This window comes from Anser cygnoides, chromosome 2 (assembly GCF_040182565.1).
Source record: "Anser cygnoides isolate HZ-2024a breed goose chromosome 2, Taihu_goose_T2T_genome, whole genome shotgun sequence".
NCBI lineage: Eukaryota > Metazoa > Chordata > Aves > Anseriformes > Anatidae > Anser > Anser cygnoides.
Window position 1 is genome coordinate 59405108 of NC_089874.1, and position 144179 is coordinate 59549286.

General features: G+C 44.1%; 1 protein-coding gene and 4 long non-coding RNA genes across 5 annotated transcripts; 1 reads left to right on the forward strand and 4 right to left on the reverse strand.

The window, feature by feature from the left end:
- Positions 1-1644: 1644 nt before the first annotated feature.
- On the reverse strand, positions 1645-76762 carry VOPP1 (VOPP1 WW domain binding protein). The gene is made up of 5 exons (XM_048054066.2): positions 76442-76762; positions 33338-33396; positions 7931-8008; positions 5658-5794; positions 1645-1994 (listed from the first exon to the last, which is right to left on the reverse strand). The coding sequence occupies exons 1-5, from the start codon at positions 76745-76747 to the stop codon at positions 1813-1815; spliced, it is 762 nt and encodes a 253-aa protein (XP_047910023.1). The 5' UTR covers positions 76748-76762; the 3' UTR covers positions 1645-1812.
- A 7038-nt stretch (positions 76763-83800) lies between these two features.
- Positions 83801-85215, reverse strand: LOC136790079 (uncharacterized). Its single transcript, XR_010829322.1, has 2 exons — positions 84794-85215; positions 83801-84575 (listed from the first exon to the last, which is right to left on the reverse strand). It is a non-coding gene; the product is annotated as an uncharacterized lncRNA (long non-coding RNA).
- An 8042-nt stretch (positions 85216-93257) lies between these two features.
- Positions 93258-94682, reverse strand: LOC136790080 (uncharacterized). The gene is made up of 2 exons (XR_010829323.1): positions 94251-94682; positions 93258-94032 (listed from the first exon to the last, which is right to left on the reverse strand). It is a non-coding gene; the product is annotated as an uncharacterized lncRNA (long non-coding RNA).
- Positions 94683-94753: 71 nt separating this feature from the next.
- Positions 94754-95897, forward strand: LOC136790081 (uncharacterized). Its single transcript, XR_010829324.1, has 2 exons — positions 94754-94904; positions 95123-95897. It is a non-coding gene; the product is annotated as an uncharacterized lncRNA (long non-coding RNA).
- Positions 95898-121630: 25733 nt separating this feature from the next.
- Positions 121631-132263, reverse strand: LOC106042873 (uncharacterized). The gene is made up of 3 exons (XR_010829325.1): positions 132023-132263; positions 124449-124697; positions 121631-123972 (listed from the first exon to the last, which is right to left on the reverse strand). It is a non-coding gene; the product is annotated as an uncharacterized lncRNA (long non-coding RNA).
- Positions 132264-144179: the final 11916 nt, after the last annotated feature.

Sequence of the window (144179 nt, forward strand, 5' to 3'; positions counted from 1 at the left end):
CCTTATGCACCAGAACCTCAGCTCTCACCACGTCCTACAAGTGACGGTGTCACATAAACGGTTTTCCCCAACTCTGAGCAGCCACTGGTCATTGCAGAAGGCAGGTTACAGGGGAGGGTGTTGGGGAACATAACACCAACATCACAACATGAACCAGAGTTTCAATGCTTCTAAGCCAAGCAGGTCTCCCCAGCACACATCAGTACAGCAGGTTGCAAAATACTTGTTTCCCCTTCCCTGTCAAACAATGACTTCAGTTACAATTTCACCCAAGTTCTGCTGGAACGAGCTCCTCAGAAGTTCGCTCTGCTCCAGAGTACCACTACCAGCACCACCAGCATTCAGAAGCACAGTGTCCCAGAGTGTTTTCTGTTAGATACTCACGTTTATGATGAAAGGGATGCTCTTTCCTGTCATTTCCACAAATCTAACTTGCTGCCTAGGAACAAATTCTCACAAGCCACTGGCAAGCCTTAGCAGCACAATAAAACTCTTGCTCCCTGAGCAACATAGATCTTCGAATTACTTCAAATTACCTCGGTGACCTCTGTGCCCTGGCTGGAGATGGGTCTGAAAGCCCTCACAGGAAAAGGGACTCTGTTTCTTTGAAGGTGTCGACTTGTGGTCACTCAGATAGTCAGCCACAAGCATGAGATGACAAACTGGGAAACAAAGCAAAGCACGCAAAGAGCTAACGCAAAACCAAACCATTTGTGCATCAGGTTAAGGAACTGCTCTCAAGCACAAGTCCCAAAAAGTTATTTATTTATCCTAGAGAGGAGAGCATTTTACAAATCCGTCACCCGGACGTGACAGCTCTTCTTTGTACTCTTTGTGGCAGCAGCAAGACCATAATAAAAAGTATTACTTCTCAGTGACAAAACTCCCATCAATTTCAAAGGGAAATGTGCTCCCGTTCCCTCTTATTGTAATTGTTCTCCAAATTACAGAAGAAAATTTTCTTGAGTATTTCATTATTTCTAACCGTTTAGTCTAGAGGCACAAGCACAAGTAGTTCAGAGGTTCTAACACTTCCCTCTCACTACCCACGTTTAGGTCATCAGCTGTTTCACACAAGCTCACCTTCGGCAAAACAAGGGGAGCCAGGACGCAGCTCACACAGGCAGAGTCCAGGTGGTGGCCAAGAAACACGCGGCTCCTGGTCCTTCGTTTTTAGATGCACCATTTCAAGTAGCGAAGGTCTCTTCTCTAGGGCACTTGGCAAAGCTGCTCCCGTGACTCAGCCAACAGTGGTGCCCCAGTCACTCAGCACCTTCTATCACAGCGCCTCTCTGTTGTGCATCAGAACCAAGTTTTACAAGAAAACCATAAATAAAAAAGATGGTGGTCACCATTTCTGGTAAAAGCATTGCCCTGATTTTTCTATGTCTGCCCTCTTTCTCTGTAGTTTCCCTTAGGTGAGGGCATTTCTTCCATTTTAGGAGAGTGCACATCACTCTGAGGTTGCATAAAGAGCTGCTATGGTAGCCTGCCACAATGCGATTATACACGTGGTTGAAACAAACAATAAATAAAGAGAAAGACATACAGGTTTTAAATATAGGTTTCCATTAAAAGCATTACAAAGACAACTTCTTTCATTCTGAAGACAAAGAAAAAATTCACTTCTACTGAAAAAAAAGATTAAAAATCACCCCTTTGCAAGTAACTTTAATGAGGAAAGGTGCAGGGAAGGGAGGGAGAGAGGACGCGGAGAACTAGCAAGTGTTCAAAAAGGGCAGATGCCCACCATCTTGGTCATTTTGCAATGGCACCTTCTTCTCACAGTCAGGTCAGAGCGCCACAGAGTCCTCACGTGGAGGATTTCACCACCTGCTCGTACGGGGGAGGCGGCGTGTTGCAGTAGGAAGGTGGGGGTGGGTAAACCGGGTTTCCCTGTGGGGAGTTGGGCTGGACGTGGAAAGCCATAGCCATGGGATTCATCACAGGTCCACCTGGATCTGTGTAATACGGCACTCCAGGCTGTTGTGACCCTGGAAGAAAGAAAGGGAGAGAAAAGGTATCAACAGCAGCAGCAACGTCAGGCAGCAGTCATGCTCTTCCAGGGGTTAGGAGAGACCGTGTACCTGTGCTCTGTGCACTCACCAAGTGTCCACCAGACCAAGGACACGGAACCAAGTTTCTCCCATTCCAGGGAAGACCCAGACTGACAGGACTACATTCACTTCTCAAGATTTCACCAAAAAGTTTCAATTTTGCATGCCATGGAAATAACTTAGTGGAATGAAGGGCGCCACTGCCCCAGCAAAACGCCACTTGAAAGGGAGCCCTCCTTGGTTCTCCAGACAGAAGAGCTGTCATGCCTACAGAAAGGAATCTCAGATGGACCAAAAGGGGGTTCCTGTTGCACCTCCCGACTCTGGTGGGAAGTCTTCTGAGACAAAGAGGTCTTCACAGATTATTTTCTAACATCCTGGGTTCTCTTGTATGTCAGAGCACATCTCAGACAGACCCATTTCCCTCTAAGACAGGATATGGCTAAGGAGTAAACACGTACAAAGCAACAGTCTGAGTTGAAGCCAATTATGGCTGGCTAACAAAATGGGACAATATTGTTCAGCACAGATTAAATTTAGGAAACGACAGCAGAGCCTGCAGGGACAAGGAGCGGAAACTTACAATCAAACACTAAATTCCTTAATTGTGACACATGAGGAGTAACAGAAAGCGCTGCCGTGAGGAGTAATGGAAATAGCATCTAACCCTCCTCAGACATCACAATGTCCAGTGGAAGACTACTGAATGCAATTTTGGCAATTAAAGTCACAGAGTGCCTCTATCTCAATATGTTAATTAGTTTCCTTTTCTTCCTCTCTGTCTCTTTAAATAAGGCTGGACTGGAAGTTTATATATATATATTATGACTGAGCAACACACTTTCTTCTTTTGGTAGTAGTCTATCCTTCCTATAATGAAACAGCCTCTAAGGGATTTTCAACTCAATCTTTCATTTTCATGACTTGCTGACTCTAGGACTCAGTATTACCACAGAAGGAATACAGGCATCTTGAAGCTTTAGGCATCCTTTAGTACTTTAAGCATTCGGGAAGGACTTACATACTGCATCCAAAAATGCACCCTTACAATATTAAGATCAGATTGGTCAAGCCATAATGCCCATGGATGCAACTAATCCCAGAGCCTGGAGTATCTGGCTCAGGAGGTTTTTTTGGATGCTTATCAGCAAAGAGGACAGAAAGCAGATTGTGAATGCAGTTACTTCCTTCATAACAAGAAGGATTTTTTCTTTTTGCCTATGTGAGTGAAAAAGGCTACTCCACAGCCTCTCTTCCTTTGCTGTGGAGATGAGGAACCCTTGATCTGCTTCCACCCAGCATTAGCACGCAGCTGCAGGAGAGCCAGGCTGGGAAAAGGACCCAAGTGCTCCTTCTCCAGAGTCTGTGCTAATATCCTCTTAGCACAGAGCACTTTTTCTTAAGCTTTTTTTGTTTCAAACTTAAATCCTGCTCAGCTCTATAGTTTCCAGGTGCACAGGGAGAAAAGAGGTAAGGTAGCTAGCTCGCTGCACTGTTTTTTTAGAAAAACTGGTGTTTTCAAACCCAGCATTTTCATTGCATTTCTGCACCACCAGCTGTCCCTCAGAGCACAGAAACTCAAAAATGAAGCCATGAACTGGGGCACACGCACCACCTCGCAAGCCCACGCAGCCGGGGGTCACAACAGAGACACCAAGAAGGTGCAGGAATTCAGAAAAGGCAGGACAGCAAGCAAGGAACAGGGAAAGCACTCGGGATTGCTGAGAGACTGACTCCAAGTTCAGCAAAACAAGTACAAAAAAGTTTTGGTGGGCTTAGCTCAGATCCCAAAGCTTTTAGAAACAGCAACAGCAATCTGGAAGTAGGTGGCACAAGCAAGCTACCAAAGGTCTTGTGCTTATTTTATATCTGCTCACAATTTGTATTCCATGAGGTGTCATGAAAAACTAAAAACATGTTCTAAAATTAAATCTGGCATTCACCAATCCAGCCAAAGACGCTCCTTGTTTACATAATCTTGGAGTTATTTTTCAGGCTTAAAAATATCCTTTAGTTAGTTTCATTCCCCGCCTCCAAACCTCCACTGCTGAAAAATAAATACTCTCTGGGGAAATGCGTGGAAAGCAGAAAAACAGATGCTGAATGGATGCTTTCCAAAAATAAAATAAAAAAGAAACAAAAAAAGAAAAAAAACAACTTCGGATTTAAAAAAAAGGTGAATAGAGTGATGGTTTGTGTCTGTAACATCTCTTTATCCATTTAGACCTGTGACAGAGAGGGAGAAGTGCATGTCTATGAGCACACGCTGAAGAATGCGAGAAAGAGCATTTCAAAAATCTGTACAATGCATGAGGGTGTCCAATAGCACGCATGATGGAGGGGAGAGCCTGAATGCTCCATCTCTGTACAATGGTCATAGTCAGAGCTCGCTGAAATGGTTTCTATGACACTTTTCTAAGGAGGTTGTCTAGTATGGCACAGAGATGTGATGGTTTAGCAAAAGAAGTTTTTTAACTAAGAAGTTCAAGGCAAAAGTTCAATGCAAAATACTCACTTGTACTTCCACTTCCAAGGCAGTGTGAAACAAAAACAAATTGCCAGTTCCTAAAAACTTGTCAGAAAAGGTTGTTATCCTCTGGCTTAAGCTCGCTCTAATATATCTTGTGACAAAATGACAGCCCAGGAAGAAAAGTGCCATTGTACCAAGCAAGCCTGCATATGTGTGCCTTCACAGGCAAGCGTGAGCACTGTCTTTTGCCATCAGTAGACTGGTTAAAAATGTCTTGGTTTGGCCTTGCTGTGACTGGGAAAACGCAAGCACCTGAACATGCATTCAGGTGTCATCTCAGCACTGTGCATCTTCCAACTAGAGGCAGCTGGATTTAAAACGCTCCCACCAGGTACAGACATCTTCTGCTTACAGGTGAGTCTTAACTCTGCAGGATTCTCCCAACTGGGACTCTAACAGCCAGGGGGTAAGACATAAGCTTAGAAACAGTACTGCCAGAGAAGCCATCACTAGGCAGGTCCTCCTGATGCTCACAGCCATGACTGACCAGAGAGCAATCACATTGACAAAGGCAGAACTTTGCCACAAAAAAAAACCCTAGCATAGAACATGGAAGGCAAATCAAAAAGAGAAGACTTGCAATACTGCCAGACCACAGAAGAATAATATTGGGCTTTCCTTCACCCCTGCCAAATGTTATTAACTATATTTAAAACTCTTTCTTCCTATTCCTCACATGAAGAAAATGTCATTGCTGATTTTGGCTACCTATCACCTTGTCTACGCTGCAAAGTGAGCTCTTGCCATCCCATTCATGGGTACACAGCTGTAAAGATGCTAGGAACCATAATGGAAGGGAACTGAAAGTTGTGTTATCCTGGGTTTCAAAATACTGTTGCACACTGCTGCTGCATGATGCCATTTGGAAGGCAGAACTTCATTCATCAGAGGAGGTGGCTGAATGGTTTAGTGCAGGGCAATTCCTTGTCCAAATCCCCCAGTTTTCAAAAAGCAAACCCACCCACCCACTCCCAAAGGAAAACAAACAAACAAAAAACCACCCACACAATTTCTCATGATTTGGTAAATATAAGATATCAATGGAATTTGTTAAGCGAGCAGTCTCTGACCTGATGCAGTGTTGACTGGTTGTCTGGTGTAAGACACATTAAAAGTAGGTTCTTCTACTAGTGGAGGAGGGTACATCCGCCTTCGGATAAAGAAACCAGCTCCACAACAGAACAAAACTCCCATCATCAAAAGAAACCTAGGCAAAGAGAGGAAGGAGGTCAAAATCCACCTGCATTCAGGCAGCTCTCAAACTGAGATTGTTCACTGAACGAAACCTACCAGCCATCAACCTATGGCTTGTATTGGGGTTTCTTGCATCACAGAATCATTTAGGTTGCACAGGTTGTCTCTAGAGAGCAGACCTATGGCATCTGAGATCGCCAGTTCTTGGGGCACTTGTGGACATTTCTTGCGCTTTATTACTGTTCAATGTTTACTGGCATATAAAACACAAATCTGAACCTGAAACACCCTTGAACTTTTGGAAAGTTCAGATTCATATCTGACCTTCGTTACTGGATTGTTAAACTGAAATTCCACATCCGTACAGATACAAACTGCGCATCTTGCACCCAAGTCTAGCTCTCACAGCACCTCGGCTGGCCAGTAGGTTTGGGGTGGGGAGGTCTGGCTGTAGGAACAGGAATGTTATTCTGCAGCTGCTCTTAAAAGAAGATTCTTAGATGTTCTTAAATGAGTAACACTGCAATTTTGTCTCTCATGGGAAATAGGGTAACTGACATTTAAGTTCAAGCAAGAAGACTAAAGCATTGAGCAGTGAAAATGACAGGTTTTGTTTTGTGCTTCCTAGACAACATATACATTGTTAAAGAAAAGGACATTATTTTGCTTCAGTTCTCCTCAGCTCCTCTTCCAACCTGACCAAGGCTTCCTCATCATTCTCCTGCCCTGATGCTGTGAAAACAGGCATATGCAGCCACAGCACATCAGGAGATTTTGTTCTTAAGAGTACTTTAATTCAAACAGTGACTTTCCCTGTGTTTCTTTAATTAGTTATCAGATGCAGTAGTGACTGATGCAAGTTCCAGTAAACCTAAGTGGTTCTTCGACTTTAATTGCCACCTCATTTCCTTTATTCTCAGGGCCCTTTTCGGGAAGACAATAAAGCTGTGCTCTTTTGGAAAGGTTGGAGGCAAGAAGAGCATTTTTGTATTTATTTTTTCTGCCTAAGTTGGCCAGAGGCAAGCCTACACACCACACTTATCTTCTCTGGAGCACTCCCAGAGGCCTGAGAGGAACTGTGACACTGCATGACAGTGGGAGATATTTTATGCAAAGGGTCAAATTCTGTTCTTGTTTCTACAGTGGACATGAGAAGAATGAGGTCCTGTTTCCCTAAGCCAAAATTAATGTATTCCTTTTTGGCTGCGTTCCTGCAAAGGATTTGCTCTGAACAGAAAAACAGAGATTTACGACGTCACTCTAGGGATTCAGATGTAGAACTCTTCAGTTATATCAGTAAGGATTGTACACTGAAATCCCACAGTCTGCTTTGGGAAATCTCTGTATTATATCAGGCTTCTGTTTTTCAGTGGTTATTCATTTCAATTTTGAAGGCTTTTTTTTAAGCAGTCTTCAAATTCTAAAAAATTCCTAAAGCCAGGTTTTCTTGGAGAGCTTTTGCTTTCTCTCTACTGTAATGAGAAGGTTTTATTCAGGTGTTTTCTTAAATTCCTCTCTAAAAAGAATTTACCTTATTTTTTCGTTATGCATATAAAAGTGATTAGTTTAAGCTTTATCCAGAGTACTGAGCTGCTGATTTCGCAAGCTCAAATCTTTCTGCCTTCTTCTCCCTTGCTGTCATCTCCAGTAAAATCCTTAGAGTCATAAATGCACTACTCTTTCCTTTTTATTGAAGCCTCAATTCATCAGGCAAGACTTCCTTAAACCCTGCATAAGCACGCAACTCTCCTTATGCAACTCCCTTTTAAAACTCAGTGTCCAACAAAACTGGACAAATGCTGCCATTTGGAAGTAGCTGGGATGGGTGTAAGGACAAATGTGAGACGCCTGCCTGTACAGCCCAACAGGATGCAGAAACAGGAAAGGCCAACCTGAAACAAGTAGCCTCCTTTTCTAGTATTTTCTCACTGTTTATCATAGAAACACTTCTTTGTTATTGTTGGGAGCATCAAGAGGAATGTATAAGCAAAAAAATAAAGTCCTTTCATTTATGCGCACACGTATATATTACCACACACTTGTAACTATTTTAAAATACTAGGGCTGGCAATACCCTGATTCATGTCCTACAAACACGACAAGAAAAGACCACTGGAAACATTAAAATCAAAATTTAGCTGTGACCTACCAAAAATACCATAGTCGCTGGATAGAGAGAGCTCTTACACAGCATCTTGAACCACAGCAATCCTCATAGGAGCGACATCTGCACAGGAAAAAAGACAAAAGGATGTTAGGGGAGTGGTTATCACTCAGAGCAAAACAGCATCAGATCAGACTGGGGAAGGGAATACAAACTCAACATAAAACTTCCAGCAAATTCAGTTGTTTTAAATTAACACTACAGAGCTTAAACACAGAGAGGAGTCCCTGACTCAGATGCTGCTAGCCCCCCTGCCAGAAGCTTTATTTACAACATCACTGTGAGCCTGGGAGGCAAAACCTGCAACTGCTGCCCTGCTGGCACAAAGCGCAGCTGGGGCTCTTGATAAGGACAGACACCACTGCTTATTTAGGGCTGTGAAGGAGCTAACATCTCAGACAGTAACCCCGGCCTGATCTACTCTTGCACCCTGTCCATTTTCCTGGAGTTGCTCCTGGTCCAGGAAGTTGTAGGAATAAGAAAATACCACGGTCCTCACTCCTCGACTGCCATATATACATGCTCGCTGGGACTACCACCCAGTGTAGGATCCCAGAGCTACCACCAGGAAAGAAGTCCAGCTGAACTGCTAACAGCAAACTACACGTGGCTAGGTAAGGTTGTCACTCACGTGTACATGTCCATGGCACGGCACTACCACAACCCAGAAGCTTTGTACATGTTATTGAAACTGTCTTCCTATATACTTCTTTGAAAGCTGCCTCAAAAAGATTGATTTTAGCATTTAATTCTATATAACAGGACATGCTACAAAGAAAAGTGGTATTACTGTATTTTGTTTCACAGTAAATGAATGCTGCATGCATCAAACATGAACCATTTGGGGTTTTATTCACTGCAACAGTCGAGAATTACAAAGTCAAAAAGTGCCAGATCACTCATTCTTCACACATTGGCAGCATTCAAACACAGAAAACACCAAGTGCAGAAAAAACTTCAAGTGTACCATTATTAGCAATTTTAAAGGCATTTTTTGCTTTCCAGAAGTTGCAGCAGACTGCAGCTGCCAACAACTCCCATTATTTCAGTAGGCTTTCCTCCAACAATGCATTGCAAATTAATATTTCATATCGAATGGAACAGCTTTAAAAATATTACAGCACCAGCCACTGCAAGCACAAGGTACAGCTTCACTCAAACCAGAGCCAGCACATACGTTAACAGCAACAACCTCTGAACAATTTCTATGGTAACTGCCATTCCCAAACCAAGGAAACACGCTACATGTTTAGCAGGATAAAGGACAGAGGTAACACAGAAACCATGGGATGTTACAGACTTGGGTGAAAATATTCAGATTATCCGCATACCAAAGGAAACGAGGTGGGTATCACAACTGGATAAATCTTTTTAAGGGTGGTTATATCTGTATGTTCAATGAACACATTTAATTAAGCATCCGGGTTTGGGAAAATTTGCCCAACTAAATAATTGTGCTCCCATACTGGCATGCCAAGCTAAAAAAAACAGTTGGGTAATTGTACAGCCATTTACACAGTTACATGCTCAATTAACACACCTCCACTCAGAAAATTCATCAAGTCTCACAGGCTTCAGCCTGTAAATGGGGGCAGAGGAGGATGATCTACGGATACATAATCTGCCAGTGAAAACTGCATCCACCCTTCTGATGACAGGCAGGCAAGATTTCTTCTAGTAAGCCTGAGGATCTGATACTTCGGTCAGCACGGCAAGGTCCCCTCTTGTGCTCAGACACCCAGCTTGGCATTTGAGCGTCGTAAGCTGCTAACACCAGAGGAGAAAATACCCACTTTACTGTCCCTGAACCAGAAAGCATCCCCATCGCCAACATCTCTTTTTTAAAGCTCACCATGACCCTAACAATTGCTCATACTGAAAACTACCAGATATCAGAAAACTACCAACAGGACTTTGCAAGCCAACATTAACTTTGAGCCTGATTGGGGCCAAGAAATAAAGCATTCCTCCATGCTCCCCGTGCAGATCGACCCAATGGGAGCTTTAAAGACAAGCCTTAAACGCACTGACAGGATTAGGCCACTTACAAAATGGCGGGGCAGCCTCTGCCTTCTGCTAAAACAACAGTGACAGTAACCCTGACGCTCTTAAACACATTAACAGCTGTTAATCCACACCAATGAGCGCTTGCCCTTTTGCTGATGCTGCACAGCAAGGACTTTTAAGGCTCTTTGGGCCAGAAAAGCAGAGGAAACGGCTTGTTAATCCATCCAGAAGGATGGAGCTGGAGGTCTACTGTGTGGGACAACTGTGCTAGCATATAAAAACACTTCTCACCGATTCTTGCCGCTCCGCATTTCGAAAGAGTGAGCTATGCTCCGATCTGTGAAAGACAGGGAATGAGCACCCAGAATCACCAGGGGACTGCCCTCTTGTAGCCCTTCTTCAGGCAACTGAGGCCCCAAAAATTGAAGGGTTTGGGGGCTGTGGGCGCTCTGCACCTTGGCCTCCACACGCACACCTCACCACAGCATCTCACGGGACAGGGAGCGGATGCTCTTCTTTCTAACTTGAAAGCCCCCAAATAATTTTCCTGATCAAGCCAAGCCCCAGGAGCTTTGCTTTTATTAGACTCCAACTAAAATCCAGAGTCTGGGAGATGAGACATACTCCTCCTCCCCCAGCTTATTTTTTATCTGTTTTCTCTAGAGCAAGAAGGGATGGGAAAAGGCTATTTTAAAAATCTGTAATTATGGTCGTTCCAACAATGAATATTAAAAATAGCATCTGTGTGATGAGTGCAGTACCTGAATTGACTTTTTACTTTTAATCTCTAAACTATCTAGGCTACAAGTCAGCACCATTTTTAAAGTGTCAGTACCTTCAATTTTCTTCCTGCAAAAGAAGACGAAGGTACCAGCTGGAAGGCAGAAAGGCTCAACTGCTGAATGTTTATGAAGCTCTTGAGACCACTGAATGGCAAACAAACAGGCCATCAAAAAGGAGTTTTGTCTCCTACACAGATGACTGCATTTTCAAATGGTTGAAAATGAGATGCAAAAGACTGAGGAGTCTCTCCCTATGGCTGTGTTTAGAGTAAGCCCATTTTATAATAGCCAATACGCTTTCCAAGGCAACTCATCCAAGGCTAAGCATTGTGTTTACTGGGTTGATCTGTGAAGCTAAACCAGTGTCATGACTCAAGGGAAATCTCTTTGAGATCTGACACAAGTAACACTCACTTTTTACCTATAACAGCAAGCAAGTGATTTTGTGTCTGTGAGTATGAACACAGGTACGTAGGAGTCCAGAATCACGGATGGTACCACGATCGCAATGTGCTGGCTGTTCGTATTTTCCTCCAGTTGGTAGCAGCTGCTCAAACAGACTGGCAGAACAAGCGGCCATTTGCTGCTAGCACTGCTCGGGCACTGTTCGAAAGCTCTGCTCATCTTTTGTTCTTCGTTCAATGTACTACGAAAAAACAACACAACTTCTGCCAACATTGATCCTAATTACAACAAAATTAACTTACTTATAAAAGCCATTATTATTTGCAGGCAAAAGATGACAATAAAATCAGCTTATTAATGGAGCAACAAACAAGCTTAAGCATAATCAATCTTTGATGTACTATCTCTTACTGCCTGATAGCAAATCCCAGCAGAATTAAGACTTTGGTTCGGAAAAAAAACAATGAAGCACACACACATATATTTATTGAATTGATATGCATGTCCTTTAAATTACCCTTGTGCGTTGGCTGTGCTTAACAGGGAAGGACTGGTTGTGCCTAGTGCTGGTATACCTTCCACACAGCAATCCCAACAGTTATAGTCCCCTGGAACGTCTGTCTGCCTCTCATGCTGGATTAAAATTTTGCTTTGGGGCAATTTTACTTGAAAACAAACAAACAGAGTTGCTTGGAATTAAAAAAAAACATTTGTCACGTTTGGTTCTGTCTTCCTTAAATTGGACACATCAGTTATTACAGAATTGCATTCTTGAGGAATGAGCTATACAACCAATCTAAACTGGACTGAGCTCATCCCCTGCAGAAGACTATTCTAAAGCCAATTTCCCTCTTTCACACATAAACAATGATCCAAGATCTGCATTTCCCCAGGGCAATGCCTGCATCATAGATCAAAATTTAATCCATTATGTAGGATAAGACATGATCCACTAGTTGCTTTGCTAATCTGCAACTTCACCAAGCATATGTTCTCTCTTTTAGAAACTGCCCGCGACATAATTTATGATTTAGAAGGTACATCTTTTCATTCATAATTCAGTGAAGTGAAATGAATGCATCTCCACGTCTAACTACGTGCATTACTAGCACACCAAGGAACTGCTGTGTCAGGGATCAAAGTTACACTCTGTAAGATCACAGCAACAACCTTTTTACATGTGTTTTCACTTAAATCATGAAGCCGAATTTCATTCCTTAATAGACAAGCAAAGCAACAAGTTTCACACGAAGGGTACAGGGTATGACCCAAGCCCCAAAAACAAACCCTGTACTTGCATGTGTTCTGCAGATAACAACTGCTTGATTTAACAGTCCAGAAGCTATTTTTTCCATGTATACGTGCATCTACATAACCAAACAAGTCCCTTCTTAGCTGAGCTGCTGCAGGAAAGAACTGCATCTAAAAGTAATTCCCTGATCAGCACTTGATGAAAAATGGAGAAATTAAAGAGGTAAACAAGGATTACAGTCTTTAGAAGACCGTATGGTCATAGCGGTCTAACTTATTCCCCATCAACACCATCCCTTTGAAACGCAAGCTGTAATGTTCCTAGTTTTCCTCTCTAAACTGTTTGTATCATATGTGCCAAAATCTGATTTAACATTGAAGATGTTTGACTAGCCATGTCTTTTAGAAGCATAAAACAAAACACAAATTGTTAATCCACATGTGGTGGCAGAAAGCCTGCTCTAGACACAGGGACAGAGGAAGGAAGGGTGAAACAAAACCACGAAAAATCCACAACCAAAAGTCCTTTACATACAGTAAATTGTGTGATTTCTAACTTGCGTCCTGTAGACAAGCCTGACTGTGATTCCAAAAAAGGCTGCATGCCAGTGATAAGTTAAATGATTGCTGCATCATTTATGACCCCTTGGCAGAACCAAGAGTTAAATATAAGTAACAGAGGGCGTAGCAGAAGACTGAAATTAAGAACAGAAGAGAAAGATTTGTGGGAAATGTCTAGTAGCATTAGATGAAGCTAAGGAAGTTCCAGCTGTGGTCTTAATACTGGCACAGGCAAATCACCAGAAGGAGATCCACAAGTGTTCGTAAGAACTGAAAGGGATAAGCCACTGAGACTGGGTCACCTCCATGCAGAGCTGACGCTGGGCCTTCAAGTCAGGTCTGCTACGGTTAAACAGATGAAGGCAGACAGCTGAAGTATGCATACGTACTTATTTGTTCAAGGACAAAAAAAAAAAGTTGCGTGCTTTTTCAAATTTTTTTTTTAGGATATTTAATCTGCTTGAAACTCAGATGCCAGGATGCTGTGATGCTGAACAGAGAAAAAAAAACAAACAAAAAACAAACACCAAGCCACGAAACAAAAAAGAAAAAACAAAGCAGGCAAACATCACACAATGATCAGCAAAGACAATCCTGATGAAGCTTAGAGGGCTTGCTTGTGCCATGAATGAGGAGCAATGCCACTAAGCTCAAGAGCAATACCCTGCCACAAAAAAATCAGAATTAGACCTTAAGGAGGAGGAACAAGGAAGAGAATCAACACGAAGCATACTGGAATCCAGTATACTTCACCAAGCATATGGTATACTGGAAGTTATACTGGTATACTGGAATACCAGTATAACTGGAAGAAGGGGAATTATTTTTGTACCAAGTTCATTTCACCACTGATCAATTAATTTACAGCCATTTTGCATGCGCGTTTCCGTTTTTCAAGAAAAAGCAGTTTTCAAAACAAAGCCACTGCCTGTAAAACTATGGAAATAAAGACCCAGGTTACTGACTAAAGACATGGGGGAAACCACCAGACAAGAGAAGGAGCTTAACATTATACGTATGGTGGAGAGGTTGTCTCAAGGAATCCATTTTTGCTATAGCAGCCCACTGAGCATGGAAATTGTTGAGTACGCCCCTGAAAACACAGAGTCCAATTCAGGTGTCTCACCTAAGTAATTTTTCAGCAGCAAGTCCCAAAGTGGTTTAATCTCTCTCCAGAAAAATGCTACAACATGAATGCCATATCCCTCCACTGTCATCCACTTAAATGCTTGAGGAACAGCAACAAGTGCAAAGTCTTTGGCTGTTAAAGTGAAGTGATGGGCAACATCTGCTTTCCAGCCTCAGTCTTAGAGCTGGTTGTGTCTCCCTGGCATAATTTTAATTTGGCTAATTTTAAGGAAGGAGACAACCTCATCATGGTTACCTGTAGTCACAGGTTCTCAGCACCCAAAACCATCCATGCTGAGCATGCTTACATGCACACACGCTACAAATAAGATACCTTTGACTAGGAGTGATCTATTAAAAAGGTCTTTATCTTACCACCTGTGGCTAATGTTGAGGAGAACCAAAACTCTCAAAGGGATCACAGTAAAACACAGAAGCAAGCCTACTGCAGCCACACCTACATTTGCTATGCAAAAGCATGCATCTCTCCAGATAAAATTCAGGGCCCAAGAAATTGAAACAGATTGAAAATCACTGGTTCAGTAGTTATGTGCAACAATCTGGTTACCTTTCTGTCAGCCATTGGCTTTGCTTGGGTAAGTCACTCTTGTGTTTCTCTTCTTATACATAGCAAAGGTGATCTCTCAGTGCATGTAAGAACAGCATATTTTAATATGTAGGTCTGATTTTGGCTAATATAATTATAAGGAATATAACTGCTTCACAGATGAAATGCAGCTGGGACCTCAGTGGAACGTCTGTACTTGGACGTAAAAGACTGCTGCTGGTAACCAGGGGAGCACTCGAGACAGAGTTACCAGGTACCTGAAATCACCCAGCTCTTAACTAGTTAAAATGTAAGGCAAAAAGAAGGTCAAAAGGAGGAAAGGGGCTTTCAGGTAATTTTTTTCTACTGAGTAGAAATAACAGAGACAGAACTGATATTTGCTCAGATTAGATTTCTGTCTGCTTTGGGACAATTAAAATCTCCCACAATGAGACAAGATACTTGACCCCTGTCTTTCACATAAACATGAAAAATAAGAGCAGGCAGCAGATGAAAAATGAATTATTTCTCACTTCTTTAGGTGAAGAGCTTATAAAACGCTATCTCCTTGCAAGAACTCAGCAGAATACAGTAAAACCTTCCCTACTTCTTATGAGCTAAGAAGTATTTGCTCAGCTGCTACTATCAAACCAGCCACACCACAAACCTTCTGCTACCCAATGGCTTGCCATATCCTCAGCTCTCTCCTCTTAGACCCCAAGAGGAAAGCCACTCTGCAGAGGGATTTTTTGTTGTCTGTAAAGGTTGCAAATCTCCTGGCTTTCTGGCCCACACACACACATTTAGACATTTTCTCTGCTCCTACTGTGGCTTTGGGCTTTATCCATCAGTGGCAGTATACAGCACCTCAAATACCCATGTTTTAACAAGGCTGCAGGCTTTTCTTCAGCTGAACAAAAGCAGCGAAACAGCCTAATTTAAGGTTCTAGCAAAATGAAGACATAGATAAACTGTACCATGACAGTTCTTAATTTTCTGAAGTTGGACGTGTAAATTTCTCATACCAGCAGGAACTAGAAGGTCTCATAGTTAATCATCCAGCCCCATATTAAACACACTATTAGTACTTCATCTCTCTCCCAGTGGGCAAGTAGTCCTACTACATCTAATCCCTTATCTGCTTCAGGAGATTACGAGCAATCTGCTGGCAGGGGGCAATGGGTGTCCAGGAACCCAGTAGGTACTAATGGTCAACAGTTAGGTGCTAGCAAGTCTTTCAAAATTTTCATTCAAGGTCTCCCTGTCCAGAAAGGGTTAGAAACTTCAAGATGACTTTAGGGTCCAGTGCTCCCTGATGCAGTTCACTGGAGCTCAAACCACCTACCAGCCTTCCTATCCCTCTGACAGGAAGCCAGAAGAAATTGCCTCTCCACCTTGCATTAGGGTTCTTCCTGGGACGTGGAAGAGTTAGTGCTCTGATGAACATTTCAAGCCAAACAGCTCCAACTGGAAACACTGAGGCTCACTCACAGTAAGTCACAACTGTGAAAGTAAAAGGGAGTAGGACTGCATTTCCTGCTCCACCTAAGGCAGAGTCTGATTTCAGACCCCACATCTCCCAGAGGAGTACTTCACAAAGAGACAGACTGCCTCCTTTCCCTCCTTCCTCTCTTTTTTTTTTCCCCCCTCAGACTAAGCTGCCTACACCTTGTAAGCCTCCAACTCTGAGTGAGATGAGACCAGAGCTTCAAATCTCAAATTTGGTCAGTCACCTGCTTGACTGCCTGTGAAGGCAGTGATATTAAATTCTTCATCCCTCACCAGGAATCACTCTTACAAGCTATCCTTTTTGTAAATTTGATAGCCTGACTCACCCCAGGTTGTGCACAGGACAACTGATCCATCAACGAAAATTCAAGGCTTCTAGTAGGTGGGTGATTACGGTGCTCAGGATTGCAACATCCACAGATTTGTCAACATCAAGGGAATCCAGCACCTTATTTGAAGTAAGGACATGGACAACTGAAGCTAGTTGTGATGTTTTGTATCATTATTGTTTAAGACCACATAGGGCTTAGCAATGGTGGTGGGGTTTTGTTGCCTTTATATACAGATGGTATGATAGTTCCTGCTGCCCTCCTTCAACAGACAACCCGTGCGCTTTCGTTCCTGAGTTGAATTAAGTATACAAACAGGCCCTTCCTGTAGCTGCTAAATTGGTAGCCCTGGCCCAAATCCAGGTCTGTTTCTTTACTGTGCCAGCCATTTGAGATGTCTGGAATCGTGCAAAAACTGCTACGCTGCGTCCCCTCTCCCTCCCATGCTGCTTTCAAATCAAATGGAAGAATAAATCAACAGCTAGATTACTGCCCTAAGCACACACCTGCTGACATTTCGTGCAGCTGTAATTGCAATTGGAAAGCTAAGTGTATCATCAGGAAAGCCAACTTAATTAAAAGCAGTAAACATAACAGGATGCAGAGCACAGAAAGTAACGCCCATAATGCAACACAGCCCCTGTCTAGATGGTGGGTTTTTCCTCAGCCTCCTGTACACACTTTGACAGAAGAACTGCTTCCTGAGCTCTCAGGGTAAGGGTGAGAGAGAACTTGTCTATTGTTTGCACCTGGAACATTTTTCAGGTTCTTGGTAATGCAGAACTGTTGTTATAGACTGGCTACCAAGCGAATAAGGGCTTACATTCAAAACCCAAATGAATATGACTGTGTGATAATGTGATAAATACAATAAAATTTAATCAGCAAACCAAGAGAATTATGTGGAAATACACAAGAAATTTCAAAAGCCACCGAGAAAAAAAATACAATCAGCATTCTTCTCTAAAATATGAGAAAGAATGGACTGTTCCTGTACGCTGCAGAACATATGTTTGCTAGGATTATTTATGTTCAAAGCATTCATTTTTTAGATTTATAAGGTTCTTAAACTAATTCCAACTGAAAAATCAAATAGTTAACATAACTGTGTACATGTGCAGCTGTAAGCTATACGCAGTAAACTACCTTCCATGGCAGGAACATATTAGCCTAAAAATACTGTACTTCCATCTGCACAGGCTTTTAACATGAATTCAGGTCCTGCATCACGTAACAAGAATTAGAAGCGGTTACAAGATGACACTCCCCTTCTGTTCTTCACTTTTTTTGTTAGCAGCAATGGTAGCATTTTCTTCTGAAGAAAGTTTCCATGTTCTTTTCTGGAGGTCTTCCTTGTAATAGCACACCAGTGACCAGCCAAAACATACATACACAGGAAACACATGACAGAGCTCATCCAATGCAAAAAGTCTGTATTCAAGAGGTGGAACCAGGTACAGGCTCCGAAGGAGGAGTTTAGAAAACATCAGATGCGCAAGTAGAGATGATATTTGGAAAGCCAAGCCTCACCTAAAACTGATACTTGCAAGGGACACCAAGAGCATCAAGAAGAGCTTCTATTCCTACACTAACAGTGTAAGAAAAAAAAAAGGAAATGCAGACCTTCCACTGAGTGGGCTGAGCAATTTCATGACAGCATACACAGACAGGCTGAGGTATTCAACACTTTCTTCGCCTCACTGCTCACTGGCAGTATCTCCCAGGCCTCTGTGCTTACAGGTAATCTTGGAGAAGGTGATGGAATTACCAGAGGTAGATGAGGATCAAGTTACAGATTGCTTACAAAGGTATACAAGTCCATAGCACCAGATGAGCTTCACCCAAGGGCAGAGGGAGAGTTGGCTAATGTCATATAGCAACACCACTTTTCAGCATCTGTGAGAAGTCATGGATACTGGGGGAGATCCCCTGCCACTGGAAAAACATAAATTTGCACCCATCTTCAAAACAGGTCAAAAGTATGATCTGGAGGACCATAAGCCAGTCAGACTCGTTTCAGCTGCTGGCAAAGAAATAAATTAAAAAAAAAAAAAAGGACAGAGTCCTCCTGATACATGTTTTTGGGCATAGGAAGGAGAATAAAGTGACTGAAAACAGTTGGCACAGGTAGATTTACCAAGGGTAAATCACACCTGACTTGCCTAAAGGCCTTTCTAGGGTAAAACAATGGTATCTGTAGACAAGCCAGAGAGCAGATGTCACTTACTTTGACCTTAGCAAGGCCTTCTGCACTTCAGAGAACAGTGGTCTATGGGTCCCACTCCCCCTGGAGAAGATGAAGTAACCCCCTGATGGTAGCTCAGAGGCCTGGACTTGTTCTGTTGACAAGCGTGTAACTAATTGGTGATATTGTTAGTAATAGAAGAAGAAATAATACAATATTGTTTAGTATGTTACATTTGCGATGTACTGTTCCGAGGCTGCGCTTGGAAGATACAAAATATATGTGCAAGGGTAACATGAGAATGCACCAATTCATGATGAGGAGTAAGGAGGATTAAAAGAATGCTCAATTTGCAAGACATCTAGATAACTGGGGCTTCTTGGACTCTGGGAACTGGGTCAAACCAACCTTGCGGTTTGGACTGAGACCAAGGGCTCAGAGAGCATGCGTGAAAAGGAAAGGTTAAAAAGTTCAACTCTGATGAAGACATCTTACTTCATCCCGACGACCACCCGGACGACCACCAGAGAGTGATACGCAAGCGCAGAAGGACTGATAAGATAATTAGCATACGAAGCGAGGCTAGGTGGAGCTAGGAAATGAATATGCATAGATGAGTTGTGAAACCTAATGCATATGTAGTATCTTAGGAGATAAAAGAGAACCAAGAAAACAAATCAGACGAAGTTAGATTTGGGCAGGCATGCCCCTAACTTCCGGCGCCTAATAAAGCACCTTCATATAATCACTTTGTGGATTATGTGTCTTCATGAACGCTAACATTTTGGCGACCCAGATGGGACCTCGTGGGCACTGCTGAGGCGGCTCGCGAACTGATCACGCTCCAGCCGGCACCGAGGAGTTTCTCGGGGAGCCATCGGCCGCGACCGACCCCCGCTGCTCACAACGTACCTCTGAAAGGGTAAGAAAAAGGTGCTTTCTGGTAATTGGTACCGATCTGGTCTGGGAGCCTGCCGGTCAGACGCGGCGAAAGCCACGCACGGTTGGGCTAGGGAATTCCCGTGGTAAGCCTAGGCGCCGTCCGTCAGACAGTCGCGAAAGCGCTGCAGGTTCGGCATCAGTGGTCTGGTTTTGCTGCAGGCTCAGCATCTGGTTCGGTTCGGTAAAAGCTATAGCTGATAATGGAAAAACTTAAAAGTATTCTGGGCGGTAATGCTTCGGTACCGCGATCCTCCCCTTTGGGCTGTTTACTAGCACACTGGAAGGAGGGGTGTTTCGGGCAGGAGTTACGAAAGGGTAAACTGGTTGATTACTGTAATGTTTGGTGGCCACAGTATGAACTAGAAGATCAAGAAAGTTGGCCAGAAAACGGAACCTTACAGTACAATACTATCTTACAATTAATGTTATTTTGTGAGCGAGAGTGCAAGGGGCCTCTCTGTGTGATTGCGTGATTGTGTTGTGAGTGAGACGCAGCATCGCTGCGAAGCGAGTGCGGAGTTCCGATCCGCGGTTCCGTATTCTCCGCGAGGGGAGCGGCCGGAGACGAACGAAGCGCATGACAGACCGAAAAGAAGTGCTGCTTTATCCAAATGCTGATTGGTGGTGCCCAATACACGGGCCCGGCGGTGCATCTTGCAATCCTATTTCGTTCTTAAATGTTTTGAGTGTGACAAGGAGGAAGGTGGGAGCATTATCTAAATAACAGTTTAAAAGTTTCAGTATATTTGCGGTGGTGTTTGGTCGGTTTCCCAAGTATCGGGGGAGGGGGGCTGACTGATTATCAAAGCGGTAGAACAGAGAGCCACTTCTTTGGTGGTTCGGGCCTGAGCCCTGGGAATTTGGTAAGAAGGGGGAGAGCGAATTTATTTAGGCCTCAGTACCTTTTAAACCCCCGTCTTGATGGATAGACAGGAGTGATTCCTTGTTTTGTGTAGGCTTACTAACAAAGTGCATGAGAAAAATTAGCATTCGGCTTGAAATTCGGCCTTGTTGAAATGTAAATTTTGTGGAAAAGGTGGTATTGTTTGTCTAGAAGATGGAAGGCTGAGTGCTTCAGGTGTTTTTCCGAAGTCCTGTGGATTTACGATTGGAACGGGGCTCATTAATAATCTGAAATAGTGAAGTTTGTATGTGGAGTTTAATCCCAGAGAATTGGGACATTTGAGAAGACTAGGAAAACATAGTAAAAACCTGCAATAAAAAGGTTTGCGTGGAAATTGAAACAAGGGACAGTAATTAATATAAATAAATAAAAGGGAATGGGAAATCAAGGAAATGGGTAATATCCAAAACAAAGACGTTTTAAAGAAAGCCTCCTTGGGTGTATATTGGCACATTGCAAGGATATTGTCGGAAGGGGGAGTGGGGGGGGCGCGGAAAGCGAGAGGATTTCCACTAAGTATTGCAATCAATTGTGGCCACTATATAAACTAAATGGCCGCTTTATGGATCAATCGACTATAACAGTGTCTTGCAATTAATGTTGTTTGTGAGGAGAAGGAAAATAGGATGAAATGTTGTATACTGATATGTTGTTTCAGCATCTTGGAGGGAAAAGGTATGGAATTAAGCTGGTCCCTGACTGAGCCTTTGGTGTTGGCATTAGAAAAGTACAGGCTGGAAGAAGACAAAGGAAGTGTTAAAAGGGTTGTTGAAGGTGTTAAAGGCTGTGTGGCATGTAGTATTTAACAGAGCTGTTTGAAGTTGAATGAGCAGGGGAAGAGGATGTAGGAATGTTAATAGTTCCGTCTCAACCCGAGGCTGAGATCTCTAAATCGCGGGTGTGAGCCCTCTGGGGCAGGGGGACCGTGATGGGTCCGGGAGAGAGTTGTCATGGAAACAGAAAAGCAGCTAACTCTTGAAACAACCTGAGTTCCTGTGTGAGCTCAGATTGCCAATGGGACCGCTCAGGGAACTTTCAACCATTGCATTCCCCTGACCGACCCCCCCCCCCGAGACCCTTACCACCCCGGAAATTATGTAAATACCAAAATCTGGTTAAATTGGGAATTGAGAATCTGTTCCAACAAGGTCCAAAAGAAAACCCTATGGAATTTTTGAATTTTTGGACCAACTTTGAAATGCAATGGAAAAAAAAAAAAAAAAAAAAAACAGAAAATTTGGACCTGGCTTCAGAAAACAAACAGAGGCAATTGGCTAGCCTCTTTCTAGGGCAATCGGCCCCTGATATCAGAAAGAATTTGTCTTAGGCTGCAGGATAAACTTACAACAGTCAGAAATGACGGGGACCTGGGGCATCTACCCTAGCAGGTCCACTAGTTGAAATAAAGCTAGGAAACGAAGAGAGAGGCTTGAATTTTTTTGTTGTTGTTGGTTACAGGAGCTTCTTTCTCTGTGTTAATTAGTCTGTAAATGTAATAGGAGCAACATATTCAGTGTTAAATAGTTTAAAAGGACGACTGGGAACTAAGACAACTACAATAATTGGAGCCACAGGGAAGGAGGAGGAACGGCCATTCTTACAACCCCTTGATTTGCGTTTTGGGGGTAAGGAACTAACCCATGAATTCTTGTATGTACCAGAATGCCCGATTCCACTCTTGGGACGGGATCTATTAGCTAAATTAGATGCAACAATAACCTTTGAGGATGGAGAATTAATAATGAAGGTACCTGAGTCCAAAGTAGGACAAATCCTAATGATCAAAGATAAACCCTTTGTTAATATTCCAAGAGAAGTAGAAAATGCAGTTATACCAACAGTATGGGAAACAGATATACCAGGGAAGTTGAAACTGGCACAACCGGTAAAGGTGGAATTAAAGGAAGGAGCCAAACCTGTTCGAATCAAACAATATCCACTTAAGATAGAAGCTAGGCAGGGGACAGTGAAAATTATTGACAAATTTCTCAAACATCAGATTCTGGAAGAATGTAAATCGGAATACAATACTCCAATTTTTCCAGTAAGGAAGCCGAATGGTGAGTATAGATTGGTACAAGATCTTAGAGCAATAAATGAAATAACAAAGGACATTCACCCGGTAGTGGCTAATCCTTACACATTGTTAACATCTGTGAGAGAGAAATATAAATGGTTTACTGTGATAGATTTAAAGGATGCCTTCTTTTGCATACCTCTTGATAAAGATAGTAGAAAATTATTTGCCTTCAAATGGGAAAACATATTGAAGTTTTTGTACCACATATGGTAACAACTGTTTTAGAACAAAAGGGGGGCCACTGGCTATCACCCAGCCGAATGATGAAATATCAGGCAATACTAACTGAACAAGATGACGTAACCTTGAAAACAACTAACCTGTTAAATCCAGCAGTATTTTTAGGAACTGTTCCAGAAGAAGGACCGTTGGAACACAATTGTGTGGAAATAATCGAACATACCCATGCCAGCCGCGAGGATTTGAAGGATGTACCCCTTGAAAGGTATGACTGGGAACTTTTTACTGATGGTAGTAGTTTTGTGGAGAATGGAACACGATATGCAGGGTATGCAGTAACAACCCTGAAGACAGTGATCGAAGCAAAACCTTTACCACCTGGAACATCAGCACAGCGAGCGGAACTGATAGCCCTGACTCGAGCACTGGAACTGAGTAAAGGGAAGATGGTAAATATTTGGACAGATTCAAAGTATGCTTTTGGAGTAGTCCATGTTCATGGAGCATTATGGAAAGAAAGAGGGCTGTTGTCCTCACAAGGAGCCAATATAAGATATCAAGAGGAGGTGTTAAATTTGATAAATGCGGTACAAAAACCAAAGCAAGTGGCTATTATGCACTGTAAAGCTCATCAAGGAGGAACCTCAAAAATATCAGAAGGGAATCGGCTGGCAGATCGAGCAGCTCGACAAATTGCTCGGGAGGTGTGGAATGTAATGGCTTTGGTACCACTTAAGGTAGGCCCCACTTGTCTTAATCTTCCCAAGGAACCAAGATATTCACCAGAGGATGAGAAATTAGCACATCTCCTAAAGGCCCGAAAGAACTCTGATGGACGGTATGTAACCGCTACGGGCCAGGTAGTAATACCCCCCTTGGTGATGCGAGAAATACTTCAGACAAGACATAATGAGTGTCACTGGGGTGCAGAGGCAATGGTAACATTTTAAAACGTAGCATCATCTCTACACATATGTTAACAATGGCAAAATCAGTAATGTCAAAGTGTGAGATTTGTCTGAAAAATAATCCAGTAGCAAGAAAACATGCTGAAATGGGAAGAGTTAGAGTAGGAATAGAACCAGGAGATTACTGGCAAGTTGATTTTGTAGAGTTACCTAGGACTAGGGGATATAGGTATTTGTTAGTAGGGGTTGACACCTTTTTCAGATGGCCAGAAGCCCTTCCCTGTCGCACCAATCAAGCTAAAGAGACAGTAAAATGGTTACATAATGGAAAACTATTCCGAGGTTTGGGGTACCATTAGGAATATCCTCGGATAGGGGGCCGCACTTTGTTTCATCTGTGGTTAAAGACGTAAGTCGGCTATTAGGAATTTCTTGGAATTTACATACTGCATGGAGACCCCAATCTAGTGGACAGGTAGAAAGGATGAACCAAACTCTAAAGGGACAGATCAGTAAAATCTGCCAGGAAGCCAAAATACAATGGCCACAAGCTTTGCCTATAGCTTTACTGAGAATAAGGATAAAGCCAAGGAGTGGAATGTCAGTAAGCCCATACGAGATTACGTATGGAAAGCCTTATGAATCCCCAGAACCAAATCCTAATATGCATATAACAGGGAACCAGGATGTTTATAATTATGTATTGTCTCTTGGTAAAAGTTTAGCTCAACTTCGAAGTGTTCTGGTGTGGAACCGACCGTTGGCACTGGAAAATCCTGTCCACAACATTCAGCCAGGTGACCAACTGTACATTAAAAACTGGAATGAAGAACCCCTGAGAGAACGGTGGGCTGGACCTTATCAAGTATTATTGACTACTTTTAAAGGTAGAAGGGGTGGATGCTTGGATTCATTATACTCGGGTGAAAAAGGTTCCCGAATTTTGGTCAGTGCGAGCAATCGGAGATATAAAACTACAGATGAAGCGCGTATAACCATACAATGTTGGGGTTCTTGACAACAGTAACGATAACAGTAATTGTTTTGTGTAAATACCTTGTAATTGGGTTCCTAGAAATACCAGAAAAATATAAGAAAGAGGAAATATTCAGAGGAGAAAATGTTACTTTGGAATGTGGAATGCACAACGATAAACCAATAACAATTAGCTCTCTACAGGTGGTCTGGGAGAAAAATAAATGACTCTGGACAGAGCCAGGAAATATACATAGACACAACCAGGGACAATACAGGATTGAAGGCTGGATGGAAGGGGAAGGCGTACGTAAGTATAACCATAGAATTGGGCCAACAACTGAGAGGAGCTACCACCTCAACCCTGTTTAGTGTTACTAAAGTCAACAAAGGAAAATACCGGTGCGTGGTAACACATGAAAATAGCACAGATTACGGGATAAGAGAAATATTGGTATATCCGAAATTGGATAAAGGAATATTGGTAGCCCACTGAAAAGGATCTAGAAGAAGAAGAGAGGGCCAGGCACCATGGACACAAGTGGTACAGATCCCACCTAGGCAACCATCAGAGAATTTACTGGTAGGATTGATTAAAGATTTTGCCATAATGAAAGGAACTGATAGAATTACTGCTTGTTTGCCCATCCCAAAAGCAACGGGGGACCCGCTTGAGTGGGGTATAATAACCTCCCCACTGCCCCAAGTAAAAGGAAATGAAACAATTCAATGTAAAGAAGTGAAAGCTCTAGAGAGGATAAATGTTACACAATACTATAGGAAACTGAGCCCCCCAACATCAAGGTCTGAATGTGAAAAGAAGAAGAACTACCATTTCATAACGATAGGCAGATTTAAGAATGTGGGACAGTGTTATTACGACGAACTACGTGTAGTAGAAGGAGTTAGAGAAAAGATTGTTTGGGAATGTCAAGAGAAAAATAAGCCAAAAGGAATGAAAGGGTGGGATAGTGATTGGACAGTAAGTTTATTGCAGAAATTCCAGTATGGAGGGAATACATCATGGTGTATTAAATGGCAGGGAAAGCAGAATGGAACTGATCAGTTTTATACAGTAAGCCGGGTTGACAGTAGTGGTAGACAAGAGTCAACAAAGGTAGCTTGGTGGACTTGTGAGAAGAAATATACTTGCGACAGTAATAATGAAGATGTTGAGCACTTACTTCCGGTATTGATAGCTCTTAGGGCAGGATGTGCTTGCCGAGGAATTAAGTACAATTCGGAAAGAAATAGCCAGGCTAGTCAAGTCGCAGTGGATTGTAGCTATAGTACCATACAAAGTCCAGGACAATTTGTATGGGCAGCCAGTGATGGAACTTGGACTACACACCTGCCGATAGATGGGGAAGTAAAAGAAATAACTCTAGGACTCCCCACATTGTGTCCAATATGGAAAAAGTCTCCTTTTAAGGGAAAGTTGGAAACCCTACAAATTAATAGGGCAAAAAGAAGTTTAGAAGAAGGGGCAGATGAAGATACATGGCATGAACCCTCAGATGGAGTAAAATTCAGTTGGGCGTTAGAATCTCTATTTGCACAGGTAGCTACTTATCGAAATAGGGAAATGATTTATAAACTTACAGGACAAGTGAGTAGGCTTGCGAGAGCCACAAAAGAAGGCTTTAGAGACCTTAATATCCAACTACAAGCTACAACTAAAATGGTGCTACAGAATCGATTAGCATTAGATACACTGTTATTAAAGGAACATGGAGTATGTGGATTTCTAAAAGATCGTATTGATCATTGCTGCATCCACATTCCAAATGTGACTATTGACGTAGAACATGACATAGAACAACTGGCTCGAGTGGAACAAGATGCAGAACAGGAAGAGAAAGATATGACAACGAGTTGGTTGGATAAAATTTTTAGTGGATGGAATATTAGTAATTGGGTTAAGTCCTTACTGGAGACAATAATTATATTGGTGATTGTAGGGGTACTAATTTGGTTAACATTTATAATGCTGAAAAGTCTGATTCTAAGGAAGACAACCTGGAACCGGACAGTGATGCAAACTATTGCTCAGCAAATGGAACCACATCCTCAATATCCTCCACCGGCATCTAACAACTTTGGATTTCAGAGAAAGAATCTGAGGAACCCAGGAGGTGAAATAGAATGAAAACCGAATAGACAAGATCAGTTTCAGATCAAGTGAACCCAACCAGAAGAGTGAACGTAACATAAAGCAGAAGTGGTGGACTTATGAAATGTTGTGACAATCCTAATCTTTGTAATTTCCTTGATTCTTAATGATGTAATTTTCCGTGATTATATTATTGGTGAGCACTGAGTGTAAAATATTTTAGTTAGTTAGTGAAAGCATTTGCCCTCCTCGAAAGGAGTGAAATGCTTTCAAAGGGGGAAATGTTAGTAATAGAAGAAGAAATAATACAATATTGTTTAGTATGTTACATTTGCGATGTACTGTTCCGAGGCTGCGCTTGGAAGATACAAAATATATGTGCAAGGGTAACATGAGAATGCACCAATTCATGATGAGGAGTAAGGAGGATTAAAAGAATGCTCAATTTGCAAGACATCTAGATAACTGGGGCTTCTTGGACTCTGGGAACTGGGTCAAACCAACCTTGCGGTTTGGACTGAGACCAAGGGCTCAGAGAGCATGCGTGAAAAGGAAAGGTTAAAAAGTTCAACTCTGATGAAGACATCTTACTTCATCCCGACGACCACCCGGACGACCACCAGAGAGTGATACGCAAGCGCAGAAGGACTGATAAGATAATTAGCATACGAAGCGAGGCTAGGTGGAGCTAGGAAATGAATATGCATAGATGAGTTGTGAAACCTAATGCATATGTAGTATCTTAGGAGATAAAAGAGAACCAAGAAAACAAATCAGACGAAGTTAGATTTGGGCAGGCATGCCCCTAACTTCCGGCGCCTAATAAAGCACCTTCATATAATCACTTTGTGGATTATGTGTCTTCATGAACGCTAACAATATGGTACTCTCACCAAGTCCACAAGATAACACCAAACTTGTGGAGGATCAGTCAGTGAGCTCAAGGGCAGGGCTGCCACTCAAAGACCTGGACTGATTGGAGGAATGACTTGACAGGAACCTCATAAAAATGAACAAAGACAAACACAAAAGCCTTGCCTGTGGAAAGGATGAACATCCTGCAGGTCGTGGAGCAGATCTACTGGAAAGGCCCTAGGGGATCACAGCACATAGCAAGCTAAACACAAGACAGCAGTGTGCCACAGCAGCAATAAAGGCTAACAGAAGCCTAGTGAGATCAAGCAAAGTAACTATCACCCTTCACTGAGCACTCTTTATACCACATCTAAAACACTAGTCTATTTTGCAACCCCCCAGTAAGAAGAACAACACTGATAAACTGCAGCAAGCTCATCAGAGGGGTACATAAAGATATTCAGAGGCTGGAGCACTTGCCCCATGCAGAGAGGTTGAGGGACTTGAGCTTGTTGAGCCTAGGGAAGAAACAACTTCAGAGGAACCCAAGGGCAGCCTGCCAGTACCCAGGAGGGGGTTACTGAGAAGATGGCGTCAGGCTCTTCCTGGTGGTGAAGGGTGGGACAACAACAGACGATGAACGTATACAAAGGAGGGTCTGACTTAATATGTGGGAAACACACAAAAGAAACACACTTATTCACCACGAAGACAGACAGGCAACAGACTGTACTGCCCAGAGAGGCTGTGCTCTCTTTTTCCTTGGAGGTTTTCCCAAGACCCAACCAGATAAAGCCCAGGGCAACCTAGTCTGGCCTCATGGCTGACCCTATTTCTGAGGTTGGACTGGAGATCTCCTGAGAGCCCTTCCCATCTGAATTACTCTCCAGCTCTCTAGTAAGAGTTACTCTCCTTTCCTCACTACTTCTCTTAGAATATCACATCATTAAAAACTTCAGCACATAATAATTCATCAGGATGATCTGAAATAATGCTAACTCAATATTGGATAACATCAAAATTCTTTTCTCCCTTTAAATCAGCCAATCCCCCTTACTGTGGGTGACTACTTCATTAACCTGCCGTATTTCCATTTCCCTGAACATGTGCTTACCAGTCACACTCAAAAACATTTGTGCTGCTTTATAAATATGCCACAGCGTCTAGAAAGGAAAGGATTAGAAACATGCAGGTTCTAGCATCTGGATTTTATCACTTCATTAGATGTGATGGTAGCTAACAACAGGAGGAAAAATAAACAGAAAAGCCCTGTGGGATTGGTCAGTCATACCTGGAGCATACTTCACCCTGCAATAAGATATACATTCATAATTATTCTAATCAAACTACTCCTCATCAGTGAATGTAAGGCAGCCTTCCCTCCGCTATTCATTCCCAACTGACAAGTGAAAAAAAAAACAACAATTAGAGTATCTTCAGTGCTGCTGGCATCTGTATCCAGAGTAGGAGGTTCCGCAATCTAATGCATTCACTGTGCTGTGTTGTGTGTCATTATTCGCTGCGTCAAGTCGGAGAAGTATCTCGACTGTCTCCTCTGCCAACTGTCAGCACTTCAACTACATCTAGAACAAGACTGAGCTAGTTTAAGTGAGGGTAGGATGATGATCCTTGTGGAGAATCAGAGACAAGCCTGTTCCGGCAGCTTCGATTTTGAACTGCTTTTTGTGCATCCAAACAAGAAGTAGGATCTAATTCTTTCAGCACAGTCATGGACAATTTGACTGTCTTCTTTTCCAAAGGACAAAAATTAGAATTCAATGACTAATTCCTTTCCCAGTTTAATTTGTGTTTACTTATTTTTCCTGACCACAGAAATAAATATTTTGCTGAAGCAAGAGAGAAGTAACCAACTGACAATATCTCATGACTCAACTAGTTGGTTAGGTTAAAGAAGTAAATTAAGAGTTCTCTTAGAAATTCTCTGTATCAACAGCCAAGCTGCAGTATGTCTCTAAAAATCCTGGCAAGCTTTCATGAAGGCTTCCAGCCTGAAATAAGCTATACCTTAAGTTAACACATTCACACAACAGCGTTAGAAAACTTTGGAAAGTTATCCTCATAATTCCCCATAATTGCCTGAAGAAATAGAAATCTATCTGGAAAAAAAAAAACACCAACAAAAAAACATTAAACTAAAGCTTATTGCTCATTTATGAAGGCTATAACAATTATGGCCACTGGAAAAATATTTTAAAAATATCAATACCATTAGCTACTTAGAGATATATGATCATTTCTGTAATAGAGACTTCCACCTCTGCCTGAGCTTTAAGTACAGAAAATACAACCAACACATTTTAAGAAGGTTTTGAGCAACACTTGTAACAGCGTTTTCTTTTCAAAATAATTACAGTAGAAGACAAGCTGAATCAAAAAAATATATATATATATATATAAACCAAACACTTCAGTTACAAAAAAGACAGTTGTATTGCTGCAAATTTTGTCCCCAATCTAGCTGTCTGTCCAGGACACTTATTTTAGCACTCTGATTTCTTATCACGCTCTTTTTGCTTAGCAGACACAACCTTATCTCTGGCTTTGGATAGCTGAAGTAGAGGCTTTACAGGGAAGATTATCTCAGCTATTCTGCCACTTAACTTTTATCAAAAGTTCACAACCATTTCATATGATAGGTCACCTCAGATTTCTGTTACTTTGCACAATTTTAAGAAAAGAGGCGCCTTCTATGAAGAAATGCCTCCCCAGAAGAGATATGGCACACTGACATGCCAGTCCTGGGAGGCCTTACTCCAAGGGTACCACAGGATCTCTCTGAACCAACACAGGACTTCCTATTTCTGAGCTGACAAGCTAATCTATTCATTCAAATACAAAGTGTCTCCAAGAGAGACATGACATACTATCAGCACGGGACTGAAATCACAGGGAAATCATTAAGGACTGTACTGTTGGGTGTCATAAGTCTCCCAAGATAGTCTCAAGACCGAAGGACAGACTACATATGTTAACTGGGTGGAAAAAGCTTCTGTTAGAAAACCAGAGATAAAATGGAATGGAATCTATTATGAACCTGGGTGACTAAATATATCTGCTTCTTATCATTTTCTGGAGCAGCAGTCCATAAGATAAAATAAAACCCACCTCACTACAGCACATTCCAGATCTAGATTTGCACAGAGGAAACACTCAAGATGCAGTTACATATTAGATGTATGAGCTTTAGATGATTTAACATCTAACCACCATATGCTAATGGAGGAGATCCTTTTCATGTATCCTCCCCCACAATATGCATAATGCTCCCTCCTTCCATCCCATTTCACCAGCATTCGCCAGAAACCGTACCAAGCTGATTCAACACTGACTTTAATCTGCTAAAACGATCTACTTTCTGTGGGACTAGCAAATTGAATTAACTCCATGAATGGTCAAAGAAACGCCAAAGCAACAGGATTTCACCCTAAAATACCAAGATTGCTGTTGTGCATCTCTTTTGCCATGCAGGTGTTGAAAGGCAGCACAACTAGGAAGCAGTGAGCGATCCTATCCAATAGGATACGAAATTGCAAAAGTAACAAAGCAGGAAACTCCGGGCATTGCAGAGACTAATGACTTTCCTACAGTTTTGGAGCATGCCTCTTCCCCCCTTTAAAACTTCACTCAAATAGACTCTCCCCTCCCTTCCACATTTCTTCACTTGTCAACCTCATCTACCCTCTGAGCTTTATCATCCCCAAACCCTTATTGCTTTTCTTTAGTGTTTCTTCTTCCCCACTTAAATTCATAATCACAATAGTAACAACGGCATCAATACAACGCTCATCACCATCACAATAATCACTGAGCACACACATCCCACCCCCTTCCTCTTCCTTCTTCGATTTATTTGCATTGTCCAGCAGACTGGCAATTACCACGCATTTATGCAACGTCTCGGATAATAGGGTGCTGTAGCAACTACCACAACAAACACAATTATGAGTAGCAGTGTTCTGATTGACCTGACATAGCCAACAGATTTCCCTCCACGTTATAAATCAAATCAAATAAAAATCTCTGAACAAAGCAATTTTTTTTTAACAACCACCCTCCAACACCACAGCCCCTCTCCCAGTTCTCAGTTTTATTCACAACTTTCTTCCTTCCGATGTGCAAAGACGTGTGTGATTCCAATTAACCTCTTTGATGAACTGGAAAATAAACACAACGCTTTTCTGCAAGAGAATCCATTTCAGCACACAAAGAAAACAGTAAACGAGTTACCAAATGAAAACCAATTAAAAAGCAACCTTGTGTGCATTAGATCTATTGCAGATAGCAAGCCTCCCCTTTGTACTCCCCGCTTTCACAGGACTCGGTCTGTGTGCACCTGTGGCATGAAGAGCCTGAGCTAACAGCCAGTATCCAAGCAGCTACCCCTCCCTTCGCATTAACAAGGAAGACAAACATTGACTGCAAAAACATGCGGGCAGAAACGTAAGCAGAACCCCAAGGTGATGATGAATAACATACTCCTGAATGTCAAGGTACTGGGGGGGGCGTGTTCATAACACCCCAGCTTCTTTCCCACATCGCATCAAAATAAAATGTAGGTGGAACCAACGTCCTGCTGTTACTAGTATGCAAAGAAAATTAACTCATTGAAATTCACCCATCTGTTCTGGCCAACCATTTATGAGTAACTCTCAACATTTCAGTCACCTGAAAAAAAAGAAGACAGTAAATTCTAGGCCCAAACACTTCCTAACCAGTTAATATTCAAGATCACAGATGATTAAACCACACAGCGTTTCATTCTTTCAGTGAGCTTTGTTTCTTGCCTGACTTCCTGGCTGCTTTTTGTCTCTAGCATTTCTCTCCTTCTTCTGGCAAACAAAGTGGAGAAGAAAAGTGAGGAAGGTTCCTGGGGAGCATCAGGATTGCAGTAATTTCCTACCCTGAAGCAAGGAAAAGTTTGCTCAGGGAGCAATGACCTGTTGCTGCTACCTAATCCTCCACCCCCTTTTTTTTCCAACTTAGGTTTAAAAGGTGTTTGCATTTGTAAAGTTATATAACCCAGAGGCAAAGCCTAGTGCATTTATCTCCTTCCTACCCTCAAATCCACAGGAACAATACCTCCCACCCACACATTTCCTCCACCTTTTTATTGTCGCTGTGGGCAATTTAAAACAGAAAACTGCAATTCAGAAAGATCTTCAGTCATGCACCTACAGTTCATTGACATTTGGTTCACATCCAAGCCTGATGTGAATGTAGATGCCACTCATCAAAAGGACAGTTATGCCATGGATAACAAATCTTCTCAAGTCCCTAAATTAAACAACAGTATTACCACAGGGACAAAGTTATTTTCAAAGCATTCTTGGTATTCTGCCTGCTTACCTGCCCTTGTTCAAAACAAAGGGAGAACTGTCCTCGCACAGCTCTACTTACATTTCCTTTCAGCATCCTGAAATAAGACCTGTTTAAGATCCAACATTTTGTTTTCAACTGGAAAGGTCGTCTGGGGAACTGAGTCTCTACTTTTTTTTTTTAATGGGGGGAAGGGAAAATATATGACAATACATAGGGAAGGTGGGGAAAGAAAGTTTTTTACATCATCGCTTTTTAAGTTAGACACAAAAAAGGTCTCAAAGAAATTATGGAAGAAATATCATTAACGAAAGAATAACATTTTAAGAGACGAAAGAATCTACTTATCTCTTGCTCACTAGAAAACACAAACAGCAAAGTAATGACTACTTACATATAATACGTAGGATATAATCCTTCAAAATACCAGCAATGCTTTTTGGCCTCCGTACACTGCAAAGAAAGAAATATATATTATTGATATTTACATAGGACAACATGAAATTCTAAACGCAACCACTGAGTGCTTATAAATACCGTAACTTTGAGCAATTAGAAAAGGTGTCTTTTCTCAAAGGCTTCACAATCCTAGCACACACAAAAACTGGGAACTCAGTTAATTGGAACTGCAACATGCCCTGTTAGGATTCAGATCCTTCACACCAGGCTTTGTCTACAGGGCCCCAAAGGTTACCACAGTTCATGACCGTGGTTAATAGATTCTGTGCAGATACGGGATCCAATTGCATAGCAAAACTCGGGTCTTAAAATCTGGAGAACTTAAGAGCCCATCACGTCTGTAGTCACTTAAGAGACCTCCAAGGCATGCCGGGTTTGACGACACGAGGCATATGACTGTAGAGCGAATTCATTAATCGCAGGGAATTACTCATCTTTGTGGAATTCTCTGCGTGTGGAGCCAGGCTTGGAAAGGAACAAAACAGAGAACCCATGCTAGGATCCCAGCTCGTCTTCCTACACCTTGGAAATGTTTCAAGTGTTCATTACAGAATCTGGGAAAGGAAACTGCTTTCTGCAGTCCAGGGGCATTGTTCTCTTTTGCAGACTGTCAGCGTATCCTTGTTAAAGGATGGTGACAGGCATTCTCTCGGCGTGTGTGTGTGCAGGCAGTGTGGGAAACGCACATCATTACAGGCACGGCTCGAGTACAGACAGCAGCGAAGAACAATAGCGACGCTTAAAAAACAAAACCAGATGTCAAGCCCAAACTACATATACAACACAAAATATTTCTGCATACCCTGCTGACATCGCTAGCATAAAATGCTGTCTCCCTTGCAGATGTGGTTCCAGAAGCTCCACCACAAGCCATATTATCTGGTTGCACACAGACTGGGTGTTCCGGGACACCCTCCACAGAGCAGCAATCATTATCTTGTGGGATTTTAACAAGAGCTCTCTGCTGCTCACACCTGACACCCAAGGTCAGGGAGCACTCGCACATCAGCAGTACTTGGATCATCCTTCATGCTCACTTGGCAGCTCACCTTTAAATAATAGCTCGTATAAGTTTATTAGCCTCCCTGAATCCCAGAATACTAAATGAATCCAGCTAAGACAAAGACAAAGTGTTTTTACATCTCTGACTCTCACTCCTCATGAATAAGAAAGGCTGCAAGCTCTTTAATGAGCATCTGATGAGCTAAATCACAGACAGATCAATTACAGCCCATGAAGACAAACTGCTATGGATTAAATTGCTAAGACCAGTATGGAGATGGGGGGAAGAAGGAGATTTTTGATGCATGTGATCAGGCCTGTCCACTAATCATAAGATGGGCTCACACCAGTCTTCAAGATACGCAAGCTTTAGGTTCTGTTGAACGGACTGGAGCTTCTTCCTTTGGGGAAAAACAAAATGAAACAAACAGATTCCTCATTCATTCCCTTCTCAAATCCATGCTGCTACTACAGCAATGTATGCAGGAGGGCTCCACAGCTGCTGCTGGAACAAGTGGTGTTCAGAGAGCTATCTCCACATTTGCCCTACTCCCCTTCCCCCCCCAAAGCTTCCAACTTCTGAAACCTTTCTTCTGAATCTTGTCATCAGCATGCTATTTCCTCTTACTCTAAAATTAGAAGCACGGCAAGTTTCTCTTGGTATCACTGCAAACATATATCCATTGTAAATTCAGCAGGTCCACTGCAGATACAGGGCAAAATACTTTGGCTCTTTTCCTTTGAAAGCTGTAAATCAGCAAGCCCTGGCTAAAACCCCAGTGCCTGCAGGTCATCCCCTTGGGAAGTCTCATTTCAGAGTCCAGCTTGGAGCGTACGCTCCTAAATGTTTTTCTTCCTGCTCCTGAACCAATATGATTCACTGTTTACCTCAACATCCTTAAAGCCTTCATCAGTCTCAAGCATTTTAATTGATGTTTTCCTAGCAATGTTTCTGAGCCTGTGGAGCCCGCATACCGTTTACAAGCGTAAAGGAGGCATTTATATTCAGTACTCGTTCTGCCACCCTCCTCCCCATACTTCAATCCACTTTGCAAGTTCTAAAATGAACTGGGAAGATTCCTCCCTTCCCACATCTTCCAAGCTGTAAAAATTCTGTTTCTGCCTCGATTTATTTTGACTTCTCTGCTTCAGACAGCCAATATGCTTACTGCTATGCAAAAAAAGGCTCTAGCCTAGGAAAGTTTTGCACATAACTATTCCCTTCAGCTTACAGGTCTTAGACACATACACTAAAAACTCTTCGGTGCACAGACTTTATTTTTGTTCTGGGTCCTAGAACAATCCTGATTCTGCCTTTAATATCCATGCGTTATTTATACTGCTGTGAAGTTGTTCAGCTCTCCTACATAGGAATTGGGCAAACAAACAAGTAGACCTCAAACGTAAGCACCATGTCAGACCCTGGTAGAATCGTGGTTTGGGTTGGAAGGGACTTTAAAGACCACTCAGTTCCAACCCCCTGCCATGGGCAGGGACACCTCCCACCAGACCAGGTTGCCCAAAGCCCCAGCCAGCCTGGCCTTGAACACCTCCAGGGATGGGGCATCCACAGCTTCTCTGGGCAGCCTGTTCCAGTGCCTCACCACCCTCTGAGTGAAGAATTTCAGAACAGAACAGAACATCCTGAGTTGGAAGGGACCCACAGGGATCATTGAGTCCAACTCCTGTCACCACACAAGTCTTCCCAAAAATTCAGACCATATGACCAAGAGCACAGTCCAAATGCTTCTTAAGCTCTGACAGGCTTGGTGCCGTGACTAAGTCTCTGGGGAGCCTGTTCCAGTGCACAACAACCCTCTCAGTGAAGAGCCTCTTCCTGATACCCAGCCTGAACCTCCCCTGTTGCAGCTTGACTCCATTCCCTCAGGTCCTATCGCTGGTCACCACAGAGAATAGATCGGCACCCGCCCCTTCACTGCCCCTCATGAGGAAGCGCTGAGGACCATGATGAGGACTCCCCTCAGCCTCCTCTTCTCCAGGCTGAAAAAAAAAAAGTGACCTCAGCTGCACCTCATACATCATCCCCTCTAGGCACTTCATCTTTGCAGCCCTTCTCTGGACACTCTTGAACAGTTTCATGTCCTTTTTGTACTGTGGTGCCAGAACTGCACACAGTACTCAAGGTGAGGCCAGACCAGTGCAGAGTGAAGTGGGACAATTGCTTCCCTTGACTGACTAGCAATGCCATGCTTGAAGCACCCCAGGATACAGTTGGCCCTCCTGGCTGCCAGGGCACACTGCTGGCTCATATTCAACTTGCTATCAACAAAAACACACAGATCCCTCTCTGCAGGGCTGCTGTCCGGCGTCTTGTCCCAAAATGTAAATAAGTATCTGAGGGGAAGGTGTCAAGAGGATGAAGCTGGTCTCTTTTCAGTTGAGCCCAGCTACAGGACGAGAGGCAATGGGCATAAACTGAAGCACAGGAGGTTCTGGCTGAATATAAGAGGGCACTTCTCCCTCACTGCGAGGGTGACGGAGCACTGGCACAGGTGGCCCAAAGAGGTTGTGGAGTCTCCTTCTCTGGAGATAGTCAAAACCCGCCCCAATGCCATCCTGCACAATGTGCTCTAGGTGATCCTGCTCGGCAGGGGCATTGGACTAGATGATCTTCAGAGGTGCCTTCCAACCCTGCCCATTCTGTGATTTTGTGATTGTGTGATGATTCTGTGACGACACCACCACTTCAGGTAAGCAAGAGATGCTGTTCGTTTCTACCATCCTCCTTGGACAACCAATAGCTGCTGATGTTCTGATATTCTTGGCCGATGCTGAGCTCCCAGCCTGGACCCCAGCCTGGCAGATGTTGCTCCTATCAGCATGGAGCACCCATTTCACATCAGCATTTTCTCACAACAGTCACATTAATTCTCTAAGTGCTGCCATCAGGGGCACCCCAAGAGCTGTGTGACATCACCACAGGGTCACTCAAAAAAGCCTCACAGCCTCAAAAAAGTCACTCACAGCCTCAAAAAAGGCAGCTGGCCATAAGTACCCTGAGCGTCCAGTCTGCGTTGAGTCCAGCTGGTGGCACTCGAGAGCTCGAGATCCTATTGCTGGAACGTCAGAGGTGGTGTTGCTAGTGGAAGGTGCGACGTCGAGGTCCTTCCTGTGGAAGGCGAGACATCAAGGTCCTTCCTGCGGCAAGAAAGACGGTGAGGTGCTTCGGGTTGCAGGTGAGGCATTCAGGTCCTTCTGCTAGGACGTGAGACGTTGATGTCCTTCTGGGGGCACGTGAGATGCTGAGGTCCCTCTCATTGCAGGCAAGGCATCCGGGTCCTTCTGGTGGGGCACAAAGTGTTAAGGTGCTCCTGGTGGGATGTGAGCCTTTGAGGTTCTGCCAGTGACCCGTGAGGGAGGTGCTGAAGACTGGAGACGCTTGACACCCACTTGACATCAGAGCAGCATCCCGCAGAAGACACTCACCTCCACACCGGAGCGGCCGCGGGCACAATGAGCCAGCCACGCCAGGAGCAGCCAGCGGAGGCCCCTGTAGAAGAGAGCTGCACCATCTGCCTGGGCCTGCTGGCTGACGCAGCTCGACTGGACCCCTGCGGGCACTCCTTCTGCAGGGTGTGCATCCAGCCCTGGGCCGCCCACAGAGCCACCTGCCCGCTCTGCCGCCGGCCCATCATAGCCATCGTGAGGCTGGTGCCGCCTGCCCAGCGTGACACCTCGGCCTGCCGGCCACAGGGAAGGGCCTAATGCAACATGGGGTGGGGGCGGCGGCGGCAGCAGCGGAGCCCTTCCAGTTACAGGTCCCGCAGTGTCTCGCCCAGGCACAGGCAGCGCAGCCCTTCCTTGTCACGACAGCTCGTCCGCAGCTTCTCATGGCACTGGGAGCAGGACAGGCACAGACGGCCCCGGTCCCCACTGAATGCCGGGGACACGTCGTGGCTGCAAAGGGCCCAGCAGGAGGAGCCGGGGGCTGGCGACCACGCGAGCTGCCAGGCTGGGCCCCGCATTTAAAGAAAAAAATAAAGTAAATCCTAAAAAGGAACCCAGTTGGAAGTCATTTGGGGGATGGGAAATTATCATGGGATTGGGTAACTGAGTGAGGGCAGCAGCCATAAAGGTGACCATGCCCTAAGTAGAAAAAAGGCTGATAGAAATAGTCTCCTGAACCTGGGGTAGAAGAAAATGCCTGCCGGGCTGAGAACTGCCAATCTGGGAGCCATACCACAGGGTGCAGTCCTTCAGGAGCAGACTGCTCCAGCATGGGCTCCTCTCCACAGAGCACTCTCCACAGAGCAGCACAGGAAGTTTCTCAGACGAAAGAAGCTCTGTTTGGGGTAAAAAGCAGGCCCATTTTATACCATTTATAACTCTTATACCTAAGAAGGCATAGGACACCACCACATCAGGTAACCAGGAGATGCTGTTCATTTCTACCATCCTCCTTGGACAGCCAATAGCTGATGATGTTCCTGATATTCTTTAAACAACTTGATTTCTCATGCATGTTCCCACTTTCTTGGGCCAATTTCCTCATGCCCAGGCTCTTTTTCACCTTCCCAGGTGCTAAGTTGTTCCTCACATTCTTTTTGTTTCTTCCTCGATGGTCTCTTCAGGATGTCTCAGGTGCTCAGGTGTCCAGCTGCACGTCAAGAACGTCCCTGGCTCCCAGGCCGAAGGCCGAGCTCCTACCCTGGACCCCAGCCTGGCAGACGTTGCTCCTGTCAGTGTGGAGCAACCATTTCACATCAGCATTTTCTCACAACAGTTCCTGATGTTCTGATGTTATTTTAACAACAGTAACAACAGTTCCTGATCTTCCTGATATTCTTTACACAACTCTTGATTTCACATACTACATGTCCCACGGACTCACATATGCAGGACCAAGTGCTGCAGTTTCTGCTCAGTTAAAACTCCCGCTCTCCAGGGCAACTTTGTTGGAGTAAACCCCAACACAAAGCAGTAGGCTACTAACCGCTGTCTGCATTGCTAGTTAGCAGACCTGACGGGAATTCACTGATAAGAAGAGAATGTCATTGCCTCTACGGACCTCCATCTCCTTAGCACTGAGATACCAGGGAGACGAAGAGGTTAGTTAGGACATGGACTAGTTTTTCCCCATCCCACACACGTTCTCTGAAACAGATGATGATGATCATTCATCTCATGCAAAAATCCAAATAATTCCCCTGAGCCGCTTAGTTAAGCCAGTGAAGAGCCATATGAGCTCACAAGGGGACGTCTGCCACCAGCACTGGGTCTGATGCTCACCGTCTTTTGAGGATTACATCCTTGCAGTTGTTTGAGACAAACCCCCAAGGCAGCTAAGAACCCTCAGCTGGCAGCAACTAATTCCAGTCCACAAACAGAAACAAAGGGAAGATTACATTGGTGAGATAGGACCTCAGACATCAAGGCTGGTGCCCACTCTGAGAGCTCCTGTATGAAGCCAGACGATCTCAGAGTTTCTAGAAGTGTTTGTTCATGTCTTAAAAAGCCACGAACCTATTCACTAATAACAAAAAAGTGTGCTTATGGTTTTTAAACTAAACTTATTTATGACCCTGTGGAGGCTTTCGACTTTTCTAGGAGAACAGCTCTGCACATTTCACTTATAAAATTCCTCCTTCTATGTCCTTTAACAATTTGGCACAGCTATAAAATATAAATACAAGAGTATGTTCATTTTTTAAATAAATGATGCAGGTCTAATTGGGTGTGCATATGTAGTCTTTAGAGAATTAATGGTATGCGAATTAGCCAGATGCTTGAATACGTTCCTTGAGATTGGAGAGAAAAACCACAAAACTTTTTTCTTTTTAAATAAATCAGCATCTCTCTCGTAGCCTGTTTTCTCTGGCGGACGTGGCAACGTGAACTGCAAGCCATGCTTTTCTGTGGCCTCTAAATTCATTCAGATTTCCTCTAAGAAAGGAAATGTGTTTCCTGTCACAGATTGAAACTGCAAATGCTACCGCTGCTAGTACGAACAATGAAAAAGAGAAGTTACTGAAACATTAACCAAAGACTGGTTTTGATCACACCATAAGATGGAGTACATACAGATGCACATGGTGTGGGGGAAGACAGAGTAGGCAAGCTGCTCACTGAATGTCGGAAGGTATGATACAGATCATTAGTTATGCTTTGCAGGGTTCGCAGAAATATCTAGCAGCAATATTCTCCACATTGCACATCATTATCTTTCCATTCACAGGACAATAAAAAGAGAACAGATCTGATCAATTAATTACTCTTTGCAATCAAGGGAACAGTGGATTTACACCCAGTGCTTTTACTGGAGATTTAAAAAATAATTATAAAAAAGAAAAGAAAACACAAAACAAAACACTTCCAGCACCATCTGTAGATGGTAAATACTTTCCAATATAAGTAGAATCAATTTTTGTTATGGGTAGCAATGAAAAAAACAGCCTGCTGCTGGTGGACATGGTTGTGGAGGGCAGGGGTAGGAAGACTGCTATCTGTATTCCGAAGGAGCAGTCAGGCTGAGTTTGTGACATCTGCTCAAAGCCAGATTCTGCAAGAGGCGCAGGTCTGCTATCAATCACAAAGCCAATGAAACTGTACCAGCTATCAGTAACTGCGGGTGCAGCTCTTTTTAACCAGACAAAAAGCTAGATGCTACACACAATTGTCCTTAAGGATTACAATTACAAGAGCCCAAATAGGTAAATTCAGAAGACAAAAAGCAGGAATTTAACGTAGTGACCTGCCATCCTGACAGGACAGAAACAGCTCCTGGTATTCTGGGATGTCTTAGTGGCTGCAACCTCCTGTCCTACTAGTGCTAGGCAGCAGAGTGCCGACTAGTGCTACTAGTAGAGCACCAGTTGATCCAAATCTCATTCTTGTGGCTACAGCCTCTGAAGCTCTGTTATAAGTAATTCATCCACAGAGGAACAGGGAAAAAGAATTAAAAGCCTGTAAGACATGGCATAAGACCTCATTATTTCTGAGCATCACCCAACGTGCGATGTTAGAAAAGGATTTCCCATGCCAGCATACAACCAGAACTGTCTTCCACACAGCCAGACCAAAACTGGCCCATGAGGAAGTGGGAAGGACAAGACCTTTGGCTCCAAACCATCGGAGAAGCAACTGGCTTTGCCTCTGTCACACAGGCTCTGTCGCAACAGTCACCTGCATTAACGATCTGCAGTTTTCCTGGTCTCTGCACCTGGCAACTGCTTGATGGAGCCCAGACAAAAAGATGGGGCAGTCTACAGCACAACCCTAGACTGAATAATCGGTTCCAGAAGGGACATTATTGGCTAGGAATCACAATGCTTTATGGGATTTGACCTTTAAAATTGTATCAGTTTTCAGAACACTATCTACTTCAGTGCCTAGACAAGAGCTGAAAGCATTATGAGGTACAAGCTGCTCATTAGATATGGTGCACTGAAATCAGAGGGATTTCTGCATGCTGAGTTTGAAAGATTGGATTTGCAGAGACAAGATGAGCATACTGCTCTTCCATAGCCAAGAAAAGGGCAAAATATCATCCATTAGAGTAACAGACGGTATATACTGAAACGGAAAAGTGCAGCCTAAGGGTGAAAACAATTTACTACAGAAAATACATTTTGCTTTAGCCTTGCCTGAATCCATCAAAATTCATCCCTACTTCTTTCTCCTGTGACGCTAACAGATGAGGGTAGAAGTAGCCCATCTCCAAACTATTCTAAGAGATGGAGCTCGCAAGGCAGTCCACCACTGACTGCAGCAAATACTTTTGTATTTTGTATTGCAAAAGCAACTCTTACTAAAAACCAGGATTGCATTAAGGTATTATTTACTAAGCTAATGAGGAAACAGCAGAAAAGTCTGCTATAATAGGATGCTGGCTCTATCCTACACCAAGCTTTCCATCCTGCGTAATGCTAAACAGAACAGATATTATTCCAGATATCCAGTTGTTGCAACAAAACCTCAAGTTTACAAAGTCATGTAACACATAGTACAAAGAATTAACTTTTATATTTTCCAGAGGGAATTGTTTCTGTTCCCTTAGAAAGAAGGGAATAGTTCTCACATAAGGTTCTCAATAGAAGTAACTTCTCTGCTTCTTGAATTAAACACTCTGTTCTTTGCAACAGTAAAATTTCAGCACAAGCATTTAACTCGTGTTAGTTCTTCTGGTGCTCTGAGCACATGCATTAATTTTGAGTTAAAAAAAAGATTAATGTGGGTTTAGCATTAGATAGCCTCTCATCAAAAAGCTTTACTTTACATTTAGATCTATTAACCTTTCTCACGAAAGAAATACAAATATCCCTCGCATGTAATTTCATTTCAGGAGCCTGACTTTTTTTTTCCTCTCCTCCCTCCCACCATTATGCAGCAAATTGCAAATGCACTCCAGTCCTAGAATGCTACAATTTCAATTGAATATAATCCTTTAATCAGTCTCCTGGGGGAAAATAAAAATATAATAAATAAATAAATAAACAGAAAGCAAAAGGGAAAGTGAGCCTCGTGTCTTGGAGCCTGCAAGAGGCCTCAGTACCTCGGACAGCGCCCATCACTCCTCTGTCCTCGCCGTCATCATTGGGACGCTCAACAGGAAATATCCCACTTGGTCTACGTTGGGACACCAAGACAGATTGCCAGGAGACCCTCAGCACCAGAGGAGGTTAGGACTTGTGTTCCTATTTCTACATGCGTGGACTCGGCAGAGTTTGCACACGCATGAAAATGGGGTTGGGTCCTAAACCCCAAGAGGGGAACCGACGGCACAAAGGGAGGTCTAATGGCAGATGTGTAAAAAAGCACAAGGCATGCCACATATTGAAAGCATTTTCACCTAAGAACAGTAAAAGAGTCAACATTCCAGCAGAGTCTCACAACTTCAAGGGGGTAGTGGTAACCTTTTCTGTTCCAACTGGAAGGAAAAGGACGTAACATTTTCCCAACTCCGCTAGAAGCAGTTGATCTATTCCAAATGGTACTGGGCAGGTTCCACAGCTCCAAAATTGAATTTAGCTTCTGCAGTTATTATGTTTCCTTTTATATGTGCAGGAGAAGTAAAAGCAAGGTTATTATTTGCATTCTTTAGCTACAGAATAAGTCATAAGTCACCTTATAAAACAATCCATAAAGGAGGATGTGGGGGGGAGGGATCGTTTGTCAGGAATTGAAATAAAACCATGCCAAGAGTGAGGGTATTTACAATTTCCACCCTCAATCTCTTTAAAACCAAAACAAACCAGATACTTTTTTTTTTTTTTTTACAGTCAAAAAGATTTAATCATACAATGATTTTACTTTAAAGCCTCTGATGAATGTAGGTAACACTTTAAGTGTCACCATCAAGACACCTGTATCTAACTTGATTTCCTTCGATGAAGGACTGGACACTTGATTCATCTCCAGCCCTAACCGTAGGCACTCACTCCTCTCAGGAACTGCTACGATTTAAAATATTTAGTTCATTCAGAACAAAGTTTAGATTTAGCTTCCGCCCCCCACCCCTCCTCCTTTTTAAAAATAAAACAAATCTAAAACCATGCCACCATTCAGCCGCTTCAGTTCATGCTGAACCGGCACATTTGCCTGTTTCCCACGTACATTTCATTCTTACAATTTACCATCCCAAGAATGAAAACAGCCTTTAAATTACCTCATACTTAAATCCTCAGGGGGCATCTTTCATCTCCCATAATAGTAAAACCAAAGGAAAGAAAGACTGAGTAAAGCAAGATGGATTCAGAACTCAATTTTCTCAGTCAGTTGCAGAGCAGACAAGATTGAGGCAGTAACAGCATAGAGCTACAGATGCTAGCTAGTTAAACTATGACAGCCCATCAAAGCCCATCAAAGGCTACAGGAGAGTACATTTCTTTGGTGGTTGCAACACGACGACTCAGGGCAGTTGATTTGGGAGTTCCCAGGCTCTGTTCTGCTCATGTTATGCATCCCCCATGCACTCATTTGTCCCACAGAGAGAGCTGACAGCTGCATAATCACAGCCAGCCTTGCTCCCCTTCCTTGTACCCTTATTTTTCATTCCTGACATTTAATCCAGTGATGCACACCTTCCTCAGATCTTTCTTATGCACAGTCATTGGAAAACAAAGTATTTGTTTATTCAACTAACACCTTCCTTTGCAGTTTTGAGACATTTATTTCAAAACTGCAAACACCGGATCAAAATCCTTTGTGCTTTGAAGTCCTGAAGACATATGTACCACTGAAGGCAACACCTCAGACTCAAGAAACAAGATACAGAGTCCATGACCAATTGCACACCCAGTGCAGGGAACAGAAGAAATTGGCCATAATGAAATATTGCGTGAGTGCTGTTCCCCTGTAAGGTATGCAAGGCCAAGGCAAGTTCTCACTTTCAAGAGCTTATTCCAGAAACTCATCATGCTTAATGCCATATTATTGTTAAGAGCATCTGTTCATTTTAAATCAGATTACATATGCCGTGTATGTATTAAACAAGTGAGCATCTGAATACAGTGGAGATGAAAGAGGTTACCTTGGAAACATTCTGATATCTGAAAACCAGTTTTTGAAGAACCTTGGCATGTGAGAACCCAGGTACTTCTTTGAGCAGAAATAACCTACTTCAACACTCTGCTGGGGGAGCTTCATTCTTAGACAAATCCCACCTGCTTAATGGTGAATTGTAAGCCCTGCAGTCAGATGTTATGGACGGCTCCATTAGCCATCGTTATTGTGTTGTTCACATCCTCAAGGTGTCCCAATCTCTCAAGGTAAAAGCACAGATCTGTGATTTATGGTGCAGGTCCAATCTACACTAAAGCAGACTGAAGACCACAAAGACCAAAATGGAACTGGAGACATAATTCTAAAGGAAACTCTAGTTCATTTGGGCAAGCTCCATTAGAGTAGCTACCTTGAGGTAAACTAAAACAAACAAACCAAAAAAAACCACACCTCACATCATAACACAAAGGTGCAGTTGGTGTGGTCTGCAAGGCTATCTCAGAGAGCAGGGCTACGTCAGCCTGATTATTAAAATGCTGAAATAGTCATCTCCGTGTTGCAGTCCAGAAAGCCTTTTGCTTTGGCACTCAGCTTCTAGAGCACTGGAAGGAATTTATGGGTTTGGGTTCATCAAGACTAATAATCAAGTCTCTCTTTGCTCATACACAGTCCATTAAAGTTCCTACTAACTGGCAGCAAACATCCCTTTCTCTGGGCAAAACTTTCCTCAAACAAAACCAGCAGAAGAGTTTGACCTGGTATAATTTGTATTTGTTTATCAAGTCAATTCAAGCTTTCATGGAGATGCTCTATTATGGCTTTTGGGTACACACTCACCAAGTAGACTGAAACATCAATGCCTTTTAAATTAAACTAAGAATCTAGACTGACTGCTACTTAGACAGTCCAATACACTGCCATAGCGATGGTATATGATTATTAAATTCCAATGCAAACACAATCCAGCAGCTCTACCTCACTCCTTATTTAAGCAGAAGAAACACTGTGTTTGTCCTTGGAGTGTTTCCCATGAAAAGACTACTCAACTCTTTCTGGCAAGTAACAATGCCTACTAATGGCAAGACATTTTTCAAAATGAAGTAACTTCCTACATAAAACCATAATATTTATTTTTCTTGTATTAGTAACCTGGATGTACATAGAAAATGATCTCCAATGTCCCAGTTTGTCAAATTTCAACATAATCCACTAGAAGCATTGACAAATTTCTTCATTTAAATCAAAAGCACACCAGCATTTTTTCTTTTAAAGCATCATTTTGTCAGTGTGAGTGATCACCTGAAGCTTTCCACATTTAAAGTGACCCCCTGGAAGAAAGATGTGGGGGAAACTGGAGAGTGTTTGTGTGTGGGGGGGATTTACTGCAGGTTCCAAAGATGACTGGCTTCATGTAGGTACTGGATACACACAACCAGAAAATTTCAAATAATCTTTGTATAGCAACCGTGTCTTGGCTCACACTGCTTTTTAACTCACACTCCACCCACGTCACAACTTGACAAAGCACATGCTGGATGGTGATAACTTTTTACATGCCTCTTCTCTCATTCAATCAGTGCATGCTCCTTGCCCACCCATCTGTCCTCCATACACACTGGGACTTTCCTTGGGACCTCATCAACCTTTCAGCTTTCTCTACTAACAGTTATGATGCAAGTTTCCTTGCCGTCATCACCAGACCTCTAGCTACCACTCTGGTGGTCTGTGTTTCACTTGATGTTATGCTCTCCTGCTTGCATTTGATAGAACACATCCGTGTGTGGGGAAAGATACTTGACAAGACATACAAAAATATCAGGATGCTGCAATCAGCTCCCTTCTCTTTCACACAGACTACACAGATATCACAAATCTCTTCAATAACATTATTTTCCTCACAAAGAATCTTTGAAGTTTCCTTAGGGACATTCTGCAAATGATAACGGCAAGGCTGAGATGACGTATAAATGAAACATCAGCTCTCCATTAACATGCAGTCTATACTCCAAAAAAGTTCAACACTCCTGCCTGGAGGTATTACTATGGATGGATAATAGCATGAGATATCGTCATAAATGTTTAATTTATAAACCTAGCAGCTAGAACATCATTCAACTGGACTGAAAGTGTTGAGGACTTTAATAGTGCCTGCCCACATTAGCAGATGGAAATGGTCAGAACAAAGTACAGGTGCACTTGCAAATTTAGTCAGCATTCACAGCATTGTTTAAAACGCACTTTCGGAGGAAATTCAATCCCTAAGAAAGCATTGGGCAACTCCAGAGGCATCAAGGGCATTGCTTCTGTTTCCACAGGATGCGTCTTGGCTTGCTGCTCCTCTCTTCAGGTCTGCCAGCTGACACAGAGCACTTTGCTCTTCCAAGCATTACAGCGTTATTTCAGATGAGAAACAGCATCACAAAATGAAGGCTCTAAAACAGCATCACTGTTCTTAAACATTTTTAGGATAGTTTTGTTCAGGCAAATAACCCTTTACACCATAGCCATAAATGTAAACTCACAGATGGGAGAAAGAAGTGGAATAGGAGTGGCAGGGCAGAGAAGTGAACAAGAGAAGTGTCAAAGACAGCAGGCAAGATGAGAAGTGGAAATAAGGCCTGTGAATAAGCAGAAGAAAAGGCAAATAGGGGAAGGAAAGGGAAAGGACAGTCAAAGACTGGAATGGCATTTGAGAAAGGAGCAAGTTCTCGTTTCTAGCAGGTATTATCAATTATGGCAGTCTCCCAGTGAAACAGATAGCCTTTCATTCCTTTCCTCCATTAGGGAAACAGGAAGAAATGGTAAGAAAAGAACTACCTATAAAATTTGGGGCTGATTGTTCTTTTACCAGGGTATATACCAGCTGGAGTTAACAGGTAACAAGCAAAGAAACAAACCAGAATCATGTTTAGCAATCTCCATTGACCCCCAAGTGACATTTTCAGGATGTGGATTATGCAGAAGAATTTCAGACCTCAATCAGTTCACTTCCTCTCCTCCCTTCTGCTCCTCAGAAACAAAACTGTCAGGCAGTAGACAAGGAGGCCAACTGGAACAAATGGCACAAATTCTGAGCTGCAAGCAAGGCTTCTTCCCTTCACTTCTCCAAAGAGGCTACTCCCATGAGAGGCCAGAAACCAACAAGATGGCAGCCAGAGAAATCACAAAGGCAGTCTCCAAATGAGATGTAGTAGCAGGAGGGCCAATATATAGGAGTGATGCCATCTTGGGAAAGGTATTGGTGAGAAGCAGCAGATTCCACCGACTTTGTCTTTGTACCACAGCAGATGCCTGGTGCTGCCAATCAGCCACAGGTCTCCTCTGTGCAAGGCAGCAGTTTCAGCTACAACAAACTGACAGAGAAGCACAACACTATGAATTAAACGTGGCTCCTCATCCCAGCCCACCGCATGAACCTGGAAAGCTTGGTATCACCTTCACACACTGCAAGGCAAAAAATTCCTTCATTTTTGAGTGTGCTTAACCTCTAATGTGTGAAAGAACGACCGGCACAACAACATTGACAGGTTTCTCACCCTTGGGTCATGCTTATCATGACATTTATCTTTCCATTGGAAATGAACAAAGTTTCTAGAATCACAGAATGGTTTGGGTTGGAAGGGACCTTAAAGGTCATGCAGTTCCAACCCCCCTGCCATGGGAAGGGACACCTCCCACCAGACCAGGTTGCCCAAACCCCATCCAGCCTGGCCTCGAACACCTCCAGGGACGGGGCATCCACAGCTTCTCTGGGCAACCTGTTCCAGTGCCTCACCACCTTCTGAGTGAAGAATTTATTCCTGGTGCCTAACCTAAATCTCCCCTCTTTTAGTTTAAAGACATTCCTCCTCGTCCTATCCCTACCTTCCCTGACAGCCCCTCCCAGCTTTCCTGTAGTCCCCCTTTAGGTACTGGAAGGCCACTATAAGGTCTCTCCAGAGTCTTCTCTTCTCCAGGCTGAACAACCCCAAGCCTCAGCCCATCTCCATAGAAAATGTGCTCCAGCCCTCTGATCAGCCTCGTGGCCCTTCTCTGGACTCGCTACATCAGGTCCGTGTCCTTCTTGTGCTGGAGGTCCCAGAGCTGAACGCAGGGCTCCAGGTGGCGGTCTCACGAGAGCAGAGGAGAGGCGGAGAAACCCCTCCCTCACCCTGCTGGTCATGCTGCTATATATATACAAACATGTATACGCAAACAGGACCCTGTGTTACTATTCCTGGTAGTGAAGTTAAGCACATGCACAAGGGTTAATGGGAACAGATTTGGCTTTGTCCTTAAAGTTTTAAGAAAGTGAGTAAGAACGAACTTCATTCATGCCCACTCTAACCTAGAAATGTAACAATGCCTTTTCAATATGTCTAAGATAATAGCTACAAATTCTCAGAGTCGCATGCATTCTTTTGAAAACTCTGTCCAGCTTAAGAAATGGATGTGTTAACATGAGCTAGATCACAGAGAAAGGCAGAAGAACTGGACCACCTGCCCTCCTCAGCTAAAGGAGATCACCTCTTGCTAATCTGCTTTACAAATAAACCAACAATGCACCTATGGCTTGTTCCTGTTGTTGATCAACAGCAAGGCTTCTAAGAAGCATCTTTTTGTATTTGCAGAAAAGGTAAACGTTTTAGCATAGGCTTCCTCCCATTCATCCAGCATTCGTTAAGTCTTTAGTCAGAATATTAAAAAGGCCACAGATTAAGCAAAAACCTCGCTTTTTTCCTCAGTGAACCTCACAGCTGTGTTTCTTGCTACATTCCAAACTTCAAGACAACATCCTAGCTCCTTGTAAAGAACATTCACTTCAGGTGCTCCAAAAAGCACCAACGGTGAACTCTGATACGTCATTCTCCCCACATCAACTCCCCAATACCAGTCTGAGAGCTGCCTGGTACTGGAGGGGAAGGAGCAGAGGAGGAACCCGACTCCCCCAGGACCAGAATAAGCAACTATTTCATGGATTCATGCTGACCTTTCCTTTGGGAGCACTGTCTCCGCATCGTCATTCCTGATGCATGACTACACAACTTCTGGGAAAAGATTTGAATAGCTGGACTACTAAGGGATATTTGAGAAATCCTGTTTTACCATCATCCTCTTAAGCTTTCTTAGCTTGATTTTAGGGCCTCACGCAAAAATCGTTGAGTGGCGCGGCTGCCATGGATTTGGGCTTACGTCTATGGCTGGTAGTATAAAACAAAACAGAAAATTGCTTGCTGCTGTTAATCATCATGAAGGGCTAGGGCAGATGCTCCTAGCAGCAGACCTTTTAAAGAAGCAGGCTGGCTGCAGAAAATGCTGGTTACCAAACCACGTACTAAGGTGCCAGGCTGCTCTACAACCTCTCCAAAGTCATTCATACCACCAACCAAACTAAGGGGCCCATGCAGCGCTGGATAAATTGCTATGCTGCCCTCTGTACTATTTGTTTTATGGATGCTTTTGTTAGGCAGGCCCTTTTTTTAATTAAAAACAAAAAGTCAGTCTCTTGGGGGATCTATTTTCCTTTCCTCTCTAACTTCAGCACAAACACACTAGAAAAATTATAGCCACAGTACAAATAAAAATAGCTGAAGAACTTGCAGCTGTTGTTAATTTCCAAAGTATTCAACATTGCCCATTTAATGATGAAACAATATGCTCCAGTTTCAGTCCTGGCACAACGCTGTACGAACAGGAGGCAGATATTTTAGTGTGAATGCCAAAGGCAAGTAAACTCTTACAGCACCCAGAGAAAGGGCAGGAGGACAACAGAACATAGACCACTGGATGTCCACAGAAAATGCTGCTTCCTGCCTTTTCTTTCTCATTTAAAGCCATTTGTCAGCTCACCAGTTGATAAGATCAGGCTCACAGGCTTACTAATATGTATAGCTGGAAAAAAAAAATGTGCTCAATAAAAATTCACAATGTGGAAAACATTTTTACAGATGAAGAGCTAATTTTTTCTTTCTATTTTAAGTACCGAGTGTTTCTAATGTGAAATGCATTACACAGGGAGGCTTTGCTTACTTTTCTCCCTCAGAGTCTTTAACCAACTTGCCTAGAGTTAGGAATAATGGGTTTCCTAGTTTAGTACAGAACAAAGTAATAAAGTGCTGGGTATTTCTAGGGAGCCAAAATGAAAGAAAACACGCCTCTTATGCTTTGCAAAGGTCATCTAAAAACTAAAACCACATCTAAATACTAAAAACACTTTCGAAACACTGAGGTCAGAAGCAGCAGAAATGCTTATTTAGTTGCATCCCTTGCAGTTCTATCTGCAGTTGCTAAGTATTTTCTCACACTTACCCACTTACAAATGAGACCCCACAGAATTAACAGACAGACAATGCTTATAAATTCACACACGACACCCAACAGTAGCAATGAAATACAAAAGAAAAATTAAACTTAGGTACAGGAGTAAAATTTAAAGGCTCAGAAACAGCAAGGAAATTGTGAAACTTGATTACAATTGGAAATATAGACCTACTTCTGTTGGGCTCCATTTGCCTCGTTCACATGCATAAAGGCACAGTGAGAGATCATAAAGTCACAGCGTTCAGCAGGTAATATTTAATGGAAGAAATCTCTTCCCTTGTTAAGAACCCACCGCTACAGCAACACTTAGAGCATGACAACTAAGGAACAGTTTTAAAGCAGGGGAAAAAAATAAAATAAAAGTCAAACTTGACAGCATTGTCAAGACTACATTACGCTCAGACAGTTCTGATCTTCGACAGGAAAGAAAAACAACCCAACTCCACAAGCAACCCTTTGGTGAGACTCCCCCCAACTAGCCGAGGCAAGCGGTGCTATCGCTCTGTGAAAGCAAAGGCTCTGTCACTCACTGCACAGAGCAGAGAATCTGGTTTGGAGCTCTCCATAACATCAAATAAATCACTGTGCAAGGCATAATTAAGGTGGCAAAGGAGATGCAGATCGGGCTGAAAAACAGTCATAAAAAATAGTTCCAGACACAGCCGGTGCCTTCCTGCAGGTAAAGCACGGGCTGATTTTCAGCCAAAAGCCACCAAGGACCCCGACTCAGGTGTCCAGAGTGTCCTCTGTGGCACACCGCGCAACCCCTGCCTTACTTTTGGCACAGCCTGGGCTCCCCCGACCTCATCCTGCTTTAAGAGGGTGCCTGAGCTCCTTTCCACTTCCTTTCTCCTGCTAGCTGCTGCTGTCTACACAGAGCCCTCTGTCCATATCCCTCTGATGGCTGCGGAGAGGGCAGTAACACAGCTGAACTCATGATTAACGTCAGAGTAACTCTTCTGGCTGCTTGCAGTTTGCTCCCTGCGTGCATGTCTGCTTGCGTGCCAGAAGATCCTTGTGCACATTTGGTCCCATCACGGGGCAATACGTATAACAAGTAACACATCCACTGAGGCTGCAGCCCTCCACAATAAGAGGCTGGGCATTCATGGTTTGACCATCCAGGGCTGCTGCTCTGCACTCAGACAGGATCCGTTCGGTGCATCCTTGCCTGAGAAGATAATAAATACCCCAACATTTCGCCAAAGAAGGAGACTAGACCACAAAAGTAATTTTTTTTTTCCAGCTTTTGTGTTTCACATTAGAGATGCGATTAATGTATGCACCCTCCTGAACCTCTAATCAATTGCAGAAATAGGTAAAACAAGACAAGGAAAACAGAAAACATCTCCACAGAGAATCCCACACCTGGCATCACAGCAACGCTCCTGCGTGCACTGCGGCATGAAGGTGAGGCACAGAAGGGTTGAAACAGGACCATGGCCATCGCCAGGCTCCAATGACCCACTTACTACAGCTTTCAGAATGAGAACTTACCCAATATGACACAGATGTGAACAGATCCTACACAAGCACGAGCAGGCAGCCTCTGCATCCGTCTAAACTAGCCCACATGCCACCAGTGGGACCCACAGCACACTTGGGCAGCCTTGATGCTGGAATACTTCCTTCACGCTTAAATCCCAGCCCAGCCAATAGCTTTCAGTGAGACTTCAAGGCTTGCAACTATAGTATCATACCAGCTATTGCCATTAAGGGACTATGTTTTCCCTTCCACGGGGTGGGGGTGGGGGGGAGAAAAGAAAGAAAAGATATAAACCACCACACCATACAGCTGTTTTACCATGGCTCCATGCTCACAGAGTACTTTGAAAAAAAAACCGACTCAACACACTAACACATATGGTGCATATGTTCATTTAAATTAAAAGAAAGGAAACGCCATCAGGAGAAATTCTCTAGTTCTGAACTGAAATACTTACCAAAGTTAGCGGGGTTCTGCAGCAGGACACTGTTGGAATGCTTCACACAGTGTATTTTTGTGTTGACTTCTTAATAATTCTGTTCAAAGAATGTCTTGCTTGTAACCATCAGGCTACAAAGGTCCCTGCTCATTCATGGAAGTGATCAGAACCCCTTGACTGCACCAACTTATCTTGGCAGGGAGATCAGCCGGCATGAGACTGACAGCTAAATGGCAAGGATTACTGAAAATAACAATTCCACAATGCACCAAAAGTCTAAGGATGACCATTTGGAAATTTCTGTCTTCTTTCAGAACAGTGCTACAAAAAAAAAAAACACACACACAACCCTGCCACTTAAAAATGAAGCTAACACAGTAATGGCATTCTTAATATGTTAGAAACATCTCCTTTAAACCCAGCACACATCAGGAGATAGGAAACAAAAGAATGAGCATTCTTCAAAGGAACGCAACTACAAAGGTAAGCCAAAAGATGTAAGGAAAGAAAGCACAAAGAACCAGGATGTCAGATCGTGAACTCTTAGACTGCTGCCAAACAAGAGGTACTGCTGAAAATAAGTAAAACAGATAATAATGTAAATTTAAGAATATGTGCAACCACAGCCAACTAGATGATTAGCAGATGTTCTATATGGACAGCAAAAACATCTTAACAGAGAAACAAGACCTGGACCAGAAGGAAAGGCAATGATACATGTGCTGCTCACACAGTTCTGTAAAAGTGAAGGGACAAAAGGGAAGACCCTACACTAATGCACTGAATGCTTTTCCAGGTTATATGGACAGGTAGAAATCTGAATTCCCTTATATGTGCCTAATGCACAACCAACTAAATTAAAACATAACCACACGACAGAGGCAAATTCTTTTTTTTTTTTTTTCCAGTCTGTTTGGAGATAATTTCATCCTCTCTCCTACCCTATGCTCTCCCTGAGGTCATCTGCATCTCTCTTTCAGCATCTGTCCTGTCCTAGCTGATGCTGCATTTTTGAAGTGCTCCAGCTGACTATCCATTTTTGGGAATGCTCACACTCAGTGCATGTCTTAGGACAGTTTGAAATGCTGAAAGCTTTTCCTGGGAAGAGCAATCACATCTTGTAATTTTACTTGCTGAATTTAAAAGGTGAGCTTCACAGGAAAGTACCTGGGGCGCACGCACTCCAGCAGGCAGCCCCCGCATCTGAACCCAGACTATGCAGGTACCAAAGCCTGAGCCCTGCTTTTGTTTCTTAAACACTGCAAAACACTAGAGGATAACATATAATCAGATGGTATTAGTTTATACCTGATTAGGGTTAACTGGTAGCTTTACAGTTTCTGTACACTTTGGAATACACAATATATCAATTGTATAGGCACACTTACCAAACCTTAGGTAAAGAGAGTGCTCCCAGGATTATGTTTGTCGTTCCGCAGTACGGAAGGCTTCAAGTGCTGGGTGTCACGACGTGGGCACGGGTAACCACAGGCTTTGTACAAGGGAAATCTTAGGTCTCCTTTGGGCCTTGTGGGGAGACTCACAACCTTCAAAGCCAACCCACTGTACCTGACGCGTGGGTGGAACACTGCAAACACGTTAGCTGCTAGCACTGCAGGACGGAGCAAAAGAAGAGGCCAGATCGGCCGGTCTCATGCATAAAATGCAAAACCTGTCAGGTCTCCGTGCACGCAAGTTAACTGGAAAAGCTCCTCGGACTCCTGGGAAGTTGCCAGCATTGCTGGAAACATTGCAAAGGATATTTACAGAAGACAAAGGAAAAAGCCAGAATCTAAAGCAAATTATGAGAAAGCACTGACTTCTCAACCTCAAACAAAGACTTCACAGCAGCCAGCACACATAAGAGTGAGCCTCTGGATTCACTGGCACTAAGTTGACTTTCTTGGAGCCAATTCTTGTTTTTGTCACGGCTGTTTTTCTTTGTCCAGAGCCAGTAATGTTGTTTTGCTAATGGTTTATGCAGGAGTACTGGAGCCAGCAGCACACACACTGGTTGCTTTTATTGGTCTATTAAAATGAAATGAAGCTGGTGCTAAAGCTTTAATAATCATTTAGGATATTTCATTATTCATTCAGGGTAGAAAAGCAAGCAACAACTCGTTATACAACTATACAGGTACAGTACATCTGTCCCTAGGTCTAAGGAGAAATCCATATAGACTAGAGGGAAAATGAACAGTGGGAAAGTCAGTTCTCCAGAGTTTCTGCTGGTAGAGGCAGCTGTTTACTGTGCTTAGCACTGCAGAAAGAAATAAAGTGGAAATAAATTCACCAGAAGTATGGTTTGACAGGAAGTATGTCAGGATAATTACTATTTCATATTTATCACCTGTTGCATCTAGAAGCCCTATTCAGGAACCAGGACATTGTTGCACAATCACTACACACAACTCGAGCAGGGACTATCAAAGTATAAAACAAACAAAAAAGGACCAGAAAGCAAGACGCAAGAAAGGGTAAAAGCAACCAATGAAGCAATACGCCTTTATCGTGACAGTAAATGGTCTCAAGACATCCACTCAACAGCTGTTGAGTTCTGCATTCATGTCACAGAGTCCACGGCAGGACCTGCACAAAAGCAGGGGAGGAGATTGCAAACATTTCCTGAAAGCCATTCCCAATGGTAAGGGTAAAAGGCAACACAAAGCAGGCTTACTGAGGACTTCATACATTTATTCGAAGATTAGATTCGACTTAGAAAGATCGAGGACCAGAACAACAGCACGGGGTCTATCCACCCAAAAAGTCTAATCCCAATTACCCTGTTTATGTTTTCACCCAAGCAGCAGTAAAGTGGGGACGTCTTGTAACAACATCAAGGAATGAACATCAGGGAGCAATAAGGAATGAGCCACCACGTTCTTTTCTGGTACTGAATCCAAACTTAATGCTACCGTTCACACCCCTGTGCTTCTGCAAGTCTGCCTCAAAGCACAGTGTCAACAAATACCAAGTGCCCACAGCAAATACATTAGCCTAACAAGCCCACAAATATTTTTATTTGGGATTTAGATCTCAACATGTCCTCACCAACAGTGTTCTTCCAGAAAGAGCGATTTTGCAATCCCATCTGTGCTGACAAGTTTGCTACCTGATTTTCTGGCCCAATGTAATCAGACAACACTTTATTTTGGCATTAGGCTGTCAATTAATCTCCTCTCTCTTTCATTTTTTTTAAACCCTTATTAAGTGACACTCTTGAATTTACTGAACAAATTTTTAAAAGAACTTGAAACTAAGTAGAGGATTGCTGGTGTAATATATATTTCCCAATTCAATGCAAAGAAAAGTAGTAAGTGTATCTGTGATCCAAACCCTCAGAAGAATTTGACCTAAAATTCAAACTATGATTTCTATGCTTGAATTTCACATCTTCCATTCAACTATCTCAGGTCTAAACTATGGTAATAAATCACCTTTTAATTTATATGACAGAAATCACAGGTCTCTGAATTTTGGTATCAGATATGCTTAAAACAGTACTACTTAAAACAAACAAAAAAGCTATTCACCAGCAAAATGCAGGCAAATCAAAATCTCAAAAGGCTTTGCAAAACAGACTGCATATATCTGGTATTAACAAGAATGGGCAAACAGGAGAAGCAGCATCCCTCTGAGCAAGCAACACCCAGCTTCATGTGCTTTTTCACAAGGAACATTAAATTTGGGGTATTTTTATGAACAACTCTATATGGATGAACTAACTTACTACAGGCCCCCACCTAGAGCTCATCTAAAAAAAAACACCTCATCATGTTGGCTCCTCAGCAGTGGAATTTTGATTTTATAATATTTAATGTAAGATACACCAACAGAAGCATTGGTTGTTAAGAACAGCAAAACTATGTAGTCTGACTATTTGATATAACACAGGTGAAAACATATATTCCAGTTACTTAACTCAGTTCTCTCTCCAGCAGCTTGTATTCAGCTAACCAAATTAAGGCTCAAAAGCATCAATTTTCTTTATTTACTGCAATGCTGAAATGATTAAAAGAGACCTGGATGTGATTGCTAACAACGGGCAGATGATTTCTCAGCTCCACCTGTATCTCACCACTGTGACCACAGCAGTAGCACTGCGGTGACAGGATTAGCTCAGGAAGATTAAATGGGCAGCAGAATGCATTTTGAGGATTTTATTTTCAGTCATCTCTGCACACACATCCCCCAGTGGTCAAATTTGCCTGTGATTTCAAGGGCATCTTCACATGCCTTCACTCAAGCAGAGCACAGTTAAGAGGTGCTGGACTCTAACACAAGATGGACAACGTCTTGGCATGGATGCCTTTGCCATAAAGCATGCATTCACATGGTACAGCTCTTCTGAGTCAGCCGCGATGACGAACGCCCTTCTCTCTGATGCTCACACCACAGAAGAGAACAGAGCATCTGCTGAAGAAGCGTGTGCGGATTCTGATTGCCTTCTGACAGCTGAGCTCATCCACAGTCCTTCAGGCTAAAATCTGTCCGTCTCTCCCTGCAGGCACACACAAGCAAGTCTCTGAGCATTGAGTTTTGAAAGTAACGCTAGACTGGCTCCTCTTTCCCAGTCTCCGCGCAGGAGATGAACACACACTGTTTTACCTCCTGTCCAGACCTATCAAAAGCAATGAAGCTTTATGAGGCATGAGTCAGTACACACTTTGCAAGGAAGGTTTCATGGTCTTTAGCTCTGTGTTGAAAAGTTCTTTGCCCCGCTAATAACCACATGCAGAGAAAGTTACAACCACCACTCTAACGCTACTGGAATCCGACTCAGACCAATTATTTTGTTACAGTTCCTTACAAGCTTAAAAGTTAAAATTAGCTTTATTTTAACGATCAGTTTGAGCTGCAGGGCAATCCCAACTTTTCAGCAGACACTTGTGAGAATTTTCCCCCCAGTAGCTCTTCCAGCACCTCTAACACTTCAGGAATTCAAAGCATCACCCAGCGCTGCTGGCACAGCCAGGCACACATCTCGCCCACCTTACTTCTTGGTGTGCCACGAGCAGGAGCTGAATCCATCAGCAGTGGGAAGGCAACACCACTCTGGTCTGTATCGGAAGGTGACACAGCAAAAAGGCTTTATAAAGGTGCTGGAAAAAATAAAACAGGACATATAAATATGCCTCATAAATGTGCCTCATAAAACAGGACAATTAAATCCCCCTCAAAAAACACTCAAAGAAATACCAGGATTCTTCCAACAGATTAAGTTGGATTAAATAGAAAAGATTTTGAACGTGCCAGTCTTGACAAAGTCTTTTAAAATAAAACCAGCATAGCAATAACATTTTATTTCCTATTTCAAACAAAATAACTGAAATATTCACTATTCGGTATAATCACTGCATAACCACCATTTTATTGAGCTTTAACCACATATCTCAGAGGCAAGCAAAAAGTATTAATTACCTAAAACCCACACAACACAAAATATTTCAGATACATGCTCTCTGGCCCTATAGAGAGTTTGAGGCACAAACCAACTAATCTATCAAAAACATCTTCGGCAAGTTCATACATGGCTCCATTAAATATTCATATTTTCCCTATGTAGTTGTGGTGGAAGAATCCATAACGCATGATCCTGCGGATTTAAAATCCATAAACAGCCCAAGATGAGCTCGTGCCTGCAAGACATGGACCACACAATTCAGCAAAAGAGGAGCAGCTCTTCCCTCCCATGCAAAAGCTCCACAGAACTTAATGGCCCAAGATCTGGCTAAATGAAGCTTTAGAAAGGTCCCTAATTTTAACCAACACCTCCTGAACAGCAACAAATCCCAAGGAACACATGGATTAGCCTGAGTGGCAGTTTGAGGGTGCTTTTCATGAAAGCATCATGATAAAGCCACAAAAAGGATTTCAGGCTTTAAAATAGATCGAAAACTCTCTTTTCCACTTAAAGGTCTTTTCCACTTAAAATATTTTCTGACAAACTTGGGAAGCATCTGGAAAACCATGGGGAACTCATGACATTGAGATAACACTCAACTTCGCTTTGAGTAAGAGTTCATTTGAAAAAAATTCATTGAAATTCCTTGGAAAAAAAAAATCACAAATCAAAACTGCACAGATTTAAATGGGAGAAGTTCACTTCTTTTCTTGCAAAATGATGCGTCAAAGTTCTGTAATACAACAGAAATGGAAAATATCTTCATACTGGGCTCTTCTGCGTGCAACAGAAGAAGTGACCGCCACCACCAGGATTCATTACTGACTTTGCTGACAGCCTCGACTGAGGAACAGGGCACTGGGGAGGTGAGAAGCATGGGCTGCGTTTGCACTCGGGATTTATTCACTCCAGGTCAGGTTTGAGGCATACATCTAAGGCACATGTGTAGGAAGCTTGCTTCGACACTGACTGCGCTGTGCCTGCTTGATGGTAGAGCAGAGGAGTCTTCAGGGACGTTGTACAACCCAGCGCTATTTATGTGCGTAAAACTGGGAGGCTACAGATAATAAAAATGTAGGGTTTCCTCTGTGCCTAAATGCAGTGTGCATCAAGAAGCCTGCAGAGCCAATTCTACACGTTGGTACAGGAATTTCTCAGCTTGGTTTGATGCTGCTAATGCACATGCTTTCATCTGAAAATTAATCTTCCTTTTTTTTTTTGCTATTAGTTTCATCACAGAGAATCCTTTAATCCTCTCTGCTGACAACGGGCTGTCAGTGCTAAATCAATCCCGATTTAACAGCCTGGTCACCAGCCACAGAAACGTAAGATTGGAACACAGAACTAGTCCAGAAAAAGGTGTGCTATCAAGCTGTTGTTGTCACTGGATTACTTTAAAGCATTTTGGGGGGGGGGGGGGGGGGGGGGGGGGAACAGCAGCAGATATACAAGATGTATACAGGAATGTATAAGCTCATCACTTACTGTATCCAGATCCAGGGACCACATATAATCGGTTTGTATTTTAACTAGATGACAGCCCAAAACCCATTCTCAGCATGAACTCCCTACCTCAGGAAGGAACTTAGAACAGCAAGGTCAGCAACACACCAGCCCAGCAACAATCTGGTGCGCTGAAAAGACACCACCAACACACTACACCCATACGTTATACTGATCTATTTCACAATGGTCTTTAGGGTTGGGAAAGGCATACTGGGTGCTGCCTTCTCTGCTGTCCCCACTGAACCACCTTCCCCATGCCACCAGTATTGCCTGAATGCCTCCCTGCCTGAATGTGCAACAACATCTGTAACACTACCGTGAGACACTCTTGACTTAAAAGGAGGAGGGGAGAAAGATTTTTTTTTGAATGAGTTATTTATTAAATATAAATATTTCATATCAGCATATGAATTAGTTATGTAGTGACAGGTAAACTCCAGATGGTGCCAGCTTGATCTGAAACCTTAACAGAATCTTCTGAGAAACCCACCCGTATTAGGGAGTTGGGCATATAATTGTATTTCTTGGTTCTGAAACTAATTATTTCTCGCATTCCTAATTTAGTTATTTACTTTTAAGAAAACTTTGGGGTTTTGGCATCTGTTAAATATCCCAAAGGATACATCTGCAGAACACAGAGGTAAGAGAAAGGAGGAGGTTGTGCCTGTCCCCTTTCAGTCAAGACCTATCCGAGCTGGTTACCACACTGCCAGGATGGGGGCAAATCTGCGTTCAGGTCCCACTTGCACCCAGAGAGACCTGAGCTTCTCTCTCTCCTCGAGGTGAATGAGCCATCAGGTTACAGGAAAATTGAGGAGAAATCTCAGATTTTTCTACTGGCAGTATTTCTACGTGCACGAAATCCATAAATACAGCACCACATGCCCATCTACACCAGCATCCGATCTCCACCAGTAGAGAGCAGCAAAAAAATTGGGACATCCCATAGAAAAATGAGCAAGGACAGATTTACCTCCTTCCCTAACAGACGCAAGCAGTATCTGCAAATCCCTCACTGAGGTACTTCTCAAGTCAGAGCTGTTTAATAGCAACCAAAAGACCTAACAACCACCACGAACATCTGTCTTTGGGTAGCCGTCTTAAACTTGCACATTCCTCTACTTCTGAAGCAGTGTAATTGGAGCAAGCACTACAAACACAGGTCTCCCTCTTTGAGAAGGCATCTAAGCCACTGAGCAGCTTTCCACCTGGCTTAACGTGCATTTCCTTTGTATTTTATACCATGGAGAAGAAGGATAACAGCAACGGATTAATTCCAGTATACACCATCTCCTGCAGGCTAGGAGCTCTTCCAGGAGATGAGTGATAAACATTCAAATCATCCTGAGGACATAAAGGAAATACAATTGGCCTCCCACACTCTGGGTAAACGCCAAGTTTCTCAGAAAAAGGGTTCCACTCTCCTCTGGCCACATTCTGTAAACCTACACTTTCAGTTCCTTAGCTTTCGGAAGTATATAAGCAAATTCAGACTTTTTAAGTGCTGAAACTGTTTCAACGTGCTGTTATTTCCATTTTGACTAAAACTACTCAGCTGCATTGACCCATTTTGCAAAGCCTTGTCCTATGACTGCATTTTTCAGAGAGCAATAAAAAACAAAAAAAAATCCACAAGAACAAAACCCTTCAAACCCAAGTGTTAGCTCTTGCAGTATTACAGCATGTATGAATGCAGCACTACAAAGACAAGTTCACTAGATTTAGTCAGAGATCCAAAGAAATAGAATGCAGGTGAAGACTTTTGCCAGTTCTTATTCTACCCTAGTAATTCTTATTCTACCCAAATTGTCTAGTCTAGACTAGATTAGATCAACAGAAAATCATTAAGTCAAGTCCAAGTACAACCACAACACAAGTACAGTTCAGTGGTAAATATCCAGACACATAAATCATAGAGTTAAAGAATGGTTTGGGTTGGAAGGAACCTTAGAGATCATCTAATTCCATCTAATGCCCAGGGATGGAGCATCCTGGAATCAAAAGACCAGGTTAAAAATGCATGGAATAAGAATCTGGATGCATTTACTGATCTTAGATTCAGTACTAGCAGAATGCACTGGACAAACATCAGGGTGACAATTCAGTATTCACACAAAGCGAAGAGCCCCATTCCAAGAAATTTTCTTCCAGACCATTCAAGTGCCTGGAAGGATTCATCCCATCTACAGGCTGTGTAGCAGGGGACTTCCAAAATTGCTTGTATTTAAGTGACCATGAAAAAGAAGTGCTAAATTGTCCTTCTGCACTGCAAAGCATGTGCTTACCTAGGCCAAATCAACCGTTTACTGTGAAGTCAAAGAAGTTTCCATATGCTGCACCGGACTCAGAAACCAGTAGTCAAAAATATTAGGTTACTAATTCTGCCACTAACACTGCACATGACACTTTCACTACTTTCAGCCCACCTATCCATCTGTACAACAGTTACGCACCTGACCCGGACGTGACTGGAACAAGACACGGCATATTTAACGTTTCAGAAGTGCCATGAAATCCTCTTGTGAGAGGTGCCTAAGAAGCACACTTATTGTCATTAGAAATAGTTGCACGGTTTTTATGGGAAACCAGAATCTAAATGCTAACTGTCAAAGACCTCTGAAGCGTAACAGCTCGATTTATTCTTAATTTGATTATTTGTATTTGAATACAGCATGAATAAATACCCTAAATTACAGATAGGTTTAATCTAATTTGGAAGATGGGTATTTGGAGAAGCAGTTACCATGAATACAGCTGATATAAAAGCCTACGAAATCATGAAGAATAACTCCTACAGAACAATGTACAGTGCTGAGAGAGACAGGAACGTTGGTTTGGTGTTTGTGTGCGTGTGGGTTTTTTTTTTTTGCAGTTAAAGAACCAGTTATTAAAATCAGATACATGGCTACAGGTTTAGTTTTGCTACCTTCAGTGCGTGTCCTAGGAACGGGCACCGGGGCTGGAGCACAACCTCTGTCCCCACAAGCCCAGGTGTGCCCTGCAGACACAGCTGCACGTGGCACACCAGCAGGACACCAGCATCACCAGCTGTGAGCATTACACCAGGTCCACAGGCACTTTACACCAAGCTGATCCAAACGCAGTCCCAGACACATCTGTTTATATGCATGGCTTCACAGTTAGGTCTCAATCCTTCCTCAAGACCCGCACATTTCCAATCCTTATGAGGGAGGCAGTCACCTTCGTGGAGATGTCCAGGGAATCATTACTGCTGCTAGAATAACACTTGCACATGCTGACAATGAAATTACAAGTGCCCTTCCTACTGCTGTGAACAAGGCTGTGGAGCTCTCCCTAAGCAGCATCAGAAAACCCAGTATTAATTGTCCCTTTAAGAATGGAGAAGCAAGGTTATAAGTGTTCTTGCTTGAAGGAAAGCCCTTTTTACAAAGGATCCCTGTTTCCCTGCCTCTCTAGATTCTATTAAAAGCTTGCTGCAGGAGCATTTCAAAAGGAAGCTCTTTACAAGTTATTAATTTGGCTCCATCAGGCACTTCCAGACAGCGGGATATTTGCAGACACTACTAATTTTCGTCTTCACAGGACCTGCTTTTGGAAATCTATTTAACTGAACTTTAACTCAATCTATTTAACCGAACCTCCTTAAGATGTTTAATGTCTTTACAGCTTATTTTCTTGGAAGTTTACACGTCGCAGATTAGGACCAGAGCTGAAATTCCAAGAACAAGTAACTAATTATCCTCCTCCCACCACAGAGTGCTGCCACCAGATTCATTAAAGTTGGTACATTCCAGCTCATTTCCAGGTTTTCCGCTGAGGACTAGCGACCTGCGTTATCAAAGCTGCATCTGGAATCCCAGAATACAGAAGAACATATGCTCAGACTAAAATTAATCACATTATACATGCTATATCTGACATTGGCAGCACAGACAATTTGGCAAGAAAAGCTTGTACACGGCTTTCACTCTAGATCCAAAAACTGCACTTCATACCTGTATGCGCTATATTTATATATTTTTAGCCCTGGTATTCAACTGTAACTAGGATATAACATTTTTCTTTGATCCTAGGCAGGAGTTTACAGACATACCTCATAAATATCATGTGATTTGCATCAACTTTAGAGCTTCACTGGTGTTAGAGTTAATCCAGTGGGCAAATTTGGACTTCCTCCTCTTTTCACCACCCCTTATTTGCGTATCAGTCCATTAGGATTGTTCTTACTGCGTTGGCACAGCTGCAGGTTAAACAGCTTTCATGTTTAGGAGCTCCTACAACAGCTCTCCCACACCTTCACATGCGCTTGCACAAAAACTCTCCAACTCCCATCTTTTCCTAGGTGTGTAGTTTGAGATAAGAGAAGATAAATTCATTAAAATTCTGGGAATCGACACATGTAATTTTATATTACCCACAACTTTTGCCCATGGCAAAAAAAAAAAAAACAACTGCAGGTCTGTCATGTTCTTTGCAGGGGTTCACGGAAAGCTTACGAGCAGCATGTGCAGTCTCCTCTTCCTTGTTACCATCTACGTTATAAAACAACCAGGTGCTTATTAACAACGCACCCCTAATACTCTTTTTGCCATGACAGCAATAGCTGTATATTCCAAGGCTGACACTCTACTGAAAAGTGGAGGCATAAATAGGAAGGAAAGAAGGGTCTGTACACCAGGCAACCCTCTGTAATGAGGTCACCTGTGCTGTGAAGAAAATTATAGGGATAGAAATCAAGCTGAACCCTGAAATCTCGACACTAACATATAAAAAAGCACAGAAACAGATATTCAGGCAAAACGGACTGGATGGAAATACATATTTCTTTCAAGCAAAAAGGAGTATTTTTTCCTATCTGTATCCAATGCCTAACTGCAGCACACTGAAAACGGATTTACAGGGCACTTAAGCGCAGATGGTACACCCTCGGGAGCAGGCCTCTGCAGACACAGAAATGTGAAGAAATGGTGGGAGAAACGAAGTCCATGCGGGACATGGATGTGATAGGGCTGAATCATAGCTGGGACAGAAGAAATCCTAGAAAAGAAAGAGGGGGAAAGCAGAGAAAACATTAAGGGGATGAATTTTAAAAAGGGAACAGGGGTTTAGCAGCCAAGAAAGTAGAAGTGATTGCTAACAGCATCAGAATCATGAAATCAATAACGCACGAAGACAGAAGGAAGCCACCCAAAGCCAAGAGGAGTGGAACAAATATCCAGAGCAAGCCTGGAAGGAGGAAGAAATGGGGTCAGAACTGCAGGTGGAGATAGGTTTATGTGGCAGCGTGAAGACAAGCAGCTTGAGCTTCAGGCAGCAAGAGATGCAGAGCCAATAAAGCAACTCAAGGTAGAGAGGATGATGTGGCTGGAGCAACAAGAAAAGGTGACAACGATGCAGTCAGGACAGTGTACAGGAGGAACAGGGGAAAAAAAAAAAAATCACACACAAAACCAAGAGCAGGGGAAGCCAGAAATAAAACAGGCAGCCACCCAGCTCCAGCAGTCAAGCTAAGAACTGCGGCAACATCTTAAGGGTTGGGATTCGTGTTCTGAGATGAATCACTGGTGCTAAGAAAACTCCTTTTGCTCGTTTCCTCTCCCCACCAGAGTCTCTCGCTCCCCTCCCGCCTTCTCCTGAGCTATCCTTGGCTTACCCCCGCGCGGTTTTCTCAGGGCTGAGAGATTTTAAGGAGCGGCATCCTTTTCCTCCCCAAGAGCTGTGTGTCCCCCCCACCTAAGATTTCAGTTAGCTGTATGTGAGCTCTCTCCAGCCTTGGCTGCATCTGATTTTTTCGTGAGTCACCTCCCCCTCTGCAAGGGAGGCAGGCAGGAGCTGGGCTGGAGCACACACAGCTTTCTCAGTCATCTCAAAGCAGCACAGGAGGCTTCTTACTCCTCACCAGGAGCCTGGGCACAGTCCAGCCCTCGGCATGCCAGATACCTCACGGGGGATACCAGCAACATCAGCACGAAAAAAATACACCCTGGGAAGCAAGAGAAAGTGAAAAGGGCCCCAAATTCACCGAGAAGTGTTCCCTTTTTGGTCACCCGATCTGCTGATACCTTACACATCATCTTAAGCGTGCAGCCAACAGCTAGCAGCATCGTATGGGTTTATCTAAAGAGTCGAGAGCAACTCGCTGTCCAAACAGCTTTAAAACTTTCCTGCACCTAAGAAGCAGGCAGCAGGGTCATGTCACACTTGGGGAAAAGAGAGAAAAGCTGCTGACACCTTGCTGCAGCAGCAGGGACACCGGTAAGCTGGGGAGCCTGCAAGCAAAGGCACCCTCACTGGGCGCTGGGCCTGCTCCCACCGACACCCGCTTGGGGCTCCTCTCCCCAGCGGCCGGGTACCGAAGGAAGACATGCTCATTCGCCAGCTATTCTTAGGCTCACCGGAGAAGCGATTACAGAATTACTGGGTTACATAATCTCTTTTATATAATCGGTACGAGGCACTTCACTTACGCAACGCGAGCCGGGTGCGGGGAGCAGGCAGCCGGCCGCGATAACCCCTTCCCCGACGGTGGGAGACAATTCGAGTCAACTGAGCTTTTCAGAAGCAACAGGGGACAAACACCTGCCTTCGGCCTGGGGAAGGCACAAGCATCGCCCACCACGCTTGCACTGATCCAGAAGACACACGGAGCAGGGCCTGCCCGCATCCCAGGCGCGTCGGGATGCCGGAGCCAAGGGATGTGACACGGCGCTGAGCGCTCGCTGGGATCAGGCAGGGCGGCTCCGTTGACTTTTAATGGGCTTTGGATGGGGCCCGGGATTAGGCCTTTAATAAAAATAGGAGGTCAAGATTACCACAGAATTAAAATAAACTTAATCCAAATGCCCTTGGATTTATACCACGGCCGTGCCCGCAGCTTCTGCCTGCAGGAAAACTCGGGCAAAGCTGCAAGAGGAGCGGGCTGGCTGTTGCCGCACAGAGCTCACAACGTGCGTCACTGCAGGCACTGGGGACAACTTCACCTCTCCGAAGGTTTGGGGCACGCTCCAGCGCATCTGCTGGTGCATTTTCAGTACCCCACCCAATGCCTTCTAGCTAACACTGGACATCTACACAGACCATCATTGTGTATAGGGTACAACAAGACCCAATCCACTAATGTTTGCCCAGTGCTTTAAGAAACAAGCACCAGAAGCATTACCTTCAGTGAGACGCCCATTTAAGTCCTGCATACTGAAAACATGAGGTGTTTCATGAAATACAAGTTGTGGGATCTGGAGATTGCACCTGCAGGCCCTAGAATATTTTACCATTACCGCACACAGCGCTGGGCATTGGTCAAAGTTCAATTATAGCTGTGGACTGTTGCCACTGAGGGAAGAAACAGAACTGTGAACCCCCACAACAACAGGGTATCTACACTGCTAAAAACAAAGTCCTCTTTCTCTACGGACCAAAGGAACAGAAAACAGAAGACAAAACAGAATCAAGGCTTTGATCTCAGCTCACCTCCTTCAAATGACGCTCAAATCCAAAGGTCTCTGCCTTGGCATTTTCTCAGGGTTATGAAACTAGCGGTATTTGGCTATTATTTAGCACTTAACTGCCTCCTCTGCTCTCTGGTTTCCCTAGCAAAAACGCAGACCATCCCAAACAAGACGTAGGCAACCCCCTGGCCCCAGCGTGGCACACACTGCTGGTTTAGGCAGGGACACGGGCACAAGCTTGGGAATTGAGAGCGCCATTGTTTCAGTTACAACAATGAATGAAGCAGCTTAATGTCATCTTACACCACCTCAAAATAAGGGGTGACCCAGTTCTGAGGAGGTTTAACTCAACCCCGTATGCTATTATTCCTTCTGTATTACAGACGGGAGATGTGAATTGTTGTAGTCAAAAAGCAGAGCAGAGGAAACTCCAGGTCCCTCACACAAGACCGTGCTGACACACATCTGCCTGCCACTGCTACCCCCGGATGAGCCGCTGTCCTTGGCACTGCTACTTCTCAAACCCCTGAAAATCACGGCTCTTGTTAGGGATATGACATTTGCTTGGGATAGACAAGACAGCACTCGAGATAGGAACAGCTCACGTCAGCTTTAAGAAGAAAAGCAAGCCATACAGAAGCAGATTTAAGACTTCTCGCACCTCTGTTCTCCCCTTTTTTCCTCCCCCTCTTCAGGCTAGACAGCTGTCTGACCACTTGAAAGCATGATTTTCAGAGTGGAATGTTTCTTCTTCTGTTTTGGACTGAAATCTTGCCAAACTTAATGGCATTGAACAGATTAAGGTAGAATTTTAAGCCTTCCTTGTACTGGTTTGAACCCACAGCTCCAAACATAGCGACGAAGTGCAGCCCTGAGCTGGGAACTCAAATTGTAAGAGAGCCAACAGTGAATTTCTGGATCTCACACCAGTACTGAGATAATTATCTTTAGCGATGAGCAATACATTTTCCCCCTCGAGGAGCACAAAGGAAAGAAAACACTTGCCTGACTCATCCTTACCCGGTTCTCGCATCAACAGATAAAAGCATGCTTAAAGTCACCCCTGAGAAGCGCCTGCGCTGACTTTCCTCATTTACTGAAATATCGCAAGGAAGGCTGAAAGGAATTTGCAAACCATGTTAATGTTTTGGGTTTTTTTCTATCCACTATGAAATTTAATAAAATAAAAAAACCAATGAGTTACACCTGGACAATTCCTCTGGTGGAGACCATTATACTGTGTGCTTTATTGCACTGTCATTCTCCACGAGGAGTCACCGTGCAGTACAAGCACTGTAACTCCAAGCTGCTGTGCTTACACTGAATGGATTGCATTCAAAGCAGTGTGGCATAAACAGCTACACTTCTGTTTAGGTGAAGAGTCTCTCTTATCAAGGAAGGGGGAAATACAGACTCAGGTCAGGATACACAAGAGAATTTTGTTGGTCTACCTATCTTGTGTAAAAGAGAAATATGCCAGGAAAAAAAAATACACAAGTTAGAAGCAACTTAAACACACCTTTGCTCCTACAGCTCATTGTCTCCCCACCCAATATACATACCCAGAGAAAGCCAGCAGCCAGAGACCCCTGCCATCCTCCCACATGCTATGTTCCTTTCGCTTAATATTTTCTTTTCAGGGTTCACACAATGGCTTGGGTTGGAAGGGACCTTAAATGCCATCTAGTTCTTCTTTCTCTGAAGGAGATGCAAACAGACAGGAATACACATAACTAGAGAGGCATGGAATGATGATAAATGTGCTTGCCTTAACCTAATGTACTTGAAGGTCAGACTCGTGCAGGTATGGGCTGCACATATGGGTGTGTGTGATCCTAACCTCTAATGCCACCAGCACAAGACCTGAGAAGTACAGATTCAACCTCTAAACTCTTGCCAGCTATTAAGTTGCACGACACCATCAACATCAGAGGCAGGAGACCTCTGGGGGCTGTTTGTTTGTTTTTGTCTTGTTCTTACCCACAGCACGGGAGTAGGAAAAGATTCAATCAGAAAAGGTAACAAATGGGATTGTTCCCAAGGACACACAAGCTGTCAAATCAGACAAGCGGTGTTGTGCAAAAATTCGTAAACAGAGCTGTTTTCCTACATGAGCAGGAAAAAAACCAAACTGCTTACAGAGGGCAAGAGAGCAGCTAGGGCTGAAGTCAGACGGGCACTGGACAGGGTGCGCTCCTGGTGCCATGCTTCACCACGCTCCAAGAACAGCTGTTCTCCACAGTCATTAAACTTTGAACCTAAGGCCACATCACTCCATCATTACCTCTCTCCTGGATGACGACCAGGAGCCCCCCACCTGACAAGAGGCCTCAGCCCTGATCCAGCTCCAGTACAAGTGCTGGGGTTGTCGTCTCACGCTGTCTTTCATGGTCGCTTTCAATAAAAGGGATGCAACCGAGGTTCTCTCTTTCAGACCTGCTTTTAATTCATCCTCCAAATGAGAGAGCCCCATAGGATGGAAGAGGAGCGCCAGAGGAACGCCGGGTTGGCCATCACTCTCCAGCTGGACTCCAGAACTACAGCTTCTCCCGCAGCACACCTACCAAGGGACCTTCTGTGGACATGCTCTAGCGCCACAACCCCTCAGCTGCCCCACTGAAAAGAAAGGGCAGGGAGGTCATTAGCTCCAGGTCGAGCACTTCAGCTCCAATGAACACTTGGCAAGTAATGTGGGAAAACAACAGGAACATTTTCTGGAAAAGTCGGTCTCAAGAGCATCTTCCAATGGAAACAAAAACCAGACTCAGCTAGTTTTCCCTTTTAGCAGTGCGTGGAGAAGACCTGTTTTCTGCCCTTGCTTATCGTTACAAATGCAGGTATTGTCTGTCCTGTAACTCCGACCAGAGGTGATGGCTAACATACTGAAACAAGTGTGCTACCAAAATGGGCAGTCCTGCTCCAAATCATGAACTCCTTCTCCTCCCTTGCAGCAAGTTTTGTGATGCTACTGCCGCACAAACCTCTGCTGAACCAAAGGAAAACTATTCTTTCGCTTTTTCTCATCCTCTTTTTGGTGACTTTAGTTCTCCATCACACCAGCGGGTTGATCTGATTCCTCCGCAGCCGCGTGATAACCAGACCTGTAGGAGCACGCAGCCGGCAAAGGGGTTAGGAAGCACCCTCGTCAGAGACAGCCCACCCTGCGTTAGATCAGGTACAGATTAGAAACCACTTCTTGCTAATTCCTCTCCTACAAATCTGCCAGACTGAAAGCTGAGTCAGAGAGAAAGAGGAAGAGATTTTTCGTCAAGTTATTTAAAACACGGGTTTAGTTAGCACCTATTTAACACAAAGCTGAAGACACACTTGAGAAGAAAGACATTTTTATCTTCCCAGTACAAACTTTTCCACTTAATATGCAAGAAGCCTCTCAAGACACATCATTCTCATTAAAATACACACTTCTGTGTCTTTTGTAGTACTTCACAAATGTCAGGAAAGTGACAACATCCACTATTTGAGACCTTATCTTTCTCTTGCCTTGCAAGTGCTCTTTCACACCTACAACTCTGGGTTGTGACCCCAGCCTCCAGACAGAGCTAAGATTTGTTGCCCAAAAGACACTACTCAAGGAAAGAAAAAAAAGATGCTTTTAGAAAGGGTTTTTTTTTTTTTTTTTTACCACTTGCTAGTCAGAACAGAGTTTTTATTTGCCATAATAAATACTAATGGGATTTCAACAAAGCCTTCAGCAACACACACACACTGTGGAAACAGGTACACTGCTGAGGACACAAACTGATGTGGCACCTTCAAAAACGAGGCTGGCCACTGCTTTCTGAAGTGTCTTATTTAAATGGATTTTACTTCATATCACAACAGATTAGGAGTACACAGGCAGCTACCTTGGCTGAGCCAGAAATAAGATTTTTTTTTTTTAAATTCAGTAACATAAGCTCAAGCATCAATCTGCTCCTGTCCATAAATTCAGCCTACACAGATGAGAAGGGCAAACCTGTATTTGGGCACACTTATTCCAGTTTTTCCTAACCCAGTCCTATTGTAGTAAACCAAAATAAGTTTGCATTAAACCAAGAGTTTCCTTGAAGCCTTTTTTTTTTTTTTCCCCTCCACTGATTTTAGCTAAGACCATTTTAAAAGAGCAGCTTAAGCCTAAAGGCATACTTCGGTCAAGTTTAACACATCCGTCCAGACACCTGCATTAGCTGAGCGGGAAGTACCAAGATCAAGAGCGTCACAGGACTTTCTTTTTATAGAGAAAGCATGACGGAAGGTGCTAAGCATTTCTGACTGCTTTAAAAAAAAAAGTAAATAGGTTTTATAGATGCTTTTTTCTGATGGGGAGAGGAAAACACCAAAAAACCCACTGCACAACTATTCATGCCTTCCCTTAAAGAATGCAAATAGCAGTCGGGCACCTTGCTTTTCCCTTCCCTTCCCGCAGCTAACACGAATCCTTCTCCTCAGCAGCAGGAACAAAGTGAGAAAGGGGTGTAAGCTCAGTCCTCCTGCCTGTAAATCACAGCCCATCTCACTGCTGTCAAGAAGCAGGGGAGACTTGCCAGCACCAGTCGGATCACGAAATGATTAATCTTAAGTAAGTTCTCTCCTGCCTTCACTCAGCAAAGCAATAGCTACTTCCCACCCAGCAGCAAGACAGAAAAATAAAAGACTGCCTAAGCTGCTAAGCCCCTATGTAATAAAACTAACATGCAGCAGAGAGTAAGCGGGCACGTCCATGCTAACAACTCCCTCGCAGAAGCTCTAGTACAGCCTCTTCCCATCGCAGGTTGATGAAAGGATCATGCTTCTCACCGCTTATGCAAAGCCCATAGAAGTTAAAGCTTCTGCACTCCATCAACAGGACAGCATCAGTGGGCTTTCACGGAGAGGGACACCGGAAAGATAACCTCGGTGTGCACACACATTGAGACGTGCAAGGGTACACGCATTCCTGGAACACATATATAAAGGAAACCCTGACAGTGAATGGAAAAAAAATAACTGTATGTATATATCAGAACCTGTGAGGATTATTGGGAAGATGCCCACAACAATCAGAGCTCTAGCTGTGCCTATCATCATCAAAAGTTGGTGTTTTTTTCCCCCCCTTTAAGACTGGTGTTCTTGCCCATCTTAATGTGCTTGTTCCCACAAAGGCAAAAATCTTCAGAATAGCCAAAGATTTTAGGCTTATCTTATATGCTAGAACCTCTCCTGTTGAAATCCATTTACAAAAATAATAAAACGCTTCACACAGCAGTTATCCAACTGGGAAGAAGCTGGCCAACTTTGCGTTTTATTTAGATGAATCTTACATGACAGACTGTCACAAGTGCTTGAATTTTATTTAAAGTTAAAACATTTTGCTGGTCACATTACATGTCTGTTCTTCTGTTCTTTAAGAAAAAAAGGCATTTGACTCATTTGTAGTATCTCCCATCTGACAAGTTAACAATAATTACATTCACCATTTTTTTCCAACCATCCAATTATCAATATTTCTATCAGCATACAGATTATAATTTCTAGTAATGAGAAACTGAGCATGCAGAAACTAGTTCCGGGGTTGCTTTGGACACACTAGAGGCCAACCAGAAGCTTAGGTAGCTAAAATTATTTGACAGTTTTCAAGAGCAAGGCTACCCAGCAAGCTACAAACTGAGCTGCCCTCAGCAGACGTGACTCTACAACTCCTCCTGGACTACCACCAGCAGCATCCTCTGCTGGGCTTCAACAGCTCAGACCAGCTCTTCCCATCCACGAGCTCAGCGTCAGCCACCCAGCTTAGCCTGGCACACCTGCAGCTGCAGGAGAGGAACAAAAAGCACTCGTTCTGAGAAGCAACCCACCAGGAAATAGCACGGTGCCCACATTCAGGCTAAAAACTAGCTCACTTAATCATATGGGGGGGGGGGGGGGGGGGGGGGGGAGAGGCTGGTTTAGTTTTATTTTTTCCCATCCCAAAGACAATGATACTCATTAAAGCCAAATGTGAGCAAGCCTTGGGATGCCTGAAGAAATAAAATCAGAAAATCTTGATATACACCCCAGACTACCAAACAGACATCATGAAGGCACTCAAGTCAGTCCATTAAACTGAGAGCCATCTACCTGTACAAAGCTGAGACAAAATACAGTCCTAACAGAGGAACTACATGCTGCACTAGTTAGCAGGACTGCTGACTGAGCAAGCATCCCAGCAAATGCTGAATGCACTACGAGCTTGCCAAAAATGCAGCCTCTTGGAGAAACATGGAGTTTCAGGCAACTGTGGTTAATAACACACTGCTACCTCCAGGTAGCTGAATTAATTTGAAGAAGAAAGATGGATGAATATTTAACAGTATTCATTTCTTCCTGCAAGAACCAAAATTACCTAGCTAGTCATTCGTCTCAAGAGTTCCTCATTTTAGCTTACACATTCAACCAGACAATAATGACAAAGTTGTGAGCAAAACTTAAGGCATCTTTGGCTCCTCTCCTCACAGCATCGTCTTCTCAGAGCATAGTTATCTGGGTCTTTGAGTTGGGGATGTTTCTCCCATTGTAGAGGGGGGGTGGAAATAGGAATAGCATTGTAAAAGTCTTTGTAGTTATAGTGGGAAAACGTTGTCAAACAAGAAAACTCAGAATTAGTCCCTTTTTCCTGCCAACACGGCACTCTGGGTGTTTCTGTAATTACTGTATTTCAAGCTCTTCTAGAGAAAGGACGAGTGTCCTAGCATCAAGCGCCAGCAGTTTCTTACATGTAAATCCTGCTCTGATAACAGTGCCTTCAGTTGCCTTGGCGCGATCAGCCACCAGCGTGTACCAGCACCTTCCCCTCAATCCCCCTTTCTCGTCTTCTCCCTTAAATTAGAAGCAGCAAACAAAACGTGACCTCCCCAGGGGAGCGCGGTGCCGTGGCTGGAGTCCAACCTGCAAGTCACAAAGAAGCACTCCACACGCCCTGAATTTGATGTACACCTCCTGCTGAAGGAGTTTATTCCTCTCACCAGCATAAACAGAAGCTTTTAGCATCCGTTTGGACAGAAAATACATGCACATCTTATGAGTATTTTGTATAATTTAAGTAAGGAGAACTTTAAACATCAGCAAACTACTGCAAACTGCTCTGAAGGGCTAAGTGGCTTTTTCCCCCCATTATTCAGATAATACTCAAAGCCATTTGCAAAACGCTGAATGAAAAATATGTTCCTCAGCTAACACTTAAGTATTAATTAAGATCATGTAGAAAGTGCAAATAGATTTAAAAAAAAGTAACAGTGCAATCTCAGATAATAGCCAGTACGGAAGTCAGCACAGAACACAGCAAAAGTTTCAAATACCAGTAACCTTCTAAACAGCCAGATGTCTGTGATTAGTTATTTAAACTCTCAGTGTTCTGTTTCTGGGCTCCCCCCCCCCCGTAGAGCACAACTTAAAACAATTTGTATTACTTCTTATTTACATCTCATTTAAAAAGGTATCTTAAGTACTTCCAAAAAAAAAAAAAAAAACAACACTAATCCACAGACCCAGATGGCAAAACAAACATTCTAGATCAAAAGGGAAAAAAAAGAAAAACACACCAACAATCCACCATTAAAATCAGTATAAAAGCTTAAATAACAGCACCATGGGCTACATCCAAAGAAGACTTATGCAAATTACTTTTTCAGGCAGGCAGGATCTTTTTCAACAGAACACACATTACAGAGCGGAGACACCTGATCACACTGATCCTGGCCACGCACAGATGAATAATCCCCTCTGGGGAACTCCATCGCCCATTTCATTAATCGACATTTTGCCATTTGTACTTTCTGAAGAGCTCTGGCAGAGTCAAGGAGCGATCACGGGCCAGGCCCTGGGCCAGGTTTACAGCCAGGGTAATGAGATGCAGCCCAATTAACTTCAAAAGAGTTGCATTTGTTTACATTAAACGGCAATTCTGATCAGAGCATTTTAATGCGATGATAATGGATGACATAGTGGGCAACATACCAGAAATCGTTCATCTGTGTAGGTGGCATAAACATATAGTAAACACCGTATTCATGAATTATATTCATTACTGAAAACAGTAATTATACAAGCCAGCACTCCAGTTTCTATGTATGGGTTTGTTCGGATTTTTTTTAACTATTAATTCATTTTCTGCCCTAAACCCCACGGAGGGTTGTGCCTTGCCCCCCACGGAAGCAACACAGCTTGCTGCACCTCCCAGACCTGCAGCTGGCCAGCCTGCGAGGAATCAGGGCTTTATAGAGCTGCGAGCATGTCTCAGACAAGCCCACAGGCATCGCCAGTGCCATCTCAACAAGTGGAGAAGGCAGAGACCAGCAGCAGGAGCACGATGGCAAAACCACCGTGGGGACCGAGGGTGGGCATCGGTGCCCTCGGTAGCGTGCCTGAGCTTCGAAGGCAAGAGAAGAGCCAGCTCCCCGCCTCGCCAGCAGGCAGCTATGGATCTTCCTGCTAAAAAAGGGAAGAGTTTTCCAGACCTGTGACATAATTAGGTGGCACAAATCCCCTCTCTGATTAACGTGAGCTGCTATTTTGTTTGCTGTAAGTACCGAAGCCACGCTGCCAAGGCTCTCCAAGAAGTTTACCACGCTGCTCCTCATGCCAAGGCGACGCCAGTGCATGCCTGCTTTCCCACCTACGTTCTGCCCACAAAATGATACTCAAAAAATAAAAAAAGGAAAGAAAGAAAAAGCCACCTTCCACTCTCATCCCTCCTGAAACACACCAGCTGCTTGGTTTCGCTTGCAGGGCCAGCCACCATTCACCGATACCAGCATCCAACAGCTCCGTACCCCTGCCTGCAGCTCCCTTCTTGAGCCCACCCTGGTTGGCGAACCACCCCGTGGTGACCCAAAAAATAAAAATGATAAAGGAACGAAGGCATATCGCTGCCGGCGGCGACTCCCGGGGCACGCCGGCGGCGACACCCGGGGCACCCCGCGCCCCGGCAAAGGTCCCCGTCTCCCACCTAACCGCGGGGGTCCCGGAGCCCAGCCCGGCCGCCCCCTGCCCAGCCTCACCTCCCACAGCAGCGACAGCAGCAGCGCGACCCCCGGCTGCAGGCGCCTCATGTCGCCCCGTCCCCGCGGCGCCCCCGCCGCCTCACACACGCCCGGGCGCTGCCGGCAGCGCCATGCCCGGCGCCCAGGGAAGGGGCGGGCGGGCAGCACAAAGAAGCCCAGCACCGCCACCACCACAGCGGCTGAGGGCGGGGAGAGGCGGTGCCCGCCCCGGTACCGCCCCGCTCCGCTGCCCGGCCGGGAGGAGGCGGTGGCCGCCCTCGCCACTGCTTCGCCGGCGAAGGTTGGCGGCGCCCGCAGCGACATGGCGGCGTCTCTCTCCCCGCAGGGCAGCCCCTGGCGAGCAGCCCGAGCCCCCGCGGTAAATAGCGGGGGGCAGCGCAGGGGGGCCCTCAGGAAGAGGAGGAGGAAGGGGCAGCGCTGTCTTACGGGTGGGGAGCCAGAGCTGTAAGGGTGGGCTTCGCCCCTGCATGTGTACCTTTGGTGCTTCAGGGGGGCTGTGCGTTCGTCGTGGTCATTCACATGCTTTATTAATCATCAACAGCCCCTGGCCACCTTGTCTGAAAGGTCTCAGGACTTGCCTTGAGCTGAGGTGCACCCTAATGTCCTCAGTGGGCGCCGTGACAGATGGCTGGTGTAATTACGTCCTGGATGTTTCCTTCACCGCCACCTTGTCATGGTGCTTGGAGCCTCCTTTTCCAAGCCCTTTTCCACCCTTACCACAGCTAGACCTGGCGCTCCTTCAGGGAGGGACAGCTGCCCTTCAAATTTACGTGGGACTGGAGTTTGCTGAGGTGTTCTGCGTTAACAGGAGAGCTAGCTCAGTCAGTGGGAAAATATCAAGCTGGATATGAGGGGGGAACTCTTCACCTTCTCCTGCTGCCATCTGAATAACAGACCTTTCTCAGCAGCATTTCTGAAGGAGGTGTACACTCCCACGATCCTGTTGTGGGCTAACGATTTAAAAATGATTAGCACATCCTTGTAACACACATCTCGTTCAGCGCTTCCCCATTGTCAGTCTTCAAGGAAGAAACTTGCTGCCTCCTGATGCCAAGTTGCTCAGTGAAATGTCATCAGGTGGTTATTATTTCCGTATGGTGAACTTTGGAGGAAGGCTTCTTCACAGAGGCTTCCAGCTGGCACTGTTAATCATACATCCTCTCAGGCCCAGGTCATATGGTCTGTATAACAGGTATCTGTACACTAAGAGATTCCCACACACTGTATGACATTATGTACTTGGAGGTAACCGGTACAAGTTTTACCTGAATGACCACTGATTTTGACATCTCCATTGAGACGTTTATTTGTCTCTATTTGATGCCAAGCAGTCCAAAACTGCGAGGTATTTTTCAGATGAACACACACATCTCGAACTGAATTTGCTAGAAGATGCCTAAGGAGATGTGACAGCCATCACTTTGTCCAACAGTAAAGGCTGGATGAGGTAACTTCTGAGCTATACACACAAATCTCTATAGAAGTCTGAGTTTAAAAGTACCACTTTATTTGACCTGGGGTATAGAGAAAGAAACAATGTGTTTTAGGTATCCTCTAGAACAAGTCAGCTCGTGTTGCCTCAACATACAAAGTCTGGAATCACTTCAGAAAGGTTTCAATGTATAGAAGTTTGAAAAGGACATACACAGCTGTCTGAGATCTAACAGTTCATTGCTTATTTTCAGAGCCCCATCCTAGCATAGACTTTAATGCTAAATTTCCTTCCCACCCCTAAATTCTGTGTTGCGTGACCCGTGAGGTGATCTTTTAGAGACCCACCAAGTCAGGATGACTCTTCATGCGGAAACCAGTCTGCCCCATTTAGGGGCACCAAATGAATCTGAACATGGGGCTGTGCACAGAGTCTATGCTGCTGCTGCTGGCAGAAATTCTAGCAGGACCCTGGAAACATGAAGGCATGAAGAAAAGGTAGGAGAGGAATCTGGAATTTTGTCCCCTAAGACACCATGGCCTTAAGAGGCCAGCTCTGCCTGCACTTTCAGCTGATGGCCCTGTACCAAGCATGCCTAGGCAAGAGCCAGCTATCAGGTACACGTCAGTTAATTATGAACACATATAACCCCACCAAGTTTAGGCTGAGAACCAAGAAACCTTGAGAATCTTTTTCTAGAAAAAGCAAGGTTTCAGCTGGGGCAAGAAAGAAAATAAAAAGATTAACACTGTGGTGGCTTTTTTTGTGTGCGTGTGTGTTTTTTGTTTTTGTTTTTCCAATGGGAAGATTAGCAAGAGTAAGATAGAGGCAGCGGGCTGGAGGAAGAAGAAGCCTCACAGTCTGGAAGCATATGCTTCCCTGTGCATATATTATCCAGCCTAGATAAGGGTATGAATATCATAAGCTATAAAATTCTTTCCAGGCCAAGAGATAAACTGAAAAAAAGAAGAGCAGCTCCTGACCCAGGCATAAATGGTTTCAGATTTCATTTTGGTCATATCTTGGCTCCCTTAAGTGATGTCTTCTTTCATTTCCGCCTAGATTCAAGGAACCATCTTCATCCCTGGGGAAAGCCCATTAGCTTTAATGGAGTTAGAGTACAAATGAACTTAGCCCAGCATGTGGCATTTTCTCAGCAAAAGTGCAAGTTGCAGCAGAGCCCCTTAGAGCTTGTCTGGGCTCTAATGAACACTTTCTATCCACCACGCTACAGCTCGTCAGCAAGGAAGGCAGGGTGTGTGTGCTGTGCCAGCTTGACAGAACAGGAAAATGAGATAAGTCTTTTGTTGGAGGCAAGGTCCCTGGGTGAAAAACAGCCCCTTATTTCCCATTCTGATTCCAGTCTTTTTTCAGGTACAGTGTTCAAACAGCTTAATATTCCTGAGTGCCCAGGAACTATGCATAGAAACAAATATTTAAAAAAAAATAAAATCTAGTTCCATGAGTAGATGCTTTAATGAGACTTTATTTTACCTGATCAAGGCTTGCACTGCGGCTGGAATATTCACAACATCCCTTTCCTCCATGGATTCCTAGGTGTTCCTTAATATTGCCATCCTTCTTTCAGTGGAGGTACCAATATTAACATATTTCTTTTACTCAGCCATCTGTATTTCCTGAAACTTGAAAGAATATGATATACTTGAGATAGCCACTCCTCTCCCAATTTTTTTTTTTCAAATAAAGTAACAGGTACAAAAATTACTAGGGTGGACTTGCAATACATATGCATGAGTGTATTTTCTAGACCTTATTTCTTCTGAAACAACAGTAGTGAATATTATTAAAGCATATAGTGCTTATAAACTGCTCTTTATTGAGCATTTTCTCATTCATGTTGGGACAGTTGTTTCTAATACTATTGAGAAATACTTGATTCCATGAGGGCTGTGTGTGAAGCAGGTAACAATTTTATTATAAAGGAATTCAGTATTCTCATTCTTCCCATGAACTGTAAATAATCATTTGTATCTATGATTTTGAATTTATTACCATTACCGTTATTGATATTATCTGCTTCACATGTGCTATTAAAATTAGTCAAATTCTTGTCTGTTTTCCAAACTCTGTGATTTAAGTGTAGAACAACCTGATATATATTTTGAGATTCTCTTTTATAATTATTTAAATGGAAATAGCCTTTATCTTTTCAGTAAAAGAAAGCCCTTTTAAATTACATAAAATATTCACTAAATGTCTCAGCCTTCCTAAATTGTCACTTACTCCTTTTGAGAAACTGCATTAGTGTTATTCATTTGAAAACAGATAGAAAAAAATATTGTATTCATGAATACAGCAATAACTCGCCAAGACAAACATGTCATGTTTCTGCAGCTTCTATATCTTGTTCAAAGCACTTTGTTTACCTATGTATTTTTTTTAATATCCTATGCATCTTATAAGATGTGAGACATTTTCTGAAAAAAAAAAAAAAGTGCCTTTCTAACTGTCTAGCAGAAGGAGAAGCTCACACAAAGGTGTAGTCTCTTGGCAGAATATTAGTTAAATTATAATCCAACTTCCTAGAATAAAGACTTTTTTTTTTTTAATTACTTTCACCAATAAGTGCCCATCATGACTGACTTTAAATGAAACTCAAAAGAAAATCTGACTCAGGAACTTGTTTAAGTTTTAACAACCTGCTCCAAATTCGGTAAAGTTATCCTCAGTGCCTGCATCTTCAATACTTACATCTTTAGGAAGAGTCCATGGAGGTTTAGAGACATTCTTGCCTTTCTTCAAATTGAAATGCAAATATTTATATGTCCTACAACTTAGTTTTAATATGGAGAGATATTACTGAGCTGATCAGCACCAGACAAAAAAATACCTGATTTGTATCTTATTGTTCCAATACACCCAAATAATATATTTTTTTAAATTCAATGCCAGCAACGTCATTCACATCTGCAAGGCACATGGAAAGCTCAGAATTCCTATAGTTTTCCATAACTACTGAAATTAAATAAAAATGATAAACTGAAATAAAATAACTTCCTACTGGACTGTGTTCGTCAAGCAGGTCCTGCTTGATGAACCTGATCTCCTTCTATGACAAAGTGATGCGCTTAGTGGATGAGGGAAAGGCTGTGGATGTGATCTACCTTGACTTCAGTAAGGCTTTTGACACCATTTCCCACAGCATTCTCCTCAAGTAACTGGCTGCTCTTGGCTTGGACTGGCGTACGCTTTGTTGGGTTAAAAACTGGCTGGGTAGCCAGGCCCAAAGAGTCATGGTGAATGGAGTTAAATCCAGCTGGAGGCCGGTCACTAGTGGAATCCCCCAGGGCTCAGTACTGGGGCCAGTTCTCTTTAATACCTTTATCGATGATCTGGATGAGGGGATCGAGTGCACCCTCAGTAAGTTTGCAGACGACACCAAGTTAGGTGCGTGTGTTGATCTGCTTGAGGGTAGGAAGGCTCTGCAGGAGGATCTGGATAGGCTGGACCGATGGGCTGAGGCCAACTGTATGAAGTTCAACAAGGCCAAGTGCCGGGTCCTGCACCTGGGGCACAACAACCCCAAGCAGCGCTACAGGCTGGGAGATGAGTGGTTGGAAAGCTGCCTGGCAGAGAAAGACCTGGGAGTATTGGCTGACAGTCGGCCGAATATGAGCCAGCAGTGTGCTCAGGTAGCCAAGAAGGCCAACAGCATCCTGGCTTGTATAAGAAGCAGTGTGGCCAGCAGGGCTAGGGAAGTGATTGTCCCCCTGTACTCGGCTCTGGTGAGGCCACACCTCGAGTACTGTGTTCAGTTTTGGGCCCCTCACTACAAGAAGGCCGTCGAGGTGCTCGAGCGAGTCCAGAGAAGGGCGACGAGGCTGGTGAGGGGTCTGGAGAACAAGTCTTATGAGGGGCGGCTGAGGGAGCTGGGGTTGTTCAGCCTGGAGAAGAGGAGGCTCAGGGGCGACCTTATCGCACTCTAGAGGTACCTTAAAGGAGGCTGTAGCGAGGTTGGGGGTGGTCTATTCTCCCACGTGCCTGGTGACAGGATGAGGGGGAACGGGCTAAAGTTGTGCCAGGGGAGGTTTAGGTTGGATACCAGGAAGAACTTCTTTACTGACAGGGTTGTTAGGCATTGGAAAGGGCTGCCCAGGGAAGTGGTTGAGTCACCATCCCTGGAGGTCTTTAAAAGACATTTAGATGTAGAGCTCAGTGATATGGTCTAGTGGAGGACTTGTTAGTGTTAGGTCAGAGTTTGGACTCGGTGATCTTGGAGGTCTCTTCCAAGCTAGATGATTCTGTGATTCTGTGAATGTGAGAAAACTCAATAGAAAAAACACCACAGTAGATTGTATATTCTTTCATTCATTTCTTTTCCCTTCTAAGAGCTTGATAAAATTAATCTTACAAGAGTAATTAACAGTCCTGTTAATGCAGAACTTTTCAGAGTCCTACATTTTCCTCTGAGCTGAGTCCTATTACGAGCTTTAACAGCAGCGTCTGTATACTTCTCTCATGATGCTGTGTATTGATTTCCCTTATAATCGTCATTCTGCCTTTGGAGGGCAGATAGTTTATTAGCACTATCTTCCTCCTTTGGGATTCATGTGAAAGCCTTGTCATTATCCATGGAAGTTACACAAGCATGTTGGCATAGTGGTGCCTTTGCTGCTGTCCTGAGTTGTGTTGCTTTGGGAAGTTCTTTAATTTGGGTTAATCACTTTCTGCTCCTCTGTAGCTTGCTCTTCTCGCTGAAGAGTTATGCAGGCATAAAGGTCTCTTTCTTTCTCTATGGCAGAGATTTCTTTGTCTGCTCTCCCTTTGAAAAAGCTCTTTGCTAATGGAGTGCTCTCCATGCTTTCTCATCTGCTTCGAATGTCCTTAATTTGGTGAGACAGACTGTAACAACTGCAGGAAGGTTATATTTAGGTTTTGTGCCTGGTACATGTGAGCACTGTCCTTGATTTGTTACATTTTCTCCCCTTTGCTGTCAGGTACTACTTTAAAATTGGCTTTCTCTAGTTAGTCTGCCAGTGTTTTCTGCTTAGACCTGCTGCAGAGTGCCAGGGATACAGTTTCAACCCTTGTGTTTGAGTTGCTAACAGATGATCCAAATAATGCATAGGACTTTGATTATATTGTGCCCCAAAGATGCAGAAAATTGGATACATGAGCATAGTACTCGATGCTCCAAGTTTCTCAGCATAACTCATAAAAGGCTTTCAGTGCGCCATATAGAGGTCCAATAGCCTCATGAAGCTGGGGGAAGGGGGAACAATTCAATGGCCAGACATCAGCAGTTCTCTTGGGGTAAGGTAGACCAGGGCTTGTGGTTCCAACAGAATGTGTTGAAGATGAACCAGAAGGGGTAATCCAGCCACGGTGTGTTATTTTCGTAATTTCTATGATTCTGTAAAACTGAGGAACAACTTATCACCTGGGAAGGTGGAAATTTTTGCTCTCACCTGTTTTCCCAGTTGGGCCAGCTCACCTTTGTGGCTGCTCCCATCCCCAACAGTTTGCAATTGCCCTTGGTGGTGGTATCTTCAGGCAGCCTCTGGTTCTTAGGTACCCTTAGGCTGCACTTGCAGGAGGCCAGCAGCACCTTCCAAGGATGCTGCAGGTTGCCAGGCCAGGTTCCCCAGCTGGCAGGCATTCTCTTCTGGCAGGCTTTTAGGAGACTTTTGCTGTCAGCTTTTTTCCCAGTCGGGCCAGGAGACGTTTGTGGCTGCTCTCACCCCCAACACTTTCCCATTCCCATGACGACTTCTCATCCCCCAAATGACTTCTCACCCCCAGGTCTCACTCGGGGACCCACCACCCGCAGCCGCTCCCCATCAGGAGCAGACATCCCCAAACCAATTGGCGACGCGGGCAGCGGCAGAGGGCTGCGTTCAGCCCCCACCCCCCCCCACCCCCCCCCCCGCTGACCGATGCAGGAAATAAGTGCAGGCAGAGGCTTTGCAGGGTGGAACAGTTTGTAATTTATTCCCGGGGTAATTAATTGTGGCTGCCACCCCCAGCCCGTCCCCAGGTGAGGCCCGGCCGCCTGCTCAGGCGGGGGGCCCGGCCTGCCGGCCCGTGCGGTCTCCGGCCCCCGGCTCCTCCTGCCTGACCCTATGCAGCCAGGACGTGTCCCCGACGTCGTCGTCCTGCTGGGACCTTGGCAGTCTGCGCCCCACCTGCCCCGCGTGCCAGGAGAAGCTCCTGACGAGCTCTCCTGCCATGGAGGGGCTGCGCTCCCTGCGCCGGGGCGAGACGCTGCGGGAGCGGTAGCTGGAGGGGCTCGTCTGGCGCTGCTGCTGCTGCTGCCGCTGCCCCAGCCGTGCGTTGCGCTGGAACCTCCTGCGTGGTCGTCGGGCCAGGCGCACGATGCCAATGATGTGCCCGCGGCACAGCGGGCAGGTGTCTCTTTCGGCAGCCCAGACGTGGACACACTCCAGGCAGAAGATGTGCCTGCAGGGGTCGATGCGAGCCGCGCTGGACATGCGCTCCAAACAGATGGGGCACGTCTCCTCCTCGGGGGCCTCCTCTGGCTGCCGCCGTGGCCGCCAGCTCATGATGCCTGTGGCCGCCGCAACGTGGAGCTGGTTTTCGTCTGGGGGAGGCTGCCCTGGTGCCAGGCACTCAGCAGCAGCCTGGGGTCTTCAGCACCCCCCGGGTCGCCGGCAGGACCTCGATGCCTTGCGTGTCGCTGTCTGGATCTCGACGCTAGGCGTGACACCAGCAGGACTACTGCAGATAGGAGCAGGAAGAAAACATTGTAGCAGCAAAGAGACATCAGCTTTCTAGGTTCAACCAATTGTCTAGACTACTGTAGCGGTAACTGTTCTGTGTATGGATTGCAGACATTGCCGTTAGAATGGCAAATCTGCTTGTGGTAGGTTATACATGGCAAGACCGCGCTTAGGACAGATGAGGCACATAGATGTCTATAGATTTGAGAACATTACCGAAGGACTTCGATGGCTCGTGTGCAACAGCAATGGCTTCGCGTGTGCCTCTCGGCACACCTCCGCCTCTCTCTTTCCTTCCAGCCTTAGGACCTCGAGCTTTCGATACCACGAGCTGGACTGGCCGCAGGCGCGCCGCTCAGGGCGTTTATAGCCAGCCACCTTTTGTGAGGCAATAGGGTGACATCACCAGGGTCTCGGGGTGCCCCTGTTGGCAGCAATGACAGAGTTCACCTGATTGTTGCGAGAAAATGCTGATGTGAGATGGCTGCTCCATGCTGACAGAAGCCAAGTAAGGAGAGCGGTATCAGGCTAACTAAGAAAAGCCATCTCGGAAGAGACCGAACCCAAGAGTGGGCCAAGGAGTGGGCCCTAAGGTATCAAGAATAAAGTGTCACTTCAAATACGTTCAAATACGTGAGACTCCCATCAAGTCAGTGCTTGATGGGCACCCTAAACACATGCAAAGCACTGTCAAATTGAAGTGGGGACTTTCTGTGCTGCCTTCAAATTGTTCGTAGACAGCATGAGAAGGCCTTCTGGGCCAGTGGTCATGTGGCTGTCTGTTGGAGAGGAGGACAGCGCTGAACTTCACCAGTGGGGAACAACCTAACTTTGGCCAGATGGAATCAGGCTCGAAACTGAGTAAGATTTTGTTGGGAGGGTCTGGAGGCCGTGAGAGTATGAGGGAGATGGAGCAGGGTGGGACCTGTAGAGAAAGGCATAATGCAACAAAGCACAGTGAACGTAAGCAAGATGGTGTGCAGGGGTGGAAATGACGTGAAGCAGAGTCCTAGTGGTGATAACACATACCGCTGGTGGCCTGCAAGCTGTGGAGTGGTAGTGACGTGGGGCAGATAAACGCATTTTGTGTTGTCCCATGGGAGAGTGAGAGCCTGTGATAGGCAAGGTAGGAGAAGGAGAGGTGGAGCCCTTTTCCCCTTACAGCCAAGTATTGAACCAACTGCTGCTGCCTGCCATCACTTTTTCGTTTAGTAACCCAGCTGTAATTTAAATATAAATATGTAATATTACAAACCACATTTTGTTCCAGAGTCTTTATTAAGCAGTACAGTAAGCTGCAAATGGAGAAAGGACACTGTCAGTGCCTACTTGCTCTCTGCTTTGCCCACCACTAATTTCTTCTGCAGAGCAACTTCATGATTTAAAAACATAATTATTCGCCCTATGCGTTAAAGGAACAGGGACAAGGAAATGGATGATGACAAAGACTGAAAACTAGAACTGATCATTGTCTGGAGCGTGTTGTATATCCAGACATGCTCAGGGAGCTCTCTACACACTAGAGAAGGTGCCTAGGGGAAATAATTCCAAGCACCAAGCACATTGATAAATGTTTAATTTATCCAGCCTTAGGACCTCGAGCTTTCGATACCACCAGCTGGAATGGCCGCAGGCGCGCCGCTCAGGGCATTTATAGCCAGCCACCTTTTCTGAGGCAATAGGGTGACATCACCAGGGTCTCGGGGTGCCCCTGTTGGCAGCACTGACTTGATGGGAGTCTCACGTATTTGAAGTGACACTTCATTCTTGATACCTTAGGGCCCACTCCTTGGCCCACTCTTGGGTTCGGTCTCTTCCGAAATGGCTTTTCTTAATTAGCCTGATACCGCTCTCCTTGCTTGGCTTCTGTCAGCATGGAGCAGCCATCTCACATCAGCATTTTCTCGCAACAGTCAGGTGACCTCTGTCAGTGCTGCCAACAGGGGAACCCCGAGATATTCATCCTGAATGGAGTCCAGAAGCACTTCACCTTGGGAAATGCATCACTCTTTGCAAGCAGAATCCCTGCAAACATCGAAGGGAACTCTATTAATAGTAATAAATAGATAATAATTAGTAAATAATTGATGCTGACATTACCACTTACTGCTGTGTATAGCTCTGGTGTGTGCAGAGCAAACTGAATGGTTAGCTTCACTGGGAAAAGCTGCAGTGCTTTTTGGCTTCTTGATACCTGGCTGGCTGTCACTCCACTGTCTAATGCATGGATGTCTGATGGAACTGTAGGATACCAACACTTCTATATGTAGAAGCAATTCTCTGCATCTCTGGCTGTATCAGAGCATAACTGTCTCTTCTCAAGCAAATTTTTAACACAGCTGCATTCCAAAGTGGCTCTCCTTTGGATCTATTGTTCAGTGTTTGCTATCCCCAGAAAACATGCTTGTTTTAAATCTGTTTTCGGTTCTTTTGTATGCCTTGCTGTTTGCTGCTAAGAATTCAGTCTGTCTGCTAAAAAAATACACCTTGGAATGCTTCTTGGATCAACTGTACAATAGTTTTATTATTTTTGGGGGGGCTATGGCTGCAACTATATGTTCTTAAAGATATTGGGACACTTCAAATCTGCTGTTTTTTTCCTTCCTTGTGCATAATCAGTTGCTGTTTTGGAATGAGAGGAGGTAGAAAGAGATGGGATGATTGAGGTTGGAGAGACGGGGAGATGAACAGGGAAACATTTTTCTCTCAGTTTCTTTTCTCTTGAAGGATCTGATGTTTATACCATTCCTGAGTGGCTTTCAGAAAATTTCTCCTCCTCTATGGGGTCTGCACCTTCTTAGGTTTCTACCTCAAATGCTTCACCACTTTACGCTTCTGGGAGGTCTGAATGCCATGCAGCCCCTGCTGTCAGACAGAAGCACTAATGAGATACCTGCCCATCATAGCATACACCATTGGTTAACAGTGGTTGCTACAGAGGGCCATGTTAGGTTACCAGCTTTTCTTGTCTTTGGTGGGACTGGTTTAGTTCCATCCTGGTGTCCCAGCAGTGTTATCTTCCTCTGCCACATCCTGGCCCCTGTGCCCAAAAAACAGCTTTATGTCTGCAGTTGGGCACACATTGCCTGTTCTGCATCAGCAACTCTAGAAAATCCATGTCTTCTGTCCTATAATTCAAGGATGCCCTGGAGCGTGTTCATAGCTGGTGTCTCAAGGCTGGGCCAGCTGGAACAGAGAGCATTACAAGAAATGGGCATGGGAATACAAACGCAGATTTTAATGATAGGACTTGAAACTGACTGAGGGCAAGGCAAATACACGCTAACGTATGATAAGTTGCACTGATAAAATCTATTCTAGCTGAAAACAGAGTTGCCTGAAAGTTATTTAACAACGCACAGCACACTGCAGTAGTTTTAGGAGTGCTGGCAAGGAGCATCTTGGATAATAATACCTGTAGTGCAGTTTAAGTAGGCGTGAGATGTTGGCCATGCTGAACAGCATTAGCAGCTTCTTAAGGCCAAGTGAATAATAAATCACTGACTTCAACAGACTTTACTGTTTACCAAGTCCTCACATTTATATTTACACAATGAACTGTACTGACAGAATGCATCTTGAGTTAGTAGAGCAAACTCCTCCGCTGAAGGAGTTATCTTGATTTTCATGACAAGCAGTATGCATGGTTAAAGAAAATCAAGGTAGTTTGCTCATGCAGGGCCCTACATGCTTCAGTGCCTGCATGTATACTCGCCTGCGTGCTAGTGCCAGGGAGAAATTCTTAGCTCTGGTCCTCAGATTTCCTGAAGAAGGTAGGCCTGATGGTTAAAGATACTCCTTTTAAGGGAAAACAAAGCAAAGCAAAACAAAACAAACAAAAACAATCAAACAAACCACTATCTATCTATTTGAGCAAACCTAAAACTTTCTTGTCCCCAGCTTCTCAGGATCCACTTAGGTAGCAAAAGCGCTGTGTTTTGTCCTCGAGTGTTGTTTTCATGCTATAAAACAACTCTGAGACAAGTGTTTGGAAACCCTGCCCAACGGGTGAAACCCACATCCTACATGCTGTACTCTCCATTGACCTTCCTTGACTCATCATCTCTCTTGAAAACTTCCTTACCTGACTATACCTCACACAAGCATATGGTGGACCACCCTGTCCAGCGTTCAAACAACAAATCATGACTCTGTTACACCTTGTGCTGTTCATGCCAGCTAGCTTTGCAGATATACCTGCCCTGCATTTTTATCAAAGCTGTGTACCCAGACCTTGGCTGGTAGGTACACATTTTATTAGTTGCAGACCGTCACATATGTGATAAGGAATGGTTAATCGTCTATCACCATTGACCTTCTGCTCCCTGTTGTAGCCCCTGCTGGATTTTCAGGAAGCCAGGAGAGATGCTTGATCCCCTCTTTTGGCTTTGCATGCAACATGGGAGTAGTAGTGGGAAAACATGGGAGGACAGGTGGATAGAGATGCTACTGGGGGAAACACTGAGGCAAATATTCCCTGACTAACAGTGTTGTGTGTGTGAACATATGCAGAGACAGCACATCTCAAAGAAGGTTGATTAAAGGTTAAATAATTTTCCTTTTCATGATGGACCCCATGAGACTCTCAAAGGCTGCTACAACAGACCAAGTGAAGAGCATCATTGCTGTTCTTTTTGCAGCCCTACATATTTTCCATTATTAAAGCTGTTTTGTTTTACAGATCAGATGCCCCATTAGTATTGTTATGATTTCTTGTCATTCTGACAGCAGTTGCATTTTATCCCTTGTGATTTCTAGAACACATCTAGTGTTGATTTCTTTTCAATCCAGCAACAGCATAATTCTCTTTCTCTCTGATAGCAATATGAGAAAATTGAGATTGCTGGGGGGATATTAGTTAATAAACACATTGTCTGTATTTCCCAGACAATTTATACAGTTTTCCATCTGTATTTAATGGGATGTTATTTCTCACATTGAAATAACCAGGCTATCAGGGTAAAGGAGTTCTCAGTGTGCTACAGATAGATTCACACTGGGGATTAAAAAACAAACAAACAAACAAAAAACAACAGGAAATTATTACTATTTTAAACGGAGAAGGAAACCCCCTATTAGGCAACTTGATCTTTTTCTTTGACTTAAAGCTGAAATCCAAAACCTGATTCTTCACTTGCATGAGTTTTATATTTATCCCATAGACTTCAGTGGAATTAATCCTAATTTACATTGGTATGAGAGGAATCAAACAAGCAGAGCCTCGTTATTCCCAGCTGTAACCAATGACTTGATAGAGCTTTTTATTCTTTGTCTTTGAGGATGCTGTAAGGGTTGAAAGGCTGTGGCATGGACAAAAAGACAAGATAAAGCAAAAATTACATGCTCCAGACTTCTTCACTCCAAGGGGCTTGTCCTCCCCAGCCACAGAGGATAGCTTTGCATTTCCATCCTGCCACTGGGTGCTTGGAATTATTTCCCCTAGGCTCCCCTAGGCACCTTCTCTAGTGTGTAGAGAGCTCCCTGAGCATGTCTGGATATACAACACGCTCCAGACAATGATCAGTTCTAGTTTTCAGTCTTTGTCATCATCCATTTCCTTGTCCCTGTTCCTTTAACGCATAGGGCGAATAATTATGTTTTTAAATCATGAAGTTGCTCTGCAGAAGAAGTTAGTGGTGGGCAAAGCAGAGAGCAAGTAGGCACTGACAGTGTCCTTTCTCCATTTGCAGCTTACTGTACTGCTTAATAAAGACTCTGGAACAAAATGTGGTTTGTAATATTACATATTTATATTTAAATTACAGCTGGGTTACTAAACGAAAAAGTGATGGCAGGCAGCAGCAGTTGGTTCAATACTTGGCTGTAAGGGGAAAAGGGCTCCACCTCTCCTTCTCCTACCTTGCCTATCACAGGCTCTCACTCTCCCATGGGACAACACAAAATGCGTTTATCTGCCCCACGTCACTACCACTCCACAGCTTGCAGGCCACCAGCGGTATGTGTTATCACCACTAGGACTCTGCTTCACGTCATTTCCACCCCTGCACACCATCTTGCTTACGTTCACTGTGCTTTGTTGCATTATGCCTTTCTCTACAGGTCCCACCCTGCTCCATCTCCCTCATACTCTCACAGCCTCCAGATCCTCCCAACAAAATCTTACTCAGTTTCGAGCCTGATTCCATCTGGCCAAAGTTAGGTTGTTCCCCACTGGTGAAGTTCAGCGCTGTCCTCCTCCCCAACAGACAGCCACATGACCACTGGCCCAGAAGGCCTTCTCATGCTGTCTACAAACAATTTGAAGGCAGCACAGAAAGTCCCCACTTCAATTTGACAGTGCTTTGCATGTGTTTAGACCTCTAACCATCCACTGAAATTAGTAACAGGAACGTGGAGCCTAAATGTTTCATTGGCTGAGCTTTGTTCCTGTAACAATACTCCGAGTGAACTTATCCTTCCTTACTCCTTCCACCAAGCAAACATTTGACCTTTTACCATGGACCATAAACAAAGAGTTTGCATTTATAAATGATCCATCTTTCAGGAAAAATATATTCCCCTTGAGATCCTGAGTTCCTTAACACAGAGCATTAGTATTTTTGCTGAGAGGATAAACTTCATTCTTGATTGAGAAAACTGAAGAAAAGAGCATTTGATTTGATTGATACGGCTCTTCTGGTTGCATTTTATAGTATGTTTAATTGATAAATTTCATCCTCCTGAATATTAATGCTTATCTTATACTTGGCGCTCCTCAAGATACTCTTTGTTATAGAACTATTTGTTTAATACAATGGACAAATATCCGACTCCACCAAGAGTCTGAAAGTCACAGAACATGAGCAACAGGACTGCTTTTCTGGAGCCTAGGCATGACAGTTTGTACACAATCAGTCCACCTTTCCTTTCTTAGCAAGTCAGTTAAATATGTTATGTTTTATTGGAAATGGTGTCTGAAGTGGCCACAGACTTCTGGTGCAGTAGTATTGAGTAAACAGGACTACTATGGACTCTCATTTGACAGTCTCAGAATACAGAATCACAGAATCATCTAGCTTGGAAGAGACCTCCAAGATCACCGAGTCCAGCCTCTGACCTAACACTAACAAGTCCTCCACTAGACCATATCACTGAGCTCTACATCTAAACGTCTTTTAAAGACCTCCAGGGATGGTGACTCAACCACTTCCCTGGGCAGCCCTTTCCAATGCCTAACAACCCTGTCAGTAAAGAAGTTCTTCCTGGTATCCAACCTAAACCTCCCCTGGCACAACTTTAGCCCGTTCCCCCTCGTCCTGTCACCAGGCACGTGGGAGAATAGACCACCCCCACCTCACTACAGCCTCCTTTAAGGTACCTCTAGAGTGCGATAAGGTCGCCCCTGAGCCTCCTCTTCTCCAGGCTGAACAACCCCAGCTCCCTCAGCCGCCCCTCATAAGACTTGTTCTCCAGACCCCTCACCAGCCTCGTCGCCCTTCTCTGGACTCGCTCGAGCACCTCGACGGCCTTCTTGTAGCGAGGGGCCCAAAAGTGAACACAGTACTCGAGGTGCGGCCTCACCAGAGCCGAGTACAGGGGGACAATCACTTCCCTAGCCCTGCCGGCCACGCTGTTTCTGATACAAGCCAGGATGCTGTTGGCCTTCTTGGCCACCTGAGCACACTGCTGGCTCATATTCGGCCGACTGTCAGCCAATACTCCCAGGTCTTTCTCTGCCAGGCACCTTTCCAGCCATTTATCTCCCAGCCTGTAGCACTGTTGGGGCTGTTGTGCAGCCGCAGAGGAGCCTGCCAGCTACCAGCCCCACAGCGCCTCACCCAGGCACAGGGAGTGCAGCCCCTGCACAGCATGACTTCCTGATTCTCTCGAAACAACCCTAGGTTTCTCATGCACGTTCTCGCTGTCTCTGGCCAATTTCCACCTTCCCAGGTGATAAGTTGTTCCTCGGTTTCTTCTTGTGTCCTTATCAATGGTGGAACGCAAAAAGCAATGTAACTTTCCAAGACTCATTTTGGAGAATTAGAAAGCAGGTATTCTTTATTAACAGCGCTGGGTATGGGGGGGGATAATTCCACCCAACACGTACACCTAAGGAAGACAAGGAATACTTGCTTATGGTACGGTGATATCCATGTTCCTGCAGTTCACAAGAAAGGACAGGACTTATGCTAATGGTTTCTCAAACCTAATTATCATATCATCCCTCCTACTGTCGCAGGCACAGTAACCTCTGGAGGTCGCGCTTTGGGGGCTTTCTGATGAAGGCTCATAGTCTTCTTCATCTTCTCCTTCTCTCCTTTCTGTTTTGCACATAGTCATTGTTTAACTGCTTCAGCACTTTTGATCTTTTACAAACTCAGCTAAATTATTTAAGTTCTGCTTTGGGCACCGTGTTCCTTCATCAGCCAGGATTTTGTGGATAGAGTTGAGTCTTCTTATCACGCGAGGCCAATAAAACAACTGAGTAATTTAAACCTTTGTGGCTGCTCCCACCCCCAACACTTTCCCATTCCCATGACGACTTCTCATCCCCCAAATGACTTCTCACCCCCAGGTCTCACTCGGGGACCCACCACCCGCAGCCGCTCCCCATCAGGAGCAGACATCCCCAAACCAATTGGCGACGCGGGCAGCGGCAGAGGGCTGCATTCAGCCCCCCCCCCCCCCCCCCCCCCCCCCCCCCCGCTGACCGATGCAGGAAATAAGTGCAGGCAGAGGCTTTGCAGGGTGGAACAGTTTGTAATTTATTCCCGGGGTAATTAATTGTGGCTGCCACCCCCAGCCCGTCCCCAGGTGAGGCCCGGCCGCCTGCTCAGGCGGGGGGCCCGGCCTGCCGGCCCGTGCGGTCTCCGGCCCCCGGCTCCTCCTGCCTGACCCTATGCAGCCAGGACGTGTCCCCGACGTCGTCGTCCTGCTGGGACCTTGGCAGTCTGCGCCCCACCTGCCCCGCGTGCCAGGAGAAGCTCCTGACGAGCTCTCCTGCCATGGAGGGGCTGCGCTCCCTGCGCCGGGGCGAGACGCTGCGGGAGCGGTAGCTGGAGGGGCTCGTCTGGCGCTGCTGCTGCTGCTGCCGCTGCCCCAGCCGTGCGTTGCGCTGGAACCTCCTGCGTGGTCGTCGGGCCAGGCGCACGATGCCAATGATGTGCCCGCGGCACAGCGGGCAGGTGTCTCTTTCGGCAGCCCAGACGTGGACACACTCCAGGCAGAAGATGTGCCTGCAGGGGTCGATGCGAGCCGCGCTGGACATGCGCTCCAAACAGATGGGGCACGTCTCCTCCTCGGGGGCCTCCTCTGGCTGCCGCCGTGGCCGCCAGCTCATGATGCCTGTGGCCGCCGCAACGTGGAGCTGGTTTTCGTCTGGGGGAGGCTGCCCTGGTGCCAGGCACTCAGCAGCAGCCTGGGGTCTTCAGCACCCCCCGGGTCGCCGGCAGGACCTCGATGCCTTGCGTGTCGCTGTCTGGATCTCGACGCTCGGCGTGACACCAGCAGGACTACTGCAGATAGGAGCAGGAAGAAAACATTGTAGCAGCAAAGAGACATCAGCTTTCTAGGTTCAACCAATTGTCTAGACTACTGTAGCGGTAACTGTTCTGTGTATGGATTGCAGACATTGCCGTTAGAATGGCAAATCTGCTTGTGGTAGGTTATACATGGCAAGACCGCGCTTAGGACAGATGAGGCACATAGATGTCTATAGATTTGAGAACATTACCGAAGGACTTCGATGGCTCGTGTGCAACAGCAATGGCTTCGCGTGTGCCTCTCGGCACACCTCCGCCTCTCTCTTTCCTTCCAGCCTTAGGACCTCGAGCTTTCGATACCACCAGCTGGACTGGCCGCAGGCGCGCCGCTCAGGGCGTTTATAGCCAGCCACCTCTTGTGAGGCAATAGGGTGACATCACCAGGGTCTCGGGGTGCCCATCAAGCACTGACTTGATGGGAGTCTCACGTATTTGAATGTATTTGAAGTGACACTTTATTCTTGATACCTTAGGGCCCACTCCTTGGCCCACTCTTGGGTTCGGTCTCTTCCGAGATGGCTTTTCTTAATTAGCCTGATACCGCTCTCCTTGCTTGGCTTCTGTCAGCATGGAGCAGCCATCTCACATCAGCATTTTCTCGCAACAATCAGGTGAACTCTGTCATTGCTGCCAACAGGGGCACCCCGAGACCCTGGTGATGTCACCCTATTGCCTCACAAAAGGTGGCTGGCTATAAACGCCCTGAGCGGCGCGCCTGCGGCCAGTCCAGCTGGCGGTATCGAAAGCTCGAGGTCCTAAGGCTGGAAGGAAAGAGAGAGGCGGAGGTGTGCCGAGAGGCACACGCGAAGCCATTGCTGTTGCACCCGAGCCATCGAGGTCCTTCGGTAATGTTCTCAAATCTATAGACATCTATGTGCCTCATCTGTCCTAAGCGCGGTCTTGCCATGTATAACCTACCACAAGCAGATTTGCCATTCTAACGGCAATGTCTGCAATCCATACACAGAACAGTTACCGCTACAGTAGTCTAGACAATTGGTTGAACCTAGAAAGCTGATGTCTCTTTGCTGCTACAATGTTTTCTTCCTGCTCCTATCTGCAGTAGTCCTGCTGGTGTCACGCCGAGCGTCGAGATCCAGACAGCGACACGCAAGGCATCGAGGTCCTGCCGGCGACCCGGGGGGTGCTGAAGACCCCAGGCTGCTGCTGAGTGCCTGGCACCAGGGCAGCCTCCCCCAGACGAAAACCAGCTCCACGTTGCGGCGGCCACAGGCATCATGAGCTGGCGGCCACGGCGGCAGCCAGAGGAGGCCCCCGAGGAGGAGACGTGCCCCATCTGTTTGGAGCGCATGTCCAGCGCGGCTCGCATCGACCCCTGCAGGCACATCTTCTGCCTGGAGTGTGTCCACGTCTGGGCTGCCGAAAGAGACACCTGCCCGCTGTGCCGCGGGCACATCATTGGCATCGTGCGCCTGGCCCGACGACCACGCAGGAGGTTCCAGCGCAACGCACGGCTGGGGCAGCGGCAGCAGCAGCAGCAGCGCCAGACGAGCCCCTCCAGCTACCGCTCCCGCAGCGTCTCGCCCCGGCGCAGGGAGCGCAGCCCCTCCATGGCAGGAGAGCTCGTCAGGAGCTTCTCCTGGCACGCGGGGCAGGTGGGGCGCAGACTGCCAAGGTCCCAGCAGGACGACGACGTCGGGGACACGTCCTGGCTGCATAGGGTCAGGCAGGAGGAGCCGGGGGCCGGAGACCGCACGGGCCGGCAGGCCGGGCCCCCCGCCTGAGCAGGCGGCCGGGCCTCACCTGGGGACGGGCTGGGGGTGGCAGCCACAATTAATTACCCCGGGAATAAATTACAAACTGTTCCACCCTGCAAAGCCTCTGCCTGCACTTATTTCCTGCATCGGTCAGCGGGGGGGGGGGGGGGGGGGGGGGGGGGGGGGGGGGGGGCTGAACGCAGCCCTCTGCCGCTGCCCGCGTCGCCAATTGGTTTGGGGATGTCTGCTCCTGATGGGGAGCGGCTGCGGGTGGTGGGTCCCCGAGTGAGACCTGGGGGTGAGAAGTCATTTGGGGGATGAGAAGTCGTCATGGGAATGGGAAAGTGTTGGGGGTGGGAGCAGCCACAAAGGTTTAAATTACTCAGTTGTTTTATTGGCCTCGCGTGATAAGAAGACTCAACTCTATCCACAAAATCCTGGCTGATGAAGGAACACGGTGCCCAAAGCAGAACTTAAATAATTTAGCTGAGTTTGTAAAAGATCAAAAGTGCTGAAGCAGTTAAACAATGACTATGTGCAAAACAGAAAGGAGAGAAGGAGAAGATGAAGAAGACTATGAGCCTTCATCAGAAAGCCCCCAAAGCGCGACCTCCAGAGGTTACTGTGCCTGCGACAGTAGGAGGGATGATATGATAATTAGGTTTGAGAAACCATTAGCATAAGTCCTGTCCTTTCTTGTGAACTGCAGGAACATGGATATCACCGTACCATAAGCAAGTATTCCTTGTCTTCCTTAGGTGTACGTGTTGGGTGGAATTATCCCCCCCCATACCCAGCGCTGTTAATAAAGAATACCTGCTTTCTAATTCTCCAAAATGAGTCTTGGAAAGTTACATTGCTTTTTGCGTTCCACCATTGATAAGGACACAAGAAGAAACCGAGGAACAACTTATCACCTGGGAAGGTGGAAATTGGCCAGAGACAGCGAGAACGTGCATGAGAAACCTAGGGTTGTTTCGAGAGAATCAGGAAGTCATGCTGTGCAGGGGCTGCACTCCCTGTGCCTGGGTGAGGCGCTGTGGGGCTGGTAGCTGGCAGGCTCCTCTGCGGCTGCACAACAGCCCCAATAGTGCTACAGGCTGGGAGATAAATGGCTGGAAAGGTGCCTGGCAGAGAAAGACCTGGGAGTATTGGCTGACAGTCGGCCGAATATGAGCCAGCAGTGTGCTCAGGTGGCCAAGAAGGCCAACAGCATCCTGGCTTGTATCAGAAACAGCGTGGCCGGCAGGGCTAGGGAAGTGATTGTCCCCCCGTACTCGGCTCTGGTGAGGCCGCACCTCGAGTACTGTGTTCAGTTTTGGGCCCCTCACTACAAGAAGGCCGTCGAGGTGCTCGAGCGAGTCCAGAGAAGGGCGACGAGGCTGGTGAGGGGTCTGGAGAACAAGTCTTATGAGGGGCGGCTGAGGGAGCTGGGGTTGTTCAGCCTGGAGAAGAGGAGGCTCAGGGGCGACCTTATCGCACTCTAGAGGTACCTTAAAGGAGGCTGTAGTGAGGTGGGGGTGGTCTATTCTCCCACGTGCCTGGTGACAGGACGAGGGGGAACGGGCTAAAGTTGTGCCAGGGGAGGTTTAGGTTGGATACCAGGAAGAACTTCTTTACTGACAGGGTTGTTAGGCATTGGAAAGGGCTGCCCAGGGAAGTGGTTGAGTCACCATCCCTGGAGGTCTTTAAAAGACGTTTAGATGTAGAGCTCAGTGATATGGTCTAGTGGAGGACTTGTTAGTGTTAGGTCAGAGGCTGGACTCGGTGATCTTGGAGGTCTCTTCCAAGCTAGATGATTCTGTGATTCTGTATTCTGAGACTGTCAAATGAGAGTCCATAGTAGTTCTGTTTACTCAATACTACTGCACCAGAAGTCTGTGGCCACTTCAGTGGCCACTTCAGACACCATTTCCAATAAAACATAACATATTCCATTCAGGAATGAATATCCATTATCCTCTTGTCTCTTTTTAGTGGTGGTGAGTGGTATTTACATGAACAATAGGACTGACAGGAGAAAATATCCTTCAGAAAGGAGATGGTAGTCTAACTTTTTACTGTACAAAAAAAAAAAAAAGAAAAAAGAAAAAAACAGGTTTGAGGGCAAGGATAAAAACACTGAGCCAGACATCATTGCAGCTCATCCTCAAAGTATTTACACTGTGGCTACAAAGAATAAAACTTGAGATATTTGTTTGGTAGGTGAGGCTGGCAACATGCATAGTCCGTACTAGTCTGTGGTACTCACGCTTCATGAATGAGAGAACCCGTGCTGAGATATGGAGAGAAAGAGATCCACCTTCTGAAAGAAAAGAAAGGAAGAAAAACCACTTTGCAATAAGATACTCTTTATCTCAGACTTGATGGTTTACAATGTAGATGGTCTTAAGAACGTAGAGATATTCTTGCTGTCAGTAAATGGTACTCGTTTATTACTAACTCGATTCACATGCATTTCAAATGGAATGTGAAATATTATAGCTGAAAATAAAGCAGTGAAATTATTGTGTTTCTAATCGAAATAATTGCATCCCAATAGGATACTATCAGACCTGTAATTTTAACGGTGTAAACCAAGTAGCTCTAATAGCTGTCTTTTCATCCACCCATTCTTTCTCATAGAAATAAAGACAAACGCGGCATGTTAAAGTGCTTTTTCAGATCACTAGACCAACCTAATCTAATTTATGCTGGCAACCTTTAATTTTAACTAGGTCAATTCACCCTGTGAAACCACAGAGAAAACTAACCTGACAATGCAAAATTATAAAGTATTGGGAACAATACGAGTCTGAAATTGCATGTACAAGAACAGCAGTGTATGAAAGAAGGCAGCCACAATAGAAAATATTGTGCGAAGCTGCCACAGGAAAAAGAAACTCACTTTTGAAAAATGTCATTTTCTCGCATTGGGCGAGATCCAACAAGCTATTGAAGCCAGCAGGGGATCTTTTTCTTGGTTTCAGTGGGCTTTGGCTCACAGCCATTGTTTCTCACAGTTCATAGAATCAATTTGGTTCTTAGACTCTCGAGACCGAATTGAACAAATAATACTTATTCTGATAATGTGAAGCCCTGCTTGACTAATTCAAGTATGCTTTGAATGACTGCGTGCATGCCACCTTTATTGCTGGTGTCGCTGAGCTTTACTTGGGACCCCAAGAACGCCTCGTGCCCGTGTGCTACCTGCAGCTGTCCGAGAAGCAGGGTGCGTGGTAAGGTACTTGGTAATGCTGCTTTCAAAGACTTTCAAGAGCTCATACACATTTTAATATTCCTAACTTACAGATTTTAATTAAATCAAATGTCAGTGGAATCATATTATTTTCTACTGGTTAGATTTTAATGAAGTTTTAAACTGATCCTTCACTTTAATGAAATAATTATATAACACAGGGATGTGTTCTGCTATTTATCTGAATTAATAACATGATTGCTTTGTGTGCTGTCATTTTCTGCCAGTGAGGAAGAATATCAAAAAGTTTTCTCAATTTGCAGATAAACGAAGCAGAATTCTTCCCATTTGTGTTTACTGCTGCAAGATAGGAGCTCTCCCCTGCAGACTGGGTCTTACTTACATCTCCTCCTTCACCTTTTCTTACTCCTAAAACTTGTGGAATCTATTTTGCTTCTAGCTGAAGAAGTCAGGTTAGCATTTTGGGGCCTGATGACCATTGCCTACCTGCTTGCAGCAATGAAAGCAGATTTAGTGAGGCGTCTCTCGGTTACAAGGAATGAAGCATTAAAGCCTTCTGTTACAGGCAGTCAACAAAAAATAAACAAGTCCAAGCAGCTCTGAGAATTAGGAGAGTGGGTTAGGATAAAATGCTATTTAAAGGAAGTGGGCACTTAATGCTGAGATGAAAGGAGAGTCAATAAGAAAAAAGGAGGCGATGGCAGTGGTGTTTGGCCTGGTGGCATTTCTCAAGGGCCTCTCTTCTTCACTAGGGCTTTCATCCTTATTTTTCTATCATTATTCTGTATGCAGTGAAGTAATTAGAAAGATGCTCGGTGCTCTGGTGAACCTTCAAAATTCGTTCATTTCCTGCAGTAGTCCTGTCTTTGCAAGGGACACAAATTATTCAGGGAAAAGATGCAGAAACCCCATGAGTGCGCCTCAGGGAAAATTCCTGTTTGTCCCGGCATCCACACACAGTATTCGCTGCACTTGTTAAATTTTCATCTCTAACAAGTAAACAAAGTCATCGAAAAGAGACGTTTTTACTATCTAGGTATACATGAAAAAACATTGATGTCTCTTTTCACGTGAATGTATTTAGCCATTCAGGGCCTTACAGGGATGTTCCCTGAAGGATGAAGTTTCTGCATGAAACCAAGCAGATGAATTCTCAATATAGTCTCATCTTACTACAGTGCTGTACACAAAGACTGTTTCCTGAGCATAAGTAGAAGAGATTGCTGCCTGTAGAGTGATCCGAGTAGTAACTGATTATCACTGCAGCAACACTGAGTCTGCTCTCCCTTAAGGTCATGCCTTCCTCGTGCTTCCTGCTCCAACACATTCACCTGCAGCCACCCATCCTCAGCCTCGAGCAGCTTCAGGTTAGTCTACTTTTAGCCTAATGCCTGTATTTTCCCAGCCCCTCAAGTTTCTACTGCATAAAGAGGCTTGATTTATACTTTTGTTTTGGCCTGGAAAAGAAGTTTAACAAGCTCTGTGCATGTCTCTGGACATAAATTTCACCATAAATTTACCAAAAGCCACATTTCCAGTAAACAAATTCTGTTGAAAACCAAAGAAAAATTAATAATTAAAACACCCTGTGCAAAGTCATTACTCAATGCTTTCTTGTTAGGAAAGTCACTATAGAGTAGTGTCCTGGTTCCAGTTAGGACAGAGTTAATTTTTCCTCCTAGTAGCTGGTAGGGTGCTATGTTTTGGATTAGGATGAGAAGAGCGCTGATAACATGCTGATGTTTTAATTGTTGCAGAGCAGTGCTTACACCAGGCCAAGGACTTTTCAGCTTCTCGCTCTGTCCTGCCAGCGAGCAGGCTGGGGGTGCAGCAGGAGGTGGCTGGCCAGGGTGGGGGGGCCGGCTGCTCGGGGATAGGCTGGGCATCGGTCAGCGGGTGGTGAGCAATTGCGTTGTGCATCACTTGTCTCGTACACATTATTATTATTAATACTAATATAATTATCACTATTATTATTGTTATTATTATATTCCTGTCTTAATAAACTGTCTTTATCTCAACTCACAGGCTTCACTTTCCCGTTTCTCTCCCCCATCCCAGAGAGGGAGGGGGGAGGGTGAGCGAACGGCTGTGTGGTGTTTAGGTGCCAGCCGGGTTAAACCACAACAAGTAGAATCATAGAATATCTTGAGTTGGAAGGAACACACAAGGCTCCTGTCCAGCTCCTGCCTCCACACAGAACCACCCAAAAATCAGACCATACATCTGAGAGTGTTGTCCAAACAGTTCTTGAACTCGGGCAGGCCTGGTGCTGTGACCATTTCCGTGGAGAGCCTGTTCCAGTTATTCCTGCCTCAGGCAAAGGCAAACCCATCTGTGGGATTGCTTTTGCTCAAGGACCTGGGTGCACTTAGTGGATAATGCAGAAGGATGGAGAATTCTGATGCATACCTCAAGGGGATTTGATTTGGGGTGAGAATAGCCAATGATTTGAATTGTATGATGTAAATAATGTGCTTTACACAGCAGCCAGGGAGAATGGCCCTACCTGGAGCTTTTGGCAGAAAGCACCAGGGGAGACTCAAGGTTGACCCCTAGGGTTATGCAGTAAGGGATACAGAGGATCCAAGGCCTGCTATACTCCAACTGAAAAAGAGATATTGGCAGCGTACGAAGGGGTTTGAGCTGCCTCGTAAGTGGTTGGTATTGCAGCACAGCTCCTCTTGGCACCCTGACTGCTGGTTCTGGGCCGGACGTTCAAAGAAGGGGTCTCCCTCTGCACATCATGCAACTGATGCTCCTTGAAACACGTGGGTTGCACCAATCACATCAACTATATTACAGTGAGAGTCACCCAGGTTAATGAAGAATGAATTTTGATGGCACCAAGGAAAATGCAGCAGTGATAGAACCAGACAAGTGCGATGGTGGTGGGACCAGAGGCCTCAGCATGAAACAGTCCAACACCAGACACACCATCTGTCCTGCCATGAAGGACTATTATGACAGATGGAGCCTAAAGTCATGGACTGAATGGACTCAACGAACATTTTAGAGGGATGGTCCATAGACAATCTTACTCGTGATAAATACTAAGGGTCTATATCAAAAGACAGGAATTGGCTGGGGAGGATGGCAGCTGCTGCTCGGGGACTGACTGGCCATCAGCTGGCAGGTGCTTAGCAATTGCATTGTGCATCCCTTGTTTTGTGTGTGTATATATATATATAATTATTATTATTTTCCCTTCATTTTCGGTCCTATTAAACTGTATTTGTCTCGACAGTCTGTCAGCTTTAGGTAGAGGAGAAAGAGATTGATTTTAAGGGTTCAGCAAATCTTCCATATCAACTGTAATGGCACCTCGTTGTATGCTCCCTGTTTAGGACTTATAAGAAGAGCTACCATGGCCATTTCCAAACTGTTTTCAGTTCACAACTCTGCTTATTTCTGTGGATGCTTAAATGACAGAGCTGGTATGACACATTTCTGTCCTTAGCAGAACATTATGAAGTTTCATTCGCTTCAGTTTGTATTCAGGAATTAGCCTAAAACTGCTTCTTGGCAGAGTTTTCCCCCTTCCAAAGGCTGCTGTGTTCTAATTCTTCCTACCGCCCTGCATCTTGGTGCATGAAGAAAGGAATTCAGTATGTGGACAACTGGATGCTGTTTCCCACTTGGTAGAAATATAGCGGTTTAAAAGTGTTGGAAGGTTCAATCCCTGCCCGATTAGCATTCTGAGTCACTCCACAAGTTAGTCCTTAGGCAGTTAATATTGTCTTTGACCATGTAGTGACACTCCATAGCTATGAGTGACACTCCATAGCCAAACAGGGCAGAGAAGCAAAGGAGAAAGGAGGAGGGTCATCTATCCACATAGGTATCATGACACATTCCTATCTGTTTAACATTTCTTAACAACAGTCTTAGGCACTTATGTTTAAATTCATGGCAAATTTCAATTATAATTCATCTGAGACAGCTTCAAGATGTTTTTGTCTCTTACTATTGTCAGAGCAGGTGATTAATGAACCTCTGCTTGTTATGTAAAAGTGAATAAGGCATTTGTTTCCTCATTTCTGTAAGTAGGGAGGGAGCTACCATAACTTACCCCAAACTGCGTGGCTCCCAAACACATTCTTATCCCATACGTTTTTCAGTTACAATGAAGTCCAGATCAACTACTTGGCTATCATATCTACTAGTCCCATCTTCTGCATTGAAGGACTTTTCCCTAAGTGCTTGTGATGCCTATCCCAGGACTGTTTTGTACTTAAAACAGTCCTCCTGGTTGTGACTAATTTTGTCACAGTATCAGTGTTGCTTCTCTCCCCTTTTTCTGATGGGCAGCTTCCTGGTTTAAACAAAATATAACATCTTTTTTTTCCAACCACTTCAAGCACTGTGCAACAGATGAAAATCCCTCATTTCCACCCAACTTGGCACAGTCCCATGCTTACAGCACTCACGGCGGTGGGGTCCCACACTCCTTGCTTTCACAGGAGTTTCCTCTGCTCTTGCCAGTGCAAGCACTGTGATGAATCTCACAGGTTCCTAAAAACAGACCTGTCAGAACTCCCACTCTTTGCCTTACAGTCTGCTTCAAGCCGTGTTGGCCTGTTAAACTACACTGCAATGCCTCTCTCACTCCTTGGTCCAATGCACCAAGGATGAGGCTGGCCTGATCCTGACCCCCTCATCTCACTGCAGAGGAGAGCCAGCTGTGTTGCACCATAAGGCGTGATTCTAAAGTCATGGTCAAACACCCAAACAAATCCCATCAGAAGGCAAGTTCTCCATCTGGTTCTCCCTGACCATGAGCTTGGCAATACCAGGCATAAGCACTGCTGCTCAAACAAGCCCCACAAGAAGTGCCCCCTGAACCTGAGCATGCATCGGGAAAGAATATGTCGCTGATGCTTAAATCCAGCTAAGCATTTATTAATTGGTCCAATAAGAGATTCCCCTTATTGTCTTAAATGGAAATGTGACGAGCTCAGGGCTACCCACATCCTCTGTCATTTTTGGGGGTCCCTTCTCTTCTTTCTAGCAATACAGTGAAGTCGGTCAGGATAATAAGGACGTAACCAATTTGTCCCATCTATCTTTGATGTTCAGCCTGAACAGATGCAAATAACCAAATATTTTCAAAGAATGGAAAGGAAGCGGCATTGATTTTCTAATCAAGCATCGATTGCCCAATGTCACTAACATTGAATATAGGGTGTTTTTTAACTTTAAAGTGTTCTTTCTTTTTCGAGCAGGCAGTTGTAGTCAATAGATGAAAAACAACGAGTGACAAGTTTATATCAGGAAAATGATGTAGTAGGAAAAAAAAAGAAAAGGAAGGTATACTGCATATTCTAATAAGCTTCCTATTTTTTTTTTCATTAAGTAGGAATTCAACTTGATAAAGGATTTCAAATTTTGTCCCTGTATGAATTAGGATTGATTTTCTTACCCACAGAGCCCTTTCCACACAGGGTTAAATAACAACGTAATTTGTCTTTTCTTTGATCAAAGTTTAATCAAACAGTAACCATGGGGATGCGAAGATGTAAAGGCAGAAAAATCAAACACCATGCATAATACCTTTTAATAGAGGTTCAGCAACCATTAAAATAAATAGACTGTCATTGTTTCTAGGTTCCTTGATCCAAACAGATGAAAACATGAGATTTTATCTGTATTGCTAAAGTCACAAGACTGCAACTGGAAGAATACCTGGGCACGTGATGTTCTATGGAAACAATTACCTTTGACTAATTGCAGTCTTTTCCTGAAGGAGAGAAAGGCACTTCCCATTTTTAGCTTCATGTCCCAAGGCCATCAAAAATAAATGCAACTGTGAATTAAGGACAGACGTTTGTTTTACACTAAGGGCCAAATCCTGCAGTCCTCATTTGAAAAATTACCTCCTTCTACTTTAAGAGTTGAGACAAATAAGCTGGCCCCACTTTCACCACACAAACACATGTGGAAACACAGAAATCTGCAAGCTTCGTTCTGAAAACAGAACCACAGACTCAGCAAACAAACAGCACATAATTATTTGCTCAGTTTTTGGAGCATGACATTCAGTTGTGCTAGAGTTGGGAGGAGGAGGATGGTGCTCAGTGAAGATTTTTTTGATATTTTTCTATAGGTTTATAGTACTGTCAAATCTTGGCAGATCACCATGGGGATAGCAAATACCACCTCCCCACTTCAAAGTGTTAGAAACATGCTAGAACTTCACCGTGGACAAAATAATGTCTATTCTTTAGGTAATACCTCAATAAAAGCCTTCAAACCAGAATGCTTGGAATTTTTCCACAACTCCTTAGGCTGAGCCAGGTACCTGGTGTGGAAAATTACAGTCCAAATGGACAAGAATTGCTACAAGCAGTTGAAAACAGCTTCCCACAAGGCAAAGTGTTGAGCAACCTTGCTGATAGGCAGTGCAACAAGTTGAGAGCTGGGACAGTTCAGCCTGGAGAAGAGGAGGCTGAGGGGGGATCTCACCAATGTCTATAAATACCTGAAGGGAGGGTGCAAAAAGAACAGAGCCAGGCGCTTCTCAGTGGTGCTCAGTGATGCAGGACAAGAGGCAGAGGACACAGACTGCAACCCAAGAGGTTCCGCCTAAACATCAGGAAGCATTTCTGTGCTGTGCGTGACAGAGCACTGGCACAGGTTGCCCAGTGAAGTTGTGGAGTCTCCTTCCATGGGGATCTTCAAAAGCCTCCTGGACATGGTCCTGGGCAATCTGCTCTAGGTGGCCCTGTCTGAGCAGGGTGTTGGACCAGATGACCTCCAGAGCTCCCTTCCAACCTTAACCATTCTGCTATTCTATGATAAAGTGAATACAAAGTAAATAACACTTTCGTTTCCATTGTTCCCACATCCTGCTGAGATGGTCAGTGCTAACTGTGTAACTGCTCACTACAGCCACTAATGTGAAGTCAATGACTTTCTCTTAGAGCAGGTTGTGAGATTTTGTTTTCCCCACCGATGTGGCCCACCATCACTAATTCCACTCTCCTGCACCACAGCAGAGGGTAAACTAAACATGCCGCCGCATAGCTCGGTCTCATTAGCAGCCGTAGCCTGACAACAATCTGGATTCTTGCTTTCCGAGAGGGGAAAAGGTAACAGAATCTGGCAATTTAGTTTAATTGCACAAGGCGCACGGCCAAGCTGCCTGAACCGGGGCAAGGTGCACCCTCCTGCCCTGGCTCTCATCTCCCCCTGCCAGCAACCTGCACAGGAGCGGGCTGCTGCTCTCTGCAGATCCGATGTCAAGAGCCACTGCACATCACTCCCAGACAGCTCTTCACCTTTTATCCTGCTATTTATTAACTGATGCTCGGAGATAATTCCAGTGTACTCTGGCCTCATTATGAAAAGGCAGGCTTTCGGTTCAGTAACCTCCCGGGGTAAAAGACAACAAGAAAAGAAGAGGAGAAAGCAATTTATGTACTTCAGGCATTGTGCTGAGGCTTGAGAAATCTGGGCTTGTTCCCCAGCTACTGCGCAAGACATCCATGAGCGGATGGATGGCCAGCCTTTGTCCCACTGCACCTCACTTGCCTTAGTTACTGCATCCATGTTAGCGTACGCGTGGTTTTCTCTTCCCTTCTGAGACGGGTACTGTCTCTGATGCATGCTTACTTGCCCCACTCTACAAAGAAATATTGGGCTAATTGAGCACAACTGTGACACCAATAATTACAAAGAGATGGGGTTATTAATTACTTAAATGCCAGGGTTTTCCTCTTACCTTTGTGCTTTTTTTTTTTTTTTTTTTTCTCTTGCCCACCCTATAAGCCTCAAGCCCAGGGTCAGGGTGCAGAAGGCCAAAAGTGCCCCTCATTTTCTCATCCTAACCTGGCCTCCCCCACTACCCCCTCCATAGGGCAGTCCCCAAAGCAGCAGCCTTTAACAGTTAAACTTCCAACACTTGCAAAAATAAGAACACTGGGCAGAGTGAGACCTGCAATGTTTTTAGCAGCTGAGCTCACAGCGGAGGCTAAAACCCCACCCCACAGCCCCAGTCTGAGGCGGCTGAGACCGTGCCCTACCCTGCAATGTGCTTGCCTCCCACTTGTGCCTTTCTGACTCTGTAAAGCTGCCCTGTTAAGCATGAATAATGAACTGATCTGGGTTAAAAATAACTTTCTTTTTCCTCTCAGCTATTTTTTTAACCCAGATCATCCTCACAAATCCAATCCACAAAGTAGCTCTGCAAATCATTTGTCTAGCAGAAAGGCTGCTGCCCAAGTGCAAAGGCAGAACAAGCAATCCTGGGCTTAACACAGCATTTGCTGATGGTCCTCATAAATAAATAAATAAATAAATAAAATAAAAAGTCATTCCTGTGTGCAAAACCCCACAGACTTGCCTTACAGAAGAACCATGGGGTACCTGGTCAGAGGAGAAGAACCTGCTCTCTGTCACTTGTTGCTGCTTTTTTATTGAGGCTGTTATTCCCAGTAATCATTATCTTCATCTAATTCTGCACTAACGTGAAAGGTAGGCTCCATACATTCCTATAGACTCTCCTTCCACCCACATTTTATGAACACAGCTGCAGCTTTTGGAGAATGCCAGCAACCCTCAGTCAGGACCCAAATGCACACCTTCCTGCACTGCATTGCCCTGCGGATGGGCTGGCTGTATGTCCCTGTCCAAACTCCTCGCCTGTAACCTGCCTGCACTTCCACAGAGGTTACAAGGCCTTCCTTAGGAGGGCAGAGGGAATTTATTGGCAGCTGGAGCTCTGCTTGCCCAGCATGCCTGCTCCGAGCGTAGAAATCTGTGGAGCTGCACTGGGGAACGCAATAAACATGAGCCTGCTTCCTGCCTCCTGTGATCATCACAGACGTGGCTCCTCATCTCTTCATGGTTATTACTTTTCAGTACCACCTCCCGGTTCCCCCTTGCAGCTTATGAAACCTCGTAACCATTTTTCATTAATGTCAGGGTGCATATTCTATAACTAATTTTTGGTTTTATCTGCAGGCAATTATTAAACCACTTTTCTTATCTCTGCTTTCCTCCGCTACTAAATATGTCACCCGTTCCAGTATCTATGCTACCATTCATACTAACTACCTCTCTCCTCCTCCCTTTCTGTCATGTATCTTCACTATCTGCTCTATGCAGAAAAACTAAGGGAGTTCCACACTGTGGGGCTCTTTTTTTTTTTTTTTTTTTTTTTTTTTTTGTGCTATTTGCCATTTTCACCTTGAGCTCTTTGCTAAGTCTACTTGCAGTAAATCAAACCCTTTAGCACTGTATAAGCATCTCCTCGCTGGAGCAGTCTGGGACTGGTGGATTCACTACTGCTTCTGCATAATACCCTTCTCGGAACCTGTACAAAGGACTTTGTCATCCTTCTTGAGGCCAATTTAAATATCTCCTGCCATACCAGTGTCCCCAATACCTCAGAAGTATACTGCAGACCTTCTTCCGAAAGCAGCTGTTCTGGCAACTCATAACTGATACTACTTCAGCTACTTCTACAGTAGAGATTGTTTTATAATGTGTACCCACTCAGGCCAGAGAGAATATCCAATAACCACCACACAGTACAATTTCTTATTCTTCCCTGTGATAGCAGCATGCTTCTTCAAAAATCCTATTTTCTTTTTTTATCTACACCCTCTTTACATTTTTCTGAGGTGGGGCAGATGCAGAGCCTCCTTCTTAGTTTTATAAATGTCCCACTATCTTTTTTTTTCTCTTTACTCCTATGCCATAAAATACCAGGCAGCAAATTCCAATTCTGGAAGTTATTTAATTCATTATTCTTAGATACACAGCAAATGCAATGACTATGCTGTACGATAATTGCTCACCCTGAAACTACTCTTCTTATACACTAATTCTTAGAAATATATTCAGCTCCAGCTCCAATACTCACTACTAAGACACACAAAGTGAGCATAGTTTCATAAGCTCTCCACAGCCTAAAAGTTTTGCAAGTGAATAAATTTAGGAACAAGGTATTGATTCATTTCAGCTGAGATTTACGGTGACTTAATTCCACCCATAGCTCCTTATGCTGCCATCAGTCTTTGGAGTGCCTGCATTCAGTGTGGTCCTTTTTGTAAATTCCACAGGTGAAATTATGCCCTGCTTTTACAATTTACCCTGCTATGTGCTTCTTGCCAGGCTTTTGCAGCACACACACCACAGACCTAGGTTTTGAAGAATTCACAAATAGGTTCATCAGTATATGATCGTACCAAATACAGCTCAGCAGTTTTCTTTTAAATGTTCCCCTTTCCAACATGTTTGGATCCAAATTCTACGTAATTACCGTTAGGTCTAAATACCTTTGAACAAGTCACCATAGCAGGAAGACTGCTTCAGCTTTGCTTTTTGCTGTGATGTTGTAAAAGTGTTCTCTTTTACCTTAAGCTTGGCCTAGGGAATCTTCATTGTCTTCTGCCCTACCTCTGCCATTTTCAGTCCGATACACTGAATCCTCACACTAACAACATATAGGCCCACCATCTCTATAAATGTACAGTCCTGGGGAGCAATGCCATGCCTTTTTAGCCAAGAACCACTTTTCTGCCAAGCTTGCCTTTCCCACAAGCATCTCTATTTCTCCTCCTCAGCTTGGGGTCAAACAGGGACCCCCTACACTGGGCCAGCATCTCTACACTGCAGCTTGTCCCACAAGCTCAGCTAAAACCTTGAGGTGCTAAGCACTATCTCTGAGGTAACATGGCTTCACCTATTTTTCTGGACCCCACAGAATATCCTGATCTATATTGGCCCCCTCCACCACTTCTTTTTTTTTCTTTCTTTTTTTTTCCTAAAGTCTCTTGCAGACATCTTCATAAAGCCAGTGATGTTCCAGTGTTGGAGCTTTCTGTGGCTGGGGGGGTTCAGCCAGGGCTGTCTCCCCACCTCCTACTGGTGAGCTCCTTTTTCCAACTCCAGTCATTTTTGCCCCAAACCTGAATGTTATCGTCCTTCAAAAACATCACCAGGCTAGCAGCAGGCAGTTTTGTAAGCTTGTCAGGACTAATTCTTGTTTAATGTTACTTGTGACACTAATCTTCGGTTGCTGCATTAAAATCTGTAGCAGGCACGTAAAAAAGAGTACATCATTCCCCTAAAAACTCACTGTTCTTGAGGAAGAGATGCCTTTAGCTTGTGAAGATGGTTTTTTCCAGTCCAAGCATGACTAGCAGCTCCTCCTGCATCATCCATAGCAGGGGTTTCTTACATCTGCATACCAGACCTATTCACAAAGCACTTCATCCATCACCCACAATCTCACCACATACAACCAGTAGATACCTGCTCCTCAGCAACTCCAGGTATCTAACATTACCACCTTACCTCGCATCCTTCCTGCTTCTCCACTTGCAATACAAGCCCTACCGACACTACGCATGAATTTTCCTATCCTCTTCACACTGTCTTTTTATTGACATTTTCATAAGTGTTTGTGTAAGACACCACAAAGGATTTGACAGGCGCTTTGCTTGCATTAAAATGAAAAGTATTTCTGGTAAGCAATATTATTATTACCCTATGCCTAGTGGGATAATCACATGTATTTCAACCTTCTAGGCAATGTTTTCCTTTTCTTTTTTTAAAGAAATCATCTTGTTTTGCTCAATAAAATCAGGTGGAGTAAAGCATCACTTTCTACATTGATGACATTGCACATGGAAACAAGAGTTCAGCGGGGCTTTTCCTCATGTAGACCACATATTATGTGCAGATTATGCTATTGAGTGTGTTCCCCAAACTGTGATCAGAAGGGACTGGGTTCCACTCCTGGGTTCCTGTGGCGAGTTACCCGCTCTCTTCCTTCCATCCTTCCAGTGGCATTTTTGTGCAGGAGTTAGCAGGGCTGACTGATAGAGCTTTATACTAGATTTAAAGGGAGAAAGGGATAAAATCAGGCCCACTGGTGATAAGCTATGGGACGGCACCCAAAATCTGAGGGACTGAGTGCTGGTGAGATCCTTCAGTCTGCTCCACAAGGTGCTGGGTACCATGAAGCACATTTGAAATGTTTCTATGCAAATGCACACAGCATGAGGAAAAAACAAGAGACACCAGAAGCCTTGGCTCAGCCCCGGAGCTGCAACATCATTGGCATAAGAGAAACCTGGTGGGAAGAGTCCTGTGGCTGGGGGGGGTCTTCAGAAGGGGTGCTTCAGTTGGAGGACCATGACTGCAGTCACAACAAACTCCCAGCCAACACTAAACTTGTGCAAGATTTGCTGTGCCACCTGGATGCATATAAGACTATGGGGTGTGATGGGATTCATCCAGGTTACTCAGAGAGCTGGTTGATGACATTGTGAGACATTTTTCAAAGGTGTTTGGAATCTGGAAAGGTACCAGCTGACTGGAAGCTAACAAAGCTTGTTCCAATTTTCAAGAAGGGCAATAAAGAAGACCCTGGTAATTACAGGTCTGTCAGTCTCGCTTCAGCGCCTGGTAAAATTATGGAAAAAATATTCTGGGAGTTATTGAGAAACACCTGAAGGACAATGCAATTCCATTTATTTTATTTTATTTTATTTTATTTTATTTTATTTTATTTTATTTTTAAAGAAATTTCTGGCTCATTAGCAGGGGGAAAAAAAAGAGGGGGGGGGGGGTAGAAGATCCAGGATTAGGCTTTACCTGATACAAAACAGTCTTTAACTGTAATTGGCCATGTTGTTGAAGATAATGTGATGCAAGACAAACTTTTAAAAGGTCTCAGCAGCTGCCTGACTCTGCTCGCCCACCCTGTTGGTACCAGCTTTGACTTCAGCAGAACCAATTCCAATCAATCAGTCCCAAATACCTGGAAGATCTTTTTTGTAGGGCTTCTAGCTAGACTGTTTAATACAAAATGTACTGTTGTCTCTTGGGAACCATAAGGAACAAACATCTTCTGATAAATAATTGCATAAGTGGTGACACAAAGTTCCATATTTATTATGTTAGCAGTTTCTTAGTTAAACATCTCCATTTACACCTAAAATGTTTCCTTTGGCTGCCAGCATAACAAAACGCAGTCTGTGATGCAAGAGCAAAGCAGGCTGGCGGTGATTCTCTTGTCAACAGAATAAAAATGTAGCCGATCAGACTCTGCCTCCAGATGAACTTGTGCACGAGGGAGCTTGCTTTCGTCCTGCGATTGGCTGTTAATTAGGTGTGCTATACTAAGCAGAGCATAAGGCAGAGAAGAATCTTACAGAACTTTCCTAATTAATGAAAAAGTGCATCTAAGTCCACAGCTTGAATTAAAACATACACAGAAGGAAAATCTTTTTTTGTTAAATTCCAGGCTACTATAATAAGTATCTATTTTCAATGAACTGAACCAAAGCATTTGAATGGCTAAGATCTGGATTTATACTTTGGGACATAAACCCACCATTATTTATAATCTTTGGTAGTATCTAAATGGTAGAAAAATATTTTTGCTGCTGTTTTATAGCACTCGTATCTGCATGGAAGAGCCTGGAATTATTTCAAAATAGCATGCTGCAACCACACAAGACTGTTAGAATATAAAACATCTTCAGAGAACTTAGCATGCATCTCCAGCACAGTAATGTAGGATGGTCATGGGCTCTGAACAGTGCTTTCCCCATTGTTCGAGAAGCTTGCAATTTCTGCTTTCTGTTGTAAGTCTGTAATGGGAATACTAAGTGAAATATGATTGAAATTTATAATATATAAAATAGAGAAAGAGAAGAAGAACACTGATGAAATCTGTTCTGCAGTTTATGGTAGACAACACGCAAAAAAAGAAAGTAGCTGCAAAGTATTGAGAGGCAAAAATCAAGTGAGAATCAAAGAAAATGGGTAAGAGAGAAGAAAGCAGAATGGAGGGTCAATACCTTTTAAAAACATACATATATCTTGAATATATATGTTCAACTTATGAACATGATTCAGTTGTTGCATTGTAAAGCAGCAGCATTATGACTCCTGCTAGGGTCTTAATACCACAAGCAAGGAGCCCTGTTTATTTATCATTGCTATCTTATCAGACATCAGCCGAATATCCTGTATCATTTCCCTCACGCTGTTTGCCATTAGCAAGGTTTTCCCTGCCTTTACTAAGGCTCAATCTTACCACATTTAATGTGTTTGCACAGAGGCACATGGTCAAATGGGCTGCCAATGCCAAGGCAACGTAGAGCCCACTTCACTGGCACAGGTCTAGCCCAAGTCTAGCACCACCACTTTTATTTTAGGGGGCAGAATAAAATCTTTAAAGTGGGTTATATTTGAGAAGATGGTGATGAATGCAATAGCTAGGTAGTATATGTGTGAGACCAAAAATAAGGCCCTGGCACAATAAGCATCCTGAACACGTCATCTGCATTGAAGTCGATGTGAGCAATGCTCGGCAACAAGCCCACAGGATGAGAACATGATATTGCGTGACACTGTGGCTTCCCTCGCTGTGGTGGCTTATAAGAGCTGTGTAAATACAAGAGAAAATAACTTCAAGCGCCTTGATTTGGAGATTTCAGCCCTTTACCAAAGCCTCTGCAGATGACAAATAGTTTTTACGCTGCCTTTCACCAAAATAAATACGATATATTCTCCTAGGATTGTTTTTCCTCTGTGTAGAGGAAAACTCAAATTCAAAATGATTACTTCAGACTTCCAGGAGGAGAGTGCTCAGGCTTTCTTGTTCATAAATACATTAAATATGTCACACTCTGGGAAAAAAAAAAAGGGGGGGGGGGGGGGACTTGAAGTCTGAAAGTACAGTCCTGTTACTTCCCCAGCTACCTTCAAGGACACCAACAGGCCAAGTGGATTTCAGCAAGAATATTTTGAAATGCTGAAATAAATGCCTGAATTCTCAGAGTTTAGCCATGTGTTCCTAAACTTACCTTTAAAGATTTTAGGGAACAGTCTAGTGTGTGAAGAGCTGATAAATGAGATACTTAGCTTGGGTGTCCTGTTGTTCAAGCTAACAGAAGCTCAGATCCTTGGTGAAAAGTAATTTCCACAACACAAAAGTTTCCATTTGTTTGTAAACATAATAGCCCCTCACCAACACAATACACCCTAAATACTTTATCAATTTCTGTAAATCTTTCATACACACTTCAGGGTACTGATTACTGCATCTATCGCTTCTTTTTTCATTGCCGTCTTTGGAGTGCTTTGTTGCAGGGCAGCACTAAGGATTTTAGCTGGCAGACTTACACAGTGCATAATCCCATGGTTTATCTGTTACATATGTGACTCAGAGCTAACTTGCCCAAGGGAAAGGTTAAACAAAGACCTCTCCTACTGTAGGGCTTTGATGCCTGACAGAAGCCAGACTTAACCCAGCATTTTCCCTTGTATGAACATCTTATATTGCCCATTCCTCCCAGCACCAGCGCAGCTCAGCGCCCGTGCTTTCATCTCCTCCTCTGCAGCCTCCTTGCCCCAGGAGCAGCAGCACAGCCAGGCATGGCCACCAACAGCGGGGTTGAGTGGCTGGCTCCTGGCTGCCAGGAGGGCTCGGGATTTATTCCCAAACGAGCTCACTCGGTATCGGGGGCATGTAGCCAAAGCGGCCAGATTCCTTTCCCCTTTGCTGCAGCCACGTGCCAGGCTGAGATTTTAAACCTCAGCCACCTAGCTTGCAGTCAGATCCCAAGACCCAATACCAGAATAAGAAGAACACCGCTGCACTTGCCATACCAGGGAGAAGGACTTCCCCGTTCCCATGAGAAAATGTTTTTCTGTTACCTTGGTGTGCTGACCACTTCTCTTGATCTGTACTGTTTTGTGCCTTTTTTTTTTTTTTTACCCTTAAATAAGCCAAATGCATTTATTTCCTTACAGTTTGGTGATACTCAATGACAGCTTTTGTCTGTCAGTTTTCCTGTCCTCTGCATTTTCTTACTGAAGCCTTTGCTAGAAATAAAATACTATACTACAAATATATTACCACAGTCACTTTCTCCTGCTCCAAAATCTGCAGATATTTCTTGTGCCTGAGGCTACAAAAAGGACCCAGCAAACCCATCACAGTCCATTGCATTGATAGCTGCACTGTGTCTCCAAGTAACCTGTTTATTTGCACCAAAGGAAATGAGAGGGCAGCCATTTACACTTCCCCACAATAACAGATTCTGGCGTGTCTTCCCAAAAACATAACAACCTAAAAAAAAAAAAAATTTAATTCACTGTGTTTAATAGAAAAAAAGAAAAAAATCTTGTTATTTTAGGTTTTATTTTCCATCTTATTTTTGTTATTTTCAGCCAGTTGATATTTTTTTCCCAAATTAACATATTGCTCATGTTTTCAGATTAATTTAAGACTCTGATCTTAATACTGAAATTTCACATCTGCTAAAAATTGTGAGTAACTTTAATCTCTTTAAGACTGCACACAGTCTTCATTCTGTATTAAAAATAAATAAATAAAATAAAATAAAATCTGAGCTAATTAGTACACCATCCTTGCTGTTATGAATTAAAATCTACATAGCTATTTGGGCCACAAATAACCAATCTTGTTATTTTCAAAAGAGCAGGAAAGTTACAATAATCCTGGGACAAGTCCAACGACCATGATACTGGGGCTTTAGCACCCCAGGGCCTTTTTCCCCCTCTGGTGGTTGCTTCAGCTGGCTTCCAAACTTGGGACCCTAATCCACCAAAACATCTTAGCTCGTGTAGCTTTTCATGTGAAACGGCACAGGCTGTGCCATGCTGGCAAAACCATAGAATCAGAATAGAACTAAATGGCAACCTCCCTCAAGAGGCCCACATGTTCTTCCAGCCTCCTACCATGACAAGGAGAGCCGAGGAAGCTTCTCTCCCTGCTCATCAGTGAATATGTCAGAACATACCCAGCTCTTTGCTTAACCACATCTCACCTCAGCTGGTGCCAGGCTAGCAATTTTCACCAACAGCAGTGTTAATTTGATGAAGCAAACGAGGAATGTGCTCATCTGGGGATGAGCCACAGCTTAGTGGATCCTGGCATCCCCAATAGTTGTGTAGGCCGCTGACCCATTTCAATCACATTTGAAAAGGAGAAGAAATAGTTTCCAACCTAGCTGGACTCCTACGAGTTTTGTGGAGAGACGGGTAGCTCGAGAGAGACTGCAGATCACAGCACATTTAGTATCTCCTGCAGGAGGCATTTTACAATGGGATTTCCATGCAGAAAAGGGAATTAGGTGACAAAAAAGTACAGAAAACAAAAAACATAGCAAACCAGATTTCGTTAGCTCTGCTGCTCACAGAACAACTTGCATTTGTCTCTGGGCAATTATCAGGCCAATCGTGACATCTCCAACTAGCAGAAAGTTTTAAATGAAGATAGGGAGCGTGCAGAGGCTGTTCAATTACATGCTGTCCTACACGTACAATCACGCTCTACAACAATTTAGTGTACTAGAATATTTTTATTTTGCTGTCACATCAAAGAATCCAAAGGACAGCTTAGGTAGGGAAATCAATTGTGAAAGTGGGGAAGATAATTGTCTTCCAAAGCAGCTGAAAGAGAAAAGTACCATATTTTATACAGCTAATATTGACATGATGAGTTAGTATTATCATTATATATATTTTTTTTTCTGGCAAGTAGAATCACAGATTACACCATAAAGCAAGTTCTGATTCAAACAGCTTTCCTACTTTTAGGTCTAAAGGCATTAGTTATTTCCAAAAATATGACAAAAAATAAGGAATGCTCTAAGTTCAACCTCTTCTTTTGTGGTTGCTGTTAGAGGTCACTGGAAGTTTGTAAGAGTGCTACTCTGTGAATTGCCAGCCTGTTCTGCAGCATGCTTCTTGGCTTGCCACAGGGCACACGCTCCTCTGTCACCTCTCCTAACATGAGGGAGAGGAAAGCCAGATGCAATCAAGAGCAACATCCACACATGAGCTTTGGCGGACATATCGTTTAGAACAAATTTACATGTTGAATCTATATGGAGCCTGTCCAAATGCCCTGAAGCAAGAAATGTCATTTATATTCATACCCGAGAAAGGAAGGGAAAATTATTCCAAGAGAATTGCAGCCTGCTAAGCATGAAAGAATGCCAGGCTTTTAGTCAAAATCTGCATTGCTTTACATAGGCACAAGGAAGGTATTGTTCCCCTTTGGAAAGCCAATTAGTTCTATACGGATGCTGTTTGTCATCATCCTTAGTTTTCAGGATGATGCACATCCACAGCATAATAACACTTTACTGTAGAATAAGCAGCTTTTAATGATATGCTGCATGGCACGGAAGGAGGAAGAACAATCAGTATGCTCTTGGATTTTTCTCACTGCATCCCTGAGCTGTGGCATTTGTATTTATGGTCTGCTTTGGACTATCAGGTGGTTCTTCTGGTTGGTGGATCAACCAGTTCTCCCTGCCTGCTCGTGGCTGTGGCACAGTGTCCTCAGGAGACCTGAGGCAGAGCCAGGCCACGCAATTCCACTTTCCTTTGAACCAGCCCTGGTCTCAGCAGAGATCTCTTTACGTGTTTTTCAGAGATGAACTCACCAGATCTGTTCTTTCAGCCTGTATCATTCCTGATTTGCCTGAAAGACATGTGTCTTTCCTTCCTCTACGGTATGTTGTTTGCCTGCAGAGCCCTGAATAACTGAGAGTGAGAGCTGAGAGAATGAAATTGTCCAAATAATGCTTTACTCAGCTGAGAGTTTACGGGTTGGGCTTTGTCTCACAGAAGAACACAGAGAAACAGACGCTGAGATCAGCCCTACTCTGCCTGGCACCTCCTGAGGCGCAGAGATGTCTGTGGACCATGTATGTGGCTTCCTGACATCCAGAGTGATGTTCTGAATCAGTGGGACACAGGGGAACAGGCCTACATTTGTGTGCGAGACTAGGACAGATAGGGACTTGATTTGTTAGACTGCTTTTACCATCTTGTGTTAAATCCATCCTTAGACCCCGCAAAACCACGTCAGCTGTTCTGTCACTTCTAACTCCTTGCTTTCGAGGAGCACCCAAGGTAACCCATACGCCAGAAGCAAGCCACGTTGGCGTTGCTGTCCCTGGAGTGTATAGGTTACCCTCAGAGTCAAGAAGCTCTACTTGATGGGATTTAGGAGACTTGCTCGTTTCAGTCATTAACACAGAAACATAGCAAACCCCATTAAGCAATCAAAACAAACCCTAGAAAACAAATGACCAGTAATGTGAAAATTCAATTGTTCAGTTCTACAGTCAAGAATCTACCATAGCTTATACATGCAAGGGAAATCAAAAGACTTGGTGTTCTCTACTTAGTCATTTCCTACATTGCCACGTGCCAATGAGATTAAAGAGCAATTTTGGCCTTTGCTGGGATGTCTCAGTAACACTATCCTTCCTGTTTTCCTTCCTTCCAGAGAGCAGGCACTGACCTGCAGGCATGACAAGCCAGGCTGGGAAAGCAAAGGCATCTTTTCTTCCAAACACACTGCTTCTCCTCCATAGCATGACGGATCAGTAAGTGCCAAAACGCAGCAGAGAGAAAAGGGGGCAAGGGAGGCAATGCAAGAGATGTGGGCAGGAACATTGCTGATTTCAAAGCAATTAGCCACACTTTGAAATATAGCATTAATATACCTGATGGCAAGGAAATACATAAGCACTTCTTTGCGCAATTGGCTTTTCAAAAAATGTTTTCTCCTCACTTCTGAGACTCAGCTACTGAGCACTTCAAGAGAAAAAAAGTGCATCTGTAAAACCTTGCATATGTCAGGAAGAAGCAGCTGCTGGTTTTCATGCATTGTGTAGTTTCTGTGCCTCCATCCCTGCTTTCCTTCCCCCGTGAAAATAAAACGGAAAAGAATAATCAAACCGGGGCAAAAGCATTGTATTTGAAGCCAGCATGAATCCAAGGTATAGTCTGCTCTGTGTGTAAAAATTAAAGAAATGCCCAGCCAAAACAACTAACTGACCAGATCTGGCCCCAGAGCTTTTAGTATTCATGAAAAGATTTCCATTAATCTCAACTACAAGTTGCAGAGAGATGGAGCCTCCTGGGTTCCTGCACTGCAGGACCTTTCTTCTGCTACATGCTAACTCATCAACTGTGATCTGCCAAACAGAAAATCAGTTTGTTACTGGGTTTATGCATCAGGATCTGTATTCTTGCAGGCTTTAGATGAGATCCAGGGCCATGCTGTCTCATAGTCTCAACAGAGGAGGCACAGCACAAGGAAGTGGGAAGAAATCATGACTAAAGGGCATTTCTTTGTTCCCCCAGCCCCGCCAGTTCTCTTAGCATAAAATGCCAAAACGACACACTTCCACAGGCCAGAAGCTGTGGGAGCTGGTAAGCTAGGCTTATATTTGCTCAGAGAAGTCAAGCCACTGGCGCTCTCCTTAGTCCAGGGTTTGTGCTCTGTGGGAGCTGCTGGTTACCCTGCTGCCAATTAATCATTTACCAGGATCTTTCTACAGGGATACTAAGCTGGTAAATTAGGCCCCAAGGGGAGCAAAATATCCTTTTTTTTTCCCAGGTCTGTAATTAATCTAATCTTTCCCATAAACGCAGCCTCTCTTTTGAGTCTTTCGTTCCCTATCCCCTACTCTTCCATTCTCCCCTGACTCCAGGCCTTTGCCCCTCTGGTTTATTTTAAACCTCGCTGATGCAGAATATCAGTCAGAAGGAGAGATGTCTGCCTGGGGAAAAGAGCCAAAGAGGACATTTTTGTATCTTTTATGGGGACTGATGAGTAGAAAGGAGAGTCGATAGTGACTCCTCCACCAATGCTCATTTTTTCTTCCTGTCAGGAAAACAGACATTAAGAAATAAACATCATAATCTGAATCCTTGACCTGTCTAAACCTTCCTCCTAACACTTCAAAACCTGTCTTTGAAGTGAGAGTCAAGAGCAGAGTCAAACAACGTCCTGTTATTATCCATCAATAAAAACTTGCCCCTGGTAAATTTTGGTTCTTTCGTGTTTTTGTATATATTCTGGGTAGATACATATGAACAGAAGTTTCTTGAGATCAGGAAACAGGGCACCAACATGCAACAAAACCGCTGCTTTGTCCAAACTGCTTTCTGTGGGAAAAAGAAACTGGCTACCAGAGCTACTTCTAAGCAACCAGAATGTCACGAGATTCAGAAATGCTTGTCTGGGGAAAATATGCATCCCAAGCACAGCTGAATAGGACATGTCCAGATGTCATCCTTTTTCCATTCCGGGGAAGGGGGAAAGGTTTCCTACAACAACATATTTTCCCTCTGCCTCAGGAAAAGCTGGATTAACAAATAAGCATCACAATATGAATCTCTGCCCTGCCTCCATCTGTTAAGCCACTCCAAGACTCCAGGGAGAGTCTTCACACAAATAACACTACATATAAATTTTAGGCTGATCTTCATTTCTTCCTCAGAACCATGAAATAAAGAACAGATAAGTCCATCCTCCCAGGGTGAAAGACACCCTGAACTGTTACATTTGCCTAAGTTCCTGCGCTGGAAGCTGCTAGTATACAAATGGACCTTATTGAGCACCGGTCAGATTTTTTATTGATCAGCTCATCCTTTCTCATTAGCGGATGAAGGAAATGCCAGTCAGTTCCTTCTCGTACCAGAGGAGCAAAGAGGTTATCCAGAAGCATGGTCTCCGCTGCAACATGGTTAACAGCATGCAAGACAGACAGCATGAATGAGACCCAAGGCTGAGTCATAAAGCTTCCCTAAGGAAACTTCTCTCCAACCTCACCTGAGAAAGGGTTCCTTTTAATCTCCATTCTCCTAGCTATGTTTTCTGTAGAACTTCCATAATGGACTAAGATTTTGGATAGTTAGGAGTAGACATTACAGACAAAGGACAGGAGGGTGATGAGTGATAATAAGCAGATACCAGCCCACTGGTCTTTGGAAATGAAACAGCCAACTGCAACTGGAGGAAAAGCTAGGAGGAAATTGTCCTTAGAAAGTAAACTATGCCTTGGCAAGGCTGTAGGTTGCTATTTCAAGAGCAGGAAAGGACAGTTTTTGGAATAAAGTTATCCACGTAAATGAGTTATGGGTAACATTTCAGCAGATTATGTAAAATAACCTACAAGTCTGAGCCGACAGCAGCAGTACAATACCTTTCTCTTCCCTCTGAGATCAATACCTCTTGGACTCCCCAGCCATTTCTTGTATTAGCAATATTTACTTTCTTTAAATCTGTGTGCTAATCTTTAATTTCCCTATTAGCACTCTGTTGTTGTTGTTGCTACTAAAATTGTTTGCTAGTTCACATCAGTTTCAGCTGACTTTCGAAGTGTCCCTTTCCATCCTGCATTTTCTACCTTTTCTGCGACCTCACCTCTATAGTCCACTGTATATCCATCAGTCTTTTGAAACTTGCCTACTGTTCATTTATGAATATACTTCATATACTTCATATACTTCATATGAATCTACTTCATATACTACCCAACAAGCTCTCATAACAATTTTCAGTATTTTGGAACTTATAAAATCCTTTCCAGTGACTTGAGATCTGTGCTTTCTATACATTTCTTCAGGTGTCTTTCCAAGTCTTTAGCTTTGCACACAAAAATGATCAGCACTATTATAAATTAATTGTATTAGAGAAAGCTCACTAAATTCCTATGCACCGTGGGTACTCTGATCGTGCATGGGGTAACTCCAACCAAGCAGAACTTCCTAGCAAATCTGTCTGCTTTGGACACGTGGACTCCTTAGGCTATCGGCTCCTTTAGCTATCTGCACATTAACTCATTACGCCTTATTGGAGAGGAAGTAGGACTCAGTTCTGCTGACCTGCAGCTTCCAGAGTAGCAATAGCAAAAGATCAACAGCTGAGTGTTTGGGACTTGTGACCAAGCGTCTCCTACTTGTGCTACTTATTTGATTGCTAAATAAAACACTCACCAGTCATGTCAGTGGGCTTGTGCCACACACTGGATGCTGTCTACCCCGGAGGTAGCCAGTACTTGCTTTTTTCAACCTTTGCAGACCAGGATTCATCCTGACCCCACCAGCCACTTTAGCACTGGAAACACCCCCGATGGTTTCTGCAAACACGCAGACAATCCGTCACTGCCACAGTCATGGTGAGGAGTCCTGTTGGCTTGAGTCCACTCTCCTCCCAAGCAGAGTGGACCCCTGAGGACTCCTTTTCCTCTCCATCACTTCACGTTTATTATTTACCCTTGTTCCCTCATCTTGTGTTTTATGAACCCAAGTACTTTCCCCCTCCCCATCTGCACCCTGGGTTTCTCTACATCCTGCTTGTAACCTCAGTACCAAGTAGGATGCTGTGTAACACGCAGGAACTTGTTTGTCATGTATTGGCTTGGCACACAATGCTCCACCTGCTATTTTTATACTTCTTAACTGCATGTCTTGCCACTGGCATTCTGAACAGCTTTTAAGTCTTTTTCTGTGTCCTGCTGAGAACTATTACTGTCCATCAATAACCTCTGCTACTGGGTCCTCACTCTCTGCTTCTCCTCCCATCAGTCCCTCTTACCCGCAGGGGACCCAGGCCAACATCCCTAAGTTCACATTTCTCCCCAGCATCCCAAATCTCTCTTTCCATCCATTTGGTAACATTTTCCCTTCTGGGATGCCAAAGTCCCTCCCTGCCCCCAACACCATCTCACCTACCGATTACTTAAAAATCATGCGTTACTTCTGTCACCATTTCCATATAAAAGTATACACAGTTTTTGTGACAAAGCTGTCATGGCAACTTGAAGTTTGTCAGGTCTTCACATTATACATAATCTGCAAAACTGCACATTATTAGACATGTTCTGATGCTCCCAATTACTTACAAATTATTCCATTGCCAGACCCCACTGCTATATTCAGTCAACATTTGTCATCCTGAAGAAGACTTCCAGATTAAGTTACTATTGCTTCAGGGTATTGAGGAGGGAGGGTGCTGTTCTGTCATGCCTGGAGCAGAATTAGAGGAGATCAAAGTCTAATACTTCTCTGGCTCAGCTGGTGGATGGACTTAAGAGCTGCAGTAGGATGGGCTGCTAGGGAATGTGATTACTTCTGCATGCATCTACTGCGCCTTAAAAACACGATACAACAGCTGTTGTCATCTGTTTCCGAGCACGTTCTGCATTAATACTCACACTTTGGTCAACTAGCATCAAGTGAACGTATGCTGATAGACCTAGACACAAACTGCGTAATCCATCACATTATGCTGAAACTCCAGGAGGTACTTAACGGCCCTAACTCTCCTGCCTGAATCCCACAGAACTGCTGTGTCTGGCTGGCAGAGCCAGACATTTCATACACATCTGTGCCGCTGCAATGACATTTCATTCACTAATTTCATTTCCTATTTCTTTTGACTTGCGAACACCTATTCTGAGTCTGGCTCAGCCTGCAGTTTGTGGCAGATGGATTCTCCTTATTTTTTATTAGGCAATGAGGGCTAGGTGTGGGGAGGCCATTTTATTTCCTTTCTGATCTTAACTTTAAATGTAGTTGCATGCAAGTATTTTTCCATCTGTTACCTGATCTTCTTCCTCAGAGGATCCAGAAATTACTGGAACTATTTCACCTTGCAAAAAAACCCTCTTGCTTTAAGAAAGAGTACGGAGACTGCTAAGGTTTTTTCCCTGTGGAAATTGAAAAGATTTAATCAGGTAAAATACATTGACTGGTTTCTAATTTTTAAAATCCCATTTTTAGACTCCCAAGAAACTTTTTTGTACTTTCCAAAACTGTCTTAATAAATCAATAAATAATTACTGATCCAGTTACCAAGAATTAAAGTAATAAATTGCTTAATAAATAATAAAGTATTACACGAACTTGCTTTTTCTTTTCTCCCTCTATATGCAGAGTGACTTCTGGGGTATTTATTTCTTCAATGACAAGTTACATTTCCTTTGCATTCTCTGAACAGCTTTAAACATTTTATTTTATATTTGATCCCACTAGGGCATCCTGAGACAAAAACCTGAGACCAAGGTTTAAAAAGTGTGTGTTTCTCACCGTGTCTGGAGAGAGATCAGGCAGAATTGCATACATTGCCTCCCCTCTGACAATCATTCTCCACATCGCTCAGCAGCATTCCAAGGTCCTTTTCTGGCATTGCTGAGGAGAACATATTACAGTTTTCTCCATCATTTATCAGGAGCTGGTACTATTTCAGGGTATCTAAAGGATGTCCATTCTGATGTGCTTCAAATTGATTCTTACGTTAGTGGATGCAAGAGAGGCTATCGATAGATTATTTTAAAATTGGAATTATCTGTAATCCACTGCTCTAACCAAGTTAGAAATTCTGCTTTTCTCTGCACTTTGTGAAACAGACAAGGACACGCTCTGTGGCTTTGTGCCAGTGACAGTACTGTTCCTCCTCTAAATAAAACCTTTTTTCCCTCTCTGATTTTACCGGAGTAAGCAAGAGAATAACGACAGGAGCTCTGGCTCACTACCTAAGGAGATATCTCTTGACAAACATCCATTTCCCAGGTGAATGACTTTATATTCTACCACTTCTATCTTGCAGTAGCCTCTATGAACTTTCCATCTTCCACATGCTCTCCAGTAGCTACCAAATTACCCACCTGCTTCTTTGATGTGTCACAGTATTTCTCAGCTTTTTTCAGCCAGGGCATCAGATGCTGCAGTGTGCATCAGCTTTCAATTCTGTGATCTTCTGCTCAAGTTTTTGATTTTCACCTTCATCTGTTTCTTAATCTGTATGTTGAATTTTTCACATCCTCTTTCAAGGCCTCATTTTGCTCTGCTATAGCAGTAGTTAGTATATGTCAAACCCTGAGCAACTGCAGCTGTGCTCTATTCTTGTCAATATTCTGTTAAAAACAAACAAAAAAAAAGATTTAGAAATTTCCAGCACCTGCTTCAAACACATTCTGATCCATTTGTATACCACTCCTTTTGAGGGATTCAAAGCCAGGTGCCGCTAAATAATTACCTGTGCATCTTCCCTGAATACCTGGTGTCCCATATCTCTTACCTACTGCTCCCAGTAATTCTAATCCATGTTTTCAAGATTGGTAACAGCCTAATCTGCAAACTGGCTGCAAATAACTTTGTGCTTATCCCTCTGGGATCATCAGCTTCTTGACCTCCTTGAATCTTCATATGCTAACTTTATAAACTCTCAAAATCCCTTCCTATTTCTGGAATACTAACTTCTAACTTTAACTCATTTTATGTCACTGTAGTTCCCTTTAGTTTTGGTCGATTGTGATACCTTGAACCGCACAAGCTTTTCTACCAAAATATATTAGTAGTATTTTCCATTGTAAGTAGTTCTCACTCAGTGGCCAAAGTTAGCCTCTGTACTTTCACTGTACACCATTTCCTCTCACTTGTTACAGTTGTGTTCAGATTTATTGATTTTTGTACTTAAATGGTCTCTCTATTGCATTGCCCAGTGGCCTGTGAAGTCTCCCCCAGCAAAGAAGGATTTCCAGCTGTTTGCAACTGTTGTAAAGAGCCACTAACAAAAAGATTCCAAGAGTCCAGCACTGTCTGGAAAAGAAACACTTGTCTCAAGTAAAGAGACTTCTCCCAGGAAGTAAACCACAGGCAATACACTATGGTCAATGGAAAAGCAGAGTGCTTCATCTATAGTTTAGCAGAAGTTGACTAACCCTCTAAGGATCTGCTAAATTCAGCCTGAGGTCATCATGACACTGGGAAGGTACCTTCTGAACTTGTTCCTGATGAGTGAGAATGGATGGATGGATGGATGGATGGATGGATGGATGCTACTTGATGGGGAAGGTCTCCTCACAGACAATGACATAGGCAAAGCAGAGACGTTTAATGCCTTCTTCACCTCTGTCTTCAACACTGATGATGGGCACCCAGGGTGCCCTGAGCTGGAGGACCATGACGGCGGGAATGACAAACTCCCAACCGCCCCTGAACATGTGCAGGATTTGCTGCTCCACCCGGATCCATACAAGTCCATGGGTCCGGATGGGATTCATCCTAGGGTGCTTAAAGAGCTGGCTGACGTCATCGCGGGACCTCTCTCAATTATTTTTCAACAATCTTGGGAATCTGGAGAGGTCCCAGTGGACTGGAAGCTGGCAAATGTTGTGCCAATTTTCAAGAAGGGTAAGAAAGAAGACCCTAGCAATTACAGGCCTGTCAGTCTCACATCAGTGCCTGGTAAAATTATGGAGAGGATGATCCTTGAGGTTATTGAAGCGCACCTGGGGGACAATTCAGTCATTGGTCCCAGCCAACATGGGTTCATGAGGGGTAGGTCCTGCCTAACAAATTTGATTTCCTCTTATGATAAGATCACCCATCTAGTCGATCAAGGGAAATGTGATCTTTTTGGACTTCAGCAAAGCTTTTGACACTGTTTCCCATAGGATCCTACTGGACAAGATGTCCAGCATACAACTTAACAAAAACATCATACGATGGGTGAGCAATTGGCTGACGGGCAGGGCTCAAAAGGTTGTGGTAAATGGGGCCACATCTGGCTGGCGGATGGTCACTAGTGGGGTCCCTCAAGGCTCCATTTTAGGGTCAGTCCTCTTCAATGTTTTTATAAATGATTTGGATGTAGGACTAGAAGGTGTTTTGAGCAAATTTGCCAACGACACCAAACTTGAAGGAGTTGTGGACTCAGATGAGGGTGGAAAGGCCTTGCAGAGAGATCTGGACAGATTGGAGAGCTGGGCGAACACCAACCACATGAAGTTTAACAAAAGCAAGTGCCGGGTCCTGCACCTGGGATGGGGCAACCCTGGCTATACATACAGACTGGGTGATGAGATGCTGGAGAGCAGCCCCGCAGAGAGGGATCTGGGGGTTGTGGTTGACAGCAAGTTGCATATGAGCCAGCAGCGTGCCCTGGCAGCCAGGAGGGCCAACCGTAACCTGGGATGCATCAAGCACAGCATCGCTAGTCTGTTGAGGGAAGCGACTGTTCCACTCTACTCTGCGCTGGTGAGGCCTCACATCGAGTACTGTGTGCACTTCTGGGCACCACATTACAAAAAGGACATTAAACTGTTGGAGAGTGTCCAGAGAAGGGCGACGAAGATGGTGAAGGGCCTAGAGGGCCCTTGAGGAGCGGCTGAGGTCACTTGGCCTGTTCAGCCTGGAGAAGAGGAGGCAGAGGGGGGACCTCATCGCAGTCTACAACTTCCTCGTGAGGGGGAGTGGAGGGGCAGGTGACCTATTCTCCTGGTTATCACCAGTGATAGGACCCGCGGGAACGGTGTTAAGCTGAGGCAGGGGAAGTTTAGGCTGGACATCAGGAAGAGGTTCTTCACCGAGAGGGTGGTTGCACACTGGAACAGGCTCCCCAGTGAAGTAGTCACTGCACCAACCCTGTCTGAATTTAAGAAGAGATTGGACAGTGCACTTAGTCACATGATCTAAACTTTTGGGTAGACCTGTGTGGTGCTAGGAGTTGGACTTGATGATCCTTATGGGTCCCTTCCAACTCGGGATATTCTATGGTTCTATGATTCTATGAAATGGCACGTAGGAATAAGCATGGAAGATAATAGGAAAAGCAAGTATCAAGAAGGCGGTGGAAAAGAATAGCGTGCTACTGAGAGGGAGCGTATCCTGTTGTGTCCCCTGAAAACTCCTTTTCCTCTGAACTCTATTTCTTTCCTCTCCCTCAGTTTATTATCCCTTCCGGCACTGGTGCTCCAGTTCTGCTCCCTGACTGATCCTGTCTCTGTTGTGACACTAACATTCTGCCTGCTGCTCTAAGCCCATCTTCTCTCTGAGATGTAAGGCCCTTTTCTCCTTTCCCTATATTACCTTAATTGCCTAAAAGACACTCTATCTCTCATCAGCACTTCCAAGCCCATTACATTTCTCATTCTTTCTTCAGGTCTTTCTCCTAAATAAAGGTCTTCCTTTGATAAACACAAATATGCCTCTTTCCAACCCAGACCAAGACATATACTCTTTCTCATTGTTGCCTGACCACTACTTTTATGCAAGCCACTCCAGTTTCAGTTTTTATGCCTTAAAATGACTTCGCCTTCTTCCATTTCTTGAGTACTTCATTTTCTTACCCAATCATCCCACTCATACTTCCCCTCCCACACACTTCCTCTCCTCTTCCAAACCCAGCCCATGATTCTCCTTCCTACGGGTCCCTTTCTCCCCTCTTCTCTGAGATCTGCCAGCTCTCAACAGTTTTTCTGCCAAATGTTTTTCTCTCTTCACCAAAACCCTAATTCTACCTGCAAATCTCATCTTGCTAGAGCTCACTGGGCCCTTGCTCAGTCACACTTAGCTTTCTTCAAGGTTTTTTGCTGGTATGAGGCCAGCCAGGACATTTATAGTAGCTCATATAAAGAAGCTTCCACTTCATAAATCTCAAAATGATGTTGACAAAGGCTTTTCAAAGGATAAGTGAGTCACTGTTTCTCTGGCACTATTTTATCCCTACCTGCTCTAGGACAGCTGGATCAGCTCATTTGACAAACATAAGAAACCACAGAGAGGATTTGCCTCAGTGGCACCAACAGCAAGCAGTAACGTACAACCAACAGATAAAGAAGATACTACAATAGTAATATCAGTTCAATATGGCATTTTGCAGCCCTTTTTCGTTTGTTCTAGAAACCCCATACATTCTAATAGCATTGAATGTTTCATGTGTTTTCATTTTCTCGATTTGTCTCTAAGCCCCTCCTGCCAAACTGTAAACTTTGCACTCCAACAAACCACATTAAATTGATTAATAAAAGATTATTCTGCTTAAATTTATATATTGCCACAACATTTTAAAAGGATCCTGCACAAATTTAGTCAACATACTCTGAATTTTATGGTAGGACAAAGATAACAAGCAAATAGACACCAGCAACTGGAGGCAGTAAGCCAGTATAAACTATAAAGGATGTTTGGAGGACTCTGTGTCTGTATTCAAAAGAAAAGGGATTCACAACTCAAAGAAAAGAAAAATCTGACTAAAATAATCCTAGTCCAGTGAATTAAAACACATTACTTCTTTATACTGACCTAATAGTATTCACTTATTTTTTCCATTCAACCTAGAGGTTAAATGCAGTTGTGCTGTGTGTGTGTACAAATACATGTATTACCTGTCTGAAGTGACAGAGCAGAATCTGGTGCCCACAGCACTTAACACTAGCAATTACTAGTCAGAAACAGGATGATTACTGAATTTGCATCCAAGCTGAAATAGGATCAATAATTTCAGACTTGCATACCGCAGGGGAAGCTTGCTAGACTGCAAGAAAAATGTCTTATGTGACTAGTGCAGAAAATTGAATTTGCCAATCCAGAGGTAAACTCAAGTAAACTCAAATCAAGGTAACAGGCCAGGAACAGGGCTACCAGACCTCTATTCTGACATTTCCTAGGGCCAAAATAGCACAATTCAGGAGGCAAGGGATATTTAGTAACCCTGGACACATCTCCTTTCCCAAGAAAAGTAACTTAGCACCATCTTGGGTTTACCTAGTTTTGGACAGTGCTCTTGCTGTTAACGATTTCTGGTCACACAGCGGTAATACCAGTGACAAGGATTGTTTCAAGGGGAAATTCATTCTCTTCCAATGTCTGCCACTGGAGGGTGCCTCTTCCCTGAGTCCCCGTCGTGTTTTTCTTTGACTCCTCTAATCTCTCCCCAGCCAGGAGCTCTTCCAGTTTCTCTGAAGCTCTGCTGATTCAGAGTAGCAATGCAGATGGAGGAACGTCTCCCTAGGGAGAAGAGCCAGCTCCCAGTTTGGAAACAGGGGTAATTTTCAGATGTCCTTCTTTTTCCCCCAGGACGAATGGGCATCCATTCTGACCCTTCCTCCTCCCTCTGAGAATATTGTGGCTTTTTTTTTTTTTTTTCTGTGTCAGAAAATAAACTTTAGTAAATAAATACAATCAATTTAATCCTTGTCTTGGATGAGTCTTCTTGCAAAACACAGCAAACTGCTGCCTCTCCAGGAGTGAAATCTATCATAAACTTGTATTTCGAGTAATACTCTAAATATTAATTCTACTATGGTTTGTTTTGTGTGTGTGTGTTGAAGCTTTTGTTATTGTTGTTGTTTATAAAAGGAGCAAAACACCCTTGAGATTTTGGAAGAAATATGACATCATTTTGTACATTTTTTTTTTCCCCAAACATCTTTTCCACAGACACCCACCCAAACATTAGACCTACCAATTAGAACAGTGTTAAAATTCAGCAATATCTGTTTGGAGAAAAATTATATTCAAAGTGCTGTTGCACATGAAGTTATAGCTGTCTTTCTTTCTTCTTCTTTTTTTTTCTTTTCTTTTTCTTTTTCCCCCATTTAGGTGATTCTCCAGCTTTCCTTCTTTCTTTCCCCCCCCACTGCCAAGGCAAGTTGTGCTCATAAATGAACATCCCAAAGATCCTAATGTGGGTCTCTGTGCTGAGTCTTGCTTCAAAACTAGGGACTCCTCCCATAAAAGATAATTACAGCTGAGGCTTCTTTTTTTACCCAACTCAAAACCACAAGTATGAGGAAATACAGGTATGCCAGCACCACTCCTCCATCTCATACATCTCCATGTAACACATCTGGAAGGTATTGAACAGATCCAGCCAAACCAAATCTACAAAGGCAATTTTTTTGTCACAGGTCCCAGAGGATTTGCTTTCTGCATAGTCTGAGCTTTGCATCAGTTACAGGCCTTGCCGGAGAGGAGAGGAGAGGAGAGGAGAGGAGAGGAGAGGAGAGGAGAGGAGAGGAGAGGAGAGGAGAGGAGAGGAGAGGAGAGGAGAGGAGAGGAGAGGAGAGGAGAGGAGAGGAGAGGAGAGGAGAGGAGAGGAGAGGGAAAAACGGAAGGGAAAGGGGAAAGGTGGAAGGGAGAAGGGAAAGGGAAAAGGAAAAAAAATCCCCTACAGCTACTTATGTTATCAACTCAGTCAAATGGCTTTGGGTTTCTAAGGGCTTGGAGAAAAGGGTCTTGGCATTGTATTAGTCAACGAGGAGTCAGAGGTGGCTCAGTGACTTGCCACCTCTCCCTTCAGCACTGAGCTGGACCCGGCTGAGGAAGAGGTGACGGACCTTTCCTTCAGCGCCTGAGCCCTCTGGTGGCTGCTGGACCTTTGCAGGAAAAAGGGTCTGGGGCACATCTTGCCCATGTCAGCCACAGAAGAAGAGCACAGCTGGACACAAAACCCTGGATGATATATATCTGCAGTGATGGGCCAGGAGGAAAGCACCTGGCAGATTGCAAGCTCTGCGAGCATTTTGAATGGAGGTAGAAGTCTGCAGGAGAGGAGTATACTTGATCTGGGAGCTGCAGGAGGGCAAGAAACTTAGAAATCCTTGATGCTACGGTCACTTTACAGAGTACAATGTATGGTTAAGAGGAAATATATCTTTAGTGACTTATAAATACATATGTCACCTATTTAAAATAATGCAAATTGCTAGGACTGAGCCAAATAGTTGCCCTGCTTTTTGATTTTGCTTGGTCTGGGTGACACAAGCAGGAACCATTTTTATGTCTCTTCCCTCTATCAAAATCTAGCTTCCTTTTCTCCTGATTTACCATTTTTTCCAGTCACTGGTGAACAGCAGGCTTGCATTTACAGAGGGGACAAAGGAGGTTTTAGGCACCTCCTCATTGCAGTCCCATTGCCTGGCCCCACACAACAGTGCTGGGAGTCCAGGCCCTCCAGAATATTTTGGTGACAACCAAATGGTGGTGAGTGATAGGCACAAGGAGTCAGAAAGAGGCTGTGATACCTCCTAAGAGCCAGGAAGCCTGAGTCCTCGTCAGCAGCCCTCCCACACCCTGCCCAGGCTCACTGCTGACTCCTGCTCTCCTCCCTCAGGTGGAGTATATCAGTGGTATACGAACAGTATATGAACAGTGGAGCTGCTGTTATACTTCAGGAATGGCAGCAACAGCAGGTGAACCGTTTCCCCTGGTCTAAACTCTTCAAAACCAAACTCCTCACTTACTCTGTAAGGTTTCCAGTTGCATAAACCTGGAGCACAATTGAAGTCAAAGCTGTGTAAAAATCCCACTGCCCAGCTCCATACTCAGCTCCTCACCAGGACCAAATGAAGGGGCATGTCTTAAAGCATCAGGAAAAGCCCATTACAGTGCTGAAGGGATCTTTGAATGAGTATCAGTGGTGATTAAGAGGGGACAAAACAAAGTTATGCCTTACCTGTGACAGTGCCTTTCATATCTGCCAGGCTGCAAGGAAGCATCCAGTTTTTCCAAATATTCCCATGCATTGGTTGCGGGCACATCTGGATGTCTCACACAGAACCTCCCAACCTCTACAAGCTTTTCGTCTGCAGGCAGTGGAAATATCCCAAACACACCAAGCCCCCATACCACACTGTGGGCCTAAGGGACAGACAGAATAATAGCACAATGGGGTCAAAATTCAGACTGCAGGCTAGCCCTCCCCCTGTTTTCCTGACAAAGGTGGTTGATGTATCTCAGGAAGTCCAGCTTTTGGTTCAGCTTTATTTTGGTCTCTCCTCTGTGACTTACATGAGGGTAAGACTTGCCTGTCTTTCTGTAGAGATCCCAATATTTTGGGGAAACTGTTGCTGATGGTTCAGATAGGTTCCTTGTCATGCACTACAGGGCGGACTGCACTTCCATTCAGGCTTGCAGGAAGTCAAGTACCAGTATTGTCTAAAACAGCCATCGTCTTTCCACTAACCAGTGAAATATACCTTCTTGACAGCACTTCCTCTGCAAGTCTTTCCATCTCTTGCCCACAAATCCTGCTAGAAAGAAGATAACATCCATACACTTCATTTTTTAAGTACTGGTAGTCTTCTCGTTACATTTACGAATGCATACCCCACCCCAGATCAAATGTCACAAGATGTAATTCTCTACCTGAACTATACGTACGGCTGAGCCTGGTTTCTGTAAGGGGCTTACCCAAGCCCAGTTCTTCTTCTGAGGTGGCACCACAACCTTGTCCAGTTGCACACCCAACTCTCTCAGCAATTTTATTCATTGACAGGACTTCAGTGCAGGTGCTTACAAATTGCTTCTTCAAGACCTGAGGACTGTCACTGGGGCTGGCAAAGGCAGGTAAGCACATTGCTGTGGTGGGTGAAAAAACACCAAGGAACTCTTTCCCTAACCCTCAGGAGCCCAACTCTCATCTTAGAGATAGCAACCACAGCTAAGCCTTGTGTAGTATTGACAGTGCAATAAATTGCTGCTACTGCACTACTCTCCTTTAAAATTTATCCACAGGTGTTCCATTAAAGTGCACTGGAGAGAAAGACTTGACAGCTGATGGAGTGGGAGTCTGAGGCAGCACAAACAGACTACCAAATGTTTTATCTTCAGCTCGTGGCTCGTAATTCAACTGAACTCTGACATGATAAAAAATAATTGCTGTCCGATGCTTGCTATGAACAGGTGTGGAAGGAGGTGGTGGTCCCCACACCGCCGTCCGAGCTATGAAATCCAGCACCAATTGTTATAAATTACCCTTTTAGCCAGAAAGAATTAGTTTATTGAGTAAGCGATCAGCAAGCAAAACAGCGCTGGGCGGCCTGGGAAGGCGTACCCTCATAAACCTTTTAGTTGGAGCCTAATCAGATGGGGAGATCACTGTCTGGTACAGCAAATAATCACCGCCGGAGGCCCTAGTTTTAAAGTTGCTCTGTGTGACCTTGTGACATGGGGCAAAAATGCAAACATATGCTCTGGTCAACTGAGCTTCTATATGTGCCCAAGCTTTAACCCAGGAAGACCGCATTGTAACGATCCACATGAATACTTTTGTGCCTATTGGGGTTGTGAAACTATTGCTACAGACTGGACTCCTGGAGCTGGAGCAGACAAGTATGTGAAGGTGGGGTACGGGCCACCAGGATGTAACCGTAATTGCAGGTTCATATACATCAATGTAACCCACCCGGAAGACCAAAGGTGGACCCTAGGACTACATTGGGGAATTAGGTTGCATGAATCCGGAGCGGATAGAGGGGGGATACTACATATAAGGAGAGAAGAAATTAAGACCCCCAACAGGTGGGGCCAAACCAAGAACTATCAGGAAGTGTTTTGACAAAAGCCTCTGAAATGCAAACTACAAATAGCCCTAAGCTACTAGAGGCCATTAACAAATCAGTGGACCGAAAATATGACCATAATGAAGGGATGACTGAGAATAGCATGTGGAAAATCATGGATGCTAGTTATTTCTTACTAAATCAAACAAATCCCAACATCCCTAAACCTCGTTGGTTATGCTTTGATATAAGGCCTCCATATTATGACGCTATTGGGGATCTGGGAGAAGCCACCCATTCACATCACCCCAACCCTCCACAATGCAATTGGGGAAAAGATGTAGGAATAACATTGACGGAAGTAACTGGGAATGGAAGATGTGTAGGTACAATCCCTAGGGAGAAGCTCCATCTATGCAGCAGTATAGAGAAGGTTACACCAGGAAGTAGAGAAAGGTGGTTAATACCTGCAAACAATGCTAGATGGGTATGCTCATCGATAGGTGTTACTCCTTGTTTATCACTTGAACTCTTTAATGTATCCCAAGATTTCTGTATACAAGTGATAATTGTACCAAGAATTCTATACCATTCTGAAGACTATGTATATACACAGCACACAGTAACAGAAAACCACTTAACAAAAAGAGAACCAATCACGGCTATAACATTGGCAACGTTAATAATTTTGGGAGGTACCGGGGTGGGCACTGGAGTTGCCTCTCTGGTCAGACAGAGTCAGGAGTTCACCTCCCTACGTGTGGCCGTAGATGAGGACTTAACTCGAATTGAACAGTCAATCACTTCCCTAGAAAAATCGGTACGATCACTATCAGAGGTTGTTTTACAAAATCGTAGAGGATTAGATCTGGTGTATTTACAACATGGTGGATTATGTGCCGCCTTGAAAGAAGAATGCTGTGTATATGCAGACCATACTGGAGTAGTGAGGGATACAATGATGAAGCTTAGAGAAGGATTAGAGAAAAGAAAATGAGAATATGAGGCTAAACAGAATTGGTACGAATCTTGGTTTAATCATTCACCCTGGCTTACAACGTTACTGTCGACAATAGCGGGACCCTTGTTGTTACTAATATTGAGCCTAACTTTTGGACCATGTATTCTTAATCGTGTAATTGCGATTGTAAAAAACCGTTTAGAGGCAGCACATTTGATGCATATTAGTGCCAAATGCGAATCCATGACCACGAATGAAGATGCTGAATCTCTAACACTCAGCAGACTGGCATACCAGGAATTAATGAACAAAATAACTAACTAGAAGAAAAAGGAGGGATTGTGGTGTATGAGGCATGTTTGTTCATTATTTCCCATGGGTATTGTGGAGTATGAGGCATGTTTGTTCATTATTTCCCATAGCTATATTAAGAAGGAACAAAGGGAGTCGCCAGGTGGCTGTAAGGACCTTGAGGCTCCCTGCCTGTTGCTGTCTGGGGCGGGTAGTTGAGAGAACTTTGTGTAAATACTATAACTGCAAAATTTGATAACCCACCTGTCCTATCTGAAGACAAAACAGCATGACCGGCTACAGAGGGAAAACATCACGTACCACGCGGAGGAAGACTACGGCCTTCATCCGTGCGACCACCAGAGGGACCAGAGACGACCCCCTAGCAACAGTCGACGCAGCCGCAGTAGCAGGAAGGGGGGCTACGTAACCCCAGAAGAACTGGGTGATATAAGGACTGTGAAAACGGGGGGGGGGTGTGGGCCGTTTGGAGGAGCATGGACTCCCAGGCCGCCCAGCACTGTTTTGCTTGTTGATCGCTTACTCAATAAACTAATTCTTTCTGGCTAAAAGAGTAATTTATAACACCGATGACGGCTAGCGGTCTCAATGGAGAACACTGCAGAAAAATGTAAATCAAAGAGATTTAGAACTCTGATTCTAATTGGGAATTAAGGCAGGAAGGCAAAGCAGCTCAATTTAAATAGCAGGCTTTAATCCTGCATTGAATATGCACTCTGTACTTACTCCATAAACCAAAATTGAACTGCATCAGTGAATAACCACTGAAGACAGCCCAGGTAACTTCTGTGTAAAATTTACTTTTCACTTATCTTTCAATATGCAGAAAGATATAATACAAGGATGCAAATGCTCACGTAACCTAAAATGTATGCATTCAGATTTTTACTGATAAAACTTTATAATCTTATAAAAATGACATTTCTTACTTACCGAGCTATTAAATACTTTGCTCCTGATTTGCTTTGGATGGCAGGTGGACTTTTCTATTTCATAAAGGTAGTAATGCAAAACTATGTTGAATATACTGAAAAAAGAAGAAAAATGGTAAATTTATCCTTAAAATGTACTGTATTTAGAATTGTTTTATTACTAAGAAATCTGGGGTAGGTGAACAGGAGTCTAAAGATTTTCAAACTGTTTGATAACACCTCATACCTAGTTTGTAAGCACAGGGTCAAAGAATCAAACAGGTATTCCTGCTTTTTAAACTTCCAGGCATTTTGTTTATTATTATTTAATTATACTTTGGAGCAAACTACCTTGAAATAAACACAGTAACATGAACAAACCAGTCTTTGAGAAGTTAGGGCTATAAAAAGCTATTTTATCAGCAAACTATTTTATCAGCTGTTTGTTCAGCAAACTCTGGCCCCAGTCATTCTGTGAAGAGATTCCCACAGTTTCAGCAATTTCATCTTACACTTATGTAGCAAAAATGCGTTGCTTTATTGATTGTTTTCAGCACATTACTTTAATATAGTAGCTATAGGCATTGAATTTGTATTTGAAATGCAATTTTGACTAGATTCGGTTTTTAATTTTTTTTGGTTTTAATAAAATCTGATTTAACTTGTGACTATTTTTGTCTACAATCCCTGAAGTACAAACATTGAGATGCCTTGGAAAAAGAAATCTCACGTGGTGGGGCTCAATCCTGGGAAAGCATCTATCAATCTTCCAAATGGATCTGTTTCTTACTTGCTGCTTCATTAAAGCAGAATATTTTCTTACAAAGAAATAGAGTCTGCACTGAATGACAAAAACACTGGTCTGTGAAATTTGTGCTATACTTGACTTGGAATGATCTGAGAAAAAGAAATAAAACAAGCTGTTATGAATGAGGTAAAGCACAGATGTTACTTTGCATTTTACAGATCTCAATACTATTCAAACTCACTGTTTGCATCCACAAAACGTTGTCCAGAAATTCTGCTTTCTCCCAGTCTGGATAGAAGTAAATTCAGGTGCTACAAAATGGAATTATTCTTCTGCCAGCTCTGCTCCAGGCTCCCATTTGGTTGGCATTTATTTGCTGGGCTCTCTACAACAGCAAGATGAACAACTTGGTTCTATTTCTGCATCTGCACAAGTCCACTGAACACCTTCCTCCAATAACTCCCCTCCTCTGTGCTGATGGGAGCAATTTTATCGCATCTTCAGTCAACAGGTGTCCCTCCAGCTTCTCTTTTCCCTCTGGCTTTGATGGGTTAGTGGTGCAGTTTCTCCAAGAGGGTCAGTCCTACGTGGAATTCAGGTGGACAAGTACCAATTGCCAAACAGTTCAACAGACTCACCGTTGCTTTGTGCTTCATTCAAAGATGTGGCACACTTCAATGTGGTTGCCCTCTGTACTCTTTTGCACAAATAGCAATCTACACGAGACTTAAGTTATGAAGACTGTTTGCTTCAGTCTGAATGAAATGATCAGTCAAAAAGAAAATAGCTGCAAGACATCGCTTAAAACAATCTTGTTCCCTGACATGAATGGCTAAAAGCAGACAGGCAGATGAAATCGTGATTATTTAATGTGGTAAGAATCAGCAGGATATGTTCCCAGGATAGTCTGAGATGTTGGCATATCTTAGTTTATGTCCTGAATTTCCAAAAGATCAGAGCTGCATTGATAACGAGACATTACACTGCCAGTAATAACTACCTGACTATGATTTACTGCGGTTTTCTGCCTAATAAACAATCTTTAATGTATTCAGTGACCACAGCATTGTGAGTGACATCTTATTATAAGCTGTTGCAAAATGAATATCAATGCACAAGAAATCTTTTCAGCTACATATGCAGAGGTTACATCAACCTTGCGGTGTATTTTACTGATGTTACTAAGCGTAAAGCTAAAATATTCATTATACATTATTATAATGATTTAGCTTTCCCTGTTTTATCTTTTCCCCATATGCCTCTGCTATAACAACTCCTCACACTCCATACCAACTGTTCACTGCTTTGTACCAGGGCTGGCAACTTAAATCTGTATAAAATGCACTTGAAGAGAATAAATAGGTCTACACATGATGGAGTAAGAAAATAGTCAGGCTTGTACTCAGTACTCTGTAGTATTCATGATGCTAGAGATCAAGCTCTAGTTTAAATTTTAATTGCAAAACTCAGATGCTTACACAATGTCATAGTTAGAGTGTAAGGCTTGCCTCTGATAGAGCAGCATGGCCATCAAAATTCATGTAGTCACGAAAGGCACTGCTTCTTCCCTCAGAAGATGACTTTAGTAAAACAGTTAAAAAGAGAAGGTACAAACCCTGCTGTGTAAATGGTGATAAGCAGAAGTCAAAGTGACAGTGATCAGCCCAATCCCATGCTGAGTCCAGAGCAAACCACATGGAAATATCCAAATTCTCCACTTCAGGCTTTCCAAACCCAGAAGACAAGCCATTACGACTTGAAACTTTCTGGTAGGAACTTAGCATGCACAAAAAGAGGACATGATGTCCTGGTGAAACTCTGCTCGCTGCTCCTGGCTGGGTTTCCACCATTCCCCGTTTTCACGGTGAGGTGTAGCTCCTGCCCACAGCCCCAGAAAGTGGAGGTGGTGCTTTGCCTTCGCCTTCATCTCGCCTCCTTTCCCAGAGCTGAGTCGTGCCATGGGCTGGCAAGGAGGAGCACCTTCAGATGGCTGCTAAAAGGGACGTGGCTCTGCTAAAATGCAAGAGAAAGCAAGGTACATGTGAGGAAGGTCTGTATGAAGAACGGACAAAGGGCTGGGAGCCTTTCTGTATGAGGCTGTATGCCTTTCTCTGTGACTGATGTCAACCATCTACGTGGACACTTACACTCATTCAAAGCACCTCTGGTAGGACATCAAGGAGGAGATCAAGAGCTTGGGATATGGAACTGAGTCCCTGAGGCCAGTCCTCTGTGACAGCTCACCAGGTATGGAATAATTGCTGAAGGTGACTTATTGAGAGTAAAGGTATGTCCAGATCTTAAAAGAAGGTACAGCATTGAAGAGAATTCCAGGGTGAGATGCAGCAGATATGCAAGGAATCTGTTCCATGATAGTCCCCTCGGCAACATAGCCTGCAACCTTAGGTATTGGTGACACCAGGGAGCTTGGTGTGCTGACTCCAAGAGAAATAGCACGGAGGGTGGGAAAGAGTGAAGACACCACAGCCAGGCTCTGCTATCACCACAGGGATGGGGAACTTGATGGTATCATGGGACTGATAAACTGCACAGCCAGCCCTGAGGTGGCAGTTTTCTCATTTTTGTCAAAATCATGTCCTCTGGGTGAACTTTGCTCGTTATAATCTCATTATAATGCCAAAACACACCTCCAGCCAAAAGGCTACCTGCCTCCAAGGTGTGACCACCCCTCACTGAGTGAGCATGTGCTCTGAATTTCTCTGATCAAAAACAAAAACATGAAAACAAAACTTTAAACAAAAGCATGAAAATTTTATACCAATCATAACAAAGACAGGTGTGACTAGAGTCGCTCAAGCTCCACCTAAAAGTAAGAAAATAGTATAAAAATGGCTCAAGAGAAGACAAATGGCACATTAGGGAAGATACTATTGCAGACAAGTCGGGAGGACATTGCTGGCTTCTGGGATTTGTCAATGGGCTGAACCTCTCTTCACCCCTGTAGGGATGCCTATCAATTGAGATTGGTTATGCTGAGTGCTTCCCTGGGAAACCTAATGTTTTCTATAGAGTTGTTTCATAAGTTAACTCATTTGCAGATGGCTGTATTAGTTACATTCTTGGTATTTGCACGTGCTTTGCAGACAGTGTATTTTTCACCGGCAATCCAAAAGAAGCTGTACTCCTGTTGCTTCAACAAACTGCACCAGCCATTAATCTAGTAGTCTGAAGGTGTATTGTGCTATTTGTGCATCTGTGATTGTGGTAATTCAACATATTGAATATGACTGGACTTGTAGTGCCGAACTGGACATCACTCAGAACCTAAGCCCAGCTGCCCCAGCCCCTCTGATATCTGAGGACAAGCTGGAATGCAAGGGGGGTTTAGTTCTTGCCAGACTTCTTTACCCTTTAATGCAACACGATGTAGTAGGTAGATGCCCAGTACAGAAGGATCCACGACACACCCCCTGTGCAAGCCCTTACTCACTTCAAAATGCAACAAGAACCTCCCAATACGTGACAACAAACATCGCACCAGACACGACAGCAACTCCCAAGAGATGATGACCTACCAGCCAAGGAAAGCAGGCTTGCCTGCAAGAGAAATTTGAGCTCATGAGTCTTGTCTGTCCTCCTTTCTCTTATTTTATTTCAAAAACCCTCCTGCTCCTCCTCAGTACAGGAAAAGGTGCCTCCACAAGAAGAAAACATTAGCGCAGAGCAGGCAAATTACAGTGGGGCTTTTTACCCATCAGAAATCAATGGATCACCTACAGAGAGGTGCACTTAGTGGGGTTTAGGTCCTTGAAATTATTTTCATCAGAAAATTACAGTTTTAATTGCACTTAAGACATTTCATCCATAAGCACCAGAAAAAAAAAGGTTATTTATGTTGTCAGAGTTACTGTCCATCAAGAAATGTAATGCCCCCTACTCTATTTTTTCCTTTTTGCTCTTTCTTTCTTCCTTGATGTGGGAGTGCTGGTGAAGTGTCAACCAAGAGTCACAACTTGGTCTCTTGGCTCCTCTCTCTACACTAGAATCCATCCCTCTAGCTGCTGGCCAGATTTTTGAATACAAAAGCCATGATGTCAGAAGATAATAAGAAAAGGCTTTCCATGTGAAGCATTGGAAGAAACGTACTGCCTTCGATGGTTTCTCACACTGGAAGGACTGCAGAGCACATACTGCACAGAAGAACTCAACAGACTTGACCATCTCAGGGCTGTCTGCAGCTGTAGCCCTGTAGCCCATAATGCTATGCACCAGAGAAAAAAAGTAGGGATATTTGCAGAGCACATGCCTCTTGTGGCAAGTTCACTGGTACAGAATAGAAAAAAAAAAAAAAAACAAAAAAAACATCTAAGCATACTGCTTGAGCTACACAAAAATTCATTATTTTCCTGCGAAAAACACTTTTGCATCAGAGAAGCTCTTTGGAGCTCTTCACTTCTCTGATAAGTGAAATCAAGGACATTCCAAAATGATTCATGAGTGTGTAGCCTGGCTACAGCTGACAATAGGGTGACTGTGCCTTGACAGGCTAGGAAGACAGGCTGAAAGATGAGCTCCTAATGAAATCAAGCTCAAAAGCAAAAGTAGAGAAAGCTCTAACACCTGATAATTTAATATAGAAAAACTTACACTGTAACTCCATATGGAAGTGCTCTGGTGCACAATGATGTAATAAAATGGGTATCTGTAGCAAAACATATATGAGCAATGGTCTCATGAGCACACAGAGGTGAGGGTACAACAGCAGGACATGGCATTACAAGGGAAGCAAATGTATTTACACAGCAGGTTTGCAGCAGAGGGGGATTGCACTATGCAAAGCAAAAAAGCATGCCCAGCAAGAGGGAAGATACACATGAAAAACTACATATAAATGAATCCTGCCCAAATGCCCTGCATCTAGACTAACAGAGAAGCTCAGCGCGTAGAGCACAGAAACAGTGACACAGATGGCTTGGGTCTGTTGGGTTTCTACCATAGGACAAAATAAGGTAAAGTCAGTGATAAGGCATTTGTAACTCAAATCTTAACAGGTCCTGAAGAAATTGCCTTAACATTCAAAATCTGGATGCAAACAGACTTCATCAGAGTGAAAGGAAAAGTCTAAACATTCACACTATGTGAACAAGACTTAGGTATTTATACATTCCTCATAAGCAAAAATGCTATGTTGAAATGCAGGTACAGTCAAAGACAGGAAAATGTCAGAATCTAGACCTTTTTTATAATAAATGTGTATTTTGCACCAGTACTATAAAGAAAAGTCTTTTTAAATTAAAAAAAAAAAAAAAAGGAAGAAGAAAATGTGTCCTCATTCATGTAAAATGTTACTGAATCTTTGCATAAAGGAGACATTTCAACTTACAGCACAATGGTATATTTTTGAAAGGGCAAAGGAGTCATTGGTGTTAGATCAAAAAGAATAATACAGGTGCAATTTGGTCAGGGGGACAGAGGAGGAGAGAGAGAGAGATGCAAGCATCTCCTTAGGAACTACGCAAAAGCATACTGCTGCCTACCCAGCCTAGGCCATCAGCGTTAAATCCTTACACCAAACACATTCCTCGAGCAAACAGACAGACACTGCCACATCACAAAAGACAAACAGTTTAGCTGCTTTCACAGTCACAGGCTTTCTCTCAGGGAACTCATCAAGGTGACATGCAAAGCGAAATGTAAAACCAAACTCTGTTGGTGTGCCGCTTCCTAAATTTCGGGCAGAGACTCTCTGAATTAGAGAAAAAAAATAATAGTTCACCCACTGCTTCTCACTAATACAGAACTATCCCTGGTATATTTATTTGCTTCTGGACTTTTAGAAGTCCCAAGTGATAGATTACTCACAAAGCAACATTATTCCTGACAATGAGATCTGCTGTGCTTTTCTCAACTTCCTGCTAATGTTTAACCTAACATTTTAGAATTAATTTTACTTATCTGTTGCTTGAGTAACACCTACGCACTAAGCACCAGAAAGCCCTAATTCAGTGAATTATTTGTTCATTACATTCAGGCAATCTGGCTGTTTTAGAGACAAGTTACTGTGTTCTTTGTAAGGTAACCTTTATTAGGGAAAGCAGTGACTCACTGGACAGCAGGCAGGATGGCATGACACACTACGTATGGCAGACAGTAATGTCAGTAGGCAGACTGTGACATTGGCAGCAGTGACAAAACCAAAGTCAGCTCACACTAAATGTGATCTAGGATGCCTTGAGTATGAAGTTTTAGATAAGTTTTTTGAAGTAGTAACGAATACTAAATAAATTATTTTCATTAGACCAAGACACATTTAATTGAAAGACCTAGAAGGTGTATCTGTAAGCTATTATTTTAAGCTCTTGATTACGGCACTTTGGACTTTAATTATTGTTTTGAAGTTTCCCTCCTCATTTATCTGCACATGGCTGGACCCCAGTAAGGTGTGCTTCTTGTCCAAACGTGGAAGACAAGCACTAGGCACTGAGCTCTGCTAGCTGTAACACAGGCAGAGTTCCCACAGCTTCACAAGCATCGCTACACGACAGCCCCATGACTCCTGAGCCTTATGTTGAAGGGTGGTCAAGGTGAGAAAAAAGCTATTGATTTTAACCAGCTTGGGCCAGCAGGAAAGCAAAAGCCACTATTTGGAAGCTGTGTTTTGGCTCCCTTTGCTGCCCAACTGGTAAATGTAAATAGGGGAAAGCTACTATTGATACTGGCAGGTTGAGGTGGCGGGCTAGGAGCCAACCAGGCACTTTGGGCTGACCCGTGGGTACGTCTGCCTGGCCTCACATCACTGAGAAGCAGCACACATCTGTTCAGATGAAATTACACCACAGGCCAGCCCTTTGTAGTACGCGAGGTAGCTCACCCAGAGTTGGCTCAGGGATTTTGTGCAGTATCACGCTGCACTGCATGGACACCTCCTGTCTTCCCACTGCAAGAGTTGGTTCTTCTGAGTTACAGCTCACCTTTGCACTGATTATAATACCTGTGCCGCATCCCTTCTGTGAACAAACATACAAATGGGTCTGTCAACAGAGTCGTGTAACATCATTTAATCAAGCTTCTACAGATATGTTTACAGCCCTTAAAGCTAACCAAGTATCTCACTTTCTTTGTCAAAAGTCTGGAGTTATTTTGCTGGAGATGCTTAGCTTCCTGGTGTTACACGCTACTCCTATTGCACAGAACATACCAAGTACTCTGAGGAGCAGTGAATATACTGCATGAAGCACATTAGCACACAGTTCTGAGAGTCCTACTGCAGACACCGTGACGGAGTCAGGCTCCCAGCCTGGACTGCCTTTGGTGGGTCACTCACCAGCAAATTGTGAGGGGGCCCAGGGCCCCAGACCATGCTGCCAACCTGAAGGGATCAAACATCTTGAGTGAGAGCTGAAAGTATCTGTACAGTTCAGTCTCTGCAACCCTGG

Coding starts and splice junctions, on each gene's coding strand:
- VOPP1 (XM_048054066.2), bottom strand. CDS start 76,747: ATGTCGCTGCGGGCGCCGCCAACCTTCGCCGGCGAAGCAGTGGCGAGG. Junction 8,009..33,337: donor TTATATCCTACGTATTATAT/GTAAGTAGTCAT, acceptor TTTCCTGTGCAG/ATGTCGCTCCTATGAGGATT. Junction 5,795..7,930: donor CAGCGACTATGGTATTTTTG/GTAGGTCACAGC, acceptor CTCTTTGCCTAG/GTTTCTTTTGATGATGGGAG.